The sequence below is a fragment of the Falco biarmicus genome, chromosome 2, assembly GCF_023638135.1.
Source record: "Falco biarmicus isolate bFalBia1 chromosome 2, bFalBia1.pri, whole genome shotgun sequence".
NCBI lineage: Eukaryota > Metazoa > Chordata > Aves > Falconiformes > Falconidae > Falco > Falco biarmicus.
In genome coordinates, this window is record NC_079289.1 from 79,832,235 (window position 1) to 79,958,931 (window position 126,697).

The 126,697-nt window shown below is 42.8% G+C and overlaps 4 protein-coding genes across 18 annotated transcripts; 2 read left to right on the forward strand and 2 right to left on the reverse strand.

Annotated features, from left to right (window-relative positions):
- Window positions 1-1,083: 1,083 nt before the first annotated feature.
- Window positions 1,084-21,585, reverse strand: TMPRSS3 (transmembrane serine protease 3). The gene is made up of 13 exons (XM_056329979.1): window positions 21,398-21,585; window positions 19,863-20,007; window positions 17,840-17,950; window positions 16,833-16,949; window positions 14,926-15,049; window positions 13,749-13,874; window positions 12,972-13,015; window positions 12,066-12,231; window positions 10,442-10,611; window positions 8,699-8,794; window positions 7,406-7,548; window positions 5,775-5,927; window positions 1,084-4,282 (listed from the first exon to the last, which is right to left on the reverse strand). Exons 1-13 carry the CDS (start codon window positions 21,413-21,415, stop codon window positions 4,262-4,264), a joined length of 1,434 nt encoding a protein of 477 aa, XP_056185954.1. The 5' UTR covers window positions 21,416-21,585; the 3' UTR covers window positions 1,084-4,261.
- A 1,560-nt stretch (window positions 21,586-23,145) lies between these two features.
- On the forward strand, window positions 23,146-46,303 carry UBASH3A (ubiquitin associated and SH3 domain containing A). The gene is made up of 14 exons (XM_056329291.1): window positions 23,146-23,319; window positions 26,754-26,807; window positions 28,419-28,605; window positions 30,860-31,058; window positions 31,696-31,865; window positions 32,733-32,941; window positions 33,749-33,875; window positions 35,813-35,921; window positions 37,394-37,516; window positions 38,315-38,407; window positions 39,477-39,621; window positions 43,459-43,565; window positions 44,084-44,190; window positions 45,096-46,303. The coding sequence occupies exons 1-14, from the start codon at window positions 23,207-23,209 to the stop codon at window positions 45,231-45,233; spliced, it is 1,881 nt and encodes a 626-aa protein (XP_056185266.1). The 5' UTR covers window positions 23,146-23,206; the 3' UTR covers window positions 45,234-46,303.
- Window positions 46,304-52,659: 6,356 nt separating this feature from the next.
- RSPH1 (radial spoke head component 1) lies at window positions 52,660-70,844 on the reverse strand. 3 transcript variants are annotated; one of them, XM_056327634.1, is made up of 10 exons: window positions 70,711-70,844; window positions 60,549-63,348; window positions 59,880-59,993; window positions 59,653-59,758; window positions 58,380-58,470; window positions 58,008-58,143; window positions 57,634-57,705; window positions 55,483-55,681; window positions 54,886-55,026; window positions 52,660-53,049 (listed from the first exon to the last, which is right to left on the reverse strand). In XM_056327634.1, the coding sequence occupies exons 2-10, from the start codon at window positions 60,597-60,599 to the stop codon at window positions 53,000-53,002; spliced, it is 960 nt and encodes a 319-aa protein (XP_056183609.1). In that variant the 5' UTR covers window positions 60,600-63,348; window positions 70,711-70,844; the 3' UTR covers window positions 52,660-52,999. The 3 variants fall into 3 exon arrangements, with proteins under 3 accessions (XP_056183609.1, XP_056183608.1, XP_056183607.1); XM_056327633.1 differs by having other exon boundaries at window positions 60,549-61,106; window positions 63,256-70,835; XM_056327632.1 differs by lacking the exons at window positions 60,549-63,348; window positions 70,711-70,844 and having other exon boundaries at window positions 52,663-53,049; window positions 59,880-60,529.
- A 238-nt stretch (window positions 70,845-71,082) lies between these two features.
- SLC37A1 (solute carrier family 37 member 1) lies at window positions 71,083-114,454 on the forward strand. Of its 13 annotated transcripts, none has more exons than XM_056327620.1 (22): window positions 71,083-71,331; window positions 72,434-72,512; window positions 75,382-75,680; window positions 77,285-77,366; window positions 78,176-78,302; window positions 80,134-80,212; window positions 81,059-81,194; window positions 82,711-82,787; window positions 85,731-85,897; window positions 86,647-86,684; window positions 90,333-90,371; window positions 92,399-92,482; window positions 96,132-96,260; window positions 99,580-99,670; window positions 102,996-103,058; window positions 104,758-104,843; window positions 105,500-105,548; window positions 106,379-106,452; window positions 108,007-108,085; window positions 108,661-108,758; window positions 111,090-111,142; window positions 111,770-114,454. In XM_056327620.1, the coding sequence occupies exons 3-22, from the start codon at window positions 75,625-75,627 to the stop codon at window positions 111,783-111,785; spliced, it is 1,623 nt and encodes a 540-aa protein (XP_056183595.1). In that variant the 5' UTR covers window positions 71,083-71,331; window positions 72,434-72,512; window positions 75,382-75,624; the 3' UTR covers window positions 111,786-114,454. The 13 variants fall into 13 exon arrangements, with proteins under 13 accessions (XP_056183595.1, XP_056183598.1, XP_056183594.1 ...); XM_056327623.1 differs by having other exon boundaries at window positions 75,398-75,680; XM_056327619.1 differs by having other exon boundaries at window positions 75,513-75,680.
- The last annotated feature ends 12,243 nt before the right edge of the window (window positions 114,455-126,697 follow it).

Consider the following 126,697-nt stretch of genomic DNA (forward strand, 5'->3'; position numbering starts at 1 on the left):
GGAGCTCCACCAGCCTGCCCTACCCCAGGCTCAGCAGGGAACAGTCCTTGACAAATGGGTGCACAGGGCAGCATCCTGCTTGCTGTAGCTAATTTCCATTTGTTTAGTCCTCTGCTAAAGGACTAAAGCTGCTGCTCTGGCCTTACTTTCTAAGGTTGCATTTTGCCAAGCTTGTTTTCACTGTGCGGCTGTACCCAGCCCTGGCTATGGGGACACATAGATGCGTGCTGGCAATCTCAAAACAGAGGTCTAACATGGGTGCCCGAGGTGAGGCCAGGCTCCTCGCTCAGCTGCCAGTCATCTGCCTGCATTTACCTTGCGTAAACACACTCCAGCATTAGGAGATGGAGGATATTTTTTTTTTTCCTCTTGCCTATTACGTTTTACATTCATATTGCTCAGACTGGCAGCTACCAAAGTGCTCTTCAGCAAAATGAATCTGTCAGGGAGTCAGTTTTCTTTTAATCAGGAAAAACTGGTCTGGCTGTTTTGTGTCATCCACAAGACACCTTTTTTACCCCTACCTTGCCAAATCTTGAAGTAAATTGTTAAAAAACCTACCTGCCTCACTGGTGTCAATGCTGGGGACCCAACCTGCCGTCCTCTACTGGGACAGGAGCTCCACTAACATGAAAGTGTGTGACAAAAGCAACACCACCACCACAAAAAAATTCAGAAGCCTCTGCTTGTGTAATATATATAAAATCAGAGATTAAATGCAATGATCCAGTGTGCTCTTTCAGTTCAGATAAGAAACACTTCCTTGTACATTCCCTAAAGTTTGACTGCTGAAGTGACTCACTTCTTGCTGTCCTTGAAGTAACCTCAGGCTCTGCTGCACTGTGAAACTGCTTCTCACAGGGCTATTTGTTGAAGAAAAGAAATATGATCTGCCTATCTTAAAATGGTACTACACTAACAGAGATACTGGAAAGTGTGTACTGTTCAGGGATCAACCAAGTCTGTCAGCAAAACCAGCACGATTTACAATGCAGCACTTAGAACATAAGATCTCAGTCTGCTTTGTTTGAACGTTGAAGACAGTCAAAAAATTGGACAAGGTAGATCTGTTGAGGGTTTTTTTAAGTTTAATGTACAGTTCTTGAATTTGCATTTACAGACCTATATGAATTTTGCCTGTGAGACAGTCCCTACGAGCAGAGCTGCGTGGCATCCCCACCTCTGCGCAGTGATTGCTTCCTGGTGCAGGACGCATTAACATATCAGCAACATGCCACCTCTCAGAAAACACTCTGGCTTTCTCAGACACCAAATTTAAACTTTTTTTTTTTATGCTTATCTCTGTATCTTTGCAGAAATCACCTTCTTATTTGTACATCTCAAGTGGAAAAAAATGAATTTCAGATTGGCCAAAGGAGAGTTTATCCATCTGATGCTTTTCAGAGTGTCTGGGGAAACTGCATATTGAGTAAGTCACATCTGATTCATTCAAACTTATTTGTCTCAGTTTCCAGACTTAACTATCGTGATAACAGGAACAGGTGACGAACAGCAAAGGACTTTTTCTTCACATGCTGGACATCTCTTGTGAAGTTATACATTGGATTCGTTTTCTGAGAGTCTGTTACATGTTGATGCGAGTTTTCTCCACAAGCTGTGCATACAAGCAGGTTGTATTTCTAAGGGATACTATGGCTGTAACATAATCCTTTGTTAAAGCAACCATTATTGACTAGCGATCTGAGTTCACAGGCTAGAAGCTGTTTCATCAGCCTTTTTAATAATGTAGTAGATATGCACTCCTCTGTATAAAGATCTTAAATTCTTCCAAGGTGTTTATCATGAAACGCCTAATCAGGATTAGCTAAACTAGAGCTGCCTTCAGCCCCACCTAGTTTGGTGGGCCTCTGTACGTGCATATGGAGTGTAGCCAATTATTTTCCTTGAATAGAGAGAAGAAAATCCAAGGAAAAGGAAAAGCTTGGTAACCTGTCATATAGACTCTTTGAAAAGCTTCTTTACTGTCTACCAGTTCATTCCAGCTGTAATACTGAGTACCAGTAAAGACCAGCTCATCAATTCCACCTCTCTGAATAAAGCAAAAAAGCAATGCTCATTCTGTACAAAAACCTTCCCACAGCAAATTTCTCAAAACCTCATGTACCTTCACCTGAGTTAACACAAAGAAATCTGCTAATATTGTACTTAGATTTCCTTTAAAACTCCTGGCATGCATATTAATGGCATAAGTTGAGGGAGGAAAATCCAGCTTTAGAGAGTGACTCTTGTATTCTGCCTGTACCTAAGACACCACAGCAAGAGGCATAAAAGAAATCAGAAGAAAGATTTGACTGAGCTAGGTCTGCCCGTAAGTGACTGTCATTGACCTGGGGGTCAAAGTGACTTCTTGTTGGGAAGACTTTGCTAGCTTTCTACATTTTACATCGAATTTGTCTTTAATATAAAGGCAGACAACAATGGATACTTATTGTACAGTCTTTTTATGAAAATAGGAGTTCAAAAGGAAATTTCATGGATCCTTTCTGAAATACCAAATAACTCCATAAGCTCAGAGAGCAGTGCTCTCATCTCCAGACTGCTGATAATACTAAAACATGAGCCATGCTGGGGATGTGAAAATGTTATGATAACAAACAGTGAACATTAGAACTCTTCTGAAATTGTCCTAGTTACACAAGGGTTCAACATACTTTGTTTTAATTTTGTCAAGGTTCTGTCAAGTTGAAATTTTCCATTTCATTTCAGCTTTCGTGTCATCTTTGCAATAATCCTTCCCTCTTCTTTTTAACAACATGATATTTTTGGAAGTGCTGTTTCCACTGCACTGCAGTTTCTTTAGCTAGGGTGAAAGGTATTGATGCAATGTCCTCTGAGATCAAAGTTTGTGTCCACAGAGCAACGTGGAGGTTGACAGTTCATGCAGGTTTGCTGTCCTGCTGTCCAGGTTTTGACCCGACACATTGCAGTGAGAATGCAATTCCAGTTCCACTAGCGCTTTCTTGTGGCAGTGGTAGATAACAGTGGTGATGCAGATACTGATGTAGAAGCATACAGACTGCATCCAGAACCATATTTCAAGCAGATCAGCAGCACTTGATCAGATTATAAGATCGATTTGGGCTGATATCAAAAAGTTCTGACAATATTATCCATTATTCACCCTACCTAGTTCCTGGCAATCAATCTAAAAGAAACAACTTTCATTCCAGGATTTTTAATAAGGGCAAGTGCAAAATGATCAGGTGTTTTCCAACCTAACAACACAAGGCTGTTATGTTAAAATGGCTTGTAAAACAGGAAACCACAGCGGCACCTCAGATGTTTTGCCCCTCGCCTGGCTGGCATCTGTTCATCAACACCACTGATGCCACTAATAGATGCAAAGAGGGCAGATTCTGTATTGCCCTGTCTGCAGAGAAAGGGAGGGAAAACAGGGAAGGTGACTGAGCACGAGTGCCTTGGTGAACTGCACTACATGATGTGAGCTTGGGGATATTCAATGGCTGTTGCGCCGCATGGTGCATCATAGATACAGCAATGATTTTGACTCTCTAGCTTATTGAAAGGCAGTAAAGAAGCTCCTTTTCGCTTTCAGACTGTTCAGTAATCTCAGAATTTTTCAGTAAAGTTACAACCTGTGTGTAGCTCATTTCAGAGCTATTTACCACAAGAACAGACCTAAGAATTCAGTTTTTAAGGACTTTGTTCACAGCCACACGATGTAAGATTTGAATCCAGGGATTTTTCCTAACAAGAATTGAACATACTTGCCAAATGCTTGCCAAAATTGCCAACTGCTTGCTTCCTGCCTGCTTTATGACTTCAAAGCAAGCTGCTTCTGGTGGTGCAACAGAGCATGGACTTTATATATGAATACTTTCAGGAAAAAAGTCTTTTTGTCTCTGGTTCTTGGAAGGTAAGTACTAAAATATTAGCTAGCAACCTGATCTGAAGTTGCTTTAGTCTTTTACTCATGGTGCCTGCAAAACTTCATTGTGATAGCTTCCCACGTTATCAGTCTTAGCACTTTTTCTACACATGTAGCTGACAGTAAATACACATGCCCATCATCCTGCACCCAGCTGCCTCTTCCATCCAAAAGAGGCTAAATGTGCAACAGTTTTCAGTAAGTACAGTTACCAATACCAATAGGAAATAGTAAAAAGTAGTCTGTGAAGGTACAAAGCTCAGAGCAGGTGTCCGGAAGAGTGTGGTGGGTCCTTCTATGGGGCCAAAGCATGATGTGGGTTTTCAGAAGCCCAGCACGCTGCCATTCTCCTCAGGTCTGCAGTTCTTCTCTCTGGGAAGCAAAACCAGTTATGCATCTATTCAAATGCTCATGTTGCTGCCTACTGAACTCTGAAAGGGTTCAACACAATCAGAACTCTGATTTTTTTTCTCCCTCTTGTACTAGGGTCGCCAAAGGAATCGCAGGGCTGCTGAAGCCAGTTCTGCCAGCTGAAGTTCTTCAGAATATCAGACCACCTCAACAAAAGAGCTGTGGTCCTATTCCCATTGTGTGCACTGTGAACTTGAGCAAATGCCATCAGCTTCTTTCAGCACTCCACTGGTTCTCAGCCTTGCACGAGCTGATACAGGCATGTAAGACTCATCAAGGAATATGGTTACAGGGGATGGAGGAATACGTTAGTAACAGTGGTAGATACTGCATGCATGGAACACATGTATGCAGGGAGATGAGTACGCTTTGAAATGGGTTATTTTGTTTCCTCTTGGTTTTTCCCTTGCTGTTTTTTTGGGTTTTTTTGTTTGGGTTTGTTTTTTTTTTTCCCCCAGGGGTGGGAACCTTTTATTTCTATTCAGATTTAATAGTTGAAGTATTAATACTTCTCATACAGTAATGTATGTAGGTCACTGGTACTCCCCCTAGTGCTATAAACTTTTTGCTTCCTCCCTAGTGGGAGAGCTGGCCAAAATGGAGGCAGCAGAAATTCTGTTCACAATGTTCAAGAAACATCTTGGGAAAGGACATCGACTAATTTTCACCACGTAGTGGAAAGCAATAAAAAACTTCTCTTTGCACTCACAGGAGACAACCTTTAGCAAAACATTTGTATCCTCCTGAAAGTCTTTACCCTTCTGCAGGGACACCAGTGAGCCAGTGGGACAGCCTGGGGTCTCTAAAATGTCTCTAGATGGCTCTGCTTAGGCAACAAACCCCTGCCTGGGAGTCCGCCTGAAACACAACGACTCGCTCTGCTCAGCTGACTGAACCCAGCACCTCCCTGGCAGCACTGGAGGGGTGCCGGCAGCAGAGGACCTGGCCTCTGGAGAACGAGTGGGCCATTGTCGGTCAGGTGAAGGTGGCTGCAGCATCCCCCCACCTCCTTGCCTCCGCTCTCCTCTCCTTCAAGCCAATGCTGTCTCCCCCCGTCACCAATTTCTTTGGCCCTCTCAGCTTCCACTCTCCAGGCTTTTTTGTAGCAGCCTCATGGCTTCAGGTAAAGTCCCCTAGCATCTCTTCCCTTGCTCCCCATCTCCTTACTCAGCCCTTTCACACCTCCCTGCTCCCTGCTCTGTGCCTCCAGGCCCCCTCCCCAGTCACTCCCATGCTCCTCTCCCCTCTCTACCCCTGCTCCAGTGCCCCCTGCATCTCTCTAAGACTCCTGCACTCTGCTCTGCCCGCAGACCTGCACTGGTCCCCAGACATGTCCTTGGGTCAAATGTGTTCATATGACATGACTCAGCTGTGACAAATATGAGCTAAACCCTGCGTGGCACAGGTGGAGCAAAGCAACAACCCGAGATGGAGAGACAGGGCAAAACCAGACCTCCATCTGTTCATGGATCCAGTCCAGGAAGGAGGTGGTTCGGCTGTAGACGCCTGGCTTGTTCTTTTCTGCACAGCCCACTCCAAAGCTGGTGGTCCCCACCAACTTCCAGATGCTCATATCTTCACATGCTAAAGGGCCCCCACTATCTCCCTGGAGGACAAAGAATTAAAACAAATGTCAGCGCCCCAGAAAAGGAGGGGAACATCTATTTAAGGGGGCAGGGAGAAAGGCATAGTCCAGTAATTCAGCATCTCCTGTTTCTGCTCTCTTTTGGGTCTGGGAAAAGCATATGCTATGGCAGAAGTTGGAGGCTTCTTGGAGGCATGTATTGGTCATATTTTTCTTTCCCCAGGTAGCAGCACAGTACAACAGAAGCAACTTTGAAGCCTGCTATTAAACAACATTTAGGTGCTGGGGAGTGTGCCTGTCCTGCAGGCAGGGCATCGCTAACCTGCAGTCTCCATGCCGTTGTCTTGGTCTCTCCCCACTGCTCCTGGCTGCTGAGCTGAGCTGAGCCGAGCCCAGGGTCACAACAAGAAGCTTGTACCCCACCCCCTTTCCTGCCTGCTCCTGCCTGCAGTCTCGCACACTGCTTTTCTGCCCCTTCCCAGACACTTTGCTAAGCAGATTTGAGACTCAGCTGACTCACATCAAAGTACTGGAAACTCTCAATTTAATTTGCTGGGGCAGTTCCCTGCCCTATGAGCATCAGAGGGAGCACAATGAAAAAAGGTGGAATTTGGAACAAGCCTCTGCCTTTGGTGAGTAGGGCTCGTTTTGTCACTTGGAGCAGTATGCTGAGCATGCTGCCTTTGGGCAGCTCTCCCAGGCATACTGACATACTGGGTACATTGCTGAGTACATGTGCAAACAGGGGCTTAAATGAAGATCTGTGTAACTAATGCCTTTGCTTTGTCTTGTCCCATGCATAATAGGGACTAAGCAAACATGAAGCTCCTCCTCAGCCCTTGCTCCATTACTAGCTAGGTGAGTTCACATCAGTGCGTTTGTGGATGAGACCTTGCACAAAGTGGGCACCATCATGACTCTGGGAGTGATTTTGAATCATCACCACTGCACATTGCAAAGGATCCTCTGATCCATCACTGCTATGAACCCCTCTCCCCCAGAGTCATTACCAGTCCTCTGAGTTACTCAGACACCTCTCCCTTTCTTTCTTCCCCTGCCTCACTCTACTGTCTCCAAAATCACATGCTTCTGCTTCTTTCTTGATATATGCTTTGCCTGCTTTTCACCATAAAGTTTCTACACCTTGCAAGTCTCCAGAGCTGCTCACCGTGCAGTGCCATTCAGTGCAGTGCAGAGGCCACAGCCAGGGCAAAGAAAGGATGGCACTGTGCTCTAGCGCATGCAAGAAATTTAAAAATGTCTTAAGTAAATTTGGCTTCAGAAATAGTAGATATGGTCCCACAGAAGAAATATAAGAAGGGAATTGTAGCATATGAATGCATACACAGTCAGTGATCGATACTCATGGTAAACAGGAAATGGCACAAACCCAAATGTTTGCCCAAGAAAAGCCTGGGAGTGCCTTCTGATAACTTATTACTCATGTTTTTCCATTGCTGCTGTTAATGAGCACAGCTGAAGTTTGGAAACTTCCATACCTGGCAGGTGTCTACCCCTCCCTTTAGGAAACCAGCACAAAGCATTGAAGAAGTTATGATTCCACCGTAGACATCCCTGTGATTGCAAATTGCATTAGAAATCAGAGGAACACCTGCATAATTCATGGTGTCAGATGTATCACCTGTTAAAAAAACAACCAACAACAACAAAAAAAAAAAAGAAGAAAAAACCTCTACATCCTTGAAACTAATTTCTAATTATAAACATAAAATGTTTCAGTATGTGAAGAATCGGCAAGCAAGGGCAAAAGAAATACAGTTAAAATGACAATAAAGTAAGGCAGCTGTCTCATCGCTTCCGGAATCCAGTAACTGGTATCTCTGTAGAGCTCTGGATTATCACAGTATATATATAGTATAAAGCTGTACATTATACGTTTCTACTTCAAACTAGACAATTAATGACACAAATGAACTTAAAACTAGTAGGACACTATCTTCAATACTAGTGCCAAAATTTGTTTCTAATTTATTGCCTGTTCTGTTAGTCAACACATGATCTGCAAAGATCTGATTTATTTTATAAATATTTATTTTATCTTATTTGGAATCTGAATGGATCATTTCTACAAATGGGAGTATGTGCACAGTCCATTGTCAATATATAGCTGACACTTTATGCAGTAAATCTTACTTTCATTTTTTCCCCACCTTTTGCTAAAACTAGCTGTAGGTCAGATAACATGCTGTTCTTGTTCTTTGAACAAGAACATGTTGAGTGAGATGAAGGAAGAATAATTAAAAACAATGACATGACAATTCAAGCATTTTGTCATGAAAGTGATTCAGTATATATTATTGATTAACACGACCTGTGAGTAATGGTAAATATATATATATATAAATGACCTTTTCTTTGTGACATTATTCACAGATGCAATTTCTACATCATCCAACCTGACTGAAAATGCATACATGCTTTCTCTGGAAAAATGGAGGATTGATTCTTGCAATCATGCTGTGCTTTCTGCGCTCAAAGTCATAAAGGACACAGCCTGTTTAACTGAGGCTGAGTACAACATTGTGAACAGTGTTGCTGTCTACATGTCATTTTCAGCCTTTTCACAGGGTGTACCTATCCATTCCTTGTGAAGCGGGTTTGTATAGCACTTTTGCAGTTCAGAGTGAGCATAATACTTAGGAATATGTCTTCTTTCCTCCCCAAGATATTCCAGAAAATTTAATGTTGAACAATGCTCCAGCCAAATCCTGTATTTCCTGTATGTGAGATGTTTTCATGTAGTGTAATCAACAGGAGACCAGTTTAAATACCTCCTTCTACAGTTGCTCCCCATCCTGATATCCAACACATTTTCCCTGCTGGGAAGTGTTCGCCAAAGTTAGGCAGACAAATTGGCTCTATGTGACCTATTAAAAAAAAAAAGACAAACAAACCAAAAATAAAAGAGAGGGAAGAAAGAATCACTTTTCAAATTTAGCAAAAAATGGTATGCCTCAGTAAAGCCTGAGGACTTGTCTTGCAGTGGACTTGTTCTGAACACGACCCAGTCCCCACATAAATAGCCTGGCAGGTCTGCAGGTCTTTTGCCTTGTGGCAAATACCTTGGGTTTGAAACGGTACCTACACTAGGGCTCGTTAGTTTCAAGTGTGAAGCAACAGAAGGAGGTGTTGGCAGGTCAATGAACTGAAGAATGAGCAACAAGCAATGCACCGCATATGCAGCGGATGGGCAGATCAGAGGCCCCACAACACCCTGCCTGGGCAAAGAAACGGCACAACTGTATGGCACCTCCTAACAGATGGTGTGGAATGGCATGTACAAAGAGCCGTGTGTGCACATCCCTGCGCTCTTCTGAAAGGGCAACCAGAGGTCTGGGCTGCTTTTTGCTTCCAACCCACTGGCTCATAGACTTTCAGTGCCTTTGCGCTCTGGGGCACTGAATACCGTGCAATACGGTCAGTGTTTGATGCTTGCAGGGACAAACCGTGACGTGTCAAGATGAGCTGGCACTGAGCAAAGGGAGGGAAGATGCAAGGTATTACTGGGTAATTCCTAGCGGTTCAGTTCTCCACAGTGCAATGACCCCAGCTCAAAGCATCAAGCCCCCAGCCTGGAACCTCCAAGCCCCCTGGGCTGCCCCAGCCTCCCAGGCATAGCAGGTGTCTCGCTCAGGGATGGAGCCATTACTGTTCTTGACAACCTCCCAAACTTATCCCTGAGCAAAAGAAAACAGCTCTAGCTGAGACATAAAACAAAGCAAGACCAAGCTTAATGCTAATTCAAAGTGGAAGTTTGAAGTGTTTCAAGAGAATTTATTTAGGAACTGACAATCTAGATTCACAGAGAGCACCAGCTCCCCCTTGCAAAGAGCTCACAGTCATTAGAAGGTATTGGCAGGTGGTCATTTAAATTCATACTATTATACGCCATTTCAATTCACTAACTGTGTCAGCTGTAGGTAGCATTCTGCTGAGAAAATAAAAGTCATTTTCATTTAAAAGCATAATTATATTTTAATTACCTTTTCTTCTCTTTGAAATTTAAGCTTGATTTTCAGCTTTGGACACTGCTGGATCTCCCCCATACCCACAGAAAGGGCACAATAAAAATCTCTGTGACCTCCAAGTAAAATGAGGTGGGGTATTTATTTTAGAGATAGGGAAAATATTTAGAAATGATAATGTTAATGTTTGCCTATTATTAAATTCTTTCAGTAATTGAATGGACTGGGAATACTTTGCAGAGCCCTACGACCAAATTGTTGTTCTCTGTGCTCGGGTATAGAGTACAGAGGAGTTCCTGATACTGAGGCTGAGGGGTTTCTGCTGATGCGGTCTGAACAGGCATCACTGCCTTGCCATCACAACTGCAGACTGGCTACATCTGTGCTGCACATCTCTCATTGCTTTTAGAGGCAGTGGGGATCCACTTGACAGTTCTAGGTCAGGCGTAGGGTGCCAACAGAAATTTCCCTGTCTGTACTAGGAAAGACCCTTCCCACTTTTAGCTAGAAAGATGAGAAAGTCAATTGAAAGCTAACAGAAAGATTTACCATTGAGAGCAAGTGGTGCTGCCAGTTTCATCAGTGCTATATCATTTCCCATTGTCTTGGGTTTGTAATTTCGATGGTATATAATTTTTTCCACTGAATATGGGTGAACCTGGGTGTCTTGATGAGTCACAAAACCAACCTGCACACTCCACGAGCTCGGCAAGTAAAGGCTGAAACGAAGAGGTAGGAGAGAGTGAAAAATCTTAAAGAAAAATCTCAGGTTTTCTAGTTGTCCTCTGAGCTTATGAGCCTTGTAAGGCTCCACAGGCAAATGCCTACAGTCTGCTGTAGTTGCTTACCTATGTTAATATTGGCTATGTTTTGCATCTATTGCAAAAAATGTAGAATGAGTGACTGATCTTAGTAACACACTGGGTCACTTGTATTTTACCTCTGTAGTTTTCTACAAATATACGAGTTTTGCACTGGCCTACCTGTCTGTCCTCCTGGGTGACCCCACAGCAGTCAATGCTGCTGCTTGGCACCCTTGTGCTCAGCCATCTGGCTAGATCAGCAGCACTTATGGAAGGTGCTTCTGCCCCCAGTTCATAAGCAGCCACATCTTTCAGCCTGCGGCACATGAGCAGCTCCTCTTCTGGCCTCACCCCACAGGGCTAGCAATGGGCTGGCAGCAGTGCTGGGAAAAGGCTTCAGGCATGTGGGTTGTGTTGCCAGCTCCCATCCTGCATCAGCCTTTGAACACACCACAGCCAACTGGGTTGTGGGATGGAGCTAAGGACAAAAGTCCTAAAATGCTTAATTCCCCGAGTAATTGTTTTTGTGGCAAGACTGGAATCTGCATAGGATCTAGGGGTGGGATTCATCTGTCCCATCTCTTCTTGCTACTGGGTATAAAAGCATCCTACAGGACTTGATCAGAAGCAGGCGGGTATTGTGGGTGCCTAGAAGTGGTCAGAAAAATCCCATTTTAGCTGTCTAAATGTCTTTGGTGAAAGTGAGCTCGAGTTTGTAAGAGTGAGAAGAGCTGTCCTGCACTATTGGCCATAAACAGACAACTCATTATAAATAAGAGAGAAGGCTGTGTTTATAACAACGCAAAGGATAGGAGTGGAAATAACTGTTTTAGCATCTACTTACAACTGAAAGACTGCTTCAACAGCATAAAAAGGAACAGTATGTGGTAAAGGGCACTAAGCACGGCACAATTCACTACCTACCACAACTGGAAAAGGATTAGTGTAATTTATTTTGGAGCTCCAAATTACCAGAGCAGCCAAGCCCAAATTCCTCCTGAGCTGTTAACTCACACACAATGTACAGAAATTGCAGATTGGGATACCTAAAATCTGGTGCTTAAATATTTTAAGCTGCTTTCCCAGGAAGCTGGGAGTGCCCAGGTTATCTGAAAACTGGGGGCCCTGATTTGGATCACTTCTTGGGGAGACTTTTTTTTCAGTAAAGACTTGCACTCATGCAAGGAGAGAGAGAGATGGCTTAAATGTTATTGAGCAAGCCCATGAAATAAGGATAACCCGATCTCTCCTTCAGTTCATTTTGAAGAGAAATCACAGTGCATTAGCCCTCCACTGCAGTGGCCCCCCATACAGACCCGCTGCAAGCAGGGCCAGTGGGACACCCCGAGCAAGATGACTTAGGGACTTACTCGTAGACGCAGTGGGCAGCTGTGATGATCCAGCGTGGGGTGATGACGGACCCTCCGCAGAGGTGGTGTCCGTGAAACTGCAGGCTGACCTGCCAGGGCCATTGCCGGGGGGAGGATGCATTGCCCCCCACAATCCGTGGTCCATAGCTGGCCCGTGTCCCGCACGCTGCCAGAAAGCAAAGGTTACAGTCCACGGAGGTTTGGTCACCTTCAGCCCCTCTGCTCCCAGACTTGCTGAGGCTGGGAGGTCTCTGCAGCAGAACCAACCCCATCCCCATGGCCCACATCTGGGGCTGCTCCCAGAGGTTTCTCCTCCTCCCTGCCATCCCTGAAGCATCGTGCCTGGCAGCCTGTATGGGGGCTGCGAGGTTCACGTTTTCTCCCCTGCAGATGTAGTGCTCAGCTGAGCTGTAAACTCCAGCATTCTGCCCTTCTTAAACATACAGGGTCCCAGGGGCCCACATAGGCAACCTGAAGCATCTCCTATCCCCAGTGATTATTTTGATGCTGGTTTTTGACCTTTTCATATTCCAATCTGAGAACTAGCTGATACGGAGAGGTGTGGGGTGAAAGCTCAAATGTTAAGACAGAATTTCCTATTCACCGCTGAGATGGCAGGGTTGGAATTACACTATCAGTCCATGGGTTCAACTCCCGATCCTTAAACATCTACTTCCTACTACATTCTCACCAAAACGCTCCTGATACCTGATGTTCCCAGTCTGCCCTTTCAGCCTATGCTCACTTTCTGAAATTCTTTTAAGCTTTATATAATAAATATTGTTTTTCTTTTGTGTGATAAACCGGTGTTATAGTATGCCCTGAGTACACAATTTCACTCAACTCTTGCCATGCAGTGGATGAAGGACAGTTTCTGATTTTATTTTCGTTTTTCTTGATTCTTACCCAAACACTTTAAGATGATCACATTCCCAGAAGTACATTCCTCTCTAAGACAAAAAGACAGTGCAGTATTAGCTTCAATTCACAAATACTGGGACATTTTTCAGTATTGTGTCATCTTCCTGTACAGCTATGTGCACATAAATATAAGTAACTCACATACTGAAATAGGTACAAAGTCAGGTACTCATCCAATCTACTCAGGGCATTTAGCTGAAATACTTAAGTTAGGAGCTTAAATACCATCAGGAGCCCGCAGACCATATGCTGCCCTGCTGAAGAGCGGTTCACTCTTCGGCAAGGGGAGGCTTATCAGTGATTTTCAACATGTGATCTGTAGTCTCCTTGGATCCATAGCTTGCTTCTCAGTGAAAGGTAACTAAGAAAAACAAGCAATTGTCAGGAGGAAGAAATGGACCATAAAGGGTTCATAAACCCACTGGGAAATATCTGGGAATCTGTAAACTGAAACAAACCGCTTCACAGTGGGAAAAGATAAGCGCCTGGTGCCTATCCATTTGCAAAAAAAGGAATCACGGGACAAACAGGCTTTTCAAATAGCTCATTTTAAAGCCTTTGTTGACTTTAATGGGCCTTGGATCAGGCTCTTAATTTGTACTCCAGCAAGACTGCTACTGAACCTTGGTTTATGACACATAACACCATCAACCACTTATGAAGTACTACATGCCTGAAAAACAGGCAACAGTCTTAGACCGTTACTAATTCTCCTTCTATTGATTGCTTGCTTTCTGTCAGGATGAGCACGCTGAGGCATACCTGAGGTTTGTTGCATTGTGCAGGGATGTCACTTGATCAGCTGATAACCAGTGGCTGAGGGATACAAAATGTCTTTGAAACTGTTTTTCAACTGCAGCCACGGGCAGGTAACCTGAACTCACGTAACTGCAAATAAACCATAAACACAGCTTCCTCAGACAGCATTTCAGTAATCTGTTTAAATAATTCAGTGGTTCTGCTAATGAAAACCCACTGTAGCAACCACAATAATTGAATTCTGATACTTGATAAAGTAATCCTATCCTCCCCAAGTAATGCTTCTTATCACGTGCATGTATTTTTGCCATAATCATGCATGGAAGTCACACATGCTGAAAGGAATTTAACTGGCAGAGAAAGCAAATTTTAATTCTAGTATTCCAATAAAGCTTTTATTGTAACTGGTTGGCACATTTCCTGAAGTACTAACAAGCTCATTGTATCCTTTTTCTAGAGTTATGTTTTGAAGCAGGGAGGATGAATAATTTGTAATTTTTTCTTTTCTTTTTTTTATTGAACAATTGAGATGTATTTTGTACTAAAGGCCACAAGAATTTCTTCAAAAGAAGCTTTATACTGTTAACTATAAAGCGCAGAAATCAGAATGATGCCATTGTAAGAAATAACATAGCATCATTGCAAGCCACAACTTCAAATTCTTTCTTAATTGTGTGAAAGTTTGTGAAACAAATGGTCCTTTTTCAGGAAGGGGATCAATCCAGTAAGAACCACCTTACTAGGTTATTCTCTGATTGTGAGGTGGTTCTTAACTCATAACAGATGTCATCACATGTATTATATATACAATTTTCCTACAGATAAAGTAAAAGAAATGAGAATAAAAAACATCTGAGCATTTTCCATATGTTTACAGCCTTTCTGACAGGCTGTAAGCTACTAGAGAGACGAGTAGGATTCAGGCACCTGCACCCCATAGGGAAGATTTAACCAAACCACTGTATTTGGCCATCACTGAGGATTCATAACAGTGCACAAGTATTCAGGACTATTTCCCACATCATCCCAAATCTCCTGAACCATATAATTCACAAAGGTGTATTGATAAGTCTTTCTTTCTTTTAAAGCACAGTCTAATACAAGGTTTCTTTAGAAAGACTGAAAACTTCAGAGTTTGTTCAAAATGCCAAATAAAGTTTCTTCCATTTTGTGTTCATACCTTGAGAAACCCAGGTGTTTGCAGGTAGTATTTCCATACTCTTCTTTCCAGTCATCAGAGCAGACCGTTCGCCAGGACCCAGAAGTGAACACCTGCAGCACTGCTTTCTTGCCACTCAACCTGACTTTGAGATCCAGAAGAACAACATGAGTTGTGAAGAAGAACTATTGGGTACACAACAGGTGCACAACAGTGTCCATGCAGCATGTGGATAAATGTGGCATACACATTTCTTGGCTCACTGAGTTTTTACTGCTTGACTTTTTCATTACTTCGATGCTTTGACAGATTTTTTTCTGTGCTTCCCCCTCCCCCTCCCCACCCCCACCCCCCCTTAAGGAAGGGAACCAAGGCACACCAAGCTAAAAGAGCCAGGAGGAAAAAGTCCGTGCTCATGGGAATGGATGGGGGATGCTAGCTCCATCTGTATTAAAGAAGGCTGCCTTGCCCTCCGACAAGCCAAAGCAAGTTTTGCTCATTGCAGTGAGTTGGAGCTTCAGATGCTTGGCACCAAGGAAACCTACAATCAAGAAAACTGATGAAGGGTGGTTGGCACCTCCTACACTGCACAGTGCAATCAGAGAGGTGGGTGCACTTGCATGCAGACATCTCCAAGCTTCCATAGAGTTTCCTATCTGCTTCCCTTTTCTGAAATGGGGCTGGCATGTCTGGGCTGATGAGCATGTAAAGACTGGGGAGAAGAGGGGTGCACAGGTCAGGAGCTCAGGTCCCAAGGATTCCTTCCCTGTGCCAGCCAGGCTTTGCTCAGCACAGCCCTTCCCCTGCAAGCTGGGTGGCCCCTGGCCAAGAGACCGATGGAGAAATACTGCAGGAGGCCCAGGTACAGAGCCACCACCCACCACCCTTTGTCCTGCATGTCGCCATGTCCTCCTCACCCCTGTGCCCCACACCACAGCTGCTGCCAGGGTGCAGAGCCCTGGATGAGCAGGAGGCACCTGGACCTGGAAAACGGCACATCTACATGGTCTGCCCAGAGAGAAGGGAGGTCACTGCTGGACAGGGATTTCCTACAGGCCCATAGGCCAGTGTTATGGAAGCACAGAGGCAGACAAGAAAAGCAGACATATTGCCCACAAGCTCCACAGAGGCCTGAAGACTCCCTGGGGAAAACACACAAAAGGTTGAAAGCATTGTGCAGGGTTAGCTGGGGCCAAAAGCTCATTCCTCATATGGCACAGATGGAGACTTGTGCTGCCTCCTTACCTGTAGGTACAGGAGTCAGAATTACAAGTGCACTGATCTAAAAATCAGTTACTTTGTTTACTAATACTAGTACAGTCCTTTCCCTCCAGTGGCTGCAAACACTATAGTCATCTTCGATAGCACAGGACAGGAAGGGACCATTTAAAACGTCCCTGTGACGCCTGAAACCATTACAGAGAGAAACTCAGACATGGGGCCATACATTCTATACACGAAGCAGCAGACTCCACAATACTCAATGCACAAAAGGCAGTGCTGATCTCTCCTGTTCCCACATCCCTTAATATTAGGCTTTTGCAATCTTCAGAACCAACACAGTGCAACTGTGTGCTGGTGAATACAGAGAGTGCTGTATACACACACTTTAACGCAGTGATGGTGTATGTTGCAGGCAGAGGAAACGCTAGCAGTCATAAAGCATCTAGACTTCTAATGGAGAAACATGCCCAATACGGCAGTAACAATATTCAGCAGTCATCACATTTGTCCTAAGAGCAGTTTAATTTCTCACAAGCTGTAAATCAATACCTCAGAGAGATTGCCCCTCTGAAGTGGTGATTTAGATAATACATTAGTCTCGATCTTTCTTGTCTCACCTGAAGTCTTTACAACATGCATTTCTTGATAATGTGCCAGATGCTACAGGAGGAGGTAGGAGGGATTTATAATCAAATTTGAATTACCACATCCGTACTCATCCTCCCCTTCTTTACAGTTGAAGACACCATTGCACCTGGCTGATTTCTGGATACACTTAAAGGATGATCGGCAGCGAAACTTCCCAATGCAGTTGTATTGGACTAACAAGAATGAGAGAAAACAGGGTGATGAAAACACACTTTGATATTAAATTAACACTTCTGACTTCCATTATCTGGCCAGATTTCTCTCTTACTAAGGAAAAGAAAACTCCTGTACTCTAGGAACTTTTGAAATGCAACCTGGAGGTTGCTACTCGGTGCTGCTAAACTCATCCATTAGTAATGACTCGTAGGATTGGCCAGCCTTGCTGTCTGTGCTGACTCCTTCTCAGCTCCCTCTACCAAATTAATGTTTCACTCCAGGACAAGTTTCTGCCTGGTGCCTCAGCCCAGCAGCAGCAAAGCAAGTAGACCCTTGCAAAATACGGTCAGTGCGCTCTCTTCCTGAGGGGATGCCTCAACCTCCCACAAGCTTATCCCTGTTGCAGGTGTGGAGGTACTGCTCTAGCATCAACATATTTGGCACCTAGACCTGGACAGGTCACACTTCCCAGTCACAACTAAACTCATTCTGCCTTTTCTTTTCCTTTGCAGAAATTGTTCATGATAGGGGAAAGTTCTTTAATTCTCTGACAACTAACTTAAAGTGAATTACAGGACAAAAATAGGGTGTGCACTACCTGAAGCCTCCCTCAGTTTCTAAACTCTTAGCTCACCACCCGAGAGGAATCGGTGAAGTTTTACTGGAGAAAGGTTTCATGGAGCTGCAGGTTCCCACGTTGTAAATATTACACCAATCCTCTTATGAGTGCCAGATCTGTTTTATCCCTACATGTAAATAAAATTTAAAGCCATCACATCAGCAAGATTTTTTATTTCATCAAACAAGCCGCAGCAGTAGTTTAATTCCATTCTAAGTAAAAGGCTCATGAAAAATTAAGCATTTGAATGGTTAAGCGAGAACTTAATGAATAACTAATTGTACTCACCACCCAGGCCAATGGCAACTGCTAGGATTACTGCAAGGAATAAGCCACAGATATATGGGAAGTATTTTAGAGAGAGAAGAACATGGCACACAGAAGGTGGTTCGATATCTCCTAGAAACCAAACAGAGAGGATAGCTTCTGTGAAGTTAAATCAGCTTGAGTTTGCAATGAAAAAGATTTATCTAACATTAAACTAGATGGCAGTATATACATTTCATGAGCTGACCTGACCCGGAGGGGTTCAGATCCCTTGACTCAGGGGCTGAGAACACTCCAAGTGCTTTGGGGCTGGCTGATGCTCTCAGACATCCCTTCAGCATTTGCCCCACAAGTGGTCTGAGTCACATTCTTACAAAGCACCTGGCGTGGCCTCAATGCAATGAAGGATATGAGCTCTACATTTTATTTTCATGGGTTACATCACACTGTGAGCTTTAGAAGTATACAAACACCTTTCCTGAAAACATGAGTCCCAGAATAAAAATTAAATTCAGACCTGGTTTGTTTGTGTAATCAAACCTGTGTGCAGGATACAGGTATAATCTTTGAGGACTTCAGAACACTCAAATGGACTAATAAATTCTTTCAGTGGAAGTACAGAAGAATAAGCTAGTTTGAGTCTCCTCCATATGACCGTTCCTATCTGTGATGCCTCCTGACTCTTGCCGGTACCAAGCCCACAGTCCCTGTGCTCCCTCCAGCTGTTAGCCCCAGCCGGATGCTGCTCTGAGTGATGAGCCTGGGACAACAAAAATCCTGCGATGAGGCCAGAGGCCACATAGCTCTGTCTCATGCACCAGGGAGCTAAGTCACATGCACAGTGCATTCCGGCACAGTTGGGGTAGCAAAGGCATGGAAACAGAGCCTAAAGATTTGAACAGGAGCAGGGATATTAGAGAAAGGCAGGACTAGCTAGTAAATAGGTGTTCAAGACAAAAAGGAGGAAAGTGACTGGTCCTTTTGGACTTGGAAGTAAGGTTAACTGAAAGTGATAGAAAGCTAAATTTGCAAAAAACAGGACCCCCAAACTGGTACTGGAAAACAGCGATCTGTTCCAAATTTTGCTATAAAGACAAGGAGAGGTCTGAGCAATGGCTCAAGGCTGAGCATTGAGTTCTCAATGAAAAAATACGATTCTGAAGTTAAAATATTCATCATTAGTAATTGCTGAATATATTTCATGAACTGGACTAGTCCTGCGAACAAGCCACCTCCATAGCTGACCCCAACATAGTGGTATTGTCAACAGTTCACTTGTTTCATACGTATTCTGATATACAAAGAGCAAACTATGAGAAAATGGCATACACAGCTCGGTCTTGGGTACACACTGGAACTGACAGAATCTTGTCTTCAATTTTAATTCATGCTGCTCTTCACTCTCATCATTCTTTAAGCTTTGAATTTGAGATTGCCAGACACTTATAATCAGTCAAGAATGAGGAGTGTCTCCCAGGGCTTATAGACTCATAAGAAAATCCCAGCCTACACAGACTGTCAGCAACAGCTGAGTAGCTGGTTTTGGCAATGGAGTATAGACCAGAAAATAGACAGCTGTAGTAGCTAATGGACTAGAAAATTAAATTGCTCTATCTTCATCCTTGATGCTCAGCCTGCCTCTGTTGAAGCTATTTTTGCCATGAAACCTATGGGAAACAGCAAACGTGCATGCTATCCCTCCAAGGCTGTATTGTATATTTGGTTTTTTAGTGGGCCAAATGCCAGGTTGGTAAAATTTCAAGTAAGCCATTCAAAAACGTGTCTGGGAAGTGTGAGCAAATATTTGCTATGTGGCTGAAGTGTGTGAATAATCTGGCTATGAAAAATGCTTACATATGCAAGCCAGCCAAGGTGTCACCACCTCTTAATATGCTGGCAAACCTCATGGCTGGGGAGTGAGGTTGTGTTTCTTCTCCAGGTGATTCCTTTCTCTGACTGAGTGGGCAAGCATAATTTTGCAGGGCTAAAGACCTACATTATCCATTTACATTACAAAGATCAAAAAGCTCTGCAGTGTCCCTACCAGATCCATCTGCAGTGGGGTCCACTTTTGCTTGTGGTATGCAAAAAAATCTTTTGAAGGAAAACTCAATTTCTGACACTGGTGGTTCGTCGTCTGTAACAGAGATGATTTCAAGACTTCCAGTAGTGGGACTTGTCTCTTGTACCTGTCTCAACAGGAGAAAAAAAAGAAGAAAAAAAGAAGATAATCACCTTGCAAAATGTTATCATAGAATCATAGAATAGTTTGGGTTGGAAGGGACCTTTAAAGGTCATTCTAGTCTAACCCTCCCTGCAATGAGCCCCATCCAACCTGACTTTGAATGTTTCCAGGGATGGGGCATCTGCTACATCTCTGGGCGACCTGTTCCAGTGTTTCACCACCCTCACTTAAAAAATGTCTTTCTTATACCTAGTCTAAATCTACCCCCTTTTAGTTTAAAGCCATTACCCCTCGTCCTATTGCAACAGGCCCTATTTAGAAAGTCTGTCCCCATCTTTCTTATAAGCCCCCTTTAAGCGTTGAAGGGCCGCAATTAGGTCTCTGCAGAGCCCTCTCTTCTCCAGGCTGAACAACCCCAACTCTCTCAGCCTGTCCTCATAGCAGAGGTGCTCCAGCCCTGGAATCATTTTTGTGGCCCAACTCTGGACCTGCTCCAACAGGTTCATGTCTTTCCTGTGCTGAGGACTCCAGAGCTGGACACAGTGCATTATGTATCTAATGTTCATGAGAGGAGCTCTTGTAATAAACTTACCAGCAAACTAGTGAAGTTAATTTTTGTTTAAATTTGTCTAAGCACCATAGCTACTTTTAATAACTCACACTGGGGGTGTGAATCCGTCCCCTGTTCTTTAATTGCAATAGGAAACAAGAGAAAGACTAAACAGTGTATGACATCCACACAGCACCTGACAGGATCCTCATGCAGGGGCCACTGAATTTTACTTCATAAAACCTTTGATCGCTTTCTACACAGTGAAAAAGAATCAAAATGGGCTATGCTAGAATTCAAGGTTAATAGATTTGAAATGCTAATTTCTGACTCCAGTTCTGCACACTGGCACTGGCAAAAGGAATCAGACATTTGAACTCACAGGGGTGTGAAATAGGTCCAGGTTTGTTAAAGACAGTGGAGCTGGTAAGCTGTAGAAGTGGTGGGTTTGTAAAGTCAGTCCCAGAAAATGCTTACAATGACACATCTTAGGTGAAGAATACATGTTTTGTCTACGACACTATATCTTTAAGTCACCTGGAATATCTTTTCATTTTTCATCAAACAACTGCAATAGGGTTTCTACTCCTTCATTTGATAAAAATTTAACATACATTTCAATGAACATAAATTAAATTTTACATAGAATCTGCTAGCTTTAAGGCAGAGAAAAGGACAACTTACTGTGCATGATTTTTAAATATTAAAAAAAAAAAGCCTTCTAACTGGTGCATAAGTTGTCCACCAGGAAACAAAACAGCATTGTGAAGTACACTACACAAAAGCTAAACACTGATGTGGCATTTATTTAGAGGATATCACATGCTCCCAAAGTTTCACTCACCTCTTCCTGAGAAGTCATAGTTAAAAGCAAAACTATTTTCCTTCTTCATTATCAAAAGAAACCAAAAAGAAATTCTGAGGTTGCTAAGCCAGTCTGCTCTGGAAAGGTTTTCACTGAGCTGCCCGTTCAGTCATCTGTCGCATGCGGCATTACGGCAGCATCCCGTGTAACTCAACCTGGTGAGGGTATCAGGTAGCCCCTGATGGCATGGCTACGGAAAGGGGAAGATAAAAATTCAGCACGCTTTTTAATTAGCCTAAGAGCATCAGGTAATATTGTAGCATTTGCAAACCTTTCTGTAACCTCCCAGCAAAGGAGCAGCACAAATTGCACAGCCTCATGCTTGCTCGTCTTTTATCAAAACTCGTGCAGCTGAGGAGTCTGCAGGCAGCTGTGGGTGGTGGAAGGCAGAAGCCCCAGGTGCTTCATCTCTTTGGCACACAAGGCCCACAGGCTCACCTTGTCTTCATTCACTTGATTTAGCCTTCACTGTGTGCTTGCAGAAAAGAGCATGCTTAAAGACCCATGTTCTAGTTATGGATAACTTTTATAAGTCAATATTGCACAATATTTTGGAAGTGCTTCTAAAGCAGTATCTCTTCTTTCTGAAGTATCAACTTATTCATACTCTGGGATTTAGAAAATTAAAATATATGCTTAGCTTCATAAAATGCTCAAGAGTAGTAAGAATTTGGCTTGGCTTTTTTTTACTAAGAAGAGAGAAAGAGGACAGAGGGGAGGCTGTAGGGAACAAGGAGAAGGAGAGATGAAGCAAAAAACCATAGCAGTGTAAGTGAAACAAGGCTCCTGAAAGGCCAGGGAAGAAATGAAGGTTTTCCCTGACAAAATCCATGTTCCTGGAACATGGCTGTGATGAGGGAAGCTGTTCAGTTCCTCTGCTGTGCATAATGGAAACTGGCACTTCCAGAGGAGAGGACGCCACATCATGATCCTGTTAACTGTTCACATCTAGTCCATGACATCAAGAGTTCATGATCTCTTATGACACTCCTTCAGCAGCCTTCCATGGAAATGGGGAACACAGGGGAACACCTTCAGTGAGGACAGCCCAGAGCAGAGAATATTGTCTCCATTTTGTCTGCTCTGTCCATGCTGGAAACCCTGGGGACTAGCTAGTGCAGCTCTGCAAAGGCTCCCATGGTGGGACTGGCACCACCAGAAAGGACAGGCTTGTCCCTGGTGCCACCCTGAGCTGCTCCAAGCCCAGCCTCAGGGCATGATGTCTAGATGGCACATTGGATTTGGCCTTGCACAGCTCATCACCTTAGGCTGAGAAGACCAAAGCAGGAGCTATGTATGATAGGGTCAGGAGGACAGGAAAATCAAGCCAAACAAGGAAAGCATTTGGCCTACAAACTAACTTCTTACATGCTGCAGGACATCCCTGTCGCCTCTCTCACACTGCAATAGCAACCCAGGTAGATTTCTCAGCTTTCAGAAGACAATTTAAAGTGAAAGGATAAAAGACCCCATCTCAGACCCTTCAGCAAGTCCACCCTGACTATGGTGTTTACCTTTGGACTACTAGTCTTGTTCTTCTGGGGTGGATGGGAAAGCCTGTAGGTACCTTTTGCTTTTTTAGCCACCTTAAAACAAAAATTCGGAGGTGTAGATGCTACGAAAACAGGATGTCAGCTTTTGTCAGAAAAGATCACAAGAGGTTTGAGGTTTTTTATTTTAGCTGCCTCTTTCTCTCTCATTTTCTTACTCCCTCCCTCCCTCGCACCCTCCTCCCACCTCCCACTTTCTGTCAGCACTGAGCACACAGTCAGGGGAACAGCAGAGGAGATGGCGGTGGCTGAGACACAGCTGTATGCAAAGGTGTCCAACAAGCACAGGAGCAAAAGCACCTCTGTGCTCCTCGAGTCTCTCCTTGCCAAAGGATTCCCAGCTCATATCGCGTGAGTAATGTGTTCAGCTGCCTTTGCACAGTAAGAAGTATTCAAGATATAAGAGGTATTTCTCACCAGATCCTGGCAGCAGCAGCTTGCTGTTTTTTATAAAGAGAGCATGCTGCTTCCTGGGAGCGATGTCCCTGCAGGGATCAGACCTATCTTGCTTTGAATTTCTTATAGAGCAGTGTGTGTTGCTCACATTGCAAAAACAACCTGCCCTGTATCCATTTTTATAAATACTGTGTATATCTGAAGACACATGCCCTCGCGTGTCTTCAGATTGAGAGGCTTCACAATGTGTTAAGAAATTGACGTCCATAGTTTGTTCCTGGGATTTAGCCTCTTTCCACTTTTTCTGCCTATCACTGTTACTCTAAGGGAGTTAAATGTGGATGTAACTTCTTTCCAAAGATTTTTTCAGGCTTGGCAAAGATCTCCTGCTGGATTTTGCCACTGGAAACTGTTTTAAGAGAGCAAGCTTTCCTTAACAGGATACCACATAAGTCTGTCAATTATTCTTCCTTTCTTGAATCAGGATCTTGTTCCAAAAGCATGTCCTACCTGGAAAACGTAATATTAAAGAATGAGGCACTATTCTTGGCAACCTCAGTGGATTAGAGATTAACTGGTGGCAACTAACCAAGTTAATAAGAAAGAAATGTGGTGGTCACTCCTCCCCCAAACATTGCTCTGGTTGGACAGGGAAACTTTGGGGAGGATTTTCCAACATCTGAAGGGCAAGTATGGACACTTAGTTCAAACTACTCAAAAAATATTTTTTTTATTTAAATGTCAAAGAACCTCCCCTACAAATATTTTAGAAAGTAGAGCAATATCTCTCCCTTTTGACTAAAACTTGAGCAAGTTGAAAAGGCTTCATTTGTAAGTGCTGTGTTACTTTTTTAGGAACAGCTGTGTTTAGAGGATCAACTTTAGACACAATGGGCACAGCTTACAAGGAAACTGTGGGTTCCTTGTTCCCAGTTATGCACCGTAGAATTTTAGCTGTGCAGCTGAAAACCTGGCTCATCATTTCTCTAGTAATACTATAAGTTAGGTCACCCCAAAGTGATGTCTAGTTTTCAGTTTTTTTGTCCTGCATTTGATGTTCTTCAAATCCACTTTGAAACACTTTCTGCTATTAATGAGATGGCTTTGTGCTTCCCAGGTCAAAATCAAGAAGCAGTGGCAGAAGTACTATGCAAACCAGCATAAAATGATAAAATGTCCAGAAGCACTTTATGTTTTAATCTATTTGCTTTCATTGACTTTAAGACCTTCAAAATCTTGACTGTGTTTTTATAAAACCTTTTAGCTGTTTCTGTAGTTTCTGGATTGAACTGTACATGAAAGCACTGAAAAGTTGTTATTTTCAGATGTCCTGGCCTAAGAAAAATGAGGCTGGGTGGAAATATTACAAAATCTTTCATAATGTAGGACCAGCATGCCAAAGCAACATTTCCCCAACAAAAGAAAACCACGTATGTGAGGATCAAGACCAGCATCAGATCAATAAAATGGGCCTCCCCAGTGCTTTCACAGAACTGAACAGTGTCAGCAGTTTCTGCTTTAGGGAAGAGCCAGTTTATTCTCACTGTAAAGACACTGTTTTTAATAAAGATTTTCAATGGTTGATTCCTAGTCTTTATCTGAGAGAAACTGGTATATGCAGAATTTATTCTGTGCATTATCTTTCAGTATTCACTTTCAATCTTTGAAGCTCAGGATTTCTAGTCACAGCCTAATGCTCTCCTGACCCTAAGGGCTCTACAAACCCTGCGGGGAAGCATCCTACAGCCAATGCATATGACGAAACCAAAGGTGGGAACAGGCACAGAAAGGAGCACAAGGGAGCAAAAGACAGTACTTAGCAGCGTGACAGTCCATGGTTTCAGGTCTCTCTTGTCTTACTACATTTATGATTTTACAGGCCCTGTGGTAAGCAAAAGCTGAAGTCAAGCTCTGTTTGCCCAGAGCTTCTTTCCAAGTGGGAGAGGCAGCATGGCATGAAGCAGTAAAACACTCACTTTGAGGTGTAACAAGTGGTTAACAAAGTCTGGCATCATTAGCTGAGCAGTGGCAGGCACTGACATTTCAACAGGATATGGCAGGAAGGGCTGCATGGGGAGAATGACAAAAACACAGGTTGTTCGTGTTTGATGTGATGGAGAAGGGGAAGCCAGCAGAGGCATGGAAAGAAAATGTGTAGTATTCAGTCACAGAGGACACAGGCTAGTTTTAGACCAGCTAGTTCATGGGTTTGCATTGATTTGGCCATGGTAGTTGATTTACTTTACAAAGAAGAAAGGTAGAAGATAAAGCTTGAGTAGAAAGACTCACGTTAGCCCTTATCCATGTTAAGCCCCTACTAAAGAGCCAGACATGGTTGCACGTACACATTTAAATGTTTTTAACTAGCCCATGTGTAGGTTTTGCATTAGAGAGAAGACAGAAGGCTAGGAGAAAGCACCAAGGATGAACCTGAGTCCTCCTCTTAATGCTGTCATTGCACTGCTGGTGCATGCTCGGGTGTCACAGGGATGGAGGGAGGATAAAAATGTGAGAAGACTAAATGAATCAGTGCCCTCAGGACCCAGTGTCCAGGAAGGATGGCCTCATGAGAGGAAGAAAGAGGTGAACAAATGCCAAGTAATTTAGCAGGTTCTCCTCCATGTCCACTGTCTCTATTACCCCTTCATTTCTCTTCTGAGAAGTTTGTAGGTGGATGACAGGGATGGAAATGGGGTTCATGCATGCAGGTGCTATTTAAACACTGGAGTCCTTCACCCATCACCTAGCATTTAGCCACAGAGACTTATTCATGTGAAGTACATAGTTGGCATTTTCACAGCTCTAGTGAGAAAAGGAAATGTTAATCAAATCCGATCCCAGAGAATGACAGTTGCATTAACAGAGAGAAACATGAGATATTGTCTCTCTTCTTGGACTGAACTGGTGGCTTAGGTGTGGCTCTCTGCTAGCCTATGGGAGATCCTCAATCCACATTTTCAAACTCCAATATAAGTTTGTTTTGCTTTGTTTACATGTATGGGCTTGGGCCTGGCATCTTGAACCAAAACATTACCCCACGAACCGAGCAAACCCTGCTCTTACAGTGGGTGGATGTATGGTTTACCCAACCCTAAGGAAATCCATATAGCCAGCTGGGCTGTTAAGGAAACACCTACAGAACACAAAAAGAAGACATCCAGTGGGGAGAACAAGTTACCAGTCCTGAAAGAAAGAACTAAAGACTTGCAGTGGAAAAAAATATCTGGAGGGCTTCAAGAACGTTAATATTTGCCAGGAATAACCTAGTTGTTAAAGGTTCTGTCACTGCTGGAAAATAAGACTCAATGACCACAGCAAGCCTGTTCTTTACTTTCTAGGAGTTTTCTTTCTGTTAGTCTGAGGAATCCATGTTGTGGTTTTTTTTCTAGGCAAAAAGCCTTGGCTGCTACTGGACAAAAGACAATAGAAGATGCTGCAAAATGGTAAGTACCTGTGATTTCTAAGGAGTATTTTATTAAACCTGCCTAAAAATCCTTGTTTCTGTGCTGATTCTGTCACTCAGTTTTGAAGATAGCTACCATAAAAACTCCTGCATCGGAGTTAATTTTTTTTCATTTCAGTTCACACTGAGAAAGAAATAATTGCATTTTTATTTATTCTGGCAAGTGAGGCAATTAGCAGAAGGTCCAGGGTAAATCAGAAAGGCTGGGGAGGAAAGGGCAGTCTTGGGGGCAGAAGCAGCTACTTTCACCACAGTGATGTTAGTCAGTTCATGGGACCTGCTGTTTGGGGCAGACCCTTCTCCTCAGTTTCAAGCCTCCTGATTTTTATGGCCATGGCCACCAAGATCTGGTCACTGCCTCTGCAAGGGATTCTCAAACCCTGAGCCAGGATGGTGAGCACATACCAAGGCATGTCCAGGAAGGTGCTCGGAGGCACCCATGGGGTAAATGTCCTCCCTGCCTTGGCACAGCAGTCACACCTCATGGTGTGCACCCACGGGCAATGGGCACAGGGCCCGAGGGGGGAACCTGGACTCTCCTTCCCAGAGGAAAGGAGGAAGGAAGTGGAAATATCTGTAACCCATGGCTGCAGTTACAAACATGCAGTAACAACATGGGGTTGAACAGCAGTGGCTGAAGGCAAACAGTCCACCTTCTTCCCTTGAGAAAGACTCATTATAAAATAAGCTGAAAGGCTGATGGTCAGACGGAGGTACAATTAGAATCAAAATTACTTCTTAGTCTTGATCCCTGTATCAAGACTCTCACACAGCATTCATGTTATTCATGTGCTGATAATTGATTTCTTTGTTTAATCCACCTTCAAATTAAAACCCGTCTTTTCTTGCACTTTCTTCTCTTTTTGGGTGTTTTGGGTGGGGTTTTTTTTGTTTGTTTGATTGATTGTTTTTTTCTTTTTTATTGTTTTGTGAAAAGCCAGAGGAGGCATTTCAGAATGGCATGTTCTTCCCAAATAATTTTTTTTGCCAGGGATGCTACCACACTTTCCAAGAATCCAACTCCCAATCCAACAGCTGCAAAGTCAAACATACAGCACGTGAAGAAGAAGAAGGTGAAGGATATCATCATATGGGATACAAGTTTCTGACCTGTGCTTGTGCATTTCCTGATTTGCCTTACTTGGTTTTATTAGGTCTGAATCAAAAGGCTAGCTCATTCTAGGTATTTTTTTAATCTTCAGTTAGTTTTCATTTTGTCATTCTTCAACATTTTCTACCCATTGATTCTCTTTCTTCCCCCAATCCTCTGTTTCCAGTCATGAAAAAGGAAAAATAACTCCAAAAAAACTAAAAAAATATTTTTTGCTGACTTTCATTTTCAGACATTGGAAGAAGTGAAGGCACATAATAAAATGTAAAGTACACAAAAAATAAGCAGGAAAAAAAATCTCCATTCCCCATTAGTTAGTACTTTAGAGAGGAAATTTGTAAGGAGCTTTTATTTTAGCTTTTCATTTGTAAGAAAATAACAATCTTGTATTTCCTTGTTTTGGTCTCTACTATGGATGCCTTCAGCCACAAGACTAAGTGGTGCACACACTTAGTCTCTGTGATATGCTCTTGATTTCAGGTTGCACTCCCACTGCAACGATCCCTCTTTGGATGACCCAATCCCTCAGGAGTATGCTCTTTACTTGTGTCCCACTGGCCATTTGCATAACCACCTGCAAGAGTTTTGGAAGGAGAGCAAGCGCCAGTGTGGGAAAAACAGAGCCCATGAGATTTTTCCACACGTCACTCTCTGCGATTTCTTCACGGTAAGAAATAAAAGATGTGCAAGGCTCAGATATCAATTACTGGTGAAACTGGGCCACCTGCCATTGTCTTACACCAGAACTTCTCCTTGGTGATCAAACTGACACGACCCAGGTCCACACATACTTAATATTTGAGCATTCAGCCCCTGCATAGGCACTGGAGGCTTTCTTCCCACCACCCACTTTAGCTACCCAACTTGGGCCTTTGCATACCTAAAAATTGGATGCTGGGGACAGTGGGATGCTTCGAGGTAGCTGAGTGACACATGTCCAGCATCCATCCAGCAGGAATCACTGCTCCCCACAAGCAGCTATTGGCAGGCTTCAGAGATCGTGGCCATTTCTGCATTGATCTAGGGTGTTAAACCTTCCTGGCCAGGGCAGCAGTGGCTGCCTTCAGCCAGCTGTGCGCTGGTGACAGAGCTATCATAGGATATGGTCAACCTTGGTATCACCCCTATGGGAATCTCAAGGAAACCCCTGCCTTCCCCAGAGAGCCCCAGCCAGTAGGTCACCACTATGGTGGTATGTCCCAGTCTTTACATTTTCTATTGAATCTTGGATGTTGTGAAAAAGAGAGAAGGGGAATGCACAGGGATTCAAGGAGCAAGGAAAGCCGAACTGGTGTCCGGCAATGCCATTGAGTCACTTTGTCAATAATTTAATATTGAAGTTAGGCTCCTGAGCTGGACTCCTGGTGGGCTGTGTTCTGGTTCTAGAGATGTTACTGCCCTCCTAGGTGACCTTCTGAATGTTGGGTAACCCTCTAGAGAACTTCCCAGCTGAGCTGCTTCTCCTGCATAGATGCCACTACCAGCAAAGACCACCAAAGAGCCACTGATCTGGAAAAACTCTGGACCCACCTGGAATCCAGTTTTCCATGTTGATGGTGCAGCACATGAACATGCTGCCGCTGAAATGCACTGAAACAGACGTGAGCTACAGCAGCTGGACAAAAATTACTCTGTTAATCATACTTCTATGCTAAACCATGCCACTAAGTATAAACAGTGAAAATAAGAGTGTTTTGTTGCAAAATATTGAATGGTACCCTGTGGCTATTAATCACAATTATACAGAACAGAAAGTCATTTATTGGTAATGAATGCCATGCTCTTGGAAGGTGCCAAGTTATAAAGACCTGCCCCGGGAAGAGACAACTGAATGGGAACCCTCACATTGCACATCTCAGCCCCATTTCAGGTACCATATTTCTAGTGATAAATGCACCCTCTGGTGCTCTTTGCTGTTCCTTGGCTGGCAGCAAGACTTGACCTGGCTGCCCCCCCGGCAGAAAGCCAGACTCACTGACCTGGCTCCCACCTCCTTCTCCTGACCTGGCCCTCTCCTGTTTCCTGACTCCCCACACCTTTTGCAGCTGCTGGACCTGTCAGCCCTGGAGGAGCCTGCTGTACGGCACTTGCCCTGGTGCAGGATCCCACCTCCAGCCCAGCCCAGCCCAGTCTGCCCAGTGTCCCCTTGGTGCATCCATCCTCCCTGTGGCTTGAGAAATGCTTGAGAGAGAAAGACTGTCTAAGAAGAAGAAGGAGGAGGAGCTCCTTTCTTCTCTTTTGCTCTTCCCCTTCAGCAACTTGGCCCAGTATAAAGGCTGAAAGGAGCAAATAGCTCTGTGGAAGAGAACAAGGCAGGGCAGAAATGGAGCATCAATAATGTTCCTGTCTTTGGCTGAATGGCACAAATTCCATCTTTGTCTCTTCACTTCTTAAATTGCTTAATTGTCACTCTTTTGTGGAAGCATGGCTCTGTTCAATCCTTTAATTTGCTGTGATTAGAGCATTAAGGATCATAATGACAAAGATGCCTTATGAATTTCGCTGGGTATGTTGCTCATCATCTGAGATCTTGAACTTTTACCAGGAGCAATTTCAGCTAAGGACTGTAGGATAATAAGAACACAGATTCTTACTTAGAAGAGGAAAATCATGATCCCTGCCTCGTTTCAGATAGGTTACTGCACACCTGTCAGATGGTAAAATCTTTTGGCTCTTTCCCACCCAGAGTAGATAACACCTCCTGGTAGAATGCTCCATCTCCTCGTACAGCACCAGGATACTGTGCAGATCGGACTGCCCAACAGTACAGATTTTAATACCAGGAGTCCCAGACAAGTTAGCAGGTCTTTCTCAGGAATTCTAATGCCCGCACTGTTTTCTAGTGCTGCTGTGTAACACAGGCTATGGTAGTGGCTGTTGAGCCGGTGGGTAAAGCCTGCTCCTCCTCTGTTTTCTTTCAGTGTGAAGACCAGAAAGTGGAATTATTGTATGACATCTTAAAGCGAGTTGGTAACAGCTTTTTACAGCGCTTTCCACCAGCCATTTCCCTTTCACTACATTCATCCACCAGCTACCTTGGCTTCTTCATTGGTGACAGCCATGCAAATATCCTCAAAGAATTTGCTCTGGCATTCTCGTCAGAGGCTTCAGCCCTGGCAGGTAGGACCAACATCAGGGAAGATGGGTAGGCTGTAGCACAAATGCTTAGGCATGCTACTGAAAACATTTCCTGTGTCTCCAGGGAAGCTTAGCTGATGTTTTACTGCCAGAAAGCACCCTTTCCTCCTACAGGTTTGAAAACAATGTGGCTAGGGGAGCATGTTTTAGACTTCAAAGAGACAGTGCTTTTGTCTAGAAGCTGAAATGGTTGACTGTGTAACTTTATAGGCCATCGATCAGAATATCCAAGATGGGCAAGGATATAATATTCCCTATTCCCAGACGTCCATTCCCACCATCCTATGGCCCAACTGCATCCCTGAGAAATATGCCCTAATTCCCACTCCAGTGACAGCGAAGGAAAACTGCATCACCAGTAGAGACTGAAGGGACACAGCCCCAGCATAGCTTCATCTGGCAGAACTAAGTTCAATACATCTCAGACTGGGAGAGGAGTTCAAGCTCTGCTCATTTTTTTCTGGCATGATCAAAACCATGACATTCTGCAAAACTATCATCTACTCTGGTACTAATTACTATGAGTTTTTCCTGCATCATGCAAAACATGTAGGATAAAGCAAGAAGAGCTTTAAATTACCTTTTCTTCTATGTTGTGATATGATTGTTTCATTCCTAGATTGCCATGTGAAGCCCTGCCAAAAGCAGCTCCACCTTACCTTGGCTCACAAGTTTTATCCTCACCATCAGAAGACTTTGGAACAACTGGCCAAATGCATTAACCCAGGGGAGACCTGCCAGTGGGTAGCTGCTCTCTACTCACGGGACATGCGTTTTGTGCATTACCAGGTACTGTCATCAGATTTTTTTCTTGAACCCATGATGACTTTTTGCTAGTCATCTTGCCTTTTATTTCCTGAAGAAAATCAGTGCATGCACAGTACAGTGTTTCAAAAAGCATTGTTGTTTCAAGCACCTCTTTCGGTTGAAAAACTGTTCTCATCAATCAGTAGAAGATACCTTTATGGATGGCTGTTTGACCTGCATGTCAGCAAGGTGTAATTCCAAACTTCAGCAGAAAAAAATCTTACCATGACTTGAGAAAATAAAAGAGACAGGAAATAATGATGCTTGAATATTTGCTAAGAGTTGTCAGATCACAGCTTTGCAGTAAAGTTCCATTATGTAAAATTAGTTTTCTTGATTGTCCCAGCCATGATGAAAACTGTCCAGGTTAAATATCAGTGAGCCGGGCACAGTTCTTGCTGATGATTAACAGACTCTTACTTAAACCAGTAAACACTTTCGCAGTTCTCATTTCCAAATTTAAATTATGGAATGATCAACATCTTTTAGCCAGTTCAGTATATCACTTTGTCACAAGTCTCATATTGGATTTTGGTCACACGCAGGAGAGCTGCAAGTAAGCACAAAAATAGCTGATAGCACTTCTGCCACGTTTGCTTTCAAGTAAGCCTGTACTAGTTACAGGAAAAAAGTATTTTTATGAAAACCAAGTGCCTATTTTTACACATACTGCAAATGCGGTAGCGTCTTCCTTTTTCTCTGCCGAAGTGCCACTAAACAGCACATCACAGACTGGAAAATAGTACTGGTCACTGTGTTCAGTAGTTGAAGAAGCATCCCCTGAACTGTCATGTCATGTCCACAGTGGACTCTGGGCAGCAGCCTGACCTTGCTGTGTGTTCCCCCCAGACACTGAGAGCCCTATTCCAGTACAAGCCCCAGAACATTGATGAACTCATGATCAATGCCGGGGACTTTATCTATGTTGACCCGACGCAGCAGTCTGACGTGAGTGAAGGCTGGGTGATCGGGACCTCACATCGGACTGGCTGCAGGGGTTTTCTTCCCGAAAACTACACTGAGAGGGCCAATGAGTCGGACACGTGGGTTAAGCACAGGTGAGTTGGGGTTTCATGGGCGTTGCTTTGTATCAGTCACTTTTTCTGCTGCGGAGCTATGGCAGTGTTCCTCCTTGTGTGAGCTGTGGGCTGCCAGCCGGGAGCCGAGGCATGGGCAGAGGAGAGGATCCTGTGTGTCTGGGTGGAATGCTGAGACTTCTGAAAGAAAAGAGATAGGGGACATACCCACAGACACCCAGAGTTCATTAGTTCAGCTGCTCAAGGGATGACCCCTGTTTGCTCTTGAACAACCTAGACATCCTAATGAATTTTAAAAGACCACGCTCTGCTGGGCAGGCTGAGCCTTCAGCCTGGCTCACTGCTTTCTTCTTCTTTCAAGAGCCTCCAAAGTGAACTTAAAATGAAACCACACAAAGGTTACTCCACCACCTTGAGCCCACCCTCATCTTGTTGATTTACCCTGTATCAGCAGGCATCTGCCTGGCTTCCTGCACTTTGCTCTGCAGCTGACAGCACAGCTGATGCTACTTGTAGATTAGAGCTGATTTTTCTAAGAAGGGAGGTGTAGGGGCACTTGCTGAGTTTTCAGAGGCAGACAGGAGGCAACCAACTAGTATTTCCTGCTTGAACATGCCATCAGTTCATAGTATTTCAAACTTAGTTTTACTGGGCATATTTTAACTCAAGAGCAAAGTGATGAAGTGGATTGCAAGCGTGCAAAAAATCCCTGAATGGAATATGAATCCTGACTTGCATGTGCCTGTAGACAAAATCATGACTTAAAATCCCTTTTATTTTGTGTGTCCATCTGTCTGTGTGTGTGTATTGCTTCTGCTCTGTCTATAGGGAATATGTTTTTGCAACAGCTTCGAGATTCCTCACCCAAACTGAAAGTGAACCTAATGTGAAGCTGAATGGAGAAGTCCATAATCCTAGTACATCAAGGAGTGTAAGCAATGTACTTTCTCTTCAGGTAACAGGGGTTTTTTTCCGTTTCTTATCATTGCCATGTGCTTGTGTAGATATATTGTTACCTAAAAGCATTTAGTAAATTTAATAGTATCTTCCTTTTTCTCCCTCACATTTTTATGCTATGTTGTAATGCACATATATATTCTACACACATGCTCGTATCGTATGGTATAATATCTCATAAATATTTTGTAATGTATATGATGTACATTACTCTTGCTTTCTTTCATAAAACCCTTTTCGTTCCTGTCATAACAGCACAACGTATGAGCTCTCTGCTTGGGTTTCTCTGTGCAAAACCTTACTGGGCAAGCTGTGCAGAGATACGGTAACATGTCTGACAAGTGACGCAGAGGCACAACTTCCTCTGACTTTCATATGGGTTCACAGCAGAGTAACTAGAGCAGAATTAGGCTTGTTGTTCATTGTTACTTTATGCCCGGATTCTGTGGATGTCACCTTGGTGGTTTACGTGGTCCCATGTCTTAGCACATTTAAATGGTTCATCTTCTTTTGTATTTTTAGATACATAGCTAATGCAACTAACTGCATAGAAATGCAGCAAGAGAACAGCTCACTTGAAAGGTTGGCAGCACTGATGGGATTACGTTTTTGTCCCAGTTTCAAAATCAACACGTATCATTTTTTTACCAGGTTTTCCACTAGTATTCTGTTAGGACTGGCCAGACAAATGACTTAGTTTTTTCTACCTATGGCACGTTTGCACGTGCATTGCCTTATTGGCTTTGACTGTCAGGGATGCCAAGACAGTCCTTTCTGGCACACTGACATGCTGCAGAAACGCCTTTGGGCTTGCTGGCCCCACAGCCTCTCTTCTTGCTGTGCTGGGAGATAACCCCAGGTTCATTTGTATTAACATCAGAGAAACATGAGGGCACCTTGAGGGAACTTCCACCCTGGGGCCTCCCAGGATGCTGCGTGTGTGATTGTAAGAGAGAAACTTCTGTCAGAGCCACACATTCTTCCACTGGCTCTTTATTGCTCTTGTCTAGCTCAGTTCTGTGGCAGAGACACTAAGTGGCCTGAAGAAAATGTTTTGCAGATGTGCAGGTCTCCAGTCTAGAGCTTCCCCAGCCTCTGGATTCCTCCAAAGCAGAAGAGCAAGACCACGAAACCTTAGTTTTAAACTCTGATCTTGTGGCAGTTGATTCATGTTTCATGGCAGAAATGCTATAGCGTTTAGTAGAATACATGAATACAAATCTCATACCACTTCTGAAGAATTCCCTTCTCTGCTGCTGCAGATACACATCGCTAACCTCAGGGTTGCCACAGTAATGTTGCAATGGGTTACTGCTGAAAAAATTTTAAAGTCTTTAACCTGTTCCTCCTTATCTTCTCATCTGTATTTAACGTGCATTGTATACTAAGCCCAAACTACTTCAAACTTATTTATAATTCCGTGCAGTCTGAATAAAAATGTGGCCTCTGATTTGGGTTCACTTTTGACTCAGCCATATAGCTATGAAAATGTTGAAGTAGTGTTTTCATTAGGAAAAGAAGAACAAGCTTGGTGTTAGTCTTGGTGTAGGAAAGAACATTACCATTTAAATTTTAGCTAGTTTCCCTCCTCTGTTTATATCAACCATATGATATACCTTAAAATTATAATTCTTTCCCACGCTGGAATTAAAAGATCCGTTATCAACATTACCTTTCACTAGCGTAAACGCAGAATTAAAATCTAATCTGTAGCCCATGAAGGTCAGAGATCTCTTTCCTATGTCTTCAGTTGAAAGCCAGTCAGGCTTCCTGTTGTCCTGAAGACAGATATCTATTACAGCAGCTTTTTTTCCCACTCTGTGCTTGTTATAAACCTCCCAGGCACTGTTCCTTCCTCCATCAGGCAGCATCCAGGAATCGAAACTTCTCATGCAGGTTACACTTAATATCATAATGAAACCCCTTTTTACACAGCTGTCTCAGAATGCCACTCTGCGAAGAGGCGTGCTGGTGATGCGCCACGGGGAAGGAGTTGATCAAGTCTTTGGCAAATCTTGGCTTCAGCAGTGCTTGACTGCAGATGGTAAGTAAGATAATGGGAGGATCTTAGCAAATCAGAACCAAAACCAATTAACCCCAGTAATGCGTACAAGAAAATCCATTTCCTATGTGTAAATGTAAACACTGACACAAAAGAGTGAGTAACGTAGCCAGTCAGATGCAGCACTGCTTAGACCTGCATATAACTAGCTCGCAATGGTCTAAAGTCCTCCTTGTTTATGTTGGATAAACGCTGTGGAACAGGCAAAGATCTTGTCATACTGATGGATGTGTGTCTCGCTGACAGATGTACAAAACACAAGATCTCTACTGCTCGTTACACAAGGTGGTGGTGGTTGGCAGACCCCTCCACGTTTCTGTGCTTGAGTCAGAATCATGGTCTGTTCATCAGTCACAGTATGTCACCAGTCAAACCTGGGGAAGAGCAGCAAGAGCAATCCATGGAGAAAATGAGATGTCAGCACTGAGCTAAATTAAAAGCTGAATTTGTTGGCCCTCTCTCTCAAAAAAAGGATGTTTTCAGGTGAAGAAAACAGACCCAGAAGAGGGAAATATGTGTCAGGAGGAAGGAGGGCAACAAGAAGATGGGAGTTCAGAAGGGAGCGCTTTATGCTGAAAGTCTCCTTTGTTACGCTGGAGATCTCCTATATTAAGTGTGCTAAATTCACACTGGATGATGAGGGTGGTACCTTCTGGCTGCATAACCTATTCATTGCTTTCATTTTTCTTCAGTGGAAATGTTTTTTGTTATTTTGGCAATGGTAAAAGAATATCCATAAGGAGTAGATTTTTGTTTCATGTGAGCCCCACAAAGCTGAATTTGCACACTTTCCTGCCCTCTCTCCCCCACGTTTGCTCGTTCAGAGCTTGCAGAAAAGGTGCTGTTTTATTAGGACAGGTGATTTCCCAAGCCAGTGTTGTGACTTTAAAATGTGATCTCTTTAAGATAATAGCAGTCACTGCAGATTTTTTTCATCAGAGAGACACTGACTGTGTCTGCAGTACTGAAGTGATCCTGTAGGCAGGTTTTTTTTATCAGAGAGACACTGACTGTGTCTGCAGTACTGAAGTGATCCTGTAGGCATCTGAGTTCAGGCAGTGCCCCGCAATCCCCCGAACTGCTTAGTTATTCGCTGTCTCCTTGGCGTGGTCTCAGCTGATGGCGGTGCCCCTTTGCCCAGGTGGCTTCCAGGTGAGGTTTGCGGAGAACACAGGTCACTGTCCATCCCCAGTGGACAGACAGTGTGGGTGTCTGAGGTGGAGCGAAGAGAGACTGGCTCCTTGGGCAGGTGCCCTGCTTCATCACTTGCCCTCATGGCCAGAGAACGAGATTTGACCTGTTCCATTTGCCAGCCAAGATGCTGCTCTGAGCTGAGTTTTCAGAACCGGCCATCCAACCATTCAGTTGAAGTGAAGTCATTATAACAAAATGCCATCTGTGTGTTCAGCTGCTGCTTCCCTTGTGCTGTGGCAAAATGTCCAACCTCATTTCAGGAAAATACTACAGAGCAGATCTGAACTTCCCTTCCACCCTGCCGAAGCGGAAAGATAGTGTGAAGCAGTTTGAAAATGATCCTCCTATATCTTGCTGTGGTATTTTCCAGTCAAGGCTTATAGGTAAGCTGGATAATATACTACTGCAAATTTAAGGGTTTGGGAAGCAAGCTTTCATCATCTGCAAAAGCTCATACTGGTTTTGCAGTAGAAAAACTTTTTAGCAGCACTCATTGTGGTAACACCTCTATGGGCAACCACTGCAAGATCTTCTTAAACAGAAAAACAGAGAGCATGGCTGGTTGCTCATCTTTGGGACCCATTCTGCCAGTTCCTGGCAAAGAAAGTTGAAAAAAATAAGCTGCAACACTACCCATGCCCTGCTGCTTGTCTGCAGATTAGTGTCATATGCAGTTGTTGCTGAATGGGCAGTGAGGAGCGAAGGGGCTGGCCAGAGGAAACAGCTTCATGGTCAGCAGTGTGGTCACCTCATCACAGGTACCTGGCAGCTGAACTGTATGGGTTAGTCTGACTCATTTCATTCACCAAACGACGTCGTTTCTGCTCCCTGAGCAAGCGTGCCTGACTGTGACAGTGCAAGGCTGGTGCGAATGCTTGTGTCTGATGATTCAGGTAGGTGGAGACGGCCAAACGCCTAATTGCTGTTTGCAGATTTGGAGTGAATCTTCTATAATTATCTCTCCAACACTCATTTTAAACTTCCTATTGCCACCAGAGTGAGCTTTTTAGTGAACTCAGTCAGCCAACAGTGTGAAAAAACGAATAGAAAGGAACTGTCAATGTATCCCATGTCAATGAAACTGAAAAGCTCCAAGCTGTTTTTTGCAGAAAGTATTTCGTACTAGTTTCTCACCTGTCATGATTGATAAAAGAGTAACTCATTTTGCTGTTCCCATCCAGGGGAAGCTCTGCTGGACCAGGAGGTGACAGTCAGCTACGTGTACTCATCACCCTCTCTCCGCTGCATACAGACAGCTCAACACGTACTGCAGGGTAAGGCAGCAAAACTGACCAGGTGCTTTTGCCACAGTGAAAACATCTTTGTGAAACTTCTGTGAAGTCTCTGAGATGAGCAATTAAAATGTACGACTTTGTGGTTATTTGTTGCTATATTTAAGCAGGGAAGACAAGATGGTTTTGTCTAGTTGGTAATACAGGCAGTAATAAACCTACTGCCACATGTATGGTCTGCAGAGTGCGATCCCACTAACTCTAGTAGGCACTAGTTAAAATGGAATCTGATGTTGTATGAAACAGAGACGTTTCACATCCAGTTGAATTCAAGATTAGTAGCTGCTCATCACCACTGCCACCTTTACCAGAAAACATTCTGAGCCAAAAAGCAGATGTTTCCAGTGCTCCAAAGGATAGGTATGTGAATCAGGGAAGACAACTTTCTCCTGAAAGCATTTGCCTTTGCAAGCCAAACTATTGTAATTCCTTCATATTGCAGAAAATCTTTCCTTTTTCTCCCTCTCCCTTTCTTTTTTTTTTTCCCCTCTCCTGTCTGCTCGGACAGGTCTGTCATAGGCTTACAGTTCATTACCATGTTTACCTCAGAATTACGATGGGAGTGCATTTCTTCTGGGAACTAGTGACACTCAGTAATCTCTCTTGAGAATTATCAACAAAATAATGTATCTCTTGACAAGATAATTCCATTTCTAACTCTGTAGGGCAATTTATTGCCCCACCGAGGACCACTGAGAAAAATGTTATATAAAAATGGTAAAAACTTTTCCTGTCTAAAGTTTACTCAGACTGCAACATTACTGAGGTCTTTTCTTCTGTCCCTTGCAGATCATCACAAGAGAGCTCCAGAAATAATAATAATGATGGTGATAATAATAAAAGTGATGTAATAATTTGTAGTGCCTTAGTATTAATCAGACAAGAATATAATGGTGGCTTCATTTAATCAACATGATCCTCTTTTGCTTGACAATAAGTTATTTATTTTCATTAATGAAAGCATTACAGCAAACAAGGCAAAATGTATAGCCTGAATGTAACACTTTGAATGTACTTTTCTCTCCTTAAGAAATATTCCTTGTTCTTGCAGGGCTTAAATTAGATCAAAAAATCAAAATCAGGGTGGAACCAGGACTGTTTGAATGGACTAAGTGGGAAACAAGCAAAGTAATTCCTAACTTCATGACTGTGACAGAACTGGCAGAGGCATCTTACAGAATAGATACAAATTACAGGTAATTGCTCCATATCTAGCTGTTGAAGTTTTGGTGGGGTTTTTTTTCCCCAAAGTATCTCCTCACCTTTTTAAATGTCATAAACCATTACAAACATTGCAAAAATGGGGTGATTCTGATCAAAGTCAAGCCTGCATGATCTGTTCCGAAAATATGTTATGTTGTCAGCTGTCTTGTGACAGGAGTCAACTTTGCTGCTCTGACACAGAGACACATGTGCACGCTTGGCAGTATGTGCCTATATAGCACATGGGTGCACCTGCACATGCACAAACATCTGATACTTGTGCGCAGGACCAGCCATGCTTTGGTGCTGTCTTCATCTGCTGGCTCCGACCCACGATTTGTCATGCATGAGCATAGTTGTGTTACAGCCATTTGTTTTTTACTTTTGGCTCATGTGAAGCACAGTTTAGAAATGGGAAGAATAACCTGTCCGGTAAATGACGTGCTGGTTTTCAGCGATGAAAAGTTGTGGCTTCAGAGAAGTCAGTGAGCCCTTTGTTGAGGGTCTGCAGGGCAGCAGCAAGAGGTCTGCCTGGCGTCAGGGGGTGAGCACAGGCTGGGAGATGGCAAGGAGCACAGCTCCACACTGAAATGTCACGGGTTTGTGTCGCTGAAACAACAGCTACAAGAGGAAGGGAAAGTGAGGGGCCACCCCCGTGCACCCCAGGACAGAGCCACGCAGGGTCTGGGAAGAGAGAGGTGAGCCTGACACGCACCAGCTGCCCTTCTGGTTTTGGAGGCAGGCAGGGTGACAGCCTTTTACTATCATTGATGTTCATGATAAATTTGGTCAGGGATGCGGGAGGGGGTTTGTTTTGAACTGCTTAAAGTTCTATGCTCAGCAAGGACTTTTTGGGGCCCTCATAACTTGGGGAGGGGTGTGTGGGGTGTGTGATGCCCTTTCTGAGCACTTGCAAACCACAGCAGGGCAGGAAATCAGCCTCCCATTCAATCTAGCTCCTCATCTTGCTCACAAGCCAGGCTGCTCTGTGTTCACAGTGCACAGCCAGATCCAGGATATTACTCAGCTAATAAAAGTGCGTATCTCTGGGGTTTCCCATATATACAAGAAAGGGGGAAAGGAAACTGTTCACGTCTCAATGCATTTCTTACAGCCAAGCAAGTGTCTTCATTTGAAATTGTATGAAGGAATGAAATCCTTCATTTTCTTGGATCATAGTGCTTTCTGCTGTGTTTTCCCACCAACAAACTGTTTTTCCTAGGTGTTTTGGTACAAAATCACTTGCCTAAAAAAAAAAAAAAAAAAAAAAGTGTGCAAATGCAGAGCAGTGGGAAGTACAAAGAGGAAGCTCTGAAGCAATGGTAACTACTGGATTTAGACCCCTCACAGGTCAATCAGGTCCAGGCAAAAATAGGGTGGATGAGCTATAAACTTGCACATATGATGCCAGTTTCTTCCTGTTGCATGCAGGGTTCAAAATCCTTAGGTCCCAGGGACTGATTTTTACCATACTGACCCACTGCAAATGACAACCTTCAACTAGGTTAAGTCCCTGATCATTGCCTGCCATCAGTGGACCTGACCCAAATTCTCCTGTTGCCAGTGCCACTAAGAGGTAATGTGAGTGGTGCTGAAACATTTGCTGCCCATGCATTGTGTGCTGAGATGAAATCACCTTGAGGTTAGCTGCAACCACTTGCAGACATCTAAGAGCTGGGTGCCTAGGCTGTGATTCTTTGCTGGCAGCCTTGTCATTGGTGGAAAGAAGGGGCTCCCAAGACTGATTTTCCCATCTTAGACTACGTCTGACATTTAAGATAGCATGAATTGCCTTCTGAAGGGGTTTAATTGTCTCCGTTGACCTAGCCAGACACTTGAGTGGTAGGCAGCTACATCTGGGTGAGATTAACTCTGCCTCTCCCTCCTCTCACGCTTTCACAGAAGCAGAGTTGGTATGTGCTCCCTGTCCCAAAGCAGGATACACTCTGCCTTTCCCATTCCTGCTGCTAAAAACTGGCAGCCATGTGTAAGCCACTTATTTCTTTCCTCTTCATCCTCTGCATGGAGGACAGACCCTTCTTCACAACAACTTTTTTCAGACTGCTATCGTGTCCTTCTTCAGTCTCCCCTGAGCTGAACTCCTCCCATCCTCCCTCGCTGGCTGTGCTTTCTGGACCCCTGCTCGCGGCTCCTTTCTGGATTTTTCACTTGTTGGTCCTCAGCTCACTTGCCCTGTAGCACTCACACCTGGACACAGCACTCCCACCAAGACCTTGGCCTGGGCTGAGCACTCCTGTTGCTACTTAGCCTGGAAACCACCTGGGCCAGTGCTGGGGATGCTTAGTTCTGCTGCAGGATGGCTGGTTAGTAAAAGGGTCAATACTGAAGGGACTGAGGTACCAACAGGACAGTGCATTAAAAAAAATTTGCAGCTCTGCCAAAAAGCAGACTAGTTTTGAATACCCCAGTCTAGACTTGTCCAACCTAGCCAGGACTAATTTGAGCTATGATTAACGATCCACCGTGAGCCTTTCACACGGTTTTACCACCTGTTTTCTACTTCTGCCCTTTGTGCTGACATAATGCACTGAAGACTCACCTGTGAAAGTACACTGTGATACCATACCTTACTACAATTTATTAATCTAATCTCATCCTGCCTATTCACTGAACAATGAGACAATCAAATCAGGGCAAGGGGGGGGCAGTTACTTGAAGAAAATAAATTAAGACCGTGTATTGTATCACAACACATGGCTAACTATTTGCCAGCTATAGCAGTAAACGCTTCCCATCCCCAGAGATTAAGAGGATCACATAAAAAATAGAAAGTGAGTTTGGGGAGGTTTTAATCTGTTGCCAAGAAGGCCTGATTCAAGCATCAGCTAAGAGGGTTGGTATCAAAGACAGGAGCCTGCTGAGAGGCAGCAAATTACTATGGTCCCTGCTGCCTGTTTTGCCTGTCCCACAGCTCTAGGAAAGTTGTTAGGGTCTCCCACCATCAGAAATCTGGTGTTCCCAGCTGCCCACACTTGGCACCACGAGCCCCCGCACATGAGGGCTCTGCAGGTTCTTCCCCACTGCTACTGGGCTGGGGCAGCCCCCAGTCCCCTTCCCACGGCTGGACTGAGCTGGTGTCCTGGAAGCTGCTGCAGAGCCTTGGGATGGGTTTGAGCAGGGTGCATGGCGTCCCTCAACCCAGGCCCTACTGGTCTTGTGGGGCTGCCCGGGTTTGCAGCAGTTTGAAGGTCTGGCTCTTACTGCTTCAGGAAAATACTTATTCAGCTCCTGAAGAGCCCTAGTATATAAAAGCAGAAGAATGCCTGGACTCTGTGGAAGTGCTCAGATACTTAGGATTGGTGTATTGCGATTGCCTCGTCTGTTGTAGATTTTGATTTGCTTTGTTAAAGACCCTATCAATGAGATGCCAGATCTTGAGAGCATTCAAATCATCAGTGTCTCACATTGGTTTGAACTTGGTGAGAACTGCAGAGCTGGGCAGCTCTGCAAATCTGCAATCCATAGCTGGGCAGCGGTCCCTGCTGACAGAATTGCTTAAAGCTTAAGCTTTTCTTAGGCATGAATCCTACTTTAAATAATCTCCACTGTAAACTACAAGTTTTATTAAAGCATGGTTTTCCCTGCATCTGGTGCTTTATGAGCTATGAGATTTAGCCATAACATTTAATGGCAATGACTGTGGGGGAAGCTAATGCTCCATGCAAGCTGAGGTAGCAGTATGTCAGCCAAGCCAGTAAATAAAGCTATATCCCTTTAATGAAGTGCCTTTTCTCTGGTGTAGTCATTCAGTGGTGCCAAGTGTCTCAGTTTTTATCTAGATTAACATATATTTGTGATTTTATTGCCAGGGGTAACTTCCCACTCTCTTCTCTGGTGCCGTCGGAAAGTTACGAAGAATTTGTAAGCAGAAGCTCTGCGGTTATAAAACAGATCATCGCTGCCTGCACCAGCAAAGGTAGAAGTTTCAGATCTTTGTGTGTCCTGTCAGACACTTTCAGTAACAGCAACTGGCAGAGATTTGCCAACAGAAACACATTTAACGGAAGTTGTTGGTACTGCACAGAGCTTAAGTTAGACTCTTAGTCCTTGTCCTGGGCTATGCTAAATTAAAATACATGCAATTTATGGGATAGAAATGAAAAAGCAAAATTAAATAGGAGACAGTAGAGTACTAAAATGCAAGAGTACACTCTTTGCTTGGTCTTTGTACATTGGGATGTAGCTCAGCATAAGACAATTTACTTTTCTGGGAAGCTTTTTTTTCTCTTTTCCTAGCAAATGCTTTCTCTCACTAGCTGGCACACCTACAACACACCAGATTTTTTCTGACCAGCACAATACACACTTCCACATTATCAAAGAGGTCTGCAAAAATGAACAGCACCAAAAGAGCCTTATACCCATCTGCTGATGGGTAACCTGACATTGCTGCAGCTCCCTTACTAATTTTCTTTGCTTTTTCTGGTGTGTCAGGTATCATCCTCATTGTGGGCCATGGTTCTTCCTTAGTATCTTTCATCCGACCTCTGATAGGGCTTCCCACCAGAGACAGCAGTGACTTTGCCCAGGTGGTACGAAAGGTAAGGGGTTTTTTATCAGCAGGAAGCTTTCTTTTTGTTTTATTATACTTTTAGTGAGGAGCCTGCTTACACAGCAAGATATGCATGTAACTGCGTGCCAATACCAATGACATTAGCTTTCTCATTACAAATGGCATGGTCTCATGTAGTTTTAGCAAAGCACTGGAGGTCAAGAGAAGGATTTTCTCCTGTCGAACAGTATGTGACTAGCAGCTAAGCCTTTGGAGAAGGTTTCTGTCCAGCTCCCCTGGAAAGTCAATGCCAGGTGACACCTACAGACAAGACAAACCTCTCTACCTGAGGCTAGCCTCCTTCCTTTAGAAACATGGCTAAGAGCCTTTCCTCCCCTCCCCATGGTGGTGTGAGTGTAACCTGCAGCTACATCCAGTGAGTCGCTCCTTAAGAAGCGGTGTGGGTTTTGAGTCACTGTAAATTCACAACTTCGGTGCTCATCCACAGAATGAAGTGGAGAAGGGTTTTCTTGCCAGCTTCACAAGTGGGGCTTGTGTTTGAGATTAGGTCACCATGGGGGTTTTGGCTTACTTTGTTGGTGTATTATCACCAGTGGCAGAATTCTTCACCCCCGTTTTCCTTACCATCTGATCTGGTATGACTGACCAGAAAATTCAGCCTTTAGATATATTTTTACTACCACTGTCAATGCGTAAGAAGGAGCGAACGTATTTTGATCATCAAATCCAAGTATGAATGTGGGGTGGTGACACAAGTTCAGCTTTCACCCCACAGGCCTCCAGTCTGTTTTTAGTTCATTTCAGAAATGGTAAAATGTTCCAGTCTCTCTTTCCAGAACAGTCTCAGGGTGTGCTCTCTTCCGTAGCAAAGCCCTCTCTTCCGTGTCAAAGCAATGACCCCGCTAATAATACTACTGGTAACTTCTTTCCTAGATCCCTTCGCTGGGCATGTGTTTCTGCGAAGAGCTGAAAGAGGAGAACAAATGGCAGATGGTCAACCCACCAGTGAAGACGTTAACTCATGGAGCAAATGCAGCATTTAACTGGAGAAATGGTATCGTGGAAGATTAGAAGGCCGGCTCTGCCTTTGCCGTTGTCAAAAATGAGCCCAAGACAGGTTATGGTTCAGCACAGTCCAGTGATTCATTCAGAAGATTTACAGAGGATGTAAATCAAAACCTCTGAGTTGTCAAAGCACAGAAAAACTCTTCTGAGTTTGGTACCTGAATTTTGTTTTTATTTCAGTGGCTGAGAAGAAGTAATCTAGGAACGGGCATGCGAGTAAGAAATAACTCTTCTGGTGGTGAAGAACCTTCTACCCTTTCCTGAGAGTAACAATGTTTGATAAATACAGAACTACCTGATTACAAATGCCACTGCTAAAGGCACTAAAGTAGACACTGTGGCATTTTCAAAGACCAAAATGTATCCAGTAAGAATTGGTTTTTTTCATGCACTTGAATATTTTCAGACGAGCAGTGAAACTGGGACTGAAAAAAGGTCATCTCCTACCCAAAGAGGAGACCAGCTCCACCTAAAGCCACTGGGTTTCCTGTTCACTCTGTCAGTTCCGTGAGATCAAATACCACATTAACTATTTATTTACCTCTTCTGCAAAGGGAATCCTTTTTCTATCACGACAGCTCCCCATTCAGTGATTCTCGAGTGACCTATATTGCAAAGGGGACTAAATGGTTCCTTTTTGAAGAAAACTGAACTGATTGCTTTACTGTTACTGGGGCAAAGAAAGATGTCCTGTGTTACTGTACTGGTGACAAAACCATGATGTAAGCAACTCTAACTGCTGAACACTTCCTGAGATGGCACTCACAGGACATCAGCTTTGCTTTGTGCAGTTCTGTGCTGAATTCTACAAATGGTGACATATCTATTAGGTGGGTCACCCAAAAGGTCTCTGTAGCTCTTCCCTTGGTGATTTGTTTGATTAAGGGAATGTAGCCCTGACATTTCATGCATAAATACGAACATGCCTTCCCAGTCTGTTTTCCTTTCTAATTTTCCTTTCTAGTTATTCTCTCAGATAACCACCTCCTGGAAAAGACAAGTGTTTCTTTCAGTGAAAAGAAAAAATGGAGGTTTCTCTTTCTTTCTTAGCGTGACTAAAAACGTTTTCATTTTCACTTTTCATCTCTCTGCGCTTTCTTGACACATCTCTGCATGCATGCAGTACAGCCCAGCCGACATTCAGGCTTTGGGGCTGAGAGGTGTCTGACAAGCACCCTTATCTGTGCATGTGGAAACTTTGTATCTCAGTCTTGCACCCAAAATGATTCATTTTGACTTCCCAGCTCTGGTGAACTCTTGCTTTTCTGACAAGAGCTGTAATTTTAAAGTGAAAATCAAATGCCCCAGGGCCAAGACAGCAGCACTTTAGCTAGCAAGAGATGCAAGGAAGGGTGTAGGACTGCATTGCTGGTTGCAGGTTGAGCGCATGAGATGGGTGGCTACAGATGCAGCACTGGAAAAAAGACAAAACCCCCAGGTGTCATCACAGCCTCTTCTTGCTCTGGGGGAGAAGGATGCTGCTACAGCACTGAGAAGGCTGTGGCTTGGTTACTTCTCCACAGCTTGCCCCAGCACACACGTGTCAGCTGAGAGGGGCAGGTGTGGTGAGGGACAATTTTGCACTGAGCCCCAAAGGCAGCGGGCAAGTCTCCTCTGTGGTCTTCAGGGAGGGCTGCGAGTCAGAGGTCTAGCTGAGAAAAGGCCTTATGATACAAGAAAATGAGCATGCAGGGGAAGAGCAAGGTGATGAGGGAGGGAGCAAGATCTCTGCCTTGCAATCAGCCAAGCTAACAGCAGCCAGCAAGGGTCTCCCATCACACCGCCTGCTCCCTTAGGCTGGGCTCAGCCCCAGATGCAGGGGCAAGCCCAACCTTCTGTGAGTGAAAAGCAGCCCCTTTGGGCACTGCTTCCTCACCAAGGAACCTGTCCAAGTGGGAAGGGAGGGGCAAATGGGGACAGTGGAGCAATGAGGGTGGCATGGGGCGAGGACCTGGCCCTGGCACCTGACACCTCCAGTCACTCCCAGGAGGTTCAAGCTCAATGCCCACAGAGAAGTCAGCTCCCACCTCACAGTGCACCCATGGGGCTTTCCTCTCTATGAAAGCTGATGCTTTTGGTGTGATTTGCTCTGATTTCATCAAGCAATTTCAAGCCACAGGACAGGTGTCATCTGAGAAGCTGTCACTCCAGACTGAAACCTGCATGTGAGAGATGGTCCCAGCTCTGACCAGGGCCTGGGGTTGTGTGGCACCAGGATTGTGTAAGTGTTGGTGTGTCTTTCTGGGTTGAGCTTTTGCTAGGGATAAAGCCTCTGGATAGAGACCTGGCTCTGTTTTAACATCTGGTAGCCGCTGTACTTGATATGGTCCATGCTACCATTGTCCCTCACCTCTGAAAAGCCACCTTCTGAGACAGCTTTTGCAGGCTGTGTCCCAGGCTTCAGCCTACCTGCTTTCGGCTTTTTATGTTCCTCCAGCATTGGGTCTGATCCCTCCTTTCTATGTAAGAAGAAACGCAGGCAAGTCGTTGAGATTGCCTTTCTTCTCCAGTGGGGCACGTGTGTGTGCAATGCATAAGGGGAGGTCTCGACCTTGGTGGCCCAGGCACAGAGGCTGGTTCAAGTGAAACAAAACCCCAGATGAAAATAAGGATGGGTGGGAGTGACAATGATGCTCCAGGTTTACACGGGAAGGGAAAATGCCTGCTGCTCAAATGATACTCCATGAGAGCAGGGCATGGTGGCACACTGCCTGCCTGGGGATGGAGCCAGAGGCAGGTGAGACCTGTGCTCTCCTTGTTACACAACGTACCTGCCTGTGCGGTATGGAGTTGGCACTGACAAGGAAGAGAAAAAGGAAACTCCCTTCAGGAACAGGAGTCTTCAAAGCCACTTAAAAGATTGGTCATTTTTAAAGAATTAGTGACATAAATTTTCAAGTGCTTTAATGAGAAACTTTCCTCTACCTTTTTACATATAATGTGGAATATTAGAAATATAGAAAAAAAATTGTAGGCAATTTTTTTCTGTAATTATTTTATAAATTAATCCTAGATTGTGCCACAAATACCAGTTTGGGTTAAGAATCTGGGCCTTATTTTAAAACACCAAAATAAAATACCAAATGATATCTCTTCTTTCACCCAATGACATCAGAATTCTTGTCAGGATGGGTCTGTTGTGAAAAGTAACCTGCAAGAACAGCATCATCTCCTTTCTTTGAACAGCTTTCCTATGCTGCTGCCACTGTGTACAACACAGCAACGAAATACTTCTCATTGCTTTTCAATCCTTTTGCTATGCAGAAATCAGGTTACTAAAATCCAGTTTATGGCACTGCAATCCTGTTATTATGCATCAAGTTCCTATCTCAAACTAGTGCATGCAGGCTGCTCTAGAGGCAGTGCCAAGAGAAGAGAAGGACACAGCTGGGCAAAGTGCCTCTCTGTCTGGTAGGGTCTTTCTTACAGGAAAGGACCAAGGCATGGAGGAAGGATGCAACCAATTCACCCTATCTTGGCATCTAATCAAATGTCCAAAGAGCATGAACAACACTATTTGCAAAATAAATATACTTAACAGGCAGATTGCTAAGATGCTTGGACCAAAATCACACTACGCTTTCCCCCACCCCAATAAAGATGTGTTCCAATGAATTTTACTGCAGTGAATGCAATTAATTAAACTTCAGAGCATGTGGGAAAGAGCGTTTGGGGGACTTAAATGTTTGTCTTATGATGGTTTCTAATCCAGACACCACAGTGCTAAGCAGGTGAGGACAAATGCTTAGTCGCAAAATACTGTCTGTAACTTATAAAGACTTCTCTGCTTCTACTGTCCAAATCAATTGAACAGAAACAACAGGTAACAGAAATATAAAGTCATTCAAACTGTACCTCAGCCTTAATATTGAAAGGGCAAGGGCAAGCTCTTTTATTCACAAGGACCCTGCATTTGGCTTTCCTGGGACCCCATGCGAGCACAGATTCACCTCTAAAGAACACTTTAGAAGATCAGAGCTGAAATTGTACCTTTAACATACAAGGGTTATTACTTGCAAAATCCAACGCTTAGGAAAGAGAGAGAATTACTGATGTGGTGCGTTCATAATACGAAACTGATCACTGAACATGGGTGAAATGAAGAAAATTTCCTGGGAAGCTTCAAAGTTGTTTTTCTAGTAAGCAAAAGAAATAGGAAATTATTTTCTTGATTTTTTATGTGACTTCAAAAAATAGCTGTTGCTTTACTCCATTGCAATTTTCTTTAATGGTATCTATTTCATTATAAAATTATGTACTTTAATAAATGTTTCTAGTACTACCTAGAGAATCTGAATGGGTTTTTTATATCTTAAAAACTGAAAATATAAATTCTTTTGGTAATGACCTACAGTGAAGTTAATATATGGTGACACCTTGTGGGAAAATACAACTTCAGATTTACATGACTAAATAAGATTCGGTGTGATTGAGGGATGGGGAGGAGGAGCAGCATTTTTTTGAACAAGAATGCTCCTTCCATACGCTTTGGAAGGATAGTAACATTGAAATCTCCGTTTGTGACTACTTTTAGGCAGAACTGCTTGGATAGAGACTTGGATCCCATTCTTCTGAAAAGCAAGATTAAAAAAAATCCTATGGCTGTTTTGTTCCTTATTTTTCTAAATCTTTTTCCTTGTGTCAGCATTGATGCTGGTGCAAGGCGAATGTGCAATTCTGCTGACTCAGAAGCATAGTTATTTCTATTCACTTTACACAATTTTAAATCATCAGGCAGAGATTAAAGCAGTCGAGTAGATTTTTGTCTGTCTCCTGAGAGGTTTGTTATTGCAGTGCTCTGAAACAAAAGGAAATTTTTAAAAAGACTGTATGCAGCTGTTTATTGTGAGTTTAGAAGAATGTGTGAGTCTGGTCTTGAACTTTTAGTGCTTTCTTTAAAGGGTGATTAAAAATTAAAATGTTCATTACTCTTCGAACTTTAGAAAAGCACAAAAGCTTTGAACAAATGAAAGATTGTACTATGGGGAACATGAAGGATTTAGTGAATCATTGGGGTTTGCGGTCCATTTTTTTGTGGAGATCACAGTGTCTGGAGAACACTTCAGGTGTCTTGATTCTAACACCCAGTTAGAAGAAAAACTTGGAGAAAAACTGTGCAAAGCTTCCAAATAGGATCTCCCTGAGCTTCCTGGGTTCTCAGTGAGGATACCCAGGAGGCAGTGTCACCTACCTCTACAGATGCAAAGAACAAAACCAAACCCATATTGTTAAAAGCATTCAACACAATCCACCTGAAAGTGCCTCCTTAATGGAACCACTTGCGTAATTAAGTGTTTTGAAAACCAGGACCTAAACTTGTAGCATTTCAGTATTCTGATGCTGCTTGGGCCTAGGAATGAGGAGCAGAGAGAGATGCTACTAATACATGTATGCTTTCTAATTCACAACAGGAATTTCTATTGCAAATCTGTTTATGAAAATTGATTAATCCAATTTTGACAGAACACATTTAAAATATAATGGCCTTATTTCTGTCTTTTAAAGCTCAATTGTCCCTAAATTTGTCTGATCCTAAGATATCATTTCCCAGGTGTTCTGCCAGGTTTCTCTTGCCAACTGTGGGCTAGAAAGCTGAATAAATAATACACAGATTGGAAAAATGCCATGTGCAATGTAACCTATTATCTAAAACAAATGTATTCAAAAAAATCTTGCCCAAGCATCAATTTTTATAAAAAATACCAAGCTAGATGTACTCAAGAAATAGGGTTTTGTGGTCCCACAGAACTTGGGTCAGAAAGTTGCTAATTTACTAAACGCTGTGATGTTTAGTTTAAAATCACTGTACTTGAGGATGGTTCAGAAACTGCTCCAGTACATGACAGTAACTGTGCTACTTAAAAGCCTCTTAAGAGTAAATTGTGGATATACCTCTGCCGGTGAAAACCTCTGTGATTGTGTGGGTTGACAAATGACTCACCAACATTTGCTCACCTTCAGGAATGGAACCAAGCTGTGTATTCTGAGCAGAAAAATAAGGTGTAAACCTCTTTTATGGCTTTGTTTCCCACCTCATGTACACAATAAAGCTTCAGATTCTGCAGTTCTCTGTGTTCTTCTGCAGGACTGAAATGCAGAGACACCTGCATCTGCGCTGTAGTTCCTTGCTTCATTTGCCCACGTGGCTCAGCAGCACTTCATGCAAAGACCTGTGTCCATGCCACACCTGGAGAGATGCTCTCAGCACAGAGCAACATTGATGTTTTTCACCTTAAGTGCTAATGGTGTCTGTTAGCTCAGACACAGCACTGTGCCAATGTGGCTACAGCTTTGGGACCCCAAGCCTGTGAAGGACTCTGCTGGGTGAAGAGTTAGCACAGGAATGTGAGTTGGTGCAGGGTTGTGAGCGCTGCATGACTTTACAGAGTCTAGTCATGTCTTCTTATGTCTCTTACAGAAGCAGATTACAGATAACCTTTTTGCTGGGCTTACAGGCTGAACAAGGCATGTCACCAAAGACCCTTTCAAGGAATATCACCTTTTGGGATACTGTGCTGGTTTTGGCTGGGATGGAGTTAATTTTCTTCATAGTATCTTGTACTAAACTGTCTTTCTTCATTACTGAAGAGTTAAGAGGCAGAAGGATGAGAGGGGCTTAACACACCTTTGTGCAATAAGTTTTGGCAGGGGGTCCTTCCTCTCCAAGATAGGAATGAAGGAACTACTATTAACTAGTTTCCAAATTATCCTTAAGGTATTTCTGGAAAATACAGTGAAATGTCTCCTCCAACTAAAGCACTGGTGGTAAGCCAATTTCTAAGGGAGCACTTTGTAATACATTAGAGACTTCCAGACCTTTTTCCTTGATTGTACTCCAGACAGGATGCATTTTTTTACAGGTATACCACTGGAGGTCACTCACGTACTAATAAACAGTACAGTGCTGCAGGGGAAAAGGTAATCTAAATCATCCAAGAATTAATTCAGCTTGACCTGAAGATTACTTTAAAATGGCAATGAGTTGAGAAATACGTTGTCCAGGTATTTCTCAAATTTACAATATAATATATTAAAACTAGCAAGTAAACTAATCATTTTTAGTTGTTTATAAAAAGACAAAGCCCCCAACATTAGCAAGCCAAGTATGCTTTGATCTAGCTACAGCAATAACAGAAATGCAGTAGTTTGCCAAAGCAAGCAAAAAGAGGAAAAGATAACCACCTCTAAAAATGTTCACTGAAGTCACACCAGTGTGATAAGAAACTGTGAACAAAATGACATGTAAGATAGGAGGGGAAAGACTGCATAGGAATTTTCTCACTATGACATTTTTGATAGGAGAAAAATTGCACAGAAGGAATAATAAACTCTATTTATTTAATGTGGCTCGTTTCCTTATCTGTTTCAGCAATATCAGTACAACATCTCTTACCCCTACCGGGCCAAAACCAGTTATTTTGCTTCAAAAGCAAATTCTACCTGCTGGCACCTCTCTACCTCATGCTCCAGGCCTGTAAATTTGTTACAGATCTGCTTCCTCACCCTGATCAGTAGAGAGTCTCCTCTGAACAACTTCAGGAAGGCTATATGGTAAATAAGAAACATGTGACTGAGCTGCAACACACACACACATACACGTGATACTGCACACGCTTGAGATCATAAAAGTTGCAGAGATATATATTCCAGACAGAACAGTGACAGAAATGTTTATTCAAAGCATCTTAACTCAGCCTTTTATGAACAAAACTAATGCAGGTTTACCATAATAAAAGGCTTACTCTTGGCTCTTTGTCTTTAGTTCTGTCCAATTACTCTGCTTCCTTTGATTCATCTTCCTTATCCTCTAAACCAGTAGTTCCTACGGAGGCAAAGGAAAGACAGGGTGTAGGGATGCATTTTATTATAAAATACTGGAAACATAATTCTAGGACTATTCTGTCTACCTCAGTCCTTCTTCCCTACTGCCTTTCACTGCCAATACTTGAATTTCATTGTCATACATTGTTTGTCAGCTGCCAGACAGACTCAGTACACACAGTCTGCCAGCCGGCCCATATGTAACTCTGGAATAGCCAAAGAATGTCTCCTACTTAGACAGTATCATAAGAAATGTGGAACAAGGAGAATGGAATTCCTCTGTGGAAAAAAATGACAGTAATAGGACAAAGAATATAAGGCTGCATGAAAACAGATTTTGTTACATCTGCTCTTTACAGTATGCATATTTTCTTCAAATCATTTCCTCTTACTATAACTTAATCTTACTAAACATAAAGACAAAAGGAAAATATGTTGCCTAATTAATAAAGGATGTAGACCTATGATGAAAAATGTATAATGGATGATATTATACATCTCTTTGATTCTAGAAATAAAGAGCTGGAAGGAACTTTGAGAACATCTATCCCATTTCTGTTTTCATGCATTGGTATCTGCATCTATGCTGTCTCTGACAAATACTTGGGTCCATTTGTTCTTTAAAAAAACACAACAAACATTTAAAAACCCACAAAAAACAATGGGGATACCAGAACTGCTTCATTGTGGTAGGCCAGAAAATTTACTAGAATCAAGTTCAGCCAAAATAGTTATTTGAGTCCAAGAGACTTTGAGACAAACCAGGCTCAATGAACTTTTGCCAAATCCAAAGCAGAGGTATGCAGGAAACCTGCTGAGATTTCTGCTGGATCTGACCCCCCAAAAAAAAAAACAAAAAAAACCCCACAGGGACCTTTTAAGAAGTCAGTCCTACACAGCAGATCAATCAGCTATCTGGCTAGTCTGTCCTGAAGCAGGAAAGCACCTTCAGAGGTGATGGGTAAAAAATGAGAGCAAATAAACTATAAAAATTCCAAGGGCTGACCGAAATGTTTAGTGTATACCTCCAGGCATTTTCACATGTCTTAATAGTCTTTCTGATCCCTGTGGATAGTGCTTTGCTTTGACTTATTGTAAAATGGACTGACTACAAATGGATAAATTTATGTTATATTTTCGTACCTCAAATATGTAAAAGTTAACAATAAATATAAACACCACAGTTGGGTGGAGGCCTATAGGCTAAATATGAGTAAACAAAGCAATAAAAGACACAACCTTTTGTTGCTTCTTAGTAATTTTGTATTTAAAACAAGCTTCTGAACTGCCTGAAAGAAAATGTGAGCATCTGAATTCCAAATCTCTTTGGTTTGTAGGAGAAACAAATCAGCCAGAGACTGTTCAAACCATAATGCATAACAACATCTAAAATTTGTTTCTTCAGATTTGTTTTGCCTGCTTTCTAACTTCAGTTGAGAGAATAAGAATACACAATTCCATTCATGACAGAAAAGTGGATTGCTGAAAACCTCATGAATTTTGCAGTTTCTCTCTCATTTTTGTATTAAAAAAAAAGTTGGTAAATGCAATCACTTATAAAGTCAGCTGTGCAAGTGCTGTCAACTGTACATGCATAGATAATGCTGCACAGGATTGTCACTTCTCATTTGTACTGTTACAGTATATAAACTTGACTACTTAAAAGCAGTTTACATCTTTAGAGGACTGCCCCCCTCATGAAAGGTCTAGGTTCCCCATGGTCTCTTCACCTTGATAATGGACCTCTCAGCAGCAGCATCTCTTCAGCTGATTGAAATACATAATTTCAAACCCTGATTGTTAATTGAAGAATGAGCATCTGTGCCCCATTCCTCACCGTGATCCTCCTGATCTTTGTTTTCTTCTTCTCTGCTTCCCTCATCTTCCTCTCCTGCATACTTTACTGGGCTAAAAACTTCCCTGGATGCTTCATGAAGGGAAGGCTCATCATCACTACCCTCAGCAGACCCATCAGTGACTGAAATACAAGAAATTAGAAATGGCAAAGCAAATTAATTTTACAAAATTGCACTCAGCCATTGTTTTCATGCAGTAGCTAATAACTCCTACTGAGGACTGTAGTCTTTACTCACATGAGAAATCCCACAAAATCTTCTGTGACTGTTTATAATTAAGTGTATAACAAGCCATGATACAGACTAAAATGATTTACAGGCTTCCCATGACAGTTTTATCTCATTATGCTGTGTGAGATAAAACAGACAGATATATATATATTGTGCAGTTCATGAACAGACTTGGAAGTTCCTAACATTCAATATGTGGTAAATTATAGGGGAAAGAAAACAATCAAACAAACAAACGAAAAAAAAAAAAACCCAAAATGCTCATACCACTTGATATTAAACCTGAAGAACACAGTTTTGGAGGATAGTCCAAGCACGGAGTTTCCAGCTGTTCTAGCAGAACAAACCTGTAGTTGCTGGCATTTTCTCCTCTTCAGTTACTGCTGCTGCTGCTCTTTCTTCCACTGCTTCTGCTTCTGCTGCTACCACTAAGGAGGTTTTTCTGGGAAAAGGTGTGTTTTCCCCTTGAGGAGTTAATTTGGTAATTTCTGATGCTTTCCATTTTGGTGTGACAAGTAATGAGGGTTCCTCCTCTTCTCCTTTATCCTAGAAGAAACTCATGAAATCCAACATCTCATCTTACAGGCTATTAAGGGAGTAACTAAGATTTCCTCCAGTTGCACCAGGGGAGGTTTAAACTGGATATTAGGAAAAATTTCTTCACCAAAAGGGTTGTCAAGCACTGGAACAGGCTGCCCAGGGAAGTTGTTGAGTCACCATCCCTGGAGGTTTTTAAAAGACCTGTAGATGTGCCACCTGGGGACATGGTTCTGTGGTGGACTTGGCAGTGCTAGGTTAATGGTTGGACTCCGTGTTCTTTTCCAGCCTAAATGATTCTATGATTCTATGATCGTTTTTTGTACTAAAACCTTTATCTGGCCTCAAAATGGCAATGACATGGCCTTTTAAAGTATTTACAGGTGGAAGAACTTCAGCAGCCACAAATTTTGAAAGAGAACTACACTTTGAACCTTGATGAAGTCAGTTGACTATTACTAATGATCAATGCTTGCCAGCTTGTTTTATTTAAGCTAATTTTTTTTCTCTTTCTTAAACAGAATGGCTGTGAGGGGCCTATTAACTACATCTCCTCCTCTGTGCCTACCTACAGTATAACAGAGGTGGATAAGACCTGATGCTCTGTCCAGTAGATGCTATGCTGTCTATGTTACACAGGAACAGAGTGGCAAAACAGCTCTTTCTGCCTCAGTCTTTGCTTAGGGAAGACCTTGGAAAGGATCTAGGAAGCAGTAAGATTCTGCACAAAGCGTATGTTTTTGAAATTTGAAGATTATTATTTTATTTTTAAAATCATGCTTTATTTTATCCAAATATGAAGGAGCCTTAGTAATGGAATCATCACCTGTATTGCAAGCTACTTTCTTTTAATTTTTTTTAAATGGGCCTTGTTCTGCAATTACTTCAATTAAAGCAAAGAGGCAAAATTTAATCTTACTTTAGTGAGACAAAGCACTGTCCATTGCTTTGCACAGTCACTACAGCATTCACATGAGAAGAAATTACTGTTTCTGAGAGTAACGATTTTCAGAAGCTGAGTGCTTGGGTTCCTAAGTTCATGTTTAAACTCCTACATCAATGGCCTAATATTCCAAAATCAGCACATCTAACAATTCCCAACTGAACTGAGGATACTAGATACACACTGCTTTGGATACTCATATGAATCTGACAATTTGAGGATATCTTGCTTTTATCCAAGAAAGCAAAACAGTCCCCATGTTTTGCAAATCTCTATCACTAATGATAGGAATTTTTTTCAATTATGGTTTTGTCCTTGTCTTAAGAAACAATTGCTGCATTGGAGAACTGAGTGTGTAATGGGAACTAATGTGCCAGACGACAGAAGTAGCAAACTCTAAGCTAAAATTTAGCATATTTTCTTGAAAACAAAACAATAACATTAAGATATATTACTTATTTCTATAGCTGTTTTGCACCATATTAATCAGAAATGTTTTAAAACATTCATGCATAAAGGAGAAGGAAAAGCAGGCTCTGATCACAGCGGCTCCCTATAGTTATTAGGAGCTGTGGCTATTAAGCTCCTAACAGGACCAGAACAACAATGGGACATATTTCCAAAACATGAATCTTCTGGAAATTACCATTTGTACACATAGCATCAAGCAATCCAGAAATATAAGAAGAAATACTTTTCATTGTTTTCTAGTCTTCAGAACAAAGTAGAATACAGGTTAAATATATAATTACATCTACATTATTCTGTGGTTTGAAACTTTTGCAAGTAGTGCAAAAATCACACCTTGTACTTGTCAAAGCTCACACAGTAGAGAAGCTAAAGAAAAAAGCAAAATGAAACCTCATTAATTCTTAAGCAGCATGAGTTTCTACCCTTTTTTGACTGGTTAGATCTACTTTAACATCAGTGTCTGTAAGGCATTTTATAGATTACTCAACAATAGATTTGATTTACTGAGTTCTCTGATATTCAGTATAATTCGCACTATTTCTTTTACCTGTTCTGCTTCTATGTATTCACCATGCTGTTCACACCCAATATCAAAGACATATTTGCCACGACCTAAAGGCTGCACAAAGATAGGAAGAAGTCAGCAGAACTATAAAGTTAGTAAATTCTAAGCATATAAATGTAAAATACACTTTACTACAAAATTCGTACTATAGTCAATAACAGCATAGTTTGAAAGCAAAGTTGCAGAGAAACTTGGCATTGTGACCTACAGACACAGACACATATGTTACACTTATGGTACAAGAAATACTGCAAAAGATCAAGAGCCTAGCTTCTTATTTTAAGTGGAAACAGATCAAATTAAGACAATTTCATGCTTACTGTTCAGATGAATAGAGAGCTTTTCAGCACACTTACATTTCCATTCAAAAACTTGCCCTTAAATCTATGGTTTAGGTGGATAAGTTCAGCTTCTCCTTCCTGGTTTCCATTTACCCAACCACCAACATACTTAGATCCTGTGTCTTTATAGACATATGTACCTTGCCCATGCCTAAGGAGAAAATAATAATTTTGCTTTCTATTACTGAATATTAAGAATTCAGGATGTGTTATACTTAAGGTATTAAAACTGTATTATTTAAGTAGCTGAAATGGCTCAAGTTGGACTAAATTGCCAAGGTCATCCAGTAGCACTTGATTTACTGCAGTCAGCCGTGCCTTGAGAATAAACTTTACATTTTAATGCCATTGGGTGACTTGAAACATAACTGTAAGAATGAAACAAACCTATTGTTGTTAAACCATTCTCCAATATAGGTGTCTCCATTTGCATACATATACTTTCCGTAGCCGTGTCTCTGATCATTCACCCAGTCTCCTTTAATAAAAATGCGATAAAAACAGAGTGAGATGTGGTTTGTTTCATTGTGTGATATAGTGGTCAGCTTGTAAAGTTATCATACGTGAATTATTAGGGAAGGAAAAGAAAACTATGACACCACTGTGATTCCTTACACCATTCCTTATTCTAAACCCTTGCTCTTTTTTCCCTTCTCCGTCACTTTCCACATATATTTATGCAGCTGCTTGACCACTCTTTCATTTTGTCCATCACAGTCTGTCTTCATTATCACTTTCCATTATCATTATGAACACAAGAAGCCATGTAACATCCTGCTCCTGTCTTTAAATTTGGTCATGTATGGCAGTGCCATTAGGTAATGTGACATTTCCACTCAAATAAAAAGAGGCACTACTTTAGTTTCACACATTTGCTAAAACTTTCCTGTTTGTCAGGAGCAATATATACTCAAAAGGATGCTAGATTGAGTGTCTTAACTACTTTTCTATTCAAACTTAAAAGAAATTAAAAAAATAATTTAAATGACACATGCGTATGCTCCCATAAGGCAAGATTGGGCTGCTCTTGTTGCTCTCTTTTTCAAGCCCTCACAATGCAAATATTCTTTCTTGTCTAGAATTTCCCTATTCCAGGGAAATGTTGTCCATGGAAACCTAACTGATATTCAGAATCCTTCAGGTACTCTTCTGGAAGAGGGGAAATAGTGTGACTTTCAATTTCTTCAAACTTCAGAGGCATCCCACTCCCTGAGTAAGTGCTCTAATCAGTAGACAATGTTTTAAGAATAGACCTAATAAAGTCCTGAAATATTTTATCCTGAACACATCTGTGGTTCTAATCTTTATTCAGAAATAAGTAACTATACTGTCTTCTACTGATTGCACTGATTTGTAAAAGATATTTAATATTTTTCAGAACTTGGAACACCCTACTTGAGACAAGGACATGACAAGAAGAATAAACTGCTACTAAATACTACATTCCGCACAATAATCAACATAAATTCCCACAAGTAAAACACATACTTCTTAGACCTTGCAGTAAAAAAACCAAAAAACAAACAAACCAATTTCATAGCAAATTCATCTTCTTAAAATAATACATTCTCCAATTCACTATCATCTCCTTTCATTTGGGGTTGGGGGGGAAGTCTCATTTCAGTTATAGAAATCCTTGGAACTCTCTTCAGTGTGTTACCTTCGTATTTGGATCCATCTGGATAAAAAAAAGTTCCCTGGCCATGCTTTTTGTTTTGAAGATATCCTCCAGTGTAGCAAGCACCATTTCTAAATCTGTAGGTCCCCTGAAATGTATTGGGTATAGATAAAATATTTGTCAGTTCTCACTCTTGTTTCAGTACAGTGCCCAAACTAACAGAACTGCTGAAACATAAGCACGACGGCTGCCTTCTGTCATTGTCTTACCTGTCCACTTCTGAGACCATGTTCATATTCTCCATCATATGTATCACCATTGGGGAGACGTGCTTTTCCATGTCCATGTCGCTCACCTTCTGAATTGCGTTCACCATCATACTCCTGATCAAGTGTGGAAAAAAATTGTTTAAGAGGCCTAGACCTGACTGACTGTAACCTCATTAGAGAGAGGAAACAGGTGTTTGCTCAAGAAGCTCCGGTGTGGCTTGAATCAGAGACTGCAGGAGCACCTGGCCAACAGAAGTACTGCTTATGCAGACATTTTCACCAGATCCTGGCACCCAGAGGCTTTCCTCCCGCCCTGACACACCGCTGGGCAGTACGGGTGACTTGTCATCCGCTGGAGAAAGTCAGGAAGGCCCCAACCGAAACGGCACAGCCCCGCTTGCGAGAGGCTGGTGCCCAGGGAAGCAGCGCCCCGGGAGCTCCCCGGGCTGGGCACGGCCGGCACACAGTACCCGAGCCCCCGTGGCCGGTCACGTTGGCTCTTCCCTTCCCCGCTGGCGCTCCCCCCGGCCGCCCGAGGTGCCCGTGGCGGTGGGCCGCTGCCTGCCCCGCTCCCCCCCTCGCCCTCGGCGGCGGATGCTCCCAGCGGGGACGGGGCAGGGCCGCCCCCGCCCGTGCTGCTCAGCGGCCCCCCAGACCGCCCCGGCGGACCCCCAGATCGGCCTCGGCCTCCTCGGTCAGCTCCGAGCTCAGGTCCGACATGACCGCGACGTCGCCGTCACCGCGGCAACCGAGGCGCGCGGGGGAGGGCGGGGTCCGCCGCCGCCGTGGCTGCCATGGCAACAGCCGCCGGGGCGCGCGCTGCTGTCCCGGGTGCTGAGAGCAACGGGCCGGCCCCGCCCCTCTCCGCGGTGGCGGGGCGGGAGGGGCGCGCGGGGCCGCCGTCTGGCCGCTGAGGAGAAGCGGCGGCGGCCGGCGGGAGCGGGGAGCTGCCCCCTCCCCTCCCCAGGCGGGCTACCGGGCTGCCGAGCTGCCGGGTGGCTCTCGGCGCCGAAGGCCCGGGAGGGGTGCGGCAGCCGCCAGGAGACTGACGTGTTAATAAGCGCTCGGGGTGCGGGACGCCACCTTTCCCAGTCACTGGTCTCCCTCCTGCGGCTTGTGCTTAGCTTTTCCCACCCTCACGGTCGTGGAACAGGCTGGTGACGTTTGAGATGTGACCTCAGAGCCCTCAGTCTTCAGAGAGCTCCCAGTAGAGCTGGCTGGTTTGGCCTGTAAACAACGTCTTAGATTTAAAAACCATTCCTGCATTCTTTCTTTTCTGTCACGTTTAATGATGTTCAAAAATTCCTGTTCATGGATCTTATCTTTTTGTTTCACATCTTACGTTTTCAGCCTGATGATAACTCTCATTCATCTGCTCAACAGACCAGACGTGTTCCCCACACACAGCCTGGAGAATCCCACTGGAAATTCAATACACTCCCTAAATTCCAGCCAGAAAGCCTTCGGCATTCAGCTCGAGCCACTGAAATCCCACAGGATTTCCACAGCTGGCTTGGTGCACACCTGATGGCACGGTTGGAAACAGAGGACCCACATGTGCTCAAGAGGCATCACAGAAGCATGTTTGGGCTGCCACTGGCATGCCTGGGGCACTGGCATACCATTAGCAGTCAGGCCCTGCATTTCAGGGCACTCTGAAGAGATTTCTTTCTTTTCTGTATGCAAAGAGCATCTGAATGGTCTGTATGGGTAATTCAGGGGTCAGCACACAGGGAGGGAAATGCTCTGGCACTAATCACTTCTGGAGCTTAGGCACTGGAAGTCACCAAACCGCTGTGTGATCTGGCCTGGAAATTCCCATGTTTCTGCATAAACGAATGGACTGTGCGTTAATTTCTCCTGTTATTTTTTCTAAATTGCACCAAACTGTGGTGGTGGCCATTCTAACAGTGTTACTAGTGAGATATTAGAATGATGAGTCAGTCAGGTTTTTACATCATTTAAGCATCTTCTGCTTTCACACATACAACTGCTTTAATGTCACTTTTTTTTTTCTTCTCCTTTTAGTTACAATAATTCTCAATGACCTTAATATGTAGGGAATCCTCTGTATTCTGACTTTTCTCCAAACACCTCTACTCAGTCAGCCTCAGCAGTGATCTACATAACTCAGGTTCAGTTACCTCAGCCAGGCAAGAGCCTCCTGAACTAATATGGTTACAGCTAAATCAATGCAGGGGAGCATGAGGAGAGCTCTCCTTTCTCAAAAGGCCAAGAGGAGTAGAAGGGAGTAGCTCACAAGGAAAAAGAGGAGGTAAAGTACATCATAGACACCCTCAGTCCATTAATATGTATCAATAATACCCCAAATGGAAAAGACCTGCTTTATATTTTTTGTTGCATTAATGTTTCATATATGAGCTGCAGTACTCAAAACCAATCTCTCTTTAAAAAGATCTTATTTGCCTTGATACGAGGTAGTGCTTTCTTACTTTCTACAGAGGAAAAAGCCCTAAAAATCTACCTTGGCTAAGGGAGTTGATGATGATTGCATTACAGCTCATGCTCCCCTCCTGCAGATGTTGAGGGTGGGTTGTCTTGCTGAATGTGAATGGTACTTCACTCCTCTGCACAGCAGCAGCTTCACAGCGCTTGCAGGAGCTTGGCAGGACTTGGGGCCTGTCAGTGATACAGGAGGCAGGCAGATCACCTCACTATCACTTTGCAAAATAATTGAATGGCCAAGGTTTCACAAGGGGAGCCATGTGAGGATATGGGTGGTGAAAAGCAGTCGGCTAACTAAGCACAGGGAAGAGGAGGTGATGCTTCTGAGATAGGCAGCAAAAGGAGTGGCAAGTGGCTGGAAAACATGGAGGTCACTTTAGACTGTAGGTCAAAGCTTTACCACCCAAACCACAGGAAAAACAGGGTCATCTCTATACAAAGATATACTACATATTCAGGTAATTTTCTTAGTTTTCATAGGTAGGAATCTAAGTAGTCAGTATTTAGATAATAAATACATAGTATTTATTTATTAAGATGTGTCACTTATGTGGCATATGTGCCTTTTTGTTTTCAGTTGGGCAAAGATGAAAAAGGAAGAGAACTATTGCTAAATACCACCGCTTTCTTAAGTCACAGGAACCATTTGGGCTTCTGAGTTAATACCCAGTTACTAATTAGGAGTGCTTTCCATTTGGAACATTTAAAACCACTGAAATTAAACTTTGTTAGCTGGCAGAGCATTAAGAAGCTATGCATTTATTAACTCAAAACTGTATGGTTATCCCCACATAGATGTGTTATCTGCACAACCCCAGCATTTGACTAGGGAAGCCTAATTTGCATAATGACTGTTCTGTTAAGTTAATAAGTAACTGCAGAGTATGTAACTACTGCTTTGATTGCTTACCTTCTGCAGAACAGGATATGAGTGTTATCTGAAGCACAGTCCGTGCATTTCCTCCTTTCTCACTCCTGATGATGCCTCAGTTTCTTCTTTCACCTAAGGATGGCTGAATTATTTTATCTATGGTAAGGTAATGTCTCTATAAAACTGGTTACTTAGTCTGAGTGGCATATTAATTCTAAGCAGACATTGCAGCTCAGAGTTGTATGGGAGAATATGTTTGGGATGCATTAGAGGTGCACCCTGTTAAACTCCATGACAAAAATAACTGGCTATTCTTTTGGCTTCAAATTTGATGTAGCCCAGAGAACAGCTGTGGCACAAACAGGAAGCAGTGACAAGCCGTTGGAGACACTCCCCCTAATGATCTTTAACTGCTCTTGCTCGATGTATTGTTTCAAAGTCCTAAAGGAGGAAAGGGTCTGAAGGAGGAAGAGTTCACTTTTCTTGGGAAACAGCCAAGAACGATTTCTTCATAAGATTTACACTGCTCTGAACCTAGAAGTGGCAGATTGCACAAACCTCTGTATGTCAGGATCACATTGTTTGACCTAAATGAGGGAAGCATCATTTAAAGTTTTATATACCCAGTTACAGTCTTGTGAGGACAACTACAGCTTATACAGATGCATATAATTAATGACAAGGAGCATATGTTTTGTAGGTTCTGGTCTTCCAGTTGCATTTGGGTTTGTTTCAATGTCAGATTAAAGTTAAGATTTAAGTATGTTATTATTGAAAGAAAGGTTGCTATCATCCTCATTTTCTTGTTCTTTTTCCTTTTCCGTCAAAGGACCAACATAATAACATAAATATTCTTAAGGTCACTCTGATCTTGCATATAAACTTCATTCAGCAAGAGGCCTGAGAGAGTCAGTGGATGTGCTGATCATCTGCTCTGCTCTTACTGCTGGCTCAGCTGGCAGCTGCTGGCACCGACTGTCAATCACCCTGGCAGGAGAGGGCAGCAGCTGCTGCAGCTGCAAGCTACCCTGGAGAAGCTCCTGGTTTGCCATTTGAGCAGAAGTCCTGGAGGGACAGAAAACTTCAGAGAAACCCAAAGCTGTTGCTGCTAGAGGTGTCTACAAACAGAGGCAGACAGTGATACAGCAAAGAAAAAGACTGCTAGGCACAGGACCCTGTAAGTTTACTCCTGCAGGAAAGGACAGCCCTGGACAGCCCTTTATCCTGCTTTGCAGGTCCTCACTTTGAATTTAGCCAGAGTGCTCCTCCATAGGGAGGAATGGCCAAAAGGCACTTTTAAGGCCTGCTACACTCCTGGCTCTCTTTGGACTTTACCTTGTGTTAGGAAATGGGAGACTTTTGGCAGTGCAGAGGTTTTGCAAGAAAAATGCTGTGCCAGGCCTGGCCTTGGGGGCTCCTTCCAGCACTGATTAAGCTTTGAAAACACACGTTGCACAGTGAACATTAGAAACAACAGTACTATTTGTTTGCCTTTATATTGCAATCAGTCTCTTGCTTCAAAGGGGTGATAAAAATACAGCAGGGTGCACACATCACCACTGATGTGGTAAAGGCAGCATGCTTCTTAATTGATGCAGGGTGCACTCCAGCATTCCTGCCCTCTAGGAGCCCCCTGCTCTATGCCCCTGTTCTACCATGCATCCTTCTTCCAGGGGCAATGCCCCTGTGAACCAGCTTCTCTCCACCCTGCCAGCAATGTGGCTCTAGGGAGCCACCTTTTCAAATTAAAAAATTAACAAATTCAGAATTAATAGGAAGAGTGAAGGTAATTTGCCTGATTCGCAGTGTGGTTTCCTCACTTCACATACTGTTCAGTGATTACTGACAGCACTTTGTGAGGGCCAGTCCTTGGGCACTCAAGTCAGTTTGAGTTTTGCTCTGGGCTAAATTAGAGATGCAAATGACCATTTATGGCTTTTGGTAGGGCAGACCCGGGCAAGATTATGTCTTTTGACAGGAATTTAAAGAACAGGAATCTGTAGGGAAATATTTTGTTATCTCTTAGAAGACAGTCATTTACATCTTTCTCCTTATAAAAGCTAAAACCACAGTCTAGAGTACTCCATGGTCAGTATCAGATACTAGCAAAGTGTAAACTGGAGTTCTCAGGAAAAAACATGAAACCAGCTCTCTTCCTCCTGAAACTTGAATAGAAACCAGGGTGATTTCACCAGCCTTTTGGAAGAAAACTGGGATTAGGAATTAAAGTAATATCTAAAAGAGACTTCTTATTTGGGAATAAACATTTCAGGCCTTTTTATTATTCTGCAATATATACTACCAGACACACTTTTAAGAATTCAAAATATTTTTTTAGCTCATGGGAGCAAACCGTGGACAAAGTGGAATTTACTGTCACTAACTTCCATATATTGGGGTATTTTTCCTCCAGTTCAGAATGAAAACAGATCCTAAATTGTCAAAACCCTTTGCAAAATGGGAACTTCTCTCCACACAGCTCTTTTTAAGCCCTTTACAGGCAAAATGAAAGCTGTTCAGTATGTTTGTATACTGAGTAAAGAAAGCCTCTTTTTGTGCTCATAACCAAGCCAGGAAAACAAGTAAATGACCTTTCTAGGCATCCAGTTTACGCTGCCTCCTCCAAGTACAATTAACATTGGGATATCCTGAAGGTGGGATGATTAGAAAAGAAATGTTTGTATGAAAGCCATTCTTGAAATACCAATAATACTTTTTTGCATCTTGGCTAAATATAAAGTTTCAGTTCCCTCCTGCAAAATATCCAAGGGAAAGTGTTCTGCTGTATTTATACCCTGCCTCCCATTTCTCTGACCTAACTGCTCATTTTGAAGTACAGAGTGCATTCCGTTCTTCAGAAATAAGGGAAAATTGTCAAGTATTTTCTTTTACCTAAGGGATCTCCCGTTCCACTAAAGTGCTTGGTCACTTCTATTCCATTTAGGAAATTGTTGCTAATGTCTCTTCTCAAGACTTACAACAGTCAGCGTTACTACTGCTAACAAGAAAGCAGTTGATATTCATGAGATAAAAAAATACTTTATAGTCAGTATAAGAATAAAGCAGTGTTAATACTACATTTTTCTCTACTTTCCTCTGGAAATGGGTTTTGTTTCATTAAAAGAACAAAACCTCAAACCTAAGCTTACTTATTTAGTCATAGCTGTGACATACAGCTTAAGAAGTCCAGTCCTTTTGTCCATACTATCTGAAATCCTTAGCTGGTAACTCAGAATGGATTCAATAGAGAAGGAAATGACTGAGGTAGATGGGACTAATTTGCTGCCTCCCCATTCCTGTCAGCTTGAATACCTTTAAAGGTACTTCATCTTCTTAGACATGACTTGCAAGGCAACTGCTTTAGTATAAGCTTTCTGTTCTGGTCTACTGTGTTTTACCACGGTATTTGTAACTGTTCAGGTATTTGATTTCTATTAAAATAATGCCTTAGTCCTCCTTTCTCGTTTAACTGCCCTCCAGTGATCAAGTCCACAAACATGGAGAAATTAAATCGATTGGTAGTCTACTCGCTTGTTTCCATCTGTTTAATCCTCAGCAATTGTTTCTGTAGCCATTTCTTCACTTCCACTCAGCTCTCCAGGAAATTTAAGAAAAGTAGAAATAAGGGCAAAGTAACAAGAGAAAGTCTCCCATTTTCTGCTGGAAGCAGAATTAAATTATTCAAGATAAGTTCCTCAAAATAGATGTTCTTCTTTTGTAATGAAAAATTATCTATATATTGTTTTACAGATTCCGTTTAAAATAATACAGCTTGGTGTTTGTTTGTTTTTTTTTTTTAATTCTGCACTCTCAGTACATTCTTGTTCATTTTTCTGTGAACAGGTGGCTGAAGGTATGAGAATTGATCTAAGTCTCCACCCAGGGAACCTCCATCCTACCTAAAGGGGCCACTGATTGCTGTAGCAACAGGTCACGTGCAGCAGCTCTGCCCAGGACTCCTTCCAGCAGATCCTACCCCAACAGACACCCCTGCTGCCACAACTGCTTTTTTATAGATCTTTCCTTAGACGGTGGGAGGTGATTTAACAGTCCCACTGCCCACCCCTCTGGAAAACCCTGGGGTGAGTCAGAGTAGCATACGGTCAGCACCACTGATCTCATTTTTCTGGATGGAACCAGAGACCTGCTAAGCAACACACAGGGCTCAAATAAATGCCATTATTCCTAAATGTCCCCTGCAGTCATAGCAGTATCTATCTTTATGTAGGAGGCCTGGAGGGAGTTTTACTGCCCCTCCCTCTCAATGTTCCACTTGCTATAGGAATTTTTCTTCATAAGTAGCCTTTAGTACTCAGGTACCATCCTGGTCTGGCTGGGGAAAAGGCTGTGCTGGCACAGTGGTCTTGTCCATTGGTTTCTTCCTAAAGCTACTCACTGGTGATTCTCACTAGCTTCCTGGCAAGCTAGATGCGATGAAAGTAGCAGTCTGGAAACTATGCAGTCACATTAATGTGGCTCTGTGCCGACTCCAAAATTTCTCAACAGGCAGGATAGCTGTCTCAGCTAGATAGCTTCCAGACCACAGCTGGCTTACCTCCAGCCATTTCTAAGTGCGGCCACTGCTATACCTGTCTACTTCCATATATACAGGCATAGCTTTTGAAGTCTCTTTCTATTTTGGCTCTTTTGGACATTTTTTTTTTTTGTCTGCCAAGGCTTGATGGCAGGTCATATTTGGATTGCTGCCAGTGTTAATGTGAATTGCTTATACAATATCCCAGCTGCTCTGTTGGGAAAACAAAGCATGTAAAACTAATAATGGCAACTAAAAGCTGTGATTATATCAGTCTTGAGAATCCTGCTACTTGTGTGGAATAAAGCCTAAGTAAATATCGATTTTTATATAGTAAAATACTATTTAACAACCCAGTATTATATAAAGAAGTTATGAACTTTTCTGATCCCCTAAGACATAGAGATCACTCAGTGGCAAAACAGATTAGCCTTTTCCATCTGTGCAATTATGAATACTAAAATATACTTGTGCAATCTACTGGAAAGAAAATGAATACATTAATCAGCTAAAGGTTACCATAGTCTGCATTCAGACCTCTGTGCAACCAGCATCACCTGTTCAGCAAAGGAAAGACTATGCTGACATCCACTAACTTCAGTATGTTTTGCTACTTCAGGACTTAAGAGCACTAACCACTCTTGTTCAGCAGACATAAAATTTAACTGTCAACCAGGAAATTAGGGTACCTTTTCTGAGAGAAGCACCAGGAGAGGCATGCTAAGCATCTGTCAACTCATACATCTTTACTTCTGTTTGGTTTTGCAGACAAGAACATGCCCTTTTCTATTTCCTCTAGTGTGAACATTGCTAGAGGCTTAGGAAGCCAAACCACTGCCACGCTTGCTACTCAATACAGCCATTTACTGGACTGTATCTTTCATTTGTACTTCCTTCTGCAAAGGAACTGGCAAAATGACTTTTTTATTTTTTTCTGTGAGGCTCTAGATCGAATATGTTATTTAAAATGTGTTTGTGTGTGTGTGTTCTGTGTTTTTTTAACCATTTATTCCTGGCTGTAGACCTCCTTTTATCTCCGAGGAACCTCTGGCCCTCCTTTGATACTCTATACCAGCAGGCTGTTTTGCAACCAACAGCACAAGCTCATGCTGCCACTTCCCTCTGCATTTGTACTTACTTGACAGCTTCTGGCAACTGTAGTAGCTGCTGGTGACCAGCACCGGCATAGCAGAGAGAGCAGCTGCTCAGCTGCCAAGTGTGACAGCCAGCAGGTTTCCATGATGTTAGAGGAATGGGTTATGAGGGACGTTTATTTTAATGGGAGATGCAGTTTCTACTTTTAAGTATGAAAAAATATCAGAGATTTCTGCGGCTGTTTAGGTCACGCTGTTTGCAAGTCGCTTGTAACTGAAGATAGAAGGATACTCAAGCAAGTTTAAATTATTAAAGGAACTTAAAAAGGGCCAAGCTGACATCCATTTTAAAAATATCAGGATCCCACATGATGATGATAGTCGTTGTGATAATTTGGGATGGCTAATCATGTATACAAACAAATGCACTGTGATGGGTCTGACCTTTTCTGTTGTAAAGAGACAAATCTTCATTTTTCTGTGTTCGTGCCAGTCAGAAGACAGTGCCTGGGTGCCTCCCCGTGCTGGTACAAAAGTGCAGCAACATGATTCATGCAATTCACTGTTTTTGGAGGAGCATTCCCTGACTAGTTTTACCTCTGCTAAATGGTTGTTACAGCAGAAAAGATAAATATCAACATACAGAGATGCTTCATTCTGGCTGTAACTCCACCATCTATATCTGATGTTACCATGTGCTTTTCCACCCCAGAGAACTAATGCCCTCTTGGTAAAACAAGGGCACTTCCACAACTTGCCTGCTCAGAAGAACAAAGGAGGCTAGAAGTATTTCCTCCTCCAGTTCACACACCATCATCATACAGGGGACAGGACATGCGGAGAGCTAAAGCAGTGCTGGGACATGCATGTTTGTGCTCCACCTCCAAATGTTAAGAGCCCTCCAAGAGTTAACTAAGCCCTGTTGCCCAGGGCATCAGCCATTTCAGCTGAGCTGCTGAGGGTTTGGGGCAGATGATTTTTCTTTTGGATTCATAAAAGACATGGAGCTGTACTGTCAAAAAGCAACTATGCACTGTCCTTTCCCTGAGACACTGGATGACTGTCGGTTGTCTTATACTGCAACATGGTTCTGTAAAAGCTGTGCTAACGTGAGACCTTCTGATGCCAAGCAGTGGCTTTTGCTTTTATCTGTGAACCAAAACAGTCTCCTTAAAAGGTAAGATCGATGAAAATCAAAAGCAGTGTATTAGCTTTTCAAGTAGGAGCTTTCTAGCATTTGGGGACGTGTTACGAAGACTTTTTTAACCTCTGACAAACTGCTTGCAAATCTCAGCTGGAAGGATGTGAGCCTGAGCAGGAATCAACAACTGCCAGTGACAAGTTTAAAAGCAGCAGGTTGTGTAACACCCATCTGCATTTGCAATGGTCCAGGTGTAGCACCGAGACCCTGGTTCTGCAAACATTGTCGTAAGGGAGGAGGGCTTGTTTATTGACTGGGAGAAAGTGAAGGAAAGGTGCCAGTGGGATGGCAGAGCCAAGCTAACCAACGTGTCTGCAGCGTTTGAAATATGGGGCCTAAGTAATATCACACTGGGAGTCAAAATTTCTTTTATTGGTATTACCAGGGCAGGCAGTGCAGGATGAGAGGGAAGAAACAAAATAAAACTGAACATTTTAGTGAGCATCTTAAGTGGGTTTCTTGTGCCAGGCAGGTGATACTTTACAAGGCATAAACAGTTATACAGAGAAATCAAAACCTGCACAAGGTGACTGTAGGCAGCTGTTCAGTTTGGATGAACTAACCAGCGCAGGGTTATCTGCACTGGTGAGGTGGTCGCTATAAAGAAATACAGCTGCAGCTGCAAGTACACGTTTATATAAATAACTAAGTTTTGAAATACGTACGGTTGCTGCAAACGGAAACGCCCTGCTGGGATGAGGGAACCAGAGGCAAAAGCAGAGGGCGTCGGGCCGCCGCTCCGGAGCGCCCGGGGTGGGAGAGGCCGCCGGGGTGACAGGTGGGTCGGCGGGGATGGCGGGCGGCACCGGCCCACGGAGCGGCTCCGCTCCCCGCGGCGGGCCGGGGCCAGGCCGAGGACTCGCCACCGCCCCCTCAGCCCCGCGGCGGCCGAGGCCCGGGGAACCGCGGGAGGCCGGGAGAGGGCAGCGGTTCCCCCCGGAGGCTTCGCCCACCGTCACAGAGGCGGCCCGCAGCCTCCGCGGGGCGCGCTGCCGGCACGGCCCGGCCCACGGCGCAGCTCTAGGCAGCCGCCGGCCCGGCCCGGCCCGCCGCCGCCGGGGTGCCCGGCTGCCCGCCGAGCAGCCCGGAACCCCGCCGTGGCGTGGCGCAGCCCGCCCCGCCGCCGCGGGGCGCCCTCCTCATCCACGGCACGGTGGGGAGGGGCCCAGGCAGACCGGTCCCGCCGCGCAGCTCCCGCGGCCGGGCGGCGACCCGCAGCCGCGCCCGGCCGCTCGGCTCGGCTCGGCGCAGGCCAGGCAGGAAGAAGGAAGCACCGGCGGCAGCGGGTAGGCTCGGCGGGCGGGGGGCGGCCGTGCACCTGCCGTGCTCGCGGCGGGGGCGGGGCGGGGGCGTCGCCGCCGCTTCCCGCCTGTGCGGCGGCGGCCCCTTCCGCCGCGGGGCTGCTCGGGAGCGGTGGCCGGGCGGGGGGTGCGGCGGGCGCGGCGGCCCCGGCTCCCCGCCGGTAGGCGCTGGGAAGGCGGCTGCGGTGCGGCCGGGGCTCGGGCGGTCACCTCCCCGGCCGCCGCCGCCTTCGGCTCTCCGCTTGTTTTGCTTCACCTTTTGTCTTGCTTTCCTCCTTTGATTTCTTCATGGTCTTGGGTTGCTACGAGACCCCCTTCCTCCGCCCCCGCCGGCGGGGTCAGGCCCCGGGCCCGGGGGCGTTGTTCTGGGGGCGCCCCTGCGTGTCGCGGGCAGCGCCGGGGGTTGCGCGGCTGCCGCTGGGCGGCTGTAACCCGGGGGCAGGGGCCGGCCCGCGGCTGGCGCTGAGGTGCCTGAACCCTCCCCGTGGGGGGCGAGCGGCTCCTGAGGCCACCGGCACCTGGTAGCGCTGGGGAAGGCCCGCCAGGGGAGGCGTGTGCTTGTCGTGAGAGTGTGCTGCCCTCGGCCCAGGCTCGGCTCTGAAGGAGCTGGGTGGCAGCCCGGGCTGCGGCTGGGCCACCCGTCCCGTGTGGCGGCGGCTCCCGGCGCGGCGCGGCTGGCGGCGCAGGGTCCCGGGACGCTGCCGCGGGTTCGCTGTGCGTTCGCAAGGACTCTCCCCCCCTGTTGTTGAGCCAGGAACATGGCCGTTTAAGGTCCAAAGCTGATGGATTTGGCAGTTTATGGCTCAGGTGCAGAGCTGCTGGGCATTCGAGCACAGTATGCATTTGATCTGCGTGTGTCTAAAGGCCATTTCGAGTCCTTAAGGGCATCCTGATGAGCAGCACTTGCATTACCCGCTGTCTCTGCATACGCAGAATTAATGTCTGCCCTCCAGGGGGACCGTGCGTGATGGGGCAGGGGCCAGGCAGCCTCGCGCTGTCTCTCCAGCGTGCAGCACAGCTGAGCCAGGCTTCGCAGTATTTGCAGTGCTAAAGGCCAGTCACAAATTACTGTATTTTACTGAAACAGGGAGGGAGCTGTATTTCAGCCAGTGCAGCGGGAGCCTGAAGAAGCAATACAAAGTTTGGAAGGTATATATGGATTCAGAGTAAGTACCGGGATATTGCTTTATACGTTGTAGCACAGCAAGGAGGAAGCAAAGTATTTGTTTTCACTGTCAGGTAAGATAGTTGCCAAAAATGAAAGAACATAAGACCAGTTCAAGTGATTGAGTTGGAGTTTGATCTTGGGCTTCAATAATAAAATGGAAATATAAAGGATGTGTTTATAAATTACCGTTTGTGTGTGGCAGCCTGTTAATGTCATTTCTGAAGAATAGCTTAGTTTTAAAATCTGGTTTAATCTGCAGCAGGATGTGATCTTTATAATCTGCTACCACAAGTTTTATTGCCACAAGTTTCTTTGCTTTTCTGGAAGGAGTTTTGTTTGTTTATTAAAGGCACGTGAATGTCAGAGGAACTTACACATATATGGGGACAGAGGCAATGTTGACAAGTAAATGAGACCTCTGGTTGCTGTCTGCAGTAGAGAAAATTAAATCAGCCCCTGAAATAGAATTAGGGTGCAGTTCTCTAAGCACTGCTGCTAGTCCAGTCATCTTTGCTGGGGTATTGTGGCTTTGTGACTCTGGATTTATGTCAAGGATACACTGTTAAAGAGGTGCTGTGAATATGATCAGTGGGGCATGTGCAATTAGCATTGAAATCTCTTGTAAGATGGGTGAAGTCCTTTTCTGTTTATATTAAAGCTGTTAAATAGTAACCTGTTAAGCAATTACTTTACTATGATGACAATTGCCTTGTCCCATTATATTTTAAGGGAACTGTTTAAAGAGGTTTATGACCTCGGATTTTTGCTGGCCTCTCAGTTTTTTCCCAGTAGATTTTTCTGTCCTCTCACTTAGTGTGATCAGTTAAATAACAGTTTCAGTGTTTGGGATAACTGTGAGAGAGGGGAAACGGGGTTTGGGATCACCCTGAAATAGATCTGTTACTGGTGGAAGAAAAATTCACTCCTACTCTGTGCTGCTTGTGCCCACCTCTCTTCTTACCTTTCTTCTCCCACTGGAGAAGCTATCCACAGCTCATTTCAGCCGAACACAAAATTACTAACAAGCAGTTGTTGATTTGAAATTAAGAGTTCAGCTGGCCTAACTAGCTAGTCATGGCTGTAAGGGGCAGTCCTGCTTGTAGTCCCTGCCTTTATGTTCCTGCTGCTTCGGATTCGTCCTGCCTAGCAGTTTTTTGGCCACAGAGTGAGTTAATGTTCTATTTTCTTATGGATCAAGCACTTGAACTATAGCAGTATGACTGCAAGGTCTGACACAGAGGGAGGCAGGGACCTGCCGCTGGGAGTGGGAGAGGGGAGGAGAGTGTAGGGTTGCACTTCCTTTAACCTGCAACCCTATGATTATGGGTTTTGCTGATTAATTGCGCAAACAGTTATCTGATTTAGGGCAGGGGGAGGTGGAATGTGCCGAACGAGATTAGCAAGTCAATTCACTTTTAGGGGAGGGAGGTGTCAAGCTGAACCAGGATGCTGTGAAAAAAATAAAGGTATGACAAAAATGTGTTAGCATAAAGGAGCAGACTTGATGTTTTGGTGGGATACCCTGTTACGTGAAGAGGTGGTAGTTTTCCTTCCATTCCTGGGGAAAAAGCTTACGTGGGTAGTGAAGCTTTCAAGTTCTGGCTTTGACGCAGCAGGTTCTGTTTGGTATTGTCATTCAGCTGGCTGAGGAGTAGTAGTTTTGATTTCTGTAGTAAGATGAGGCAATAAACATGAGGGAGGCTCACACCTTTGCCTACCCGGTGGCAGCCTCTAAAATTCCCAGGTTAAGACAAACCCTTGGTCTTGGCAGGTATGTTTTCTTCAGAAGTGATTTTGCTTTAGCTCACCTCCTGCTGTTTACCAGGAGAGCTAGTCCTGAATGCTACCAGCTTCCATCAGGAGCGTTGCAGCAGCTGGTGCTAGTGCTAAGCCCAGTAGCTGGGCTCTGGGGAGGGTAGGGGTTATGGTGCAGACAGTGGTGTGTTATTTGTCAGGCTGCTGGGGTGTCTCTAGTGTTAGCATGCAGGGAGGCTGGGTTTGCACGCATGAGTTGCAGTCACACCTCTTGCCTGGAGTGGCTTTTCTCATTTTACTCAACCATTGGCTCAGATTTGCTGCGAAGTAACAATGCAGCTAGTTCCTGTTGCAGTACCTGTAATAAAGGGTACCGTGTGTCTTTATCTGTTAAGGGGCTTCCGCCCAAATTTGAACAGACAGGAGGAACTCTACAAGATTTTAAACCAAAGTGGATTGATGCTGCCACAGTCTCTCTTCCCTGAATGTCTTGTAGGTGCATGAGCCTGCCTTCTCCCTTGTGCTGGATGAGCAGGTGTAGGGAGCTCAAGTGGTGAAAAAGCTTTTTTTCTTTTCTAAGTTTTCTGATCATGTGGTGCTTTATGCAGTAGTGATACTGGGACAGGGAAGTTGGGCTGGAAAAGGGCGTGCTGGCCAAGTCTTGCTGGCAGTATTGTTAAGCAGCACCTACTCTCTAGCTGGAAGAGTCTCTGGGCTGAAAACGCTACAGTAATTTTTTTAACAAATTTCAACCTCATGAATGTTTCAGATGTGTTAAGATGTCTTTGTAAGCTGGGGGATTGCCTATTTGTAGTCTTTCAGGGACAAAAGCAGAGTGTTTTGATGTCAGTCAGCTGGCTTTGGATCATGTTCTAAGTGCATCTTTCCCTTGTGTCCCCACTCTTTATACTATGCTGACTTCTCAAAATAGAGTATATGTAATCAAATTGAGAAAAGGCTGCAATTTATATTGGCTTAAGATTCTCCATTACATTTTTGATGTCTAGAAGATTAGTTGTGGTAATTACTTGTCTCTGAAATAGATAATTGCTGATTCAAATGTTATGATTAGAAAATATTACACTAACTCAATAAGAATATTTACTTGTCAGCTTCTCTTATTTGAAGATCAGCAGTTAACAAAGGCAGAGTGAAGAATTCGCCACGTCACAACTGAAGGTATATAAAAAAAAAAGGTACAGGGAGATCTACTCAGCAGCATATCTTCCACATTCGTTAACAGCCTATCATCACACAGCTTTGGGAGGATCTTTGTTACACATTCTGGAGAACAGTTAATGTTGTCATAAGTACATAATTGTGTCGCCTAAAATTTGATACCAGCTGTAGAGTAGATGGCTCAGCTTCCTCCGGGCATTCGCTTCATCACTTCATTTTCACGAGATCAGTGGTAAGTCTTGAAGTATGGTGGTGATCTTTGTTTTGGACAATGTGAGTTTGTGCTCTGTTTTTACTTTTTTGTTTTTTAATATATACAGCAAGTAAATGTAGCCAGTTGTATAATAAATAAATATTGCTGACACCTAAAAAGTGAGATACTTTGTTAGGGGAACACAGACCCTTGCAAGTCAGGTGTGCTAGAGAATAAAACCTTTTGTCCTTTTCTTTGTGAGATATATATTTGAAGGGATATATTTCAGATTTTAATTTACAAACTCTTTAGGTGGGAGGGGTGCTTGAGGTTAGCTTTCTTAACCAGAAGTATGTTTTCTCCCCCATAATTTGATGTGTAATACAGACTTGCAGCATGACAGTTCTAGTTCTTGCTACTGTAGTATTTAAAAAACTAAATCCCAAAACAAACCCAAAACCTCTGCTTTAGGAAAACCAATTCAGGAAGTTGAATGAGATGGAATACTGAGTCAGTTGTGTGTGGATAATAAAATAACAAATGAAAGACCAAGCACTTCCCATTTGAGCAATTTTATCATATGGTTTCTCTAGTAGAGCAGCAAGGACAAAGTAATTTAAGTTTTATCACTGGTGAGGCGTTTTCAGTTACCTAAGTGAATAAGTCAACTCACAGGATATTTTTTTTTAATGTCTCTGTGAATATACCAGAACTATAAAACAAGACCCTTGTTAGTAAAAGTTTATAAGGCAGAAAATTATTGAAAAAGGTTAATGAAAAATTAGAGACCATAGTAGGCTGTGTGACATCAGATCTTTATACGTATATATGTACTTTTATTTACAGATGTTTAATTTTAAGATCAGGCTAGAAGGAAGTGGTAGATACACTTTGCATATTGTTAAAAGCACAATCTGAAATGTGCTGTAGTGGAAAATGGACTAGATCAGATTGTTATCTTTGTTTAACGCTTGCAGTGACAGGGAGATTGAGATGCCCTTTTAATTCAGATGAACTGCAGAGAAAGATCCAAGGATCTCGGGGGAAAATTCCTTCCTAGTCCCAAAGCTGGTTAATTACATTCATGTGCTTTAGCTGACAGTATGCACAGTCAGTGTCTGTCTCCCTGTCCATCTCTAGAAATGGCTGATTTCTGTTGCTACCAGCAAAAGTAAAGCAACATCCTAAAAGCAGTAAGGAAAGAAAAAACCCATAGTAGCCAAACTGGCAATTCACAGAGCCATCATTTATGTCCTAATTGTACCAGAAAACTGGATGAGACAGTGAAATGTGAAATCTCATTATCAGTATGTTTAATGTTGAACTGCCTTTAAAATAGCCCCCAAAGGAAGATTGTAAACAAGGCAGATCAGCTCCGTGGACACCAGAGTACTGCATGCTGTCCTGCCTATATCTGGGTGTTACCAAACTCCCTTCCAAAGGCAGATCTGAGCAGATTTTGCAAAACAACGTAACTGCTAGGGTAGTTCTACAGACTGTTAGAGAACATGAAAAAAAAAGTTGGGTTTCACTATTCCAAGATTACCAATGACTTCTGTAATGTTTTTATGTAACTTAGTGCTAAAATTAAATCTGAATAAAATAATTTTCAAATACTGTTGTTTGGTTTTTTTATATTGTAGGTATAGAGCCTTCATTTTCTCTCTCACTTTCTTCTTGTATGCCAGCTTCCATTTATCAAGGAAACCTATTAGTATAGTTAAGGTAAGCAAGGTTGCATCCTTGTTAAACATCCTTCTGTTCCTGTCAAACACGGAAGTAGTTGCGGTTTTTTGGTATTTCCTTTTGTGAAAGGCAGTGTTAAACTTTAACTTGGATTGGTTCAAAAGCTGAAAAACTGATAAAGCTAGTACATAGTGACGTTTACTTGATAAACTTCGGTGAGACCACACCTAGAATATTGCATATACCTCTAATCTTTGGGTTTAAGACTTGAAACAGCCATGCCTACACATAATTCATGTGAATTTATCTAATTAATTATAGATTTTAGGAGTTTACAGATTTACACTCATATGTTTGAGAAAAATTGCTTGTAACTGATAAAATTCTACTGGCATTTGCAAGACTGTTCGAGTATTGTTGAGCATTATAGTCATAGTTGTCTGTACACTTGGGACTCTGTTTCCAGTGAAGCTGGTGGCAAAATATTATCTAATTCTAGATTTGTTAATCTTCAACCTATATAATTTGTCAAACACAAATTAAATTCTTGAGGTCTGTATTGTATATTGATAAATAACAATGGGCAAAGTAGCTTGGCGTTAGTGAAGACTTTTGAAATTCTGCAGCATTAGAAGCACCAGTTCACTATAGCATGTGGTTTTGACCCACATAATTACATTTTCGTGTAATGGTGGTTTCGCCAAGCAATTAATAATGGATAAGAATTCTACTGATTTCAGTGAGTTTGACACAGGTTTATGTAAAGCAAGAATTGTTAAACTTGTTGCTGTATGGAGTTTAACAATCAGAAGTGAATTTTCCATTTTCAAATTTCCTTTCTGTATCAGGGAGAGCTACATAAGCATTGCGCTGCTTCACATGAAGTTGAACACGATTCTTACAAAGAATATGCTGCGCAGATTCAGCCTGTCAAAAAGCCATCTAATGTATCTCAGTGTGGTTGGGAGCCATTTGGTAAGAGATTATATGCCTCTTGCTATTTCTTCCTCGTGTGTGGAGGGATTCAGGAGGTGAGGAGATATGTATGGGAGGCGTGTTTTGTTTTCCGTGTTCTCACTGATTTTTCCAAAGAAAGTTAAGTTGTGACTAACTGTATGATGTCTTTTCTACTTAGTCACTGACATTATTTTACGTGTTACAGCTATGAGATGGTTTTAAGAGATCAGTTTTCAGTCAGAAAATGGAATTTGTCTTTAGAATGTCTATTAAGGAAAAAACAGTGAAGAATTAAATAAGTCATAATTTTCTGCTGGTTTAATTCAAGGTTCAGCAACCATTTAAATGAAGTTACTTGGTGTTTATCTAAACTGGAACTTTTCAGAGTCCTTACCTACCAGAAAAAATACTTTTCTTGCTTTTTGGGTGACTATTGCAGAATAGAGCTGACAACTTACTGAATAGCTTATGAACCTGGCCTTTCACTTACATAGAAAAAAATATTTGCCTACTTACAATTAAATTTAAATTTAACTGTATTTGAATTTAATAGAGATTTTTGAATCATTCCTTGATGCTTTTGTCACTACCAAGAACATCAGCAAAGTAGAATAGTCCATTCTGTCAGTGTGCCGTTCCACTCTGGTCTATCTAGCCACCCATTCTAATTATTATTTAATTAGCAATTAAAAAAAAGTTCTACTCTGTTCAAAGGTAATTAAAGGCCTGAGCTCTGGGTTTTCTGTGGACGAAATTCTGTGTATTAACTGCATGCTGCAAGGTAATCGGTCTACTGAAATTTAGTCCAACAGGTTTCCAAATGTATCAGGATGCAGTTAAGCTTCGTTTCTGTTTCTCGTCCCTGGACCAAGGGGAAACGGTTTGCTTGTCTAAAACACTAGTTAGCTTTCTTAATGGAGACTTCTGAGCTCCAGTGTCCTCCTTTTTCCATGAATACACTGCACAGGTTGTTGCAAAGCTACCCCTTTGGAATGGCACTCTAGACTTGTTCTTTCAGCTCTGTTTTTCAGGCGACATAGCTGGCAAGCTGGGAGTAACACTGGAAGAAGGAATGCTTTCATAACTGTGACTTTATTCTCAAAGTCAATGGGAATTGTGGCTCCTTGCAAATACACAAACTGTCTTTCTTCGTATGAGCTCAGGTCCCTTGAGACTAAACTTGGTGTTTCTATCCGGGTGGAGTCCCTGCTCCCTCCATCCTGACTGCAAGTCCTATTTAGCTGTGATTATGGTAATTTGCTGTACAGAGCAGAATCCTGTTTTTTCATTAAACAAGACTTCTATCTCTATGCCTTATGAGTAGTTAGTTGGAAAATGAAATTCAAAAGGCTGCAACCATTTAAAAAAGATATATTAAGTTGATTCCTTAAAAGCCTATATGATGATGTGTTTTTTTAGCCATTTCGACAGTTAGGACCTCACACTTTTGCAACACATCTTTCCACTCCTAATAAAAAGACCGTTAAAGTTTGGGTCTTCTTTTCTCTAAGGACCTATAAGAAAAGGCTATTTTTTATTAATTATTAAATTTAACAACAAAAAGTTGCTAATAACTGATGTTCTCTTTCAAATGATATTTTAAATAAGGTAGACTTTCAAATGGGTCTACCAAGATTTTACTAATATGTTACAGGCAGAAGAGTCAGTTGTAGTGGTTGTTGTTTTGATTAAATAAAATATTTTGCAAAATGCATGCTTGTGTCTAAAAGTGCCTATTGAAAATTAAATGTCAGTGTACCTTCACTAACATTTTTCTTGTCATATGCAAAAATGGTTGGGAAGTTATTGGTACCTTTAACTGATAATTTGTTTTGAAAATTATTCTTAGATAAGAACAACTACAAACAGTTACTGGGAGCACTGGATTACTCATTTTTGTGTGCATATGCAGTTGGAATGTATTTAAGGTAAACTGCGCTCTTGGAAACCTGCTTTGTCTTTTCCTGTTAATTTGTGGAGCTGCACTGCTTCTAAGATAATGTCCTTTCCTACTGCAGTTTCTGGTGAAGAGAGTAAGAACTTGGTTATTGAGGAAAAAACATCATCATCCTGAGTCCCCAGTGGTACCCTTCCTGTTGGTGTATAGAAAGCTTCTTAGCTGCACTCATCCTGACTGCTTTGTGCAAGAATGCTTTCTGACTTGCAATCTAGTCAGTCTTTTCTTCATATGGAATGTGAAGGAATATATTCTGCAAGTTGGATGATAAAGTTTGAGGACAGATATATTCCAGAAGTAGACTAAAGTGATTGTCCTGGCTTTCCCTATAGTCAAAGGACAGAAGCAGACACCTCCTAAAAAAAATAATACCAAACCAATCTTAAAATGCACAATATTAGCTGCTCTTTGGAGATGCTTCTTTTTACTGACTAAAACCAGAACCTTCATAACTAGAATCATTAGCAAGGGACACAAGTCTCACTTTAAATGGCTGGAGACTTGTCCCACCTTATGGATCATTTAGAAAATGACTCTGTAAGTAAATGACTTCCAATGCACTTCAGGTGAGTATCTCCCTGGAAGATAGCTGTGCAGATGTTGGCATTTGGCAATTAGTGAACATGAAATGTTTGCTGGTTTTTTTCTGTTGAGTGCTAAAAATTGCTCATTTGCTGCTGTGAAGAACAACAGCGTTTACCAGTATAAGTTTCTCCTCAGCCAGAAGTAAACACAAAATATTCTTTATTTGTGAAGGCTGGGGTATGATGTAATTTTTAATTACTGCTTTTCTTTTTATTTTCTTCCACGTTCCAAGTGGAATAATAGGAGAACGGCTACCTATCCGGTACTATCTGACAGTTGGGATGCTTGCTAGCGGACTCTTCACTGCGATGTTTGGATTGGGTTATTTCTATAATATACATAATCTGTGGTTTTACATAATGGCCCAGGTAGGCATGATGTTATTTAGATACTCTTGAATTTCTGTGGTGCTGTTTAGTGTTTTATTGGAGTTTTTCAGTTGTGAACAGTGATTAGTGGTTGGATGGGAGGCTGTAAATGCTGGCATACATTGTTGTTGATGACAGGCAGAAATGATAGAGTGGATAGCCCCAGGCTTATTTTTGAAAAATGTTCTTTCTAGTGGAAGAAATCTTTGAAAGCAAATTAAAGTGTTTCAGTCTGTGTCAAGTCAGTGATCAAATCCTTGCAAGCTTAAATGTGGGCAAGTTTTAAAACAAATTATTTACTTTTGTCAGTCTGCCAAGACCTGAGTGATGCATCCTGACTTTCTCTGCAGGAAAATTACATTTATACTGCTAACGATGAACAGTCTCCCACGTTGGTGTGGCTGAGAACAGGCAGCTTCTGTAACAAGATTCATTGTGTGGGATTTTTCAGAGCACTTGTAGATCTAATCAGGTGTCACAAGAATATTTACTGTTGACCTAAAATGGAATTTAGGTCAGAACCAAGATATTGTTAGCACTTCTGAGTCATTTTGGACAGGTCTGCACCTTGCACTGCTCCTTTGTGTTACTGCAGTAGCGCTTTCACTGCTGGCACATTTGATTGGCATTGTGCAACATGGCATGCAGTGATACTAACTTGGGTACTGCAAGCATTTATAACCATTTCACCACATCATCCACTTAACTATGTCACTGCTGCAGTGCTCTTGGCTTCTTACCTGTTTCTAAGACAGGAGCTGGCTCCTGTAGGGATAAGCTATCTATCTCTACCAGTGCTGCACTGCGTTGTGTGGTCAGTGGGTCCTGTAGTACTGAGGGTGGTCTCACGCCACAAGCCTGATTGGTTTTTGCTGGGTAGAGCGAGGTTGTTTCATTTTATGTTCAAATGCTCATTGTACATGTGAATTATTTTATTGTGATCTTTGTGTAAATATGTAGTTCTAGCTAGGGAGCGTTTTAGGAGTTGAGATGAGTTAGCATTGTGGTCCGTGCAACATGAAGGGTGAAATAGTTCTTACTTCAGCCTGAATACAATAAGTTAAGTTTCTCCTCTCAGTTTATTTACAGGTGTCTGTTAAGCATTTTAAAGTTAATGTTCAAACTTACCCAGTCTCCTAATTTTTTTTTCTGCTTTGTTTGATTGCAAACATGCTTTGCTGTATGTTCCAATATGCTTCTGTTTAAGTGTAGGCGGTTAATTTCTCTGTTCAGTTCAGTGCCATGTGATTTTGGTAAGCATGTGATTGAATTACAATCTTTTGTGGTTTAAGTCATAAAATAATTAGAGAGATGTAGGCAGAGGGAAGAATCTCCACAAAACATCATCAATTGTTTATTCTTGAAAAATAACGCTTTCAAAACCCCCTGCTCAATTTCTAGATTCAAAGCATTTGTGTAGGCTTCCTCTTCCCTATGCAGCACTTGGCAGGAATTGTGTAGGAACCTGATTTATTATAGGGTATGGTTATTTATTATTATTTTTATATACTTTCAGATAGCTAATGGGTTGGTGCAAACTACTGGCTGGCCGAGTGTCGTTACATGTATTGGCAACTGGTTTGGAAAAGGAAGGTAAATAATATGCAATCCAAAGTTTTGGAAGTACAAATCAATACATTCTGGGCTGTAATATGATATAGTCAATGTAAATATCTTTTTTTTTTTTTCTTCAGTATTTTTGGGGGGATGAAACAAGCAGTTAGGTAGATCTTTGAGAGGAGTTCCATTTGTTACACTGATTAGTAGTTTATACATCGGTTTGAAATATTCTCCCTCATGTCAAAACAGTGTTCTGTGGTAGCTCTTTAGTGTGATGCTTAATTTTTCAGATGAAAAATTTCAGAATTGAATTAAGAATAATTCTTGCAAATGCTAACAATCTAAACCCACTTTTAATAAAGGCTGTTGTTATGCCATTTTAATATGGAATTTCCTTTGTTTTCATTTGTGTTTCAAAGCAGTTGTCTGGGTGTAACTCTAAAAGTATCTTTTTGTCTATTGTCTTTTTTCTAACACACACAAAAAAATTTAAAAATTTGAAAATGTAATTAAAAAAGAAAATACATCTGCCAACTGATTTAATCTTTCTCTTTGTCACTTTAAATCATCTTTTTTTTTTTTTTCCCCTTAATCCTGCATAGAGATCACTCATAACATTTATTTTGTCATACCATACAGGATTTTCCATGAATTTTGCAAGAGTTGCATGCTAAATCCATTTGCTTTAATAATGGTTGGTGCATGTAGCATATAGTAATGCTACTGTAGTGCCATCCATTCTAGATACATACCATTGAATGAACTTTATTGTCAATCAGTTCAAAAGAAGGACATATAAAAATTATGTATATGCTTTCTGTATAAAATCACAGGATAGCTAAGAAGTAATAGGCTCAAACTAGTTTTCCATAGTTGCTGCCACCTTTTAGGTGAATGTTGCAAAATGGAACATTCAGCAGCATTTCTGGCTGCTTATGGTGTATTTTACACTATGTAAAAAGCTGACTGGACAGCTGAGCCCAAGCAGTGGTGGTGAATGGAGTTTTGTCCAACTGGTGACTGGTCACACATGGTGTTCCCCTGGGCTCAGTACTGGGGGCTCGTCCTGTTTATTATCTTTATTGACAATCTGGATAAGGGGATCGAGTGCACCCTCAGTAAATTTGCAGACACCACCAAGTTGAGGGGGAGTGTTGGTCTGCTTGAGTGTATGAAGGCCCTGCAGGGGGATCTGGCCAGGCTAGACCAGTGGGCCAAGGCCAACTGTATGAGTTTCAACAGGGAGAAGTGCTGGGTCCTGCACTTGGGTCACAACAACCCCACGCAGTGCTACAGGCTTGGGGAAGAGTGGCTGGAAAGCTGCCCAAGTGGAAAAGGACCTGGGGATGTTGGTTGATGACCTGCTGAACGTGAGGCATCAGTGTGCTCAGGTGGCCAAAAAGGCCAACAGCATCCTGGCTTGTGTCTAAAAGTGTGGCCAGCAGGACAAGGGAAGTGATTGTCCCCCTGTACACAGCACTGGTGAGGCTGCACCTTGAATACTGTGTGCAGTTTTGGGCCCCTCACTGCAAGAGGGGCATTGAGGTGCTGGAACAGGTGCGGAGAAGGGTAGTGAAGCTGCTGAAGGGTCTGGAGCAGAAGCCTTGTGAGGATAATCTGAAGGAAATGGGCGTAGTTGAGCCTGGAGAGGAGAAGACTCAGGGGAGGACATTACTGGTCTCTACAACTATCTGAAAGGATGTTGTAGCAAGGTGGGTGTCAGTCTCCTCTCCCAAGTAACAAGCAACAGAATAAGAGGAGATGGCTTCAAGTTACACCAGGGGAGGTTTAGATTGGGTATTACAAAAAATTTCTTCACTGAAAGGGCTGTCAAGCATTGGAATGGGCTGCTCAGGGAGGTGGTGGAATCGCCATGCCTGGAGGTGGTTAAAAAATGCATAGATGTGTCACTTAGGGACATGGTTTAGTGGTGGACTTGGCAGTCCAGGGTTAATTGTTGGACTTGATAATCTAAAGGTCTTTTCCAAACTAAATGATTCTATGGTTCTATGCAGAGAATGATAACAGTCATACAATACTGAACAAAATTGGCAAGTGTGTGCAAAACAGATATGTTTATTCAGATTTTGCTTTGTGCAAAAGCAACAGCCTTTAGTTTTTAGGAGGCTGCATAGTGGACCGGTGGACAGGACTCTGGTTTGAATGTCAGTGATCCAGTTCTTGGAGGTTTTTTGCTACAAATTCTTTGAAACATGAACAGACCCTTTAGATCTTGTCTTCAGCCAAAGGAAGATTTGATTTAGTTCAAATTAGGTTGCTTCAGGTAAACCCCTGCTGAAGGCAAAGCAGTTTTCCTATGACTTACAAGGAAAAAACCCAAACCTGCTAATTGTCATGACTTCAGTAGGACTTTTGTGGTTTACAGTGGCTCAGCTGGAGCTATTCTGCAGCAGCTCTAATCTGGGATTTCCAGGAAGACAGCAGTTTGATGTAGCCTTCAGCAAAGCTTGTGCCGGTGTTACCTTCTACTAGTGCCTAGCAAATCCAGAATGTAATCAGAAAATACTGAATTTGCTCTACCTGTCCTGTACAGATTGTTTTCTTCTGCATGATAAGTCTCACATACCCTGAAAGCGTTACCTTATGGGTGCAGCATGTCTGCAGGAGGACTTGCATTCCCAGAAGTGTCAGACTTGGCATACACATACTACTCAATATCTGCATACTTCTTTTTATCGAACAAACTCTTACCTGGAAATAGGCAAGCCCTAGTGATACCATTAAATGCAGGATGAGTTCTGTCACACAGAGAGAAGTATTTAGAACATTTCTATTAATATTTAGGTGCCTTGAAATTGCCAGATGAAAGACTAGCATAAAAAGTTGTCATTTAAAGAACAGTAAATATTTCATGAACATCACAGGTGAACAGTCATTTTTGATACAGTTTTCTCAAGATAGTAATGCTTATAGTTGGAGTAGTAAGAAATGTTTGTGTGTTTGTTTTAAATGCAGGAGAGGTTTGATCATGGGAATCTGGAATTCACACACTTCAGTGGGAAATATCTTGGGATCCTTAATTGCTGCTTATTGGGTGTCTACATGCTGGGGTCTGTCCTTCGTGATGCCTGGTGTTATCATTGCTGTGATGGGGATTGTTTGTTTCCTGTTTCTTATTGAACGTAAGTGCTTTAATGAGATAGAACCATTATGGGTGAGATAGTTCATTATGGGTGAGGAACACCAGCTGTTTAAGCAAAATGACCCAGTGTGAAGTATATTCCTCAAGCTGTGCCAATAGTTAAAGAACTTCTTCCTAGAACACTAGATAGAGAAGAACCTGTGTATGTCTAAAGAGTTTATACACTCAGACTCTGGCATACCTGGGAGAGTAAAACTACAGAATTCAGCCCACTGCACTGTTGTTAGTTCCCTGTCTTTGTAAATTGTTCAAGTCTATCTTAGCCCACCTGGCTGCAGTGTATATGTCTGTGCTACTGTTCAACCCATGCTATTCATATTCAGTGCTATGAAATACAGAAGTCAGCTGATAGAGCAAGTTTTGTACTTTAAATTAGAAATAAAACAGGAATGCCCCATCTTGTCCCTGTGTAGACTCAGAAATATTAGGATAAATGCTTATTTTACTGTACCTGTCCCATCTCAGGAAGTAAAAAGTTCTGCAGATGTGACTAGAATGCTGTAGTGGGCTGGACTGCCAGAATAGCACTTAATGTGGCCATGGGATGGGAAGGGTACCATGGAGCACCCTTTCGTTTTTCTCTGAAGCTACAGTTACACATGTCTACCAGGACTACTTCTGTGTTAGTTGTTCTGTTGGTTTATTGTTGGTAAATTACACTACTGGTGTTTTAAACTATGTTCATTATGTTTGTTTTCACTATTAACTATGTGTGGTATTGTATTTCAGATCCTAAAGATGTAAGTTGCTCCTGCACACCATCCAGCGTAAGTGAATGCTTTTTCTATTTTGGTTTTTGCCTCCTAATACACATTTATTATGATCTGTGTGGCCCTTTCATGTCAGGCTGTTGTAACTGACCTTGTACTTGAGGGAAAGATTGGTCTTCTGTGCTTCACTGGTGGACTAGTAGCTTACTTTCTATCAAAGCAATGTGAATCAAGAGGTGAATGAGTTTGTTTTAACTAAAGTTTTGGAATAGTTGCTCTTACTACAGCAAATCAAGTAAAAACTGTTCATCTTTTTTTTTGAGTTTTCTTGCTTTCCTTCAGTCTTCCTGGGGATCTTCAGAGCATTTTGACTTATCTCCTGCCTGTTACCTTCCTTGCTTAGGTATGGTATAATGAGATAGCTGCAAACCATGTCCTGTGAATGGTGTCACTGTTTGAGAACCCTGTATTAGGCACTGCAGAAAGAGCGAACAGCCTTTTTGGTGATGTAGTGTCAACAAACCATTCATCTATGGGCTTGGGGATGGAAGGTGGGATGTTTCTTTTGATAGAGGGAAGGACAATAGGAGCACATGGCTAGGGAAGAGAGGAAGCATGGGACGGATATAAACCTGAGGTGAAGAGATTGTAACAAATAGTCAGTCTGTGATCGTGAGTTTAATCATGATATAATACGGCCTTTATTTAACCAAAACTGACATTAAAGAGCTGCGAAAAGGAGAGAGAAATAATCTGTGCTTAGAGGTATGGGTCACATGATGAATCAACACTTCAGTTTTTGTGGCATCATAGAATAATTTAAGTTGAAAGGGGCGGGACCTCTGGACATTGTATGGTCCTACACTCTGTAGTAGGTCTAAGTTTGACAGAGAATCAAATTGCTTAGGGTTTGCCTGTCAAATTTTCAAGTCTTCAGGGATGGAGGTGCTGATTATACATAGATGATTTTTTTTAATATACAGTGAGTTTTTAGAATGCATGGATCACGTTTTACTGGCATCAAGGCAGTGGATCTTGCTATTTTATCAAGTGAACTTCACTTTAGCTGTAAACATGCTATCACACACAAACTGTGGGACACTGCCTGGATCACAAGGGAAAATCTGACTCGACTCGAGTTTGAAAATCCATCAGCAGAGATTGACTGCTTAAGGCATTGTTGAAACAGGGTTGAAGTGTTTGTGTGTGCAAATGTCTAAGCTTTCTTTGAGCTGCTGAGCTTTGCATATATACTTCCTTGTGCCATTGTGGCAGCAAAACTCACAAATTTAAATTTTAAAATTGTTTCTATAAGGAAAGTTTTGTGTTATTTGTATAGAGTTGTTCAAACACTACTTTAAAAGTAGGTTAGAAGTCCTTAAGCTCAGGTATCAAGATGTTTGCCCAGCACTTCTGAAACAAAAATTCATAAGACATTTTATGTACTCAGAATTAAGTAGAAAGCCATGTCAGTGGTAAAAAGATATGCCTTAGAAAGCTTTAGCTACTATGTGAGAAAATGATTCCATTTTTGCCTCATGTAGCTATGACCCAAAAGGAGGAAGGCAATCCAAACAGAAGGAGAGAAAAAGAAAAAGCAAGGAAAGGGAAAAAAATAAAGAACATTAGGAAGACTAGATGTGGATGTGTATAACTTCTTGTAACAGAATGTCATTTGTAGCCCAGTTTTGTTTAGGAGTGTGTTTGCAGGTTCCTCTCTGTTTCGTGTTCTGTAAGACTCTGGTACCTGTTTGTCTCTAACCAAAACCTGGATCAGCATGTTGCTCTTGGCTCTTTCCCCTTTGGTTCCCATGGACCTGTGGGCAATCAGGTTCACCACATTTTCAACTAGTTCTGTGGAAGAGTAGTAGGATTTGGTTGGTCTTTAAGGTTTCCTGTATGTGAGGGCAAATCAGAGCTATTGCAGAAAGTGTCAGAGGGAAGGTCCCAAGGGAATCCCACATATATTTTCCAGTGCTAGGGGGTTATACCTGGAGATGTCTGCACATGTAGGTGTACATGAACTATACATTTTAGTTGCAAGTCTCGCAGGTAGATTGTATGGGGATGATTGCTGTTTTTTTACCACCCACCCAATAGTTTCAGATAGATGGCTTCTTAAAATTTTAAATGCTCTCTTTTTCTTGAATAGTAACTGAAGACAGCTTTTCTGGTCTGTTTTATCTCTTCTTTACCAGTTAATGGATTTTTTTCTCCTCATATGAAGTATTCCTGATGAAGCTACTGAATGCTTTTAATGGTCTGTGGAATTCCTGTTCTAGTCTGTTATTGTGAGATAAGGTGTGCTTACAACGTGCTCTGTATTTTTCACTTAATCCTCTTTCATTTCTTAAAGGTAACTTCTGTCAAGTATGAGAATATTTTGACTCTTAGAGACTCCTAACAGGAGGTATTTTTTTCCCGTAGATTTTACTTAGTTCAGAAATGCTCCCATGAACATTTCAGCTGCTGTTTATAATACCTAGAGCATAATGTTTACAGAATTTGCTGTTAAGCTTTATGGAAGTAAAACGTTTGTTATTTGTTTCAAACACTTACTGGAAAGCATAACTAAAGAGTTCTGCACAGTATGTTGCTCATGTCTTTCAAGGAGCCAGTATGGAAAAAATTGACATTCAATATCTACTTGCCATGATATTGTTAACAAAAATTTAGTATTTTCGGAGCTGTTTTCCCCTTCCATTCAACACCCTTTCCCCCAGTCCAGAAAAAGGCTAGTATTTGGCCTAATCTTCTCTAGGGTACGAACAAGATCACTGCTCCAGGTGTAGTCTCGTTGTGTAGGGATGCATTTGACCTTCTCTTGCTCTGGAAATCTTGCTCTCCATGGCAAAAGGCATCACTTCTTAGTTCCCTATTCCATATACCCACATCTGCTTGTGGAAGGGAGAAGGTTTGTCTTGCAGGAGGTTTATAGACGGGCTTCCCACCCTCCTCAGATCAAGATTTGCCATTGTCTTGGGAAGCCATATGCCATTTGGGTTGCTCAAATACCTCTCTTCAGACCTGTGTGGTCTGCAAAGTACAATGGATTCTAAATCCTTAGTGAATAAGTCTCACAGCTGCTGTTCACTGTGGGGAGGGTGGTTTTAGAAGTTAAGGAAATTAATAAGGTAAAAATAGAAGTTCAAGAAGATCTTCTACAAATGCAGATGTGGTACTGACAATGTTTGACTTAAAGTAAAATGATTGCAAATCGAGGAAAGGTTTATAGACCTTTCGTAACACAATAGACAATCATAACACAAGTAGACTGTGTTATTACCGGGAACAAAACATTTCAGCCATGTTGTACAAGGGGTAGAATTTGCCGGCAGGCATAAAATACTAGTTGTCTTTTTTTGCTCAGTCATTTCAATGACAACCTGAACAACCTGTGTGTGTTTTCAAATAATTAGAAATGTTTTTTCTAAGACACTAAAAAACCATACACGCTTGCTTTGCTCGTAAGGCTGTAGTAGGTCACTTTGGGCAGGTGTCTTGGTGCAGGCAGCTCTGCTAGCTGGTGCCAAAAGCCAAACCTCATCGTGGAAAAATGAGGCCAGTTAAATTTAAGCACGACTAAAATAAATGCTGAACGTGAGGGAAGGACTTAGGGTAGATTTATGTTAAGATTTATAGATCAGATTAATCTCTGTGTGCTATCACTATCTTGGATGAATGCAGTCTACTGTTTATTTGCAGCATGATCGTGAGCCCAGTATTTCTACAGAGTTTGTAGTGGTGAGTAATCTGATTTAAATGAGTTGTCCAGAAGCCCAGACAGAGGGAAAGATGCAGAGCCTTGAATGTGTAGGTTTTATTCTTTATTCACCAACTTCTTGGGCTGTGCTTCATTTTCTTGTTTTCACCTTGGCTCTGATTTATGAATCTGAAATTTGTTTCAAAACAAATATTTGAGTACAATAAAGTACTTGTAAATGCTAGCATTGGAGGCTTAATCTGTGACTTTCAAAAAGGCTATACCCATGACAAACGCAAGTGAGAAGTCAGTGTACTTTATTAAGCAATAGTGCACTTTCATGATGAAAGTTAGAGTAGATTTAAAGGTGTTTGTGAAATGTGATGATTTAGAACTGGTTTTATTGCTTCTCATCTTTTCTCCCTGTACCTTTTTTTTGCTATAGCTAAACACGTTAGTTGCAGCATGTTCACACAGACCTGTCTTTATCTTCTAGGAACTTTCTGTAACCTGACTTTGCATTTCCAGGAAACTTGGTTCTGTTAAACTCCTGTGGCAAAGTGCTTGTGCACTTAAAAGATACCAGGCTGCAGTTTTTATCTTCAGAAAAGGAGAAAGAAGTCTAAGTATTAAATGTGCAGCCTCTCAGTCTAGTCCTTTTCCCCAGACATTTCCTCCTTACCACAGCAGATCTTATTTTTGACACTGAAATGGAAAAGTCTTTCGTTTTTTTCTCTGCTGAGCTGCTGAATAGAGATATAGATAATTTGTCTCTGCATAATGGATTTTCTTCCCCATAGGTTATCGTAAAACACTTTTTTGACAAGACCCTAATTTTCTGTAAGATAAAATTTAAAAATCTGTTTTATTAGACCCTGGGGCTTTCAGTGTTTTTTGTTTATTTTGGGGAATGCATGCCCAAGACTGCTTGTGCCTCAGCTCTGCACTGAGCAGCAGAAATACTTTAGTTTATCCTCAGAAGTTTTTTGCCTTCTTTAGAAGGATTTGGCTGATATATGGCAGTTTGTCTAAAGAATACTGCAATACATACCCTTGTATTTTCGTTGGGGAAGAATTACCTAGAGATTAATTTTGAATTAAAATGTTCAGTGAGGATGAACATTCTTTTTTTATTTGTGGTGGTGGGTTTGGGACGGGGGACGGGGGGCGGCGGTTTATTTGGGGCAAGGTTTGGGGGTTTTAGTTTTATTTTGTTTTCTTAATGTCGTGTCTGGAGTACAATTAGACACTTAAACATCTCATCCCTGAGGAGTGCATTGTGCCTCTTGTGGTATTAACAATAGTTTGTCGGTACCTAGCTGCAAACCTGCTTCAAAGCTGTATGTTTAATTTGGTGGACAAACCTTAATATCCTTGGTAAATCTTTTTAGACAAAGATCTCACAATGATGTTTTCCAATGAATGCCATTTTGGATACACTAATGCACTCATAAGTACGTGTAAAAAGCAGGTCTGTCTGGGGCCTGAAGATACAGCTTGTCACCTCACTTTTTGTACTGGGCATGCTGGAGATGCTCAGACTCTTCATTAACCCTCCTGCTCACGAGAGCGTAGTCTATCTCTGGGTTAGAAGAATATAGTGAGAATAAGCTAAAGGGAAAAACTTTTATCTTAAAGAGACAGGGAAATGAAGAATCAAAGTTTTCCTGAAACAAATAAACATCTGTAGTTGCTATTAGGATTATCTGCTTATGAAAAAAATTGTTTGCAATGTCAGTGAAAGTTCAGTAAAGGAAAAAACAGCTAAAGATTTTAAGAATGGCATGACTGCTCTGAATTCAGTGTGCTGCTTCTATATAAAACCAGTGTGAAGTTAGCCTCCAAATAAATTTGTGACTGCGTGTTATGTATGTTGCCATAGGTCTGCATAAGAACTTTAGAAACCCAAAATACAGTCATTAAATTAAAGATGCTCCATTTGGGGTTATGTTATGTTTATGTTACAATACACAAAGACTTCTATTGCAGAGAAATGACCGACACTAACGTAATCCTTTAAAAAACAAGCAACAGAAGTATGGGGTTTTTTTTGTTTTGTGTTTTTCAGAGTTCTAAAACCTTTCTGAATGGTGCATCTCGATTCAGAGTCCAGATGACAACTTTAAATGCTAAGGAAACCAGCAAACCTCAGGTAAAATGTAACATATTATTGTAAAATTGTATAGAAAACTTCCTAAAGCTCACATGGAATAATTATAGTAGATTTGTTATTGGTAAAGATTGCTCTTCCTTTTATGGTGCTGAAATCTACTTCCATCTTCATGCACAAATGAAAAATTCAAATGAGGGAGCTAAGCAGTATCTAACATAAATACTGCAAACTGAGGTGAGTAGGAGAGCATGCTTACTCAGTTGGTCTTATCTTGTGATATTCATACAATTCCAGCAAAAGTAATGCACTGCGCAATATTTTAAAAATAGCCCATTTGAAGTCTTTAAACTACTCATATTGTGTTTGTCCTGACCTTGCAGTCTCCCTTCTCTTCCTTTTTAATGTAATAGGTGTATGTACTTACAAGAGTATACATGGAGATGGAGAGTTCTAAATATGAGCAGTTGTTCACAAAAATCTTGCTTAAAACTTGTAACTGTAAGTGCTGGTAATTCTCACTGGAAACTGAATTCTGGATTCGTTCATTTGTGAACAGAAAGACATTTTATCTTGTGATGGACATTAACTGAAAATATCCATTTGAAATTTTTTATTTGTATTCAGTATACTTGTCACGTCATATCCTGAGATGATAACGTCTTCTTTTTAACTTCTTTCAGACTTTTACAGGAAAATAGAAACTTCCTGTTCTTTTCAGCCTTTGCCTATAAAATAATAATCAGCATTCACAGGGTATAATAATCAATGTTGTTGAAGAGATTTTGACATTTTTGATAATTTAATATAGATATTTTGATTGAAATATTGATAATTTGATAAGAAAACTTTTAACTCTTTCTTTCGATCAGTCCAGCCTAAACCCCCTCAGAACTGAGTTTATTAATGTTCATTTTGAGCTGCCCAAGAGCATTCTCCGGCCCAGAAACCTTTTGGCAATATTGTTTCACAACCGGCTGGAAGATAAGGAGAGAAGATACAAGAATTATCAGCAGTTCTCTTTAGACAAGTCCTGAGGACAGCTAAAAATATAGTCAGCAAATTAGTAGCCAAAATTTCTCTCCTGGCTCTGCTAGTACCTCTACTGTCAGCCTGTGCAAAGAGTCTGCATAGCAAGTGGGCAAGGAAAATGGACCCCCTCTCACACTGGCTGGTGGTCCCTTGTGAGCAGGGAAGAGGCACAACACGGACAACAAAGCATGAGGGCACTTGCTGGTGATGCTGTCAGTGTTCTCCCCCTGCCTCCACCCTGCCAGCTGGCTTATATGTTTGTAATATGGAGTCCTAAAAAGGGTTAAAAAGAAATTAATAAAAAATTAAAAATCCTTGTCTGTCACTATCTGAGACCCCCTGATTTTCTGACAGTGACAGAAGATAATCTTTTTCCTGTCAAAGTGGGGTTGAGTATCTTTCCTTTTTACAGTGGTTTTGTTACAGTTGTGCTGAGCTGGTTATTGCAGTCAGCTTTTGTGCCTGTACAAACAGCAGATGTTTTGCATTTATGAGCTGGTCTCCAACCACACTGGAATGGCAGCTTTTACTGATTTTTTTTCCATGACCTCTTCAATGAATGTAAAAAGAAAGCAAATATTCAGGATATGCAGTGATTGAAAGCAGAATGTGGTTTTTGCTGTGTGACCTGAATACCTCTGTGTGTTCATTACTGCTTATGTAAGGTTGGCCTCTTAAAAATTACACAAAATTGAGGGATAATGAATCCCTCCCCAGAGATCAAGAGTGTGCCATATGCCTAATCACAGTGTGACAAGCTGGCAAGGCTGAACAATATTATTTCTGCCAAGCACAAACTGCTGTGTTTATTTATCATTCAGCTATGTGCAGCATAAAAATCCCATATTGTTGAGAAAAGTTTCCAGCATGAGCTGCTAAATAAGTTATTTGGACTTTGGTCACTTCCACTTCAATGTTTAACCCACTCTTCTTAAATAGGCCTAAAGCTAACTGTCTTAGAAATGAGCAGCATTACCTCAGACAATCCTGGTTAATTTTGCTGTGCAAATTGTGCAGGAGATACTCACTTAAGATGCACTGTTTAAGCCCTTCTTTTCCACCACCACCACCACCCCCTTTTTTTCTTAAAGTTTTAATAGCTGATGGTTTAAATTGTTACTGTTAAAATCATTGAAATCTGGAAGTTGCCCCAGTAATTCAGAAGATGAGTACTTAAGATGGAGTGACTCATGTGCCATAACATAGGTTTATGGTGCCATGTCAGACGTTCCTAGATGTTTTTCCTGTCTTCTAGTTGATGTTTCATCAGGGTGCAGGGTCTCCTGTAAATCCTGCATCCTATCTACCAATCCTGTACAAATATTTTGGATGCTGCATGGTAGCTTCTAAAATTATGCTAAATGTCTGGGCTCAGGTGCCCACATTATTCCCTAGTGTCTTCTCCTAAATGAAGGTTTTTAAGAACAGAATTTATTTAGAATCACTGAGTATAAAATAGCAGAAATTAATTTGTCCAGCACTTGATTTTTTTTTTCTTTCTTCCTCTGTCAGCTTACCAAATATTAATCAGAAAGTTTTCATCTTTGTAATAACTACTGGAAACAGAGTGGCCTGGTATAATATCCTTACTGACCTACAGACAAATATGTATTTGAGGCTTAATTCTTCACTAAGTCTTTATTCAAATGAATGCAAATTGGGAGAAAGACAACAGTATGTAAAATAGATCTATAGCTAGTAAAAGTATGCAGCTAAATAAGCTTCTCAGTGAGCAGGTGAAAGTGAGGATACATACATCCCATACTTTTTCCGAGTTGGAAAAGAAGTTCTGAGGACTATTTATACTTGAAATATTTTTTTCTGTGTACAGCTGTAAGATATAAATTTCCTGTTCTACTTGGAGAGTTCACTTCATTGTGGTTGATGGATAAAAATAGCAAGATATCCTCACAGCTAGACTTTGGTGGCATGTTTTTGTTAAGCAATAACTTGTTGCACAAGTATTCTTAGCAGCCAGTGGAATTATTAGAGTAAATTCCTTCCTAGTGCTAAAAAAGAACTCAGAATTCACAATTTAGGTAGTATGGGTAAACTCCAGGCTTTTATCATTTGTGGATTGCAATGCTCAAATGCAACACATGAAAAAATAAGCGATTTCTTAACATAAAGCACTCAGTATCCATAATTCACTTGGAAAGATGGCCTGTATTTAAATCAGTGGATAAGGTGATGTTACAGTGTCTGAAAAAGGGACTTAATATTTGTGCAGAAAGAAGGTAATACACGCTTTCATACATAAATGTGTTGCAGTACTCAGTAGACTGTCAGTTTTAATTAGACTGCATTTATGTGGTGGGGTATGGGGAGACTGGAAATTGTTTTATTGCATTGAATTGTACTCTAATACGTGGTTTTTGCAACTTGAAATTGTTCTGCAATAGAACAGAAACTGATTCCATAACAGAGTTTATGCACTCAGGCATAAGCAGCCAGGCATGCTTCACCTGATATTCTGTATATGCTCTCTACTCTATATACTCTGTATATCCAAATCAAGAGATTTTTAAAGGCTTTAACTTTCTGTGATAAAATGGATACAGTGTCTAAAAAATATTTTGGAATTATTTGATTCCTTGATATGTGTTTTGATGCATTATTCCTTTCTTTTTTTGTATGGTCTTGCTGGGGGAAATTTCAGGATCCAGAGATGCAGCATTTACTTGACAGTGAAAATTGCAGCGTGTCACTGAACTCCAGCACTGTGGTCACTGGGGAAGGTAGACATGGGACATCAGCCATCAGCTTCCTTGGGGCCTTGCGAATACCAGTGAGTACACGTGCTATTCTTGCCTGTTCCTTTAAGAATTAAATTTTGCCTTAGAATTCGTATTTCCCATGAAGTTCTAGATGTGGGAACAGTGACTTTTCATTTGTGGATGCTGAAATTGTAAGGGGCCAGCTGTATCAGCTGAATGCTCACAAGTCCGTGAGGCCTGACGGGATGGGATTCACCCCAGAGTGCTGAAGGAGCCAGCAGACGTTATGGCAGGACCCTTCTCTATCATCTGCCAAAGGTCTTGGGAGTCTGGGGAGGTCTGGGCTGACTGGAAGCTCGGTGACGGTATTCCAATGTACAGAAAGGGCAGGGGGGGAGACCCAGGGAACTGCTAGTCCAACCCCAGTTCCTGGAAAAATTATGGAGATTATACTCAGTACTGTTGAAAGACGTTTAAAGAATAATGCCATCATCGGGCACAGTCAGCATGGGGGCAGCATGGGATCACCAAGGGAAAGAAAATCCCACTGAACTGATTTGATATCCTTCTGTGATAAGGTCACCCAGGTGGTGGGTGTAGTTTTTCTGGATTTTAGTAAGGCTTTTGACACTGTTCCTCACAGCATCCTTCTGGACAAGTTGTCCAGCTGTGGGATGAGCAGGTTCACGGTGCGCTGGGTGAAGAACTGGCTGAAGAGCAGAGCTCACAGGGTTGTAGTGAATGGGGCTACACCTGGCTGATGGATGGTCACCAGCGCCGTTCCTCAGGGCTCGGTTCTACAGCCGGTCCTGACCAATATATTCATCAGGGATCTGGCTGCAGGAGTTGAATGCACCATCAGCATCTTTGCTGACGATACCAAGCTGGGAGGTGCCATTGACTCTCTTGAGGGACGAGAGGCCTTGCAGAGGGATCTAGATAGATGGGAGCACTGGGCTGTGGTTAATGGGATGAAATTTAACAAGGCCAAATGCCGGATCCTGCACCTAAGACAGTAACGCTGGGCACAAATACAAGGTGGGAGGGAGGGGCTGGGGGCAGCCCCGCAGGGAGGGATCTGGGGGTGCTGGTCAGCAGCAGGTGCAGGGTGAGCCAGCAGCGTGCCCCGGCACCAGGAGGGCAAACGGCACCCCGGGGTGCCCTAAACACGGCATAACCAGCTGGTCAGGGAGGCGATTATCCCTGCGTTCAGTGCTGGAGCGGCCTGACCTGGAGCACTGTGGGCACTTCTGGGCCCCACCGTTATGAAGGATGTGAAGGTCCTTGAATTCATCCAGAGGAGAGCAACAAAACTGGTGGAAGGGCTGGGCGGAATGTCCCGTGAGGGGTGGCTGAAGACTGTGGCCATGTCTAGTTTGAAGAAGAGGAGGCTGAGGGGCAACCTCATTGCTCTCTACAGCTTCCTGAGGAGGGGAAGTGGAGAGGGAGGTGATGAGCTCTTCTCCTGGGGATCCAGTGATAGCCAGTATGGGAATGGTTCAAAGCTGCACCAGGGGAGGTTTAGACTGGACATTAGGAAGCGTTTCATATGAAGACAGGCTGAGGGAGTTGAGGTTGTTCAGCCTGGAGAAGAGAAGGCTCTGGGGAGATCTTATAGCACCTTGCAGTGCCTAAAGGGGCCTACAAGAAAGCTGGAGAGGGACTTTCTACGAGGGCATGTAGTGATAGGACAAGGGGTAATGGTTTTAAACTGAAAGAGGGTAGCTTTAGATTAGATATTAGGAAGAAATTCTTTACTGTGAGGGTGGTGAGAGATGAACAGGTTGCCCCGAAAAGTTGTGGATGCTCCATCCCTGGAAGTGTTCAAGGCCAAATTGGATGGGGCTTTGAGCAACCTGGTCTAGTGGAAGGTGTCCCTGCCTGTGGCAGGCAGGTTGGGACTAGATGATTTATAAGATCTCTTCCAACCCAAACCATTCTATGATTTCTTTTCCAAGAGGGTGATCAAACACTGGAACAGGCTTGCTAGAAAAGTGGTTGGTGCCCCAAGCTGATCAGTGTTTAAGAGGTGTTTGGACAATGCTCTTGACAACATGTTTTAACTTTTGGTCAGGCAGTTGGACTAGATGATTGTTGTGAGTCCATTCCAACTGAAATAGTCTATTCTGAAGTCTATTATAAATGTTTACTGGTCTTAGTTAATGGCACATGAGTATTAAGGATGGAATAGCAGACTGAATCTATAAGCATTTCTCTGCATCAGAACTTCCTTCCATGGCTTCCCTTTTTACACTCCTCAACACTGTTTTTAAAAGCTTGAATTTTAAAATATCTTGTATGGTTTATATTGAGAAGTTTCAGAGAACCCAAACATTTGGACTGCTAGTAAAAGGAAAGGAAAGGAAGTTTCCTTTATTAAGGAACTATCATTCTTGATCGTCCTCTTGGCTTGAAGCCTAGAAGCCTCCATGGGATGCGCAGGTAGAATTATAAGCAAATCAATTTGGACCAGGTATAAAGGTAGGGGAGGAAATCCCCAGCACTCAGTCACTGTATTCCTGCATCTTCTCATCTTGTCCAGTCTGGTCCTGTGTCTCAACTGTTTTTACGGTGGCGAAGTGGAAGTAATGGGTAGAAAACTTGCTGCTGATGCCACCTGGAATCTCTGTAACTCTCTGGTATTTTTCCTGCCTATTGTTGGGAAGAGTCACAACTGTATGTGAAGTAGAGCCAGCTGTGTATGTGTGTGGTCCACGCAGATAACTGCAGTACTCTATACCAGGGACCTAAGAAAGCCAATTTCAAACAAAAAGATACCAGTTGGTGAGGGGAATGAAGGTAGGTTAATTTGGCAGTTTAGTTGCAGATCCGTGCAGTAAGTATACTTTCCATGTACCCAACAGGAAAGAGGGTGGAACAAATTAGTATTTTAGATAGGCGTATGCCCTGTCTGTAGTGTGCTTTTACCACCTACTCATTTGAACTGTCGTACTGGTTTGCTGGCTTTTTGTAAAGAGTTAAATGATAAGGGAGAAACCTTAGACCTATCTGAAGGAAGGATATAAAGAACACAAAAATATGCTAATTTCTCTGCAATGCATTCCAACCCTGCTACAATGCTATATAAAAAGTCTTTACATGAGGAAAATAAGTAATGCAGGTGTCCCAAACAGTATCAAATCCTTCCTGTTCATTTTAGTGTTCTCTCTGCAGTCAGTTCAGTACAATTAAGAGAAGAGATAACACGTAAGTGAAATAGCAGTCTGCTTTGATTTTAAGCTTTGTGCTCTTAGGGGAAGAATGCTTCTTGGGAATTCTTGAGAGAAAAAGAAAAGCCTAAATGCTTCTTAGAAACCATTTTCAGAATGGTCTTTGAAAGCAAGTAGCAGCCTCTGTCAAGATACTAACTTATTTTCATGATTCTTGCAGGGAGTCATCGAGTTCTCCCTTTGTCTTCTGTTTGCAAAGCTGGTGAGCTATACTTTCCTCTTCTGGCTTCCCCTCTATATCACAAATGTAGGTAAGTGTCACAGTAAAGGGATACAGAGTTATGACTGCAAAATGTCTGGAAATACGAGCTTGAAATAAATAAGAAAATGAACATTACAGTTTCTGAAGTAGGCTGTCTTTACTACAGTAGCAGGAGAGTTATAAGTCACCAACTAACATTTCTCAGTTCTGTGAACTCAGTATTATGAGAAGGCATTTTCAAAACAGAAAGAATCTGGCTTATCTTCAACAATTCCAAGCATAAATGCTGTCTTTGGCTCTTGCAAACCGATCAAAAAGGTTTACTTTCTAAAAATGGTTTTACATGATTGAAGTGCTTTATTAAAACCTCTAAATTAGCTTTATCTGTTCAGTACTGCTGTTTTGTTTTTTGTACTGTAGAGTGCAGAGAAAGGAGTTCTCCCTAGCCAGAGAAATTCATGTTCTTGTGAGTCATGATGTGACCTTTAAATCCTCAGCTAACAAAAAAGCTGTGCCACGACAGCTGGACAAGTATGACAGTAATAACCAGAAGAGAGAGACAAGTTGAACACCTTATGGAAACACATAAAGCTGCAAATCCTATAGTTAAAGGCTATTGTGTGTGGACTGCAAATAACCAGTGCTCCTGCAGGACTGAGTACCTTGCAAGCAGTGGGCTTTTGATAGAAAGGTTGATGGTATTTACAGCAGTACTGCTATCTGTGCTGTGGCAGATGCTGGTGAGGTTATGGTAGTGCCACTGACATCACTGGTTTAGCACATGTTGTTCTTTCCAATATATTTCAGAGACTTTAAAAAAAAAATCACAGGGGTTTAGAAATTCAGCTCCTTTTTAAGCTTCACACTTAACACAATAGGACTGGGTTGCCCATCTCCCTGATGTACTTTTGGAAATCTGACCCCATAGCGTACCAGTAACTATGTTAGACTGAATATAAGTATGTGCAAACAGTGGTCCTCACTGCCCTTGGCAGACAGTGGAATTAAAGAAATCACTGTCTCTTTGTAGTCATCCTGAACTACACAGTGCCTGTTGTGCCGAGCAGGGTGGCCAGATGTAATTTAATGATTAATATTACTGGTCATGTGATGGAGGCCTCCAGGATGAGGCTCTACAAGTGATCCAAGTGTACCCTAACCATGCTTTTAGAGCAGAGAGCCTCACTAGGATTTGTTAACTGTTTATGAATCATATGTTTATGGGAATGTTGTTTGGCCAAATTTTAACATAGTTACAGTCCAAGCGTTAGCACTGTTCATGGTCACCAACACAAGTAAGCTAGTTGGTGATGTCAAGATTGGAGGTAGCCTGGACTGCAGTGATTATGCACTGGTGGAGTTCACAGTCCTGAGGGATATGGGTCAGGCGAACAGTAGAGTCAGGACCCTGAATTTTAGGAAAGCAAACTTCCAGCTGTTCAAGGAGTTAGTTAATAGGATCCCCAGGGAAGTGGCCCTCAGGGACAAGGGAGCAGAACAGACCTGGCTGATCTTTAAGGACACTTTCCCCTAAGTGCAAGAGCTCTTGATCCCCAGGTGTAAGAAATCAGGAAAAGAAGGGAAGAGACTGGCATGGATAAGTCAAGACCTGCTGATCAAACTAAAGGGCAAGAAGTCAATGTGCAGGCAGTGGAAGTGGGGACAAGTATCTTGGGAAGAATACAGGGACACTGCCCAGTTATGTAGGGATGGGGTCAGGAAGGCCAAGGTGCAGCTGGAGCTGAACTTGGCCAGGGACACAAAGAATAATAAGAAGGGCTTCTATAGGTATGTCAGCTAGAAAAGGAAAGTCAAAGAAAGCATACCCCTCCCTGATGCACATGACTGGCAAATTATAACAACAGACAGGGAGGAGGCTGAGGTACTCAACAGCTTTTTTGCCTCACTCTTTGCTTGGCAGCCTTTCTTCCAACACCTCTCAAGCAGATGGACCACAAGGCAGGGAGTAGGGGAGCGAAGTCCCTCCCACTGTGAAAGAAGATCAGGTTCATGACCACCTGAAGAACCTGAACATAAATGTCTATGGGACCTGATGAGATGCATCCCAGAGTCCTGGGGGAACTGGCTGATGTAGCTGCCAAGCCAGTCTTCATGATATTTGAAAAGTCATGGCAGTCAGGCGAAACCCCTCATGACTTAAAAAAAGGGAAATGTTGGCACCCATTTTTAAAAATGGTAGAAAGGAGGATGCTGGCAACTACCAATCAGTCAGCCCTCACCTCTGTGCCTGGGAAGATCATGGAACAGATCCTCATAGAAGTTGTACTAGGGCACATGGAGGACAGGGAGGTGCTAAGAGACAGCACATGGCTTCACCAAGGGTAAATCTTGCCTGACCAACCTAGTGGCCTTCTATGAACCTCATGAGGTGCAACAAGGCCAGGTGCAAGGTCTTGCATCTGAGTTGGGACAACCTCCAGTATCAATACAGGCTGGAGAATGAATGGATTGAGAGCAGCCCTGCAGAGAAAGACATGGAGGTACTGGTGGATGAAAAGCTGGACATGAGCCGGCAATGTGCACTTGCAGAGCCAACCGTGTCCTGGGCTGCATCAAAAGAAGCGTGGCCAGCAGGTCGAGGGAGATGATTCTGCCTCTCTGCTCTGTGCTGCTGAGACCCCACCTGGAATACTGTGTCCAGCTCAGGGGTCCTCAGCACAGAAAAGACATGGACCTGGTGGAGCAAGTCCAGAGGAGGGCCACAAAGACCTTTCCTATGAAGAAAGGCTGAGAGACTTGGGGTTGTTCAGTTGGAGAAGACTCTGGGAAGACCTTATTGCGGCCTTTCAGTACTTAAAGGGGGCTTATAAGAAAGATGAGGACAAACTTTTTAATAGGGCATGTTACAATAGGACGAGGGCTAATGGTTTTAAATTAGGAGGGTAGATTTAAACTAGATACAAGGAAGATGTTTTTTACAATAAGGGTTGGTGAAGCACTGGAGCAGGTTGCCCAGAGAGGTGGTAGATGTCCCATCCCTTGAAACGTTCAAGGTCAGATTGGACAGGGCTCTGAGCAACCTGATCTACTTGAAGACCTCCCTGCTCATTGCAGGGAGGGTTGGACTAAATACCTTTAAAGGTCCCTTCTGACCCCAGGCCATTCTGTGATTAACTGTTAAAGTGGTAAAATGTGTCTTGCCGTTAGTGTAATTGCATTCAAAGACTAAATCCTTGGATATCCAGTCATGATAGGTTCTTACTTGTCTTACACAATGACACCTTATGGTAGCTTATTCCTGTAAATAAACAATACTGCCATAAGATGCCTTTACCCAAACATGACAAGACCGTGATGAGATTTATATGTTTTATAGTCTGGAAATGTGTCAAATGTCTTACTTGTCTCACTAGAGCATCTTGATGCCAAAAGAGCTGGGGACCTATCTACACTGTTTGATGTGGGTGGAATCTTCGGTAAGTTTTATTATTAATATTTCATCATTAATCACACCAGTTTAGGAAAAACTGTGGTAAACGCAGCTTACGTATATTATTAATCCTTGTGCCTTGCGTCCACTGAAGGAGAGTGGCAGTAAAGGTACTAAGTTGAGAGTTGGGTTGGACATTGGAAACCTAGCAGAATATCTTCAGATACAACAAATCACAGAGCCAATTATATTGTCCAGTACAGACTTGTAAGAGCCAAATATAATGGAATCTTTTAGCTCCATCAGCTCTGGCCCACGAGTCTTGGTCACTCCACCTATCAAAATATCTTCCTTTTGTCACTGTAACATAACAGAAGTATCTCAGCTTGCACAGGTGTGTATTTTTTGGTGGGCACAGAGGTGAATGGCCACCAGTATTTTCAGTTTGTTTTTTTTCCCTGATGCCTCATATAACTGTATGTGATAAAATTGTAAGATTGCAATAATAGCAAGGGTGAGACTATTCCTTTGTAATTTGTGAGGTAACCACTGAAAAATTACTTTTTTATGCCAGTGTAGACACTATAGCTCACAAAAAACCAAGCATCGTCATCTTGATGCCTGGCTGATTCATGACACACCTCCACACCCATGCCCTCTCCACCTCCCCCAGTTCCTTTATGAAAGTAAGCCTTGTATAAGTCTATTGGAAGATGATAGAGAAGTTTCACTGGATCAAGAGCTATGTAGACCCTGGTAGTTCAAGATGCAGCTGTCAAGGTGTCTTGTAGTTACTGTTCTAGTCTTGTGCTGGGTGTGACTTCTGCCATTTCTCACTGTTTATTTCATCCCAGATAGCTAGAAGCCAGAGTCAGTAGTACCTTAGAGATGTGGGTGACTTCTTGCAGCAGCATCTTATTTCACTGTGAATACAAACTTTTAATGTGTCAGTGCTGCTCAGACCTTTGGCATTTGCACTTAAATCCAAGTGGGATGTGAGCACTTTGGAGATGGGCAGCTGGGAAGGGAGAAGGAGGTCCAGCAATATTTAGGAATCTGGAGAATCCAGAGAACTTCCTTTCCTTCTCCCTGTACCAAGTTCCATTTGTATCATTTTGCAGCTCCTTCCCTCAGGCCTTCCCACCCCTTCCTGCCACACACTGCGTTTAGTACTTTTGTGTACAGTCATTGGCAAACACAAGAAGTAGGACAAATTAAAGAGGCTGGAGTGAAAACCTAATATTTCGTTTGCCCCAAGATCTAGAATTTCTCATTACCCCTGGTTTCAGTGTGACATGGATAGAGTTTACTGTTGCATGTGAGCAGTTGAGACCAGTGAGTAGCTGGGCACAGCTGGATTCCAGAATGCCAGCAGTGAGGCCATGTGGCACCTGGAAGAGAGGCTTTTTGCATTCAAAATCAGCAGAACGATGATTTCTAAGTATTTCTGCCATCTCCAGTCCGCCCCCACTCCTGTCATCTTCAGTATTTGGTTGAAATAAACAACGAGGAAGAACGACTGTCTGCTGGTGTTAACTTCTAAGTCAAAGCTGTTTGGGTTAATAAGTATATTGCTAAGTGCAATTACGTTGTCAGTCTTGTGCTCTGTGCTCCTGTATATAACTGTACATTAAAAGTCGTGTCATATTGTTTTAATCTGGGTTGGGTTCCATAAAGTATAACTGATGCCTTTTGTGTAAAAGATATGCAGAGTGTTTTCCTCAAACACCTGTGGTGTCTTTCAGGTGGAGTTTTGGCAGGCCTGATTTCAGACAGGCTGGAGAAGAGGGCATCAACCTGCGGAATGATGTTACTGCTTGCAGCACCCACAGTAAGAGTTTGCCTCTGTTACAGCTGTGGCTGAGACTTTGACAGCATTGCTTGGGAGGTTCTGCAGACAGCATCTCCTAACTTGGATCTAAAGAGTTCAGGCCAGGTTGAAAGCTGACGTGGGAAGTTCAGCATGTGGGCAAGTATAGACATTGGGGACTGCCTTTACTAAACAAGCAAACAAGTCTAACGTGCTGCTTGTTCTAGGATGTTATTATACGGAAAGTTTCACTCTCTTGTAAAATTTGACGTTCAGTTCTTAGCCAGAATTTTAGCTGCTCAAAGGCTAAAATGTGCTATAACTGTGGGAAAACTGGCGGTTGTACATATGAGATGCATTTTTCTTTGATTCTTCTGTGAACAGTATTCTATGCTATGTTAAAATTGGTGATTTGAGAGTTTAAAATTGAGTGGTCTCATGACACAGCCTTTTCTTCTGAAAGGACATACTGGGGAATGGGAGCATACCTGTTATCTCCCTCCTGTGTCCAATCAAACAATCATTCTGCTGTGGTCTTAAAAGGGTTTAGTAAAACCTGGAACTACTTTTCACGTAATACCAACTTAAGATATTTTGTAGTTAACATGGGAAAAATTGGGAACCTAGGATTAGTCCATACGTTGGTATTCAGCATGTTTGTTTTTTTGTCTTTACAGTTGTACCTGTTCTCTGCAGTCAGTAAAATGGGTCTTGAGGCTACTGTAGGTGAGTATTTTTAAATTATTTTCTGCCTGCCGTTCTGTGAACTTTTCGTTTATGATCCCCTGATTCTCTCTCCTTTTTCTATTTTTATTTTATTTTTTCCCTTAGAGGAGGAAGTATACAATCAAATTCTGTAGACTTTGTCTTGCAGGCTTTTTGCAGGGTAAGGAAGGGGGGGGCTAGGAAATGAGTGAAGAGTGGTATGAGAACAGTGATTTAATTAATACCTTTAGTCTTCTTTCTGGAGCTTGTTGTGTCAGCACAGGCTTTATTATCTTCCCTATGCCAGATGTCAGATGTGTTTAAATAATACTTGTAGGACTTATGACAGCAATGTTAACTTTACTTGTATAGGCTGAATTCACTCGTGGCTTTATATCTGTTATCTCAAAACAGAAGCGGAAACACAAGTGGTGACAGTAGTGTCTCACCTACCTAAAGGCCTTGTTAGGTTTTAGAGTCCTCTGGTGCTTGCTGCTGTCTAAGCAGAGGAGGAGTTTATGGGTGGATCCTGTGAGCATCCCCTGCTCTTAGGGTCGGTTTGGTCAGATTTTCCCCTTTCTCTGACCTACCAGGATCAATAAAGGCCCTGGGAAGTGCCTTTCGACTCAGTCCCATCTCCTGATGTATTTGAGAATTCACATCGTGGAGTAAGCAGTGAAGAGAGCTAGGAATGTATGTTGCTTTTCCTCCTTTCCCAATTCTGTAATAGGGTCAGGGGAGTGAAGGAGGGGTTAAATCATTTGAGAACCATAGGCTATGATGTCTCCCGTTTTTAAGGTTAACGGTCTTTTAGGCAACTCATATTTTCCATTTTTGTCATCTTACAACAGTGATGCTGCTTATCAGTGGTGCCCTAGTGAATGGCCCCTACGCTTTGATCACCACTGCTGTCTCTGCTGACTTGGTGAGTTTGGTTTCCCCTCTGCTTCCAGTGTAGCAGCCTTGGTCTCCAGCCAGAGCCCTTTGATTCTTGCAGGGTCATCAGTGAAGTGGCTGCATTGTCCCAAAGCAGAGGGATAAGGAGCTGGGTAGGCAGTGCTGAACTCAGCCATTAAGGTTGTTTTAGAGTTCATGTATTAGTATGAATGAGTGTCGTGCTTGTGAGAGGCTTCTAAATTATTCTTGCCTACTAACAAGACAGACCAAATCTTGTAGATGACAGCCCAAAGTGAATGTGAGGGTCGCATGCAAAGCCAGGTCTCTGTACAAGGTGCCTTCTCCCCTTTTATACTTTGCATCTTTAAATGAGGGGAAAAGCTATATCTGTGTAAGAGATGAGCTGGAGACTTAATTCCCTCAGTGCAGAAAGCTGTACCTGGCACATGCCTTTACTTTTGCCCATGCTACCCTCTGCCCTTTCTTGTACAGTTACTCTGGTTGCCAGTACTTCCAGCTCGATTGGGTCAGTCAAGTCACAAATGCCATGTGAAAACATTGACCCTGGTACCTTTCATTAGGTGGGCTTTGGAAGATTGTTTTCAAAGAAACTGATTCCTTAAGTCACCAAGCAAGAGGCAAAAGTCCTCTAACAACAAATGCACTAAATAAAATGAGTAGGACAGAAGTCTCCAAATGTCCTCTGGAGCCCTGTCCTTGGCCTGGAGGTCTTGGCAAGACAAAGGCAGCCACTATGCATTGCCATTTTATCCTTAGCCTTGTTGAAGGGGCTGCTCGCTAGAAAGTGGAGCCTGCCATTGTAAGATCTCTACCTGGCCTTTGGGAAGAGGGTTGAAACTGCCAGCCAGTTCCTCAAATGTCAACAATCAAATATCTGCCACAAGCAAATGCAAATCGCTGATTAGCTGACTGGATTTTCCTTGGTGTACTGGAGATGAAGGACTGTCTCTTATTAGCAGTTCTCTGAACTATTCAGTTTCTCTGTCTTTTTACTAAGTCATTCCCTTTATCAGTCGTTTTGTTCTGAAGACCTGGCTTCTAAAATTGGAACTGAATAGCTTCTTTTGGCTCAAGGATGCAAGAAAGCTTAGGAATTCTCTGAATGTTTAGCATTTCAGTATATATTCATAGTTCTGGTATTCTAGTATTCCTGTCATAGCAGTGATCTCCCCCGTCCCGTCCCCCCTCCCCGCCAATGGGAGTGCGTCTGTTTGTTCTGCAGAGCTGTGTTAGAAGGGGGAAGGGTGGCTGTGAAAACAGCCTTGCAGCATAAACGCAGAGCTGAAGTGCCATCCTTGTTGCTTGAATCCACAGTGTGCAGAACGGAAAGCTTCTTGGCTCCTGTCGTTTAAATAACATAATTTAATAAAGGAGAATGCTATAGGCAACAGGTTGATGTAGTAGAAGGCTTCTTTAAGTGGTGATAAAAGGGTCTGAGCTAGGATATTTAAGGCATCTTCACAATGTACATCTAATGTGGAGGGGTGTGAGCTAGATGATATCATGAGGACTTCTTCGGAGTTCAGCTCAGCGCAGGTCTAAGCAGTCTTTGTCACTTTAGGGTACCCATAAAAGCCTGAAAGGGAATGCAAGAGCCTTGTCCACAGTGACAGCGATCATCGATGGAACAGGATCTGTAGGTAAGCCAGAGCTTTAAGGCAGCCTGCCTTAGCTGTGGTAGGTTAAAACAAAGGATCTTTGAGAAACTCAGCTCTCTCCAGTTCACGTTTTGCCAGGACTCAGTACAGCTTTGGCAGTGGGGAGCAGAGCAAACTTAGCCTTAAGCATCTCTAGTGGTCCCACACCTGAGGGGAGGGAGGAAGGAGGAGGGTGGTAGACTGATACTGGGCACAAACAGCAAAAATAGATGCTGTTGGGCTGTTTCTGAGATCAGGGATATTTTATTCATGTCCTCTGCACTGGTACGTGCAGCCAGGGAAAACTAAGTGGGATTCAGCTGAATACTGGATGGGCGTTTTGTTGAGCCAAAGGTAGGCATTTCTCAAACTTCTAGTCTTCAGCTTCCCCTGTGATAGGTTTCCTACTGGCTTGCAGCTGTACCAGTAATGTTTTGGACTTTCTGGGACCTTTTAATACATAAGTGAATACTAAGCTAACTAGGTGGAGAAATTGAGATTCTTACTGGGAATAACGGTCTTCCAGCATAGTAAATCTTATGTTGCGTTATTCTGACAATATCAATGTTATATTTTAGGTGCGGCTTTGGGGCCTCTCTTAGCTGGTCTTATTTCCCCATCTGGTTGGAACAACGTGTTTTACATGCTTATGGTGGCAGATGGATGTGCCTTGCTAGTAAGTCTAAAACTACTAATTAGTTGCTGTGTATTTCCTTTGTGCTAAACTACCTTAAAATGCAAATTTCCTTTTGCAATTTCTATACTCCATCTTATAAGAAACTTCCAATTGTGTAGGAAATTTTCAATTAAAGAGCAAATTTGCAAATTTTGAAATTCTCATCTAATTTTAATCAAAAGTGCAGATTAGTTCTGATGCACTTCAATTCTTGAGCAAATACACATCTGTTAATTGCTGTCTGAGCAGATTACAGCACACAATTGTAAGTAAACCTTCATATATAGACCTAGAAGATGCCTTCCACTCACGGAAGTATTACTCCTGTTTTCTTTAAAGCTGTTTTAGCAAAGTGGTAACAGATGTTTTACTACATTGTTTTATCACCAAAATCACCACAATAATGAAGCTGTTGAAAGTTAATACAATGCATTCTCCAGACGGGCTCTAAAACTGCTGTACGAGGTTAGACGTACAACTGGCGTCCTAACTTTTGACAGTAACCAGGAGCAGATATTTAGGGAAATGGAGTGCAACACACACGTGGTGACTTGGTACAAAGCACATGCATTTTCCTTTTTTCTTGTGTCTGAGATCCTGCATGATTGATAGGAAGATCTGAAAGGGTTGTTTGGGTTTTTTTAAATTCTGAGTCGCTCTGCTTTGCTTTTAAAGACCAAGGAAGACACAAGATGAGGCAAGGGGAGTCTTGCTGTACTTTGAAGTCAGTCTCGCTGTACCCATCTGTAGGTTAGCCTGTAGGTTACATTTTTGAGATTGCCACAGATTTCCCTGGCAGGCATCTGTACCAGCTTTGATCTCCAGCAGAGCAGAATGCTGCTATGATTATCTCAGAGATGTCCTGAAGCGTCACCTGCATATCCTCTCCTTTTGAAGTCCGGGGTGGAAGTACCCATGAAAGGGCAAGGTGACTGTGGAACACTTCAGAAATACTCCTTCCTCCGTGCTGGCTGTGCCCAGACAAAGCCCTGTGCATGGTATTGCATGGAGCTCTGTGCTCCTGCAGAGGAGCTAATGCTGAGTGCGTCAGACCACTCTTTCCTGGCACAAGAAAAGCAGAAAATCTTGCTTTGGGTTACTATTGAGGCTTTTTTCCTAAATTCAAGTTAAATCCAAAATTTTAAAGTAATTTTTTCCACATTTAAGATGTGAAATCTCTGGAAGTTAAGTAAATAAATTAGGTAAGTAAATAAATTAGGTAAGTTAATAGCTGGAAGTATGTTGCCACTGGTAGTCAGCAGCTCTATAAATCCTGATTTGTGCTGTTTTCAGTATTAGATTTTCCATGCTGCAGTGAGGTTTGGGAGATTGTCAGTTTTCCCAAGTAGACTTAAAGCCCTGCTGCTTTTCTTTTATGGTTCTTTATTAAAACCAATTGAAAAAATCCCACGTTTCTTTGCAGTTCCAGTTAAAGTGCCTTTGTAAAGCTCTGTTGTTGAGAGGGTTGACTTTGTGCTGTTGTAATAAATGCTGGGTTTTGTAACTCTTGTACTGCGAAGAACAGGAAGAGCAGAACAGCATATAGATGCCTGTGTTCAAATATTATTTCTTCAAAGATATGTGGAGGGGCTTTAGTCTCTTATGTGGTATTCGGTTCTGTCATTCTTGGCTATTCCCATACCTCTGAAATGTTAGGTTTAACTTCATAAAACACCAATACTTAAGATAGTAAAGAAACTTCTATTTATAACAGTGAGACTCTGAGGATAAGGAAACCTGTAACAGTGAGGAACCCTGGAAGTTCTAATTCTGTCTTTAATGTACATGGGAATAATCAGATTTTATTTGTAAAATCGCTTTCCTGGGTACTCTTAGTACCTTTTAAAGTGCTTTTAAAAGTCCTGATCCTGCAACAGGCAAATAAACATGGCTGACTTAAATTTGTCTTGCCTAATTGTGCGATTAAAGCTTTTCACACATACAGTTGTTTTACAGAATAGCAGCTAAAATATTTTTACTCCATAATTTCCTTCTGCCATGTTTTCTTGAAGTCTTGGGTTCCCTCTGCTGGTTTCTTTATACATCTGCTGGTAAAGTAACTGGAAAGCCATTCTGGTTTTTATGAAGAAATTGATCTCAGTTGCAAAAAGGAAATTATTTTCCTCTTACCTATTCATTGTGAAAACACCTCTTCCAAACATTGACAGAGCATCTGTAAATCTTTTAATTTTTTTTTGTTTTAAACTGAGTTCAGCTTTACAGGGTCATGTTTCAAATAAGGAACTCTTTGAATAACAGTGAACATCTTACCCTGAAACTTAACTTGTTTATCTGTATAGATATTAATACAGACACTGTGACTTTTTACAGTTCTTACTCCGTCTTATTCAGAAGGAGCTTCGGTGTAATGCAGATCATACCCTGTAAGTGTTACGCCTGGCTGTTGTTCTTTAATAACAGTTTAAAAACATTTACTAAGCCTTTGCCCCATAATACCTAGGTGTAGACTGAATGTGTTAACAGTTTCTGTATGTCCATTTCTGTTTGTTTTAATTTAGTTTCAAAAGAGTAATTCAGTTTGATGTTTTCAAATCATGAACATGTTTTTAGAACGTCTTATTTAGAAAAGTATCTGAAAACACACCTCTGCCATGGTCTCTTGGTTATGGTTTGTTTTTTTCCCAAATATGTAACTTTCCTGGGTTTCATCAGGGAGCATGCAGGTGGGGAGTAAGAAGCTACTCGATTGCTTGCTCTGTGTTTATTAATAGTTTCAAATTTAACTTTTCCAAAAGGTCTCCTTAAAGAACAGGGTGACTCTGAATTTACAATGATTTGAATTGAGGAAAAAAAATAAAAAGCCACTGAATCAATGAAGTTATACTGGCATATGCAAAATCTAAATTAAGCCCCTTGGTTGTAGTTTTGGAGAAGTAAAGTGGACAGAGAATAGAAAAACACGTGGCAAGGGGTAGATCCTGCATTTTGAAGTTAGTGGCTGTTATGCCTTCCACCTCAACTTTTCCTGCCTGGTTGCTGTTCTTTCCCAGGTTTAAAGAACACTGAGATACGAAACGAGATTTGGAATAAGGATTGCATCAGTCAGATCTCTTCCCTGAAAAACAAACTTCATGGAATGCGTTATTCTGCATTTAAGAGATTGTTTGGTGAAGAACTTTACAGGTTTGCTGGAAGCAATGTGACAAATGTGGCTGGTAAACCCCTGAAGCTCTTATTTTTGCACATGAATAAGTACCTCAGGATGGCAACTATTCATCAGATGAAGAGACAGGAACTTTGGGAAGGTTTTAGCAGCACACCTCAACTGAGCCAAAGAGAAATACCAAGTGCCTTTTTATTTCTTTTGATAGAATGTTTTTAATTAAAATGCAGAACTGTGTATTTTCCAAAACCAAGTCAAAACTAGAGCAGAAGGAATTTGAAATCGTAACGGTCTAGCAGTGAAACGTCCCAGTGTCAGTGAGCAAAGTATGTATCCCGTATGTCATCTTGCACACATAGAGGGCATCACTTTAGAGAGGATGATACCAGCTGGTTATTAAGATGCACTGCTGTTAATATTTTGAAGCTGCTCAGACAATAATAACCTCACCGTACTATTAATTTGTAACTACAGTACTGCTTCGAATCCCGAGGACATCCAGCCTTTTGGTAGGTAATAAAATGGAACTTAGTGTTGCGGTGTACTGTGGTTAGCAGTTTTCACAGACTCTCTGGATGGATGTTAATCCTCAGTTAGGATTGTGCAAAAAGGAGTCCTAAGCATCACGCAGTTGTGCTGCTCCACTAGGCTGCGTTGAAATGAGAGGTGGTTCCTTTGGGGTGGCAGGGAACTGTGAGCACTTTAGCACTACAGGATTGAACAGATGAGCTGCTTTAGTGCCCGTGGCCACAGTGATCTCTGCTGGGTACTCCCAGATTTCAGTGCTGACATGGGCATGTGGAAATCATTCTCAGATCAGGGCCTTAATAATTAGAAATTTCTTTCAAGTGGCTCTGAATTTCAGATTTGGAGCCAAAATATCAGAAAAGAAAAATGACCTAGGTAGTATGTTTTAAGAGAACATTTCAGTAACTAGAGTTACGCAGCAAATTAGATGGTTTAATATCTTCAAAACATATCATTTCTTTGTACAGCTATCTTCTTTGCAAAACAGATGTTTCTGTGATTTTTCTTTTTCAAGATGTACAGACTAAAAAGGATTTTTGTTTTTGTATGAGATGTTTATACTTAGATCACGAAGGCTAGATAAATTCAGCTGTGTATTATTCTTAACTGTATTTATTAAAGTTCTAGGCATATGTCTTGTTCTGAACTGTTTGTGAAACGATGCAGTAGCCTTTACACTTGACAAACAAAACAGCACGCTCTAAAATAGTCCTGTAACACATGGAGAAATGTCTCATCAGCTGCTGGTGTTGTGTTCCATGTGCTGGCACAACACTTGGCGATCACAGAACAGCCCTGGAAATTCAGTCTTTGAGTTTTTACTTCACTGGTTTAATTCAGCACGTGCTTTATGCTTGTCTTGACCAGTGTAAGACAGTGTTCATTTTTAACTGTTCTGCTGAACAGAGATACAAGGAAGACCTCAGTCCCACAAAGGCTTAAGGAAGGTGCCAAGTCCTTGCAAGTGAATGCCCTATGTAGGCCCTGACCCTGCAGTTACCTAGATGAATAGCGAACTTCACACGTTTTTGAGTGAAACTGTTGAGACCAGTGGGGATACTCAACACGTGAATTAATACATCTGTGCTGCATTTGGGCTTTAGGCTGTAGTTAAATGGGACAGAATTCTGCAGTGATGTTACTTGAAAGGACATCCAGTGGCATGGCACACTGCCCCTCGCTCGCCCAGACTGACTCGGGGGGACTGCTAGCCAGACCAGGGGACTGATCAAGCCTCTGATGGGGGAAAAATAACATTGCAGCCCCAGAACATCTGTACTGGCACAACTTCAATGGCTGTGTGAGGAGAGGGGGAGGAAGGGATGGATGGATGGATGGAGGACTACTTTAGCTGAAGATGCCAATCCCTTCCCCCCAAAAAGCTGTGTAGATCTATATACTAGTTTATAGAAACAACTTGAACTGCTGCACTCAGATTTTGAGAGGCTGTTCCCTATGGGCTGAAGTCTTCGGTTAAAATGCTTTCAGTTGTATTTAGTAGTAACAAATTGTAAAGATTTAATTGTGTTTTGGGTTTTACATGTTTTACTTGTTGGGGCCGCTGCTGTTATTTATTTATTTATTTTAATAGCTTTTGCACTTCATTGACTTGGATATGGGATGGCAAAAATGTTGGAGGTGCTGGGCTGAGTCCTTCCTTCCATTGATTGTATGCCGGAGTTAGGACTCAGTGTGCTATTAAAAAAAAAAAAAATTTAGTCTCCTTCCTTGCTAATGTGCAGCTTTTCAGTTCTTCCCAGCTATGAATTTGTTGGACAAAAAGATAAAAGATTTGTTTTTCTTAACAACCCTAAAGGTCCCCCAAGTTGTGAATAAACTGTGTGTTGTTAGTATCGGGTGTCAATATCCATTAATCTGGAAATGAGCAAAAGTGACAAAATTTTGTATGTAGAAATGTGAGTGACCAGTAGATAAAGCCAAATTTAAATAGGACTGGAGGGTTGGTTTGTTGATTTTTAATGCTGGTTATTGTGAATTTTATCCATTTACCGTCCTGTGGTGAATAAAATAGATCCTACTTTAATATGAGAAATGTTGATTACTTCATCTTTTACATCTCCATGAAGAAATGCTCCATTTATTGGTTGGAAGGATAGGCGTCCCTGCTGGAACAGCACTACTGTCTCTTGTGAAGGTGATGAAAATGCTTCATTAGGAGAACAAATGAGAACCTTTTGTTTTGAAAACAGTGCCCTTTTCAACTTCAACATGTAATTTTTTTTGATTTTGTGGGATTGTGGGTTGTACAACACCAGTATTTCCAGTCAGCTGCATCAGATGGGTATATTCTGCTTACTTATTTTGGCCTAGTAGGGCAGGAGGGCACTCACCGGAGTCAGGGACTAAGTCCAGCTCCTACATCATAGTTTTAAAATTACTTCTTTTTGTTGCCTGCTTTGCCTGCTCTTCAACTTATATGGAATTGAAATTGAAAAGCTTCATCTTTTCTCTCTAGCTCTAATCATCTTGAACATTTATTCTTGACTTCATTCTGCTATGGTGTTTGATGTAGTTTGTGTGCCTCTACCAGAGATACGATGTCCAAATGACTGATGCGCTGTGGAAAAGCTGTTTGGAAAGGAAAACAAAAAGATGTTTGAGGGTCTTGAGGGCAGAATTTCTGATCAAAATGTGCCCAAAGTGCCTCTCAGGAACAGGCAAATATAGCTGGGGCATCTTATAAAAGAAGGGAGACTTGAATCCAAGTTTCTGTTCTGCCTGATTTGGAGCAGGTGCTTGTACCCTCATGAGCACCCTGGCTGTTGCCGAACACGCTGCTGTGGAGGTTTGTCCCCATTGTGTGTAGGAAAACTTTAGGGGTGGGAAAAAGATGAATAAGTAGCAGGGAGGGTGATGTCGTGTTCCAGGTTGCTTTGAGACTTCTTTTGCCTGTGAGTTAAACTGCTAACCTACTCCGTGCACTGATAGACCTACTCCTGTATGTTTTGCCAGGTATGAAATTCCTGAAGGGATTCTGCCATCCGCTTTGGGAGGTTATTACATGTGTTTCTGGCATAATATCCATAGAATACCAGTGGGAATCCTCCATATATGTTTGTGCCAACGTCACGCTGCCTCAGACTTTGGTTGACCTCATCATGTTTACACTTGGGAATTTGTTTGGTCGCTGCTGGTAGTTTTCTGTAGTGACTAATGTGTGAGGTTGTTTATATGAGAAATGCTGCTCAAAATTAGGTAGGTGTAAGATGGTAAAAATGAATCGGAGGATATTTAGAGCTGTTGGAATCTACTGATCTTCATATGGAATTAATTTGAGGAAGATTGCTTGCAATCCCATCAAATGATGAGGCCCAAAATTGGTAACAGTGGTGCTCTTCGGTCTGAATGAAGTTTTATGGCCTGCATATTATATAGGAGGTTTGATTATTTCATGATTTGTCCCAACCTCAGTTTATCTGACACAATGTTCTGATTGCTGACCCATGTCACTCTCACTGTACAGGAAGTCTGTTTTGGGTATTTTTGTGCTCTGCTGAACTAGCCATGCGACGGTACAGACTCTTCCTCCTGCCCTCCTCTGTGGAAGGACTGTAGGCAGTTCACCGGGAGGTTTGCATCTGTGTGCTCAGGGGCTTTGGTAACCTTCAACTACATTTTCTGCTATGCTGAGTTAAAAACCTGACTGTCATCCTTAAAGCAGGGAAAGGGGAAAGAGGATTTAGCCTCATGCTTCAGCCTCATGTCCATTGACCTTAACATTGTGTTATGTGTCTCACTGACTCAGTTTATTAAACTCAATTGCTATAAAATTTTGGTTTTCCCTTCTTTTGGTTAGTTTCTAGTGTGAAATAGGGAGAGAATTAGTTAACGTAACCAGCTGATGCTTGGGATTAATTTTTATTTTTACCTCTGTATTTCTGTACTGATAAAGTATACCAGTTACCCTTCTGCTGCAGGGAAACTTTTGCAGCTCTGTAAACTGTGAATACAAGAGCCAGACTCTTTAGGCCTATTTCAGGGAGCCTGCTCACGTCCTGCATCAGGAGACCAGCTGTCAAAAATGTGTTGAAAGTCTTTTTTGATACTGTACTTACCTGGAGGATTTTAAGGATGTTTTCTTCACCTTGTGATGATGCTGGGGGTAGGGTTTCTCTCTCTCCTTCTCTTATAAAAGCAGCTGACAAATGCTTAGCCACGTTTCCACAGTTCTCTCTTTGGTCCAGTTGTTTGTTTTGGGCAGAGGAGGACATTAAACTGACTTCAGGTGTTCTGCCCTGCCACCTAAGTATAAACATTAGAAGGCTGTTAAAAGGCTAATGCGGCAGGTAATGTTTCTCACTTTGATGGGACTGCAAAAAGATTTCCTTCCTGGTGATTGATTACAGTCTTCACTCCAGGCTTTTCCAGCCGTTCAGCAATGGAAGACAATTAAGAACTCTTTTCATGAATGTTTGACTTCACATCGTAAGGGACTGTCTTTCTGGTTGAGAGTTAACGTATGTATTCTGTGCCATACAATAAGGGTATGTACACACATCCATGGAATAGCTTATTTTGTGGCTACTAAGTAACTGTCCAGATGTAAATAAATACAAATGAGTCTGTCTTACACACACACACACAGAGGTATATCTGCATGTCAGTGAGGTTGCAAAAAAAAAAAAGAAAAAAAAAAAAAAACCCAACCAAACAAACAGACAAACCAAAGGGAAGTAAAGCATAAGTCATCAGAAGGCTGCATTCAAAAGCTTGAACAGACTTCATCTAAAAATGAGCAAGGGCCTTTGCGTATGAAAAGTTTGCTACAGATTAAAACAGGGAAGTTTTGGAAATGAGAGGAGGATATCAAGTGATGACACAGAATTCGAATGCAGGGTGTCATTGGGGTGCTATAGAGATGTGAACATGGGATGGAGTAATGGTAAAAATGCGAAGAAGACAACGTGCAAAAGTCTGGGTTGACTGAAAAACTACAGAGGGAAGTGGAAGTCTGGTGTTGGGATTTAAAAAAAAAAAGACAAAAGCAAAAAAGCAACGGAAGGCAGGGAGCAGCCACCTCACCCCAAAGGTACTATGTGCTGAGCAGCGTTTGCAGACAGGGATGAGGCGGCTGCTCTCCCCCCTCTGCCTCCGGTGGATACCAGGCTTGGGCTCGGGAGAGCCCAGGAGCCCCAAGGGACACATCCCAAGGGCAGAGGGCTGCTGTGACTGGATGTGGAGCTGCTGGGTTACTTCCCACATACTATTTAGCCATATGTAACCTGTAAGATGCCTAGATGCTTCAGCCTGAACCTTTCTCATTTTTCAACTGCCAGTGCGTTCATTTGAAGTTTGGCACTTCGGTGCTCACATCTGTAATTGTTACGGGAGAAAAAAACCCCAAAAAGTTGGTTGCTGTGCTTGTAAGAAATGCCTGTGAGGGTTGGGTTGATGGGTCTCAGGGCTTCTGCAGGTCCCTGCAGAGCTGTCATAGGACTCGCATCCAGTAGCTTTCCATTGATTTTTCACTTTTTGGCATCAGCACGCTCCTTTGCTGGTGTGACGGCAGGTTGGACACGGGGTTGGATGAGCAGCTAGTGGAAAACTTGAGTGGGGTTGAAATATGTGGGGATGTCCTTCCCCAGCAAGGTGCGGGCCTGTCCACGTGGGGTCACTTCATGTTACTTCCATCATCTCCAGGTTACTGCAGTTACTTGAATCTGGGCTTGGGGCTAGAGGTAGTACTTCAAAAATAAACGTCTTGGAACCTGGATTACTCTGATATTTACATTTATTTACCATCATACTAACCAATTCTCCTGCTCTAATCACATTAATAATATGATTTTAAAAATATAGCAGAGATATTTGAACTGGAATTCTCATTTCTCATTTTTCCTCACCCCTAGAGGTCACTTTATTTCATAAACCTGGCCCCGAGCTTGTAATGTTTCTCCCACTATCGCAGGACAACGATTTCATATATGTTAGAAAATGTGCTCTTTGTGGCCTCCCATCTATGAGTTAATTACTCTTGTTTGTGCCACATAAAGATTCACAGAAGGCAAAGCCTTGGTGAGGTGGTATTGGATAGATGAACTGCAGCAGAGCTGTGTGAGGTAAGTTGGAGGTAAATTGCTTAAACTTTCCTAACTGTGAGTACTTTTGCAATTGTACTCATAGGCTACAGTGAAGGTGTAATCCTTTTCAGCCTTTATGCCTGGGAATTAATTCCCCTGTCACTGGTGTAGCTCAAGAGCAAGTGTTTGGAGAAGCCCAGAATTTTATTTAAGCCCTTGACATCCTTGGGCACTGAAGTTCTTTTTAGTCTTATCTGGTACCTTAATCCTTAACAGGTGGCCTGAATTTTTTAGGTTTTTCAGAAACCAGCAGCAGCTTCTTGCATTGAGGCCACAACTGAAAGCAGCAGCCTGAGTTCATATGCTAAATCAAGAAGGATACAGATGCACCTGTATATATATGTCTCTCTGTGTGTATGCATATATATATATATATATATACACATGCACGCACATGAGTTGCAGCACGAATTGAAATCAAGCTGAAAGGGATGGATTTCACTGCCTGATAGGTACAGGGAGTCTAGTTCAAAAGAGAAGCAACAAAATTTTGTGATGCGCAGGGTAGTCAGTATAGGCAGCCCATCGCAGTCGAGTGACGTACAGGCAAAACTTCTTGGGAGATGTGCGTTTCTTCTGAATCTTCTGCTAAACACAGTGATGTTTTTTCTACTGCAGAGGAGGGAGTATTGTATTTGAGTCTGAGTCACCCAATTTCACCACAGGCCATGTAAGACTTCAGCTTAATAAGTACAGAAGGTTCTGAAACTATTCCTAAATCGCTCTGGTCATCTGGTAGGAAACAGCTGTGTGTTGTGTCATTTGGTGGCAGAATCTGCAGGTTTGGTTTTATACCGACAGGTGTGAAAACGGGGTTCGATTTAGCCATCCCTGTTAGAAGTCTTTATAAAGCTCCCTCTCCCTTTTCCGCTGCCTGCAGCTTTGCAGTGACGTGTAAGGAAGAATGCATGTTAACAAAGAACAGAAGAGGTCACAAAAATGTATCAAAAGCATATCCTCTCTCCCAAATAGAAGGAGCTGAAATGGTATGCAGGGTCACCCGTGCTGGAGGGACCATCAACCCATCCACGCGTGCATGCATTCAGCTCAGTGCCAGCTCTTTACTTTCCTCTTGGCCACATTAGGGGTTTGGAAGTGAGAACGCTTGCTCACTTGCTTGGCACTGAGGGAAATCCTCTTCCATGGCAGGTCTGCATGTCTGCTGGCAAAACAGTGCCATTGCTGAAAGCAGAGGGAAAGAGAAGCTTTATGGTTTCCTTGCTCTGATTCTTACATCAGCAGTTCTCAAACCAGCCCGGACAGGCAGAACTGGGCTGACTGGCAGATCTAGAGTGCAGGTGGAAGCCTGAGAATGTGCGTTTCAGCACAGATACGTGTATTAGAGCTCCGTTAGGCTGACTAACTTCCCATGTGCTTCACTGTCAGGCAAATCGTGAGACTCTAAACTTACCCCAGACTTCAGCAAATCTTTTTTTTTTTTTTTTTTTGAGGAGGATGAAATCCCGTTCCAGCAAAGCACCTAGAAATGGTGAATGGATGAAATCACCTGAACATCTGAAACAGAACTAACATATTTAGTTCTCAGAACGGTTCTCACTGTCATTTGAAATGAGACCTCTTGGTAGAAAGGTTACGGATGATGTAAGTCATACAGTAACCGGGAAAACAAAGCTCCTATATTTGCCAGCTTGAAAACCTCTAATGAAATAATGCATCTGCCAAAGCAGCATCTAAATGTCATTTGTGTGTCATCAGAAAGGAAATGTTATTCCTAACTGCAGACTGGTTCCTATACACGATGTTTTCAGCCTTCCCAGACCCATAAAAACAGTTAAAATGGGTGATCTGGTACATTCACCTTATGCATCCCTGTAAACATCAGGATCTGCCTTCTATGTTTTTTTGCTGTCTCTGTTTTTCACACAAAGTTGAAATTGTTCACATAAATGGGTTCTGCTGAGAGCAGCAAACAAACCTCCAATAAACTGTCTTGCTAGCCTTATTTTTTGGGCCAAAAAATGGATCTAGTAAGCACTTGGGTGCTGCGTGACTTTCCAGCAAGTATAGTATTCTGTGGCATGAGTCTGTTTTCAGGCACGTTTGTCCAAGCAATTACTTGTGAATGACAGTTTGACTAACCTAGAATGAAATCCTGGATTGTTTCGGAGTGTGTGGCCTTTGCTGAGCTCTGCCCATACAGGTATCTGGGCTGTCTGTAGCAGCTAATGCTCCAGGGGGACGCGCTGGCTGATGGAGGCTCAGCCAGGATGCCAAGGGCAGGATGTTTTCACAAAGTGATCCACAATCACATCATCGCTTTTGATGCAATCGCATCAAAAGAAACATGGAGCAGATGCACCTAGAGAACAGTAGCGGCAGCACTGGGGAGAAGCTGGACTCCAAAGGCATGAAAAGAGTGTGTGGCTCCTCTCAGGTAGTGGTGGGATATATTAATCTTGTCGGAGGTTTGGGTATCCTCATGGAGGACTCCATGGAAGTTCCTACAAATAATATTCAGTAATGCAGGAGCAGCTAGTAATGGTGATGTTTCGCTTATAGTGACGTGATGCTCTAGCACACTAGCAATATTTAATTCATGGTAGCCACCACACATGTTGGGGTGGGGTGGGCATGTTCATAATGCATGCTACACCTTAAAGATCTGTGGACACTCACACATATGTGTTTGTGCACACAGGCGTGCGCACGTGGCCCAGGCACACCTCCGAACAGCGGCTCTTCAGCTGCAGGCGCAGTTCTTGAAATGAAACTCCAGTCTCAGTCACTCACTCTGGGAACATGGTGTGACTGGTTACAGAAGGGGAGAGGGATGTGTAGGAGACAAATAGACCAAAAGCACTATTAAGAGAAGCAAAGCGATGCGTTGCCTTTGGCCTTCTCCCTAGCAAGCGTGAGGGCCAAGCACTCATACGCTCCAAAGCAAGCAGGGTGCAGCGTCTCTACAGGAATCCTGTTCTGTTGGTGATTCTGGCTCTTGGCTTTTCTGCTGGTTGTGGGCGCCATTCCTTGGGCAGAGGGAAAGTGGAGAGCTGGTTGCACTGCTGGCAGGAGAGCTGGATGGCAAACGGCAGGGAGACCGTGTCCCTCAGATGAAATGGGGCAAGGGGAAGAGTGTGGAGCCCCTTCAGCTGTGGCAGGTGAAGACACTGGAGCAAATAGCAGGGAGTAGAGCACTGGTCAGAGGAGGTCATGATGGAAGAGCAGCAGGAGACACGAAAAAAAAAAATAGTATAAAAGTGCAGGGAAAAGAGAAGAGCTGGGCACAACATTGTACTTTTTTTAGTGGAGGGCTGCTGGGCTTTTACTTTGTTTCTGTATGTTCTTGATCTTCTCAGTTTCTTGTCTGAAAACTTTTGCTGCCTACAGAAAGGTTTTAGACAGTAGCTAAGACCCAACAGTCCATCTTCATGAAATGCTTGGGCAGAGGGACAGATCCAAGGAGGGGAAAACCTTTATGTCCAGGTTGTGTGAAAGCAGCTGAAGGTAGGAGGATCAGGGTTTTAAACCAAAAAACTAAATGCAAGTGAATCCGGTGAAATCAATTTGAAGAAGGAAAAAGAAGGAAGAAAGGAGGAAGAGGAGGGTGAAAGACTAGGAAGGAGAGATGGCTTTAGCTGTGCTGGGCTGTGACAGGGTAGGATCTGGCCACTAATAAAGCTCCTCTGGAAGAAGCTTCTTGCTAAAAGCCGGCTGGGACCCCATGGGGACAGCCATGAGCGTTGTCCCTGGTGGTGGTCCCTGAGCTCTCTCCTCAGTTTTGAGGTTAAATACATGCTATAGAGCTAGTCTCAACATGGTGATGTTGGGTCCTTCCCTGTGCAGGACCTAAGAAGGGGATCACTGGATTGGGCTTGTTTTCTTTACCTCTTGGTAAAGATACCTCCAAGTATCTTGGACTTTAATGTTCACATCTCAAAACCAATGTTGCTGGTCTCAGGGCTCACCTGGGGCCACCTCTGAGGAAGGGAGGGGAGGTATAGCCTGTGGCCCAGCACCATGGTGAAAGCTTGGGCTGTGCAGGGCAGAAGCAAATGGAGGATGGAAAAAGAGTAGTTGAAAATATTTACAAAAAGAATTAAAAAATCAGCTTTTGTGCGAAGCACTCTGTCCCTTCCAAAGCTACTTCCATTTTGTTGTCTGTAATACTTCAGTACTGCCATTTCTCCTGACCACACTATTAATTCATGAAATTTACTGTTTGCGTGGGGAGTGGAATAGTCTTGGTGCATGAAAATCTCAGTTCAACTTTGTTCCTTAGTGAAAGTTTCTGGCTTTCAAAGTCATAGAGGAAAGCTCACGTACATGACCTGGATGGGAAGTCAGGTTCAGAAAATAGGAGACAAGTAAAAAGAGCCACAAATATGTTACTTGAAAGCAGACACTAATGATTTCTCATCCAGTCTTTTGAGTTTCTTTGGTCATGACCTATGATTTTTAGAAATGGTGATAACTGTAATGGAGAGGTGTGTGATGGGTGATTGTCTGGGTAACGCTCCTGGAGAAAAGCATCACTCAACATAGTTTTAGAAACTGTAAGAATTGTTAAAAATTTCCCCATTTCATGCAGCCTTCAGTGTTCTGGTGGAGCAGATCAGGCACTTTCAGTGCTACCTGAGGCTTTTGTCATCCTTTTCACACCGAGTCTGTGATCCTGTTCTGGCTTCTCACCCTAAAAGCTGAGACTCTCTAATCTCTTTTATTGAGAAAATGTGGTTCTGCCCGTTAATGGGAACAGCACTGAGTCATCTGTGCAAACAGAATAAATATGCGAAAATACATACATTATAGAAAAATGTTATATATTGGAGAAATTATCTAGCTATTTATGAAGATCAGTATTTTAAAAATCATGTTAAAATTGAAGGTCTGATTTTTTTATGTACTGCAAAGAACTGTGCAAAGTCCCTTTATTCTGACACACACCTACAGGAATTCACATAGCTAGCTCTGATTTTTATGGGACTCAGGTGTGATGCAGTTGAGGTACAGTCTCCCACCCAGGGTCTGAACTTTGCCACTGCACCTAGCTTGCTGAAAAGCAGCCCCAAGTAGTGAAACATTTGTAGCTGTTCCTGCTGATGTGATGGGTGGCTTGGTGGTGTAAGGAGGGGGTGATGGTCGGGACGCATGCAGACAAGGAGGCACCCAGGGATGAATCACAGATGCAGCAGTGATTGCCTCCTGCCCTGCCCATGTCAGGTCTTTAGCCCAGACACAAAAGCACAGGGACACCCTGTCCCCTAGGCCCCACTTCTCCTGAACAAGTGATGTGTGCTAGACTGGCACAGCTATTAGCACCCCTTCATTAATCTTTGGGTTGCCAAGACTTTAGGGTGTCTGAGGTCCGCTTGTCAGGAAGATGGAAATAGCTGATTTACAGTGAGTCACTGAGCAGCTCGGAGCTGCTCAGATGGCAGTCTCCCAAAACAGGCATCTGAAGTAACTTCGTCTTCCTGCACCACATAAAATGCCAGGCAGTTTTCTTCAAGTTGAGCCATATATTGCTTCCCCCCCGCCCCCTGGTTTAGGAGCATGGGCTGCAGCCCCCGCTCAGGCTTTCCTGCCAAAAGCACGAGCCAGCCTTGTCCAGTAGAGGGAATTGACTTTTCCACTTCTTGGCTATCATCCCTCTGAATGATCTAGCGGGTGACTCCAGCCACAGTTAGTTTCATTTATTTTTTTCTCATCAGCTCTTGAAAGTTCCAGTTGGGTCTGCTAATTTCTTCCATAAGCTTAGGAAAACAGAGCTTTTACAGCTGGGCTTTCCCAGAAGCTCTGTGCTAGGGATCCGGCAGGCTGACTGCATGCGTTGTTAGCAGCTAGTTAGGGTCCATATGTACAGGGCTGTATGGCATGCTTCACGTCATATACAGCAGTGCCTAGGGTGAGGCTGCAGGGCACTCGGGTGCTCTTGGCTCCATCCTGATACTTTAAATGAAGGCCTAGGAACAGGTAGCTGGATTGAGGAGGGGAGGGGCGTGAGAAATGAAGGGAACGGGTGGAAAATGGAAAGCAGAGAGGCAAGGGAGCCTGAAAATCAAGCAGAGAGGCTGCAATGGAAGAGAGTGCAGCTAAGGCGCTCTGTAGGCAGCTGGCAGCACACCACCGTGTGGCATGGCAATGCCTGAGGTCCTGCTCGCTCCTGGCAGGGAGAAGGGGTCACCTGAGGAGGTGATGCAAAGTGCTTTTAGCAAAATCAGCATGTAGGGTTGTCTGCCACTGCGTTGCAAGGCCTCTGCTAAGGACCTGATATTAGCATTGCAATGAAAAGAAACGCTTGTGGGGGCTGGGCTTCCTCCATGCCCAGCAGGGAAAAGTAATGGGTTTCACCACTGGGACACCTTCAGGAAATCAACCTGGGGTCCTGCCAGGCATTGTGAGTGCTTTACAAAACAGATTATTAAACAAATAGCTAATATAGAGCTGGAGAAAAATGTTTTTTTCCTCAACAGACAGAAGAGGAAAGCCAAGAAACAGCAGATGCTGTAATGGATACAGGCTTTCATGAAGCGGTAGGATTGCCCATGGCTTCAGGCTGCTCTTCTTCTCCAAGCCAGTACTGCGCAGATGGACAGGTATTTGTGTTAACAGCGTTTGCTGCTTTCACTTTCCCAAGATTTGAGCCTATTAACTGGTACGTGTGAGTGTTGAGAGACAAGCAAGAACTACTGGTCTCAGAAATTTAATAACAATTGTAAACAGAATAAAGGCAGTATATCACCGAGGTGGCCAGCATTGTTGGATCAAAGAGCAAGAGTGGTTCCTGAGTGAGTAATACTATGTCTCCAGTCCGCAAGCTCTATATCTGCACCCTACTGCCCTGGACCAGCCATGCCAGGAGATGCCGCAGCTCCCTTCCAGCCCACGTTCCTGGGGGTTTGCCATGGAAACAGGGATGTGGGTGATTACAGCTGCACTGCATGGATTGGGGACGGGCTGGGGTGAGCAGCAGACCCAGAAATGGGGCTGGAGCCAAGAGAAAGGTGGAGAGCTGTGCCACTGCTTGGTGAAGAGCCAAACGCGAACTTTCAGGGCTCGTATAGACAAATTGTCTGAAGGTCCCAGGATTAGTAATCAGTCATTCTGTAATTAGCATTAAATATGATTATTTCCAGGTTTGGTCCTGTGGAAATCTGGCAGTGTATAAAAGAAATATGTAGAGAAGTGAGCTAAAATTTCCATATACAGTAAGCCATAGGCTTTCCATAAGCTTATGGAAAGGAGCGAGAGCTGGACTGGAAAGGTTAGTTATACCCTGCCACAGGTGTGACGGAGGAGCGTACACTGGCAAAGCCAGTTAACAGCGTAATCGCCATGAAAAGTTAATTCCTGCATACCCTCGACCCTGACTCAAGGGTTTGTGGGGGAGAAAAATCTAGAAGCAAGAGTGGCAAAACACCAGAGATGGTGAAAGGAGGGAGAGAAGACTGAGCAAAGTAGGAAGGGGAAGAGGAGCCGGGGGAGCAAAGGGGAAAGCTTCCCGGCTCCGGGGGTAATCAGGCATTTCAGTAGGTTTGAGGGAAATGGCGTGGAGAGGTAAAGCAGTAAAAGGAAGCCCTGTGGGAACGTGGAAACAGGCAGACACGTGCAAGAGACCTACAGCTGAAGGAGGGGACCTGCAAGAGAAGGGGTTAGTGGGCAGAGGAAGCAGCTGGGAGTAGGTAAGAAAAAAGGTTGATTTTTAAAAATTATTATTCTCTGCTTTTTCTTCTAGGCAAACTGTGTTCAAAATGTATCACTGTCCTTAAAATACTTGTCTTGAGTCGTGCTCCAGGTGTGCATTAGGCGATTCTCAGGCCAGGCTGCACCTTCCAGTCCCAGTGGCCCAGGGGGCATCTCCAAATACAACCTTAGACCCTAACCACCCCCTCCAGGGGCACATTGGTACTTTCTGTGCTTTGCAGAAACCCCAAGGTTTTCCCTTGCCACCTCAACCACAGGCACCTCCCCCTGCCCTTCAGGTGGGGTGACCTGTTTGGTGTGGGGTCCGGCCCCAGCAACCTCCCCGGGGGTGCAGGGCAGAGGCAGGCACCCTGGCAGGGCATGGAGAGGTCTTTCTCCATCACGGTGGGCAAGGAGAGCCAAAGAGCAGCAGGGAGAGAGGGTTCAGCAATGGCATGTGAAAATGCGTTTCTCTGAGGAAAACTGAACAGGAAATCTTCCACTGAAAGGATTAACTTATCTGGCTTTTTTTTTCCCCATCT

Excerpts from the sequence above, each read along its gene's own strand:
- TMPRSS3 (XM_056329979.1), bottom strand. Across the intron at positions 17,951-19,862 it reads CCCCACTGCAGATGGATCTG|GAGATATCGAACCACCTTCT; the intron begins GTAGGGACACTG and ends TTTGGTTTCTAG. Across the intron at positions 4,283-5,774 it reads GGATCCATGAACAGATGGAG|AGAGAAGAACTGCAGACCTG; the intron begins GTCTGGTTTTGC and ends TTTGCTTCCCAG.
- UBASH3A (XM_056329291.1), top strand. The coding sequence starts at position 23,207 with ATGGCGGTGGCTGAGACACAGCTGTATGCAAAGGTGTCCAACAAGCAC. Across the intron at positions 31,866-32,732 it reads TGCGTTTTGTGCATTACCAG|ACACTGAGAGCCCTATTCCA; the intron begins GTACTGTCATCA and ends TGTTCCCCCCAG. Across the intron at positions 44,191-45,095 it reads TTGCCCAGGTGGTACGAAAG|ATCCCTTCGCTGGGCATGTG; the intron begins GTAAGGGGTTTT and ends CTTCTTTCCTAG.
- RSPH1 (XM_056327632.1), bottom strand. The coding sequence starts at position 60,053 with ATGAGGTTACAGTCAGTCAGGTCTAGGCCTCTTAAACAATTTTTTTCC. Across the intron at positions 58,471-59,652 it reads AGATGGATCCAAATACGAAG|GAGACTGGGTGAATGATCAG; the intron begins GTAACACACTGA and ends TTTTTATTAAAG. Across the intron at positions 53,050-54,885 it reads CAAAGATCAGGAGGATCACG|GAACTACTGGTTTAGAGGAT; the intron begins GTGAGGAATGGG and ends TTGCCTCCGTAG.
- SLC37A1 (XM_056327620.1), top strand. The coding sequence starts at position 75,625 with ATGGCTCAGCTTCCTCCGGGCATTCGCTTCATCACTTCATTTTCACGA. Across the intron at positions 105,549-106,378 it reads GGGTCTTGAGGCTACTGTAG|TGATGCTGCTTATCAGTGGT; the intron begins GTGAGTATTTTT and ends ATCTTACAACAG. Across the intron at positions 108,086-108,660 it reads CGATGGAACAGGATCTGTAG|GTGCGGCTTTGGGGCCTCTC; the intron begins GTAAGCCAGAGC and ends GTTATATTTTAG.